Source organism: Carassius carassius, chromosome 46 (genome assembly GCF_963082965.1).
Source record: "Carassius carassius chromosome 46, fCarCar2.1, whole genome shotgun sequence".
In the NCBI taxonomy this organism is placed as follows: Eukaryota; Metazoa; Chordata; class Actinopteri; order Cypriniformes; family Cyprinidae; genus Carassius; species Carassius carassius.
This window is the reverse complement of record NC_081800.1, coordinates 10,612,238-10,734,133: the sequence shown is the minus strand read 5'-3', so window position 1 is coordinate 10,734,133 and position 121,896 is coordinate 10,612,238. Positions and strand designations below refer to the sequence as shown.

Below are 121,896 nucleotides of genomic sequence, written 5' to 3'. Positions count from 1 at the left end.
ATTACTTATAAATATAAAGGCATGACATGTCACAGTCAATGATATGCATTGCCTACAGTCATTTTTGAGTGAACTATGCCTTTAAGATGTCACTGTGGATGTCCATATCAATAAAATAAAATAAAATAAAATAAAATGACTGAACCTGCCACCTAACACTTCTGCATGTTATCACTTTTTTATTGTAAATGTTTTACTTTATTTATTTATTTATTTTTGTTCCCTTGTAAGAAATGTATCAGTGTCATAATTGGGCATTTTAATGGCTCTGAAATAAAGACCGGAAAGCAAGAGGGTAGTGTGTGGGAAGGTAGGTTAGCCTGAGCCCTAAGGTAACAGCAACAACCTGCTATTTCAAACATCAGGCCGTCATTGCAGTGGCTCTGTTCAGCACTGATAAGAGACTTGGGTGGACCTGGCAGAGCTGTGCACATGCATCACACACTCCTTCTTACTAGATAATGTGATGTCTGTAAGATGATCCTGATCCTTTCCTCCAAGAAGTGTTTGATGCGCCATATATTTAATCAAAGCCGTAAAGTCATCACTAACACGTCTTTGAGAGTGAAATTATGTAGAGGAAAGGATGAGTGCTTTTTTTACATTCACATTAAGAGGAAACATTTGTTCTCTCAGAGTTGCTGTTCCCCTCTCTCATCATATGTGCAGGCTGTGCTCGAGCACACAATGAGAATGAGAAGCGATTGTTTCAACTTCTATCTCATGGCCTTTGAAGATGTGATTCGCTTCCTCACCTGAAGGAAGTTTCAGAACTCTGCACAGTTAGAAAGCGAGAGCAACCTAGTCTCGCTCCGCTTCGTTATCATCGCAGTCATCTCTAACAATGAAAAACACTGTCTGCTGTGTGCATATGTGAACATTTCAATGGAGGGGGGATGGGCCAGGTCATTAGAAAGCAGGGATAAAGTGAGGGCAGTAGACACAGGAAACAGAGAAACATGCTGACAGAGCGCAAGAGGAAACGTTGTGAGATATGACGAGAGAACTGAGTTATATATATATATGAGAGGTACAAGACCCTGTGGTCTTAACGGCTTGCCCACCTACTGGTCCTTCTGTGACAGAAATCTATTGAGCAGATCCTTTTTAGTTGGATGTTATCAATATTTCCTGCAGAAGTCAGCCCCGATATGCTTGATCATGTTGCGTTGGTGATTATGTTACTGGCAATTATCACTCAGTGAACATACTGTATAGGTACCAGGTGCATTACTTTACTGTGTTTTTTTTTGCATTTACAAAAGTGTCAGATTCACATGATAGCAATACTACATGTACATACCTACTCCAATTAATAAGTACATGCCAGGGCCATTTTTAGTCATGTGGAGTGTGTGTGTGGGAACTCCTGTGGAGGGGGATGGAGTAAATAACCATGTTGCACACACATGCTGCTATTAATGATGGGTGATATTAATGATTGATAAAATAGCTTTGGATTAGGAATAAACCTTTTTTTTTTAATTTACGGTATATCACTTTATCATCACTGAATATCACCAGCACTCAACAGTTGAGCTACAGTGGTGAAAACGTGTGGCCCTTAGTTGTGTTTTCAGAGAATTCTTCAAAAATTAAAAGAGATGCATGAGAGAGATTAACCAGAGTAGTCATACCCTTGAGAAAAAAAAGTACATTTTAGCATTAAAAAATTATATTAATATATTAGATTATATTAATACTATATTATAAAAGAATATAATTAAGTATACTTAATGTACTTTTAAAATACATTAACATTACATGAAACATCAGATATTACACTACATATTCAAGTAATTTGCATGTGCTTTATATAGTATGCCAGTCAACACATCACAATAAGTGTACTTTTAAGCATGACAAGTTTATTTAAACAATTATTTAAAATGTACTTTAAAGTAAAACATTTAATTTGACATTATGAAAAGATGCACTTTTTATGTGTTAAAAAACATTATGAACGTCATGAATGTGTTACCTTAAAAGTACACTTAACAGTTTTGTTTAATATATATATATATATATATATACATATATATATATATATATATATATATATATATATATATATATATATATATATATATATATATATATATATATATATATGTATATATATATATATACTATTAGGATATAAAGTACACTACTACACATTCATTACAATTAAGTGCACTTATTTCCATAAACATAAAACCACTCAAACGTATAAATTGCAAACATACACTTTAAAAGCAAAGTTTTAGATGTGAATATGAACTGATATTCTGATGTTTATTGACATTGTGTGTACTATATGTGAAATTGTCCGTGGGGGAGAAGTGTATGTTTATTCTTTTGTATTTGTAGGTTTTTTCTCTTTAAATTAATATGTACTGAGATGCATAGCAGCAGTGAAGGCTTCATGTTCTAGTTCAGACTACAACATTCAACATGTGACATCCATTCAGTGCAATCAATGGCTCATACATGAGTCACTTTTGAGTAAATAACAAATTCTTCTGACAGAAATTTTCAGACAGAAATGAATCAGTTTCTTCTGCAGTTATTAAAATAGTTTGTTGCTCATCTAAGCAACTCGTCACAGTCTGGGTTGATCGTAGTGTTGAATGTAAGAACTGACAATACATCTGAAACAAAGCAAAAGAAAAGAACAATGGAGACACAGATATCAAAATAAACTTCTTTTATATGTGGACAAATCTGTAAGTAGGGACATTGAAAGACCCTAACTGTGACATTCATTTTCAATTAATTACAGGTAAATTTTAAACTGTTTTGGTCTATGGTACCATATGTCTGTCTATTTGCACATAAAAATAAATAAATAAATCCACAAATATAAGTGCTGAAATAGTTAGATTTGTACAGTTTTAACAGGGTTATTATTGCTAGCTAGCCAGAACTATATCTAAAAATATATAACTAAATAGTTTATAATTTACCTGTGATTCATTGAAAATGAACAGTATACATTTTTAATTTATACAGTTTTAACAAGACTGCTGTGTCAAAACTCACAGAGACGTGAAGGGTTAACGTTCTCTTCGCAGTGCATTGTGGGATAGCGAATGATCAACGATGTCGGCGAGATTAAAGCATCTTGAAACTTTTCATTGTATCTTTTATGTTACATTCTTGTCTTTGCACGTCTTTATCGACGCTGCAGACGTGACGTGGAATGAGCGTCCGTGCGTGGGTAACGTTAATGAGAGCTCGACCACACACCGACCGCTGCAGACCCAGAGCGAGGACTGCACGATTCAAACGCGTCTGGATGGTCTTTGTTGTGTTGTTTTTGTCATTTTAATTTTTGAATAAATAATATTTGTGTTGTGTTTATTTTCCTTTATATTATAGTCATTTTAATACTTAAACTTATTGTCTTTCTGTTAGTCGCCGAGGCAGCATTTCTAATTTTCATTTTAGTTACCCAAGTTTTTCCATCTTCTAATCATATTTATTTAATCTCAGCTTTATTTCAATTGACAGAAATATTTTTAATAATGTTTGATAAAATAACAACACTGGGCCAAGTCATTAGCTGGTCCTAACCACTGTTACACACACACACACACACACACACACACACATATATATATTATTTATGTTTTTAATTAGCATTTTATAATATTACTTAAGTTTTTAAAATTGTGTTATGTACTTTTGTCAGTTTTTATATTTTGGTTATAATTAAACAGTCATGGTGATTTGCATATTTTGTATCAGTTTATTTTGTGAGTGACCACATAGCAAGATTGCACCAAATGACAATATGCACTAAATGTTCCATAATAATAATTATCTGGTGACACGTTACTTGTTAATGCATGAGAGTAAGTCAGTTAGATAGTTAAATTGTCAGGACTAACTTAGTCACACGTAAAATGACATGAATGCATTCTGTGCATTTCATTCACAATTAGAATTTTGTTTTTTGAGATTGAGAATAACAGACACACATACGTGTTTCTTTTGAAGGCAGGGAAGAGGGCAGTGCCAAGCCATGAAAAGAAGTAAAGATATAGGGAGTTTCTTTCAAATAAAAAAAATAATTTATTCTCAAATTTAACTTAATGGATATATGACAAAAAAAAAATACATTAATCAAAAATGTGCTTTATTACTGCATTTGTTTACAAATAACTTTATTCAAGTTAAAAAAAATAAATAATAAAATCAATAGGATTTACGTAATATACTGTAGAATTTAGCTTTTTTTTTTTTGGTCATGGGCGGCCACCCCATTTGGAGGCAGTGCCCCCGCATGCCCCCCCCCCCCCCCCCCCCCCCACTGAAAATGCTCTAGACACGCCCCTGGTAATATGGGTGTTCATTCTTTAAGGTGCACTTCATTTCTGTCTTTTTGCTTGACCTTCACAATCCGAAATTCTCTGAATAACTGCACCTCAAATATTCTTTCTAATGTATTATGCCGCACGCTATGGAAACACTGACATCTATTGGACTTTTTGCAGATCTGCATTTTCTTTGATACCATGAAAGCAACATGCATTCTTAAATATTCATTTCAGTGCACTTGTAATGCATTCTGTTGATTCTCATGCAGGACGGAAATCCTTTTGGTCCACTTTAAGACCATTTTGTAGTTGATTTTGATCACTCTGTTCTGTTTCGGAGGACTGTCATTCAGCTCCTAGGCTACTACCAGCCGCACTAGATAAAGAGGTTAGGTTGATCTGAAACAGTCACATAAATATAAATTATTGCTCTCAGGCTCCCTCTACACCACTTTTCTCACTCTCAAATGCTTTTTTTTCAGGTTTCCCCCAAAAGAGCATCCAGTTTCCAATAGTTCAACTCTAAATGGAGTACAGACCTAACTTTTATCGGAAGAGCATCTTATAATACCACTCAACATTTGTTTGAGAGTGAAATTAATGCATTTACATGTATGGATTTATCAGACATTTCTTATCGAACAAAGTAATTTATTAATTAACAATGCATTAAATCGATCAAAAGTGACCATAAAGATTGACATTAAAGACTTTTATAATGTTACAAAAGATTTATTTCAAATAAATCCTGTTGTTTTGAGCTTTGAAAAGCCAAAATTCAGCTTTACCATCGCAGGAAAAATAGCATTTTAAAACGTATTAAAAAATACAAATAAAATATTTCACAATATTTCTGCTGTGATTTTGTTCAAATAAATTCAGTTTGGTGAGAATCAGAGACTTATGAAAATACATTTTATAAAACAATTCATAAAAAAATAGCACTGACCCCAAATTTCTGAATGGTAGTATATATAGTTTTTATTTTTCTGTATGTAAATGATTTATCCTGTGTATATATCAGTCATTAAAAAATATATATATATTTGTTTATTTACACACATATATATATATATATATATATTACATTCATCTTAAAATAGTCTAAGACACTGATATGGCATAAAAACATAAATAAAAAGATTCAACTGGATATGATATAAAAAAAATAATACAGTAAATGATGTGATCTCATCATAAAATTGGTTCTCCAAAGACCTAAGTGAATTAATGTGGATGATTTTATTAGATTTCTCAAGTACCAGTATACCAAGTGTGACATTTCAGGCCTGATGTGGCTTCAACTGGATGATATGTGTCATATCCTCTTAACAAATCTTATTATTCCACACAGCAAAATGCCTGCAAGATTCTGAAGTAAGGTGATACTGGTCCACCGTGAAGTGAAGCATCAGAACATCAGTGCTCAGTCAGTTTTCATAGCCACCGACTCTGAATTGATTCAGAAACTCTTCAAGGACAAGGTGAGGATTAACAGTTTAACATTACAGATTTAGTAAACAGAATATGAAGTGGATGACGCATTTTTTGCAGGTGAAGGTCATGAGCTGACAGCCGGACGCTTCTCAGATTGACTTGTATGTCGTCTGCCAGGCCTACCACTTCATCTGCAACTTTGTTTCGTCCTTCTCAGCCTTTGTTAAAAGGGAGAGAAATGTTCACAGGAGACCCTCATCATTCTTTGGGATGGACCACCTAGGAAAAAGGAAAGGAAAAGAGGAACTCTATGTTTTGTAACTGTGAAGGCTGGTTGAAGTTTTGCATGTTTCAGGTGTATGATTACATTTTAAACAAGAACATTCGGATATAAGCTTTAAGTTATTAAATGAAGGGAGAACAAGAAAGTTAATTCCGTTTCTTTGGATCCTGCATTTCTCCCATGTTGCACTACTACATTTACTGTGAGAGCAACCATTAAATCATTATAACATTGATATTGTTGTACTAGAACTTGTATCTTGTACTAGATTTGTGTTGACTGGCTCCTTTGCATTTTTTTGAGGATGTAAAAACTGCCCCTGTGAGGGTTTAGTATTAGAGTAGAGAGACAAGTCTTAATTAGTCAAGTAATATTTATAGTTGAAGGTATTTTAAGACCTCCAGAGGCAGCCAGATGTGCAGTGCTTTAGTGATTGTTGAAAGTGAACAAATGTGTCACTGTATGAAAAGAATGTATGTCACGGACTTTCTGACGTCTAATGCAAGTCAGTGTGAAACCATATAGCAAAAATGTTTCATAAATGTTTTAAGATGTACATACAACTTCAAATTACATTCCTCAAGTTAGTTTTCAGTTAAAAATTTAACTAGCAGTATGTTGTGCATTTATGGCCTTTGGTTTTATGATTATTTAAAAGGCTTTTAAAATGTAAATCAAAGGAGTACATATGCATTTATAATCGTTGCACAAAAAATTCAAAAATGAATAAATAAAAATAACAGTTTCCATTGAAATGCAATGGTTACTGCACTTTGGAGTGGGTAAGATTTTTTTTAAATGTATTTGAAAGAAGTCTCTTAAGCTCATTAAGGCTATATTTATTTGATAAAATAAAACAGAAATCTTACAATTTCAGATAACCAAATTCTATGTTAATTTATTTTAAAATGTAATCTATTCCTGTGATGCAAAGCTACATTTTCAGCAGCCATGACCTCAGTGTCACATGATCTTTCAGAAATCATTCTAATGCATGATTTTCTGCTCGAGAAACATTTCTTATCAATGGCGAAAACAGTTTAACTGCTTAATAATTTTTTTTGTAGAAATAGATTTTTTACATTTAAAATAGCATTTTTTTTAAAATAGAAATGTTTTGTAGCCTAACATAAATGCCTTTACTATTACCTTTGATACTTTTAAAGAATCCTTTCTAAGTAAAAGTATTAATTTCTTTAAAAAATTATTGAATAAAAGTAACTGTTTATTGTTTTTGCAATAAATCTGTGCATGGAATGTTTCAGATTTGTCAGTTTGAAAAGTTATTTATTTACATTTTTACTTCTTAATCAATAAAAGCATATTAAGTAATACAATAATTTTACTATTAGAGGTAATCTGATGCTATTCCATTGTTGTAATAACAAAACATACAAACTACATACAAATCTCTAATGGCCATTTGAAACGTCTTGTAAATGCGCGTGAATACAAGGATCGATCCAGCAGCAGCAGTAGCAGCAGATCCATCCCGGCCTGCAGGGGGATCACAGCACATCTCCCTCCCTCCCTCCTCACAGGGACAGTCATGGCTGACGGAGTTCACGAGGAGAGATACGGGTAATTTTGTATGTTTCAAAGGTTTGAGAGGTACGTGCTTCTGATGGATATGAAGGCGACGGTGACCTTCGGCGTAATTTGCAGGTTAAACTGTCCTGCAGTGTCGAGGTGAGACACATTATGTATTTATACAGTGTGTTCTGTATGAATGACACGGTTTGTTTGCTGTTGCCAGGCCGCTTGTTTTGAGTCTCCGAGGAGCTCCATCCTCACCGATCCGTTTATATATCTTGACAAGCTCGTATTAGCAATAGTCTATCAATGAACTTTAATAAAACATTATAATAGCAAACTGAAACTGACATTTTCAACAAAACGGGCTAATAGAGCGTAGTTTTTGACTCTTAGTCTGTTATTCGCCCTTTTATCTCGCTATATTATGTGACAACCGGTGCTGAGATTAACTCAGTTAAGCCAGATTTACAGGGATATTTACTATTCAATAATATCGGATTGGTTGATGTGAATTAGCACTGTTGCTACAGCTAATGTTACAGTTAGCAGATAGTGTTTTATTCTGTAAATTATTATGACCAGTCTTTGAAAAATGATAATTTGGGAACAACATGAGCTGCTTAAGACGTTTGTTCTTCTACAAATATAATGTGTAATACTGAGTATACAGGTTTGCTTATGAAAATTATTATTTAGGAGTGGCATAAACGACTGTGGAAATGTAGTACTATGTGGTATATTAATATCACTTTCAGTTAGGTCTGTACGTTGTCTGAATAGTTGTAAAGCTTCAAAAACGCAGAGTAATACAAATTGCGATACCCTGTTCAATTTAACACAACTACTTTGGCAAAAGTGATTATTTCTGACCTTAGAAGAAAAAGTTGAATTGTTTTGGTATTCCATCAATACATCAATAGTATGATGCATTAGATAAAGAGACAAAATTATGAGATACTAAGTCATAATTATGGTATAGGTCAAAATTATTAAAAGGTGATTTATTTTAACTTTTTCTAACATTTCTTTATCTCACTGACATACAGTAGAGATCAACCTACAATTTCCTAAATTGAGGTCACTGCTTGCTTAGTCTTATTTGAAGTTACCCTAATAGGAGTAATAGTGCAGCTTTTAAGCTTAATTGAGAAAGGCTATTTGAAAAAGAACTCTGATCAAAATTAGAGATCACTTTCAGATACCTCCCAGTTCCTTAATTATATGTCAAACCCCACGTAACCCTACATTGCCTAACTTTCCATTTCTAAAGTGACTGAAACCCTCCGACAGCAGGTTGTCCAGATGAAGAACGATAGCAGCCATTTCAAGAGAAGTTGGTCATTCCAAATCTTTGATAGAATATTGCATCTTTTTACAATGAGTTTATCCACTTACTTACCCTTTAACATACCACATAACCAGGTTTCTGGAATATCGCCCTGTTCCAAAGTTCACTTCAGTATTGAAAGCAGGGTCCTCTACACTTCCTCTGCTTTTTTGACTGCTGTAACCTTCAGAAATTCTAGTTGTATTTTTTCTTTGTGCTTACAATTATTGCTGTCCTACTATAATGGTATAGCCACAAGTAAAATGACTTCAAATTTTGAACAATGAATATTATTTCACATTCAATTATTCATTATTTCACATTCAATTATTATATTCAGTTATTGAATATAATATAATTATTATTCCTGAAAAAAATCAAGTGTTCATAAATTGTTCTCTACACTGTAGTATTGCATAAGTTTGCCTTTTTGTTTAATAGTTATAAAAAAGCATAAAAAGTATTATTTGATATTTACTAAAACATGATTTATTTTTTTTCTTATTCGGTGGAAAAATGGGATTCCATATACAGGTGCTGGTCATATAATTAGAATATCATCAAAAAGTTGATTTATTTCACTAATTCCATTCAAAAAGTGAAACTTGTAATATATTCATTCATTACACACAGACTGATATATTTCAAATGTTTATTTCTTTTAATTTTGATGATTATAACTGACAACTAAGAAAAATACTAAATTCAGTATCTCAGAAAATTAGAATATTGTAAAAAGCCACACTCTAGTCAGCTAATTAACTCAAAACACCTGCAAAGGCCTTTAAATGGTCTCTCAGTCTAGTTCTGTAGGCTACACAATCATGCGGAAGACTGCTGACTTGACAGTTGTCCAAAAGACGACCATTGACACCTTGTACAAGGAGGGCAAGACACAAAAAGTCATTGCAAAAGAGGCTGGCTGTTCACAGAGCTCTGTGTCCAAGCGCATTAATAGAGAGGCGAAGGGAACAAAAGATGTGGTGGAAAAAAAGTGTATAAGCAATAGGGATAACCGCACCCTGGAGAGGACTGTGAAACAAAACCCATTCAAAAATGTGGAGGAGATTCACAAAGAGTGGACTGCAGCTGGAGTCAGTGCTTCAGGAACCACTACGCACAGACGTATGCAAGACATGGGTTTCAGCTGTTGCATTCCTTGTGTCAAGCCACTCTTGAACAACAGACAGCGTCGGAAGCGTCTTGCTTCAAAAATGACTGGACTGCTGCTGTGGTCCAAAGTTATGTGCTCTGATGAAAGTAAATTTTGCCTTTCCTTTGGAAATCGGTCCCAGAGCCCATAGAGGAGAGGCACACAATCCACGTTGCTTGAGGTCCAGTGTAAAGTTTCCAGATTCAGTGCTGTACATGCTCATACTTTTCATGTTCATACTTTTCAGTTGGCCAAGATTTCTAAAAATCCTTTCTTTGTATTGGTCTTAAATAATATTCAAATTTTCTGAAATACTGAATTTGAGATTTTCCTTAGCTGTCAGTTATAATCATCAAAATGAAAAGAAATAAACATTTGAAATATCAGTCTGTGTGTATTGAATGAATATAATACACAAGTCTCACATTTTGAATGGAATTACTGAACTAATTCAACTTTTTAATGATATTCTAATTATATGACCAACACCTGTATTTATTGTAAGCTTGATTTACTATATTTTGTTGTTTAGCAGATATGTACTTATTCAGTATTTGTATGAATAAAGTTACCACAGATTGCTTGCCAAAATAAATCTAGATAAATAGTTCTGTGTTTGATTGCTGTAACCATAAAACAAGTTTGTTCATCTTTATTGTTTCACTGAGCTGCATCATGTTTTGCAGGCTCTGACGCTGGCAGCACCATCACTGTGAAATAAACTACAAACTCATTAGGAGACGCCAGTAGATACGCCAAAGCCATCAAAATGTCTAAAAGCAAGAGCTCTGAATCTGTTAAGGTAGTGGTGCGTTGTCGTCCCATGAATGAGAAAGAGCGAGCCGCCAACTTCCAGAGGGTGGTCTCAGTGGATGTGAAGTTTGGGCAAGTGGCCGTGCGCAACCCTCGAAGTGCGTCCTCCCATGACCACCCAAAAGTGTTCACCTTCGATTCTGTCTATGACTGGAATTCAAAGCAGATGGAGCTCTACGATGAGACTTTCCGGCCATTGGTGGACTCTGTACTTTTTGGCTTCAATGGGACCATCTTTGCATATGGCCAGACGGGCACTGGTAAGACTTTCACAATGGAAGGGGTGCGAAACGACCCCGACAAAAGAGGTGTCATTCCAAACTCCTTCGAACACATTTTCACACACATCTCCCGCTCTCAGAACCAGCAGTACTTGGTCAGGGCTTCATACTTAGAGATTTATCAAGAAGAGATCAGGGACCTTTTATCGAAAGACCAGTCGCGCCGTCTGGAGCTCAAAGAGAGGCCGGATACGGGTGTCTACGTTAAAGACCTCTCTTCATTCGTCACTAAAAGTGTTCGTGAGATTGAGCACGTGATGAACGTGGGGAACCAGAACCGCTCGGTTGGTGCCACTAACATGAACGAGCACAGCTCTCGCTCTCACGCGATTTTCGTCATCACCATTGAGTGCAGTGAATTGGGTCCTGATGGAGAGAACCACATTCGGGTTGGGAAACTCAACCTTGTTGACCTGGCAGGAAGTGAAAGACAGACCAAAACTGGTGCTCAGGGCGAGCGCTTGAAAGAAGCCACCAAAATCAACCTCTCTTTGTCAGCTTTGGGTAACGTCATCTCAGCGCTAGTGGACGGGAGAAGCACCCACATACCGTACCGTGACTCTAAACTTACAAGACTGCTTCAGGATTCCTTGGGTGGAAATGCCCGTACGGTTATGGTGGCCAACATCGGACCTGCTTCCTACAACTTGGAGGAGACTCTTACCACGCTACGCTATGCAAATCGCGCGAAAAACATCAAGAACAAACCCCGTGTCAATGAAGACCCCAAGGACGCCCTGCTTCGGGAGTTTCAGGAGGAGATTGCCCGCTTGAAAGAGCAGTTGGAGAAAAGGTCTGGCAGGAAGAGAAGAAAAAGGAGGAGGAGGGTTGGAGAAGGAGGAGAGGAGCTAGAAGATGGAGAGGGTGATGATGATGATGAGGAGGAGGATGAAGACGACGACGACGAAGAGGAAGGAATAGATGTGGATAAGAACATTGTGGATTATTGGCATGAACAACAGGAGAAGCTGGAGAAGGAGAGGAAGGCCATCATGGAGGACCACAGCCTGGTGGCGGAGGAGAAACAGAGGCTGCTGAAAGAGAAGGAGAAGAAGATGGACGATCTTCGCAAAGAGAAGGAGGCTTCAGAGATGCTGGCGGCCAAAGTTAAGGTTAGAAAGTACAGACCTTGGGTTGAAATCTACTTTTGTTCAGAAGTTTGTGGTCAGTAGGATTTTTTTTTAATATATTTATGAAAGAAGTCTCTTCTGCTCACCAAGGCTGCATTTATTTGACCAAAAATGCAGTAATAACAGTAATATTGTGAAGTATTATTGCAATTTATAATAACGTTTCTATTTGAATATATTATAAAAATGTAATTTATTCCTGTGGTCGCAAAGCTGGATTTTCAGCATCATACATGTTTTTTTTTCTTCAGGATTCTTATACAATTAGAAAAAAAAAAAATATATATATATATATATATATATATATATATATATATATACATATATATATATATATATATATATATAGTAATATTATAAATTTATTTACTGACAGTTTTATGTGTAATTCCTGAACAAACGTTTCAGCTTCTTTAAAAAAAAAAAAAAGAAATCATGCTCACACCAAACTTTTTCATGCTAGTGTATTTATTTATTTTTAATGAATATAGTACAATTATTGAAAATATTCTCTGATGGGGAAACAAACAAACAAAAATGTGTAAAAATTTGTAAATGATTAAATATTAAATGTAAAAATTATTCTTTATATATGTAAACATTATACAATTTACATTATACATTTAAAAATAAAAAATAAAAATAAAAAATAAAATACATTTAATATAAAATATACATTTAAATTAATAATTTTTGAATTGGACCAGGGAAAATATTGGCAGGATAACGGTTGACTTGACCAGTCTTGCAAAAAAAAAAAAAAAAAAAAAAAAAAAAATTCCTTTTTTTTTTTTTTCTTTTTTTGACTGATTCATTATAAGAACCAGCTTGTAAGAGTCATTTGTTTTTAATTAGACTACACTGATTGCGTTGTATGTTGTTTTTGCTCTACAGTTGAAAAACGTTTGTCCTCATTTTATTACTCATTCATTTTATCATGTTCAATGTTCGCTGCAAACTTACAGATTTAATGAAATCTGTTGAAGACTGGATAGTCATTTCAGGAACAAATACTCTTTAACAGTCCTTCCCTTAGTTTAGCTGATATTGTGTCATCGTGACTTATCTGACAACCAATTTTTCACTTTCAGGCCATGGAGAGCAAGCTGCTGGTGGGAGGGAAGAACATTGTGGACCACACCAATGAGCAGCAGAGGATTCTGGAGCTGAAGAGACAAGAGATAGCCGAACAGGTATAGTTTCCAGGTGCACACTGTGGAGAGATTGAGCTGGACCTCAAGGTTATTTGAGCCTCCTTATAGTTTGTGATGAGGATATTTTGAGAAGCTGAATTTCAAATTAAGAAAAAAAAATATGTATAATGATAAATGCTGCTTAAATCATTTTTTTTCTCACTCAGCAGTCCTTTCTGTGTTTGTTTGGAGCTGCATTTATGCAACTTACAAAGAAGTTCTGATAAAATTTGTGGCCTGTCATTGTGTTCAACAATTAATTTATATCTAGACAGTGATTGGACAGAAATATGCATGTACATTTCTCGTTTTTAGGATGTTATAAACATTATATGAGCAGTTCCACATAGGCTTGTGAAATACAAAGATGTTTAAAACATTCATAATGTGTGTGAGCAGAAAAGGCGGGAAAGGGAGATGCAGCAGGAGATGGAGTGTCATGACGAAGAGACACTGGAGCTGAAAGAGACGTACAGCTCCCTGCAGCAGGAAGTTGACATTAAGACCAAGAAACTGAAAAAGGTAGTATCTTTCCGTCTGTCTGTAGTAGTGTGCTTTTAAAATGATATTAGGTGTGCATGTGATCAGGTGTATTTTTACAGTCCAGCTGTATTCTCTGGGCTCATTAGTAGTAGGACATCATGGCTGATCTCCGTCCTCCTTGGGAGAATCATCAATACTTGACTGAATTTGACTTCCTATTGCTGGAGTTTGTAGAGCAAATGCCTTACCCTTTCCTCTGAAGAACCTCATTTTTTTTGTATGTCCCATCTGTTTCTGTCTCTTTCATGCAGCTCTTTTCCAAGCTGCAGTCTGTGAAGGCGGAGATCCAGGACGCCCAGGATGAACACGTCAAATACAGGCAGGAGCTGGAGCAGACGCAGAATGAGCTGACCAGAGAACTCAAACTCAAGTATGTCATCACTCTGAATTGCTTTTGAACAGAAACACAATCTGGTGAATCCTGAATCGATACTTTATCAACACAAAGACTCACGGTCCTACCCTTTACACGCATCTTCCACTTCTTAGTAGATCCCATCAGCATGTTTTGTCATTTGTTGGTTCAGTGGTCAGTGTTTGGTTAAAAAGGTCATGTTTTGTAATACTAAAGTAAAAGTAATAACATACTTTCCTTACACAATTGAATAAAAATGTCAACGTACACATCTAAATTATTATTTTTCATTTTTTTATGTCACTTCCTGTTTATTTTTCTCTGCATTTTGGCTGTACCACATTATGAATTTTTCAAATATTAGTATTTTAATAAATTGCTCACTATTTATAATAATAATAATTTAATAAATTGCTTAACTGTTTATAATAATAATAATAATAATAATAATAATAATAATAATAATAATAATAAAATACAGTTGTATCACTCTTGACTCTTTGGAATTTGTAATGCAAAAAATATTTAGAAATTAAAAAGCTATGAATGAATTGCATTTTAGTAAAAAAAAATAAAAAAAATACATCAGCATTTCATTGACCCATTTAGATTTGTGTTGTACCCTCCAGACATTTGATCATTGAAAACTTCATCCCACTGGAAGAGAAGAACAAGATTGTGACAAGAGCCACTTTTGATGAAGAAGATGACCTTTGGAAAATGGCCCCCATCACCCGCATTCAAAAGTATTTAGACTTATCGCAACTGAAGTATTTGTAGGCCTACTAACATCCTTCCCTTTTTCATTATAATGTTTCATCCTTCTTTTTCTCAGTGATCAGCAGATGATGAAAAGGCCTGTTTCTGCAGTGGGCTACAGACGGCCTCTGAGTCAGCACGCACGTGTGGCCATGTTGATGCGGCCTGATGTCAGATACAAGGTATGCTGCTGACACTGTTCCCATAATCCCCCGCATGACACCACACAAAGGCTTCGGTTACAATACTCCTTCACTCTTTACAGCGACACAGATGAGCTCAGGAGAATCAGACGCATGTTATGTTCTTGCTCCTTTGCCTTCATCTTTTTATATTCTCCCCATCCATCTTCCAGGCTGAGAATATCTTGCTGCTGGAGTTGGACCTGCCCACACGGACCACAAAAGACTACGAGGGCCCGGTGATCGCGCCTAAAGTGGCTGCGGCTCTGGAGGACGCTCTGAGGGAGGAGGACGAGATCCAGGTGGACGCCTCTGGTCTTCGTGCCAGCCTGGGCTCCAGTCCAGGCCTCAGTGCCTCAGCTGCTGGGTTTTCCAAGAAACCAAAGTCAGGGTGAGAAATGAGCACTCCAGCCTCTCCCTTTTTGTTTATTTTTCACCTCTTTGTTTATCCTACCTTTTAATATACTTTTTCGTTTTTCCCCACAATCCTCTCACAGCCGCCCAAAAACCGGCAAGAAGGTGAGCACTCCAACTTCAGCTCACAGCCCTTTGTCCGGCTCAGGGTCCTCTGTTTACCCACAATCCCGAGGCCTTGTGCCAAAGTGACACCGGCCCTCTGTGAAAACCTTCTCTGCTTTATATAAACTGACCGGTTCTGGCATTAAAGTCATCCGTTTTTAAACACAGAGACAAATTTAAGAAGTTTGACCATCTTGTGTTATTTAAACCCATCCAATCAGCTCTCAAACTACCTTGATGTTAGATGTCGCTTCAACATCCCGTTCATAGCACAACAACAAAAAGTTACGTTTGGCAATCCTTAAACCTCAATGTATGATGAAGTTCCACAGATTTAGTTTGTACTCAAGCAAAATGTTACATGTTGTGTGTGTGTGTGTGTGTGTGTGTGTGTGTGTGAGGTCATTGAGAATGCAGATGGTCTCGGCATTGACCATAAGTGTCAGTTACGTCATTGTGGGGGTGTTTTGTGTGTGTGTCCGGTTGTAGGATAAACAAATTTCTAACATAAAGTATCTGATTTGGGCAACCAAAGCACAGTATTGTTGTTTGATGAGAGAATAAACACATTACATCATTGGCTAAGACCCAAAACAACCTCTTAAGCCTTTCCCGAAGACTCTTCGAGTCGCTTGGACTGGGGGAAGGGTCCAGAAACACACCCCTGACCAGGCTGTCGGCGCTGTATCCAGTAAGGAGTTAGGGGTTTTAAAGGGCATCACATACTAAAAATATCAGGGGTCCAAGGTGCCTTAGATTCTCTTTACATACAGAGGTTTGGTCTGAGAGTCCCTTGACCTGATAGCTGGACAGTAGAACCTGTAATCCACACCAAACCCCTGGGGATGGTTCCTGAATGCTTTGAACTACGCTTGAAGTCTGTTGTATTGAGCAAGCTTGATTTTTAATATTCATGGGGTTCTGTAAACAAGAGTTTGACTTGACTAAGTCTTATTACTGTGTGTGGAACTGTCAAACCTTGAACTAGTGAAGGTAATACCATTGCCTGCTGCTACTGTAGGGTTCTTTTACCTCTTGTGTCATAGCATAGGGTTTATGTATATTGAGACATGTTAGTAAATAAATCTGCATTCTTATTGCAGTTGTATTAAAAGTCAAAAACAATAAATGCAGTCTTAAAATTGATTACCATACTAGTCAGTTTTATATTCAAGCAATTGTAGATAGTTTTTAAGTTGTATTTTATTTGCTTAGATTTATATGGTTTATTTTTGAATACGTATTATTGTGTACAAATAATTTTTTTGCATATGAGAATTAAGTATTAGACATTCACTGCGTTCTTCTGTGTTAAGCGGATTACGTACGGATTACAATGTACAGCTTTTGGATTGTCAAAACGTACTGCGAATCCTGATGCTGGACATTGAAATGAGTGTGCATTTATTCATTTAAATATGCATTATCTAATCGATATTCATAATACCACTTCTGGTTGTGATGTTGCATTAGTTGCTGTTACGTTATTTTTGACGTTTTAGAATCACATAAGAACAGATAACGCATTATAGGCAAAACTGTTTGTTGTCAAATATTTCACTTTTACCTTCTTCCATGTGATGCATGAGTTCAGTGTTAATAAGCACACTGAAAAAAATCATTTTCATGTTCACACAATTTATTATTTTTTTGTACAAAAATGTTTTTGAATTTTTATTTGAGTTTAGAATGCAAATGTCCTCTTTGTCTTAATCATCTTTTAATTAAAAGATGGTTATCTATTTGAGGGTGTAAGAGCTGTTTTTTTTCCCCCTCCCATTTATTCTGTTTGCATTTTTATTCCACCCAAATCACAATACGACTTCAATAAGTAATAAAAATAACCAGACTTTTTAATGTTTCACCTGAACTTCGTCCTAGTCCAATATTTGTAAAATTTTTATTATTACTTACAAACACTGTTTTTACACCAGCCAACATTAAACTTGACAGAAAATAGAAAAACAAGATTACATTTTTTCATTGTTTAATATGTGCATTGTGTTAGTGAAAATGGTATATTGTTCATGTACTATCAGCTGAAGAATAACTGAAGCTGAAAGGGTTTGTGAGCTAAACATCCCAATTCTGAAATTTTGGAATTTCAATTTCATACTGTAATACAAATAAAATGAACAAAATAATGCTGGCCAGTGTGCAAATTCAAACTTTATTGAAGGTTCTGTCACCTACAAGTGCACAGTTGTTTCAAACAAAACCTGGTAGATATGCTTGTATTTCAGATGATTAAAGACTTTTCTTCCAATATCCTTGGGCTACCTAAGCAATGGTCTCATCAAAGAGAATTCAAGAGAAAAGCTCCTGCACAGATGAAATGTGTAGAAATCAAACTCAAAAAATAGAAAAGTCCTAAGATTTTGGTCTTTTTGTTCTTAAGGAGAAAAAAAAACAAAAAAAATTAACGTTTCCTAAAGTATTCCTGAGTAGGGCGCAAGATTCTGAGCACAATGATTGAAATCCATGAAAAATACCCAAGTGCTCCATATACCTTGAATTTTTGGCAATTATCAATAAATAGAATTTAAAAAAAAAGTGTCTTTATTTTTACACAGTCTTTACAATATTATTTGTAAAGCTTGCAAAATGACACAATGAACATGTAAATCATTGTGTATAATTCTGACGGATGAAGATTCTATAGTAACTGGGTCCAAAAATGATTCCTGTTTTCATTTGATTGTGGAATAAAGTTGTGTCAACAAACAATGGCAATCAAATTTGCATGTTGTAAAATTTGTCATACCACCACAAACTCCAATACGGTCAAATTGTGGATACGCTACGGCAGTACACATGCAGACGTTATTCGGTAATTGGGAGAACACAGTATAGGCAAGGAAAAGAGTTCAAATTTAGGGTCTCGTGTAAAGGTGTGGTCATATTAGCAACATTTCACAGGCAAAGAAAGATCAATGTCAACAGAGTAGCAATGCATGAAACACAGCTCACACAGAAATCACTTTCAAACCAAGCAGCTTTTTGTTGGTCAACGTGGCAAATTTGCATGACCAGCTTTGACACGAACTCTGCTTGAGGAACTTTTTGGAACTCATTTCACCAAGATAGGGTAAATGTGGCCGCACCTAAAAGCTATAAAAAAATACTAAATCCCTTCATGTCAAACTATGCCACATCCCAAAGTGATGCTACTCTAAAAGAGCTCACAGCTACAAGCATTTCCCACAGGGACAATGTATCGTATCGTACACTTTTGATAATCTCAATCAAGGGAAAACTGAATTGAAAAGAGCTGTATGAGCACAGGCGATTTAGGAAATGAGCTCAGTCCTTCAGTTCCATCTCTGTACATCGTAAATCAAAGAGCTTTGCTTCTCAAAGGGATATGGATTTCATGATGTCATTCATTGAGGACTTAATTGTCATGCTAATCCAGCTAAAAGGAGGAGGAAGAAGAGAAAGGCTTCATGTCTTCACATCTAATCGTCGTAGCACTACACCACATGTGTTATCTCTGGCCACGTCTCACTTCTCCCTGTAATACAGCAGATACATCTTCAGGGGTTCAGGTAACGGGAGTCTTAGAATCTTCTCCCTCAGAATATTAACGGGAGGCTCTGCACGAGCGCAGCCGATTCTGCTTTTCTCCTCTTCGGTGCCGCCGCATCCTTCCTCATCCTCCTCGGGCAGGTCTTCTCTCACTCTGCCGCAACTGATTTCCTCTTCCTCCTCCTCTTCCACTTCTTCCTCTTCCACTCCTCCGGGGTAGTTGCAGTCGTCCATGGCTGTGGGAATCATGGAGTCATGGAGAACCACGGAGTTAACGCACTGGCGGTAGAAACGGCGGCAGAAGCGGCGGCGTTCGAAGCGGGGCCCATAGCGGTGCATGGCCCGGGCCCCTGGGAAAGACACCCGTCTCTTTGTGCGTCCTTCCCCCATAGCTATGGGCTGCCGCAGAGTGTGGCGAATAGCAATCCGGGACAGGTCCTGCAATGTCCGCACCTCAAAAATAGCTGCAAAGCAGAAAATGAGGAGGAAAGAAGAGTTTTCTTTTTTAGTTTAATAATAATACAAGTCTAATAAAATTCTAATTTTTAAGGGACTATCATACAACTTTTAATCTAAAAGATTAATTAATGTTGCATGCCTTCATTTGATTACCACCATTTTTTTTGATGACTAATTTTTTTTCACATCACTAGATTATTGCAAAACATTTTTTGTTTTTTTTTTATACAAAAAGTTACTAGATTTGTTTTTATTTTAAATCTTTATATTTGATTAAATAGTTATAATTACTTATGAAGAGAATGAAAGCTTCTTCACACTAAGAATTTGTTAAATTATAAATAAGAAAATGTAAGAAAATTTGTACTGCAATCATGTTTTTTTTTTTTTTAAATCTCAAATAGTGGGATAATATAAAGGATTTATAAAAAAAAAAAAAAAAGATTTTCAGATTTAACATTTTTACATTTCCAAATAAAGCCTGTTCACATCAAGAACTTTAATTTATTATTTAAAATATACATTATATTTATTTATTACAAGCATGAGCTGTGGTTTTGTCATCTGCAACTTCAAATGCTGGATCTCTTAAAACCTGAATTTTGACTGGCTGTCAATGTTTTCAACATTCTTTAGGTAGAAAACAAAGGTTATGAAAATGATTCCAACAATATTGTTTCTCTGTGTTGTTAACATAATAGTTGTGGTCTGGACTTCACTCAGCATGGTTATTAAAACTTTACTACCGTAATTATAGTAATTGCTATATTTAAGGTTGTGAGTGTGAATTACCCTTTACACTGTAGTAAACTTTCAGAGAATTATAAAAATTCTCATTGGATTTGGTGTAAAAAATCATTTGCAATTAGTGTCCTTGTTTGTACTGGACTTCAGGCGGATGATTTGTCAGTGTACTCACGTAAAGGGACACTCCTAGGTCTGCCATTGACATTCTGCTTTGGCTGGACGAGCGGGGCAAAGGTCACAGCGATGATTTTCTTGGTCTCCCAGGAGCTCTGACCTGTGCGGGTGATCTTGGTCAACTATAAAAGAGTTTCTAATTAATTACACTAATTACAAATCATTCCATGCGAATACCAATTACACGAGTGTGTACATTGATTTTGCTTGTTTATTTTTCTTAATGGGAAAAATATTATATATACAAAAAATATTAAGTGCTCATCTTGCACACAAGGTCTTTTCCAAATATTTTTCCCAAGTGGGACTAAAGCCATTCTATATGTCTCGGCCCTACTTCCCTAACAGGAAATGTCAACACAAGAAAGAAAACAACATTTATCAAACCATTGACATTTTTAAGTGTCCTTTAAAACCTGCTGTGCGATAAGAACACATTAACTTGATGAATAAACAGGTACCCACCTTCTCCTCCAGGGGGAGAACTAAGATCCCGCCAACCTTTAGCAGGTTCTTCATGTAGTTCTCATACTCTTTCTGAACTCCTGCTCCACAGTACACCCTGTCATACTGCCGGCTCTCCGGAGGGATCTCCAGACAGTTCCCTACCACAAACGTCGGCTCACAGAACTCAAACCTGTGGCCATTAGAAAAAATCAAGTCATTCGAAAAATGACTTGAAATTTAAAGCCAAAGTAAAATTACTCACTTGTCAAAGCTGTCGCTGGTTTTGATAAAGTAGTCAAATTTCTGATATGCATAATCGACCACATCCGCATGCAGTTCCACACCGTGATTCACACCAAACGGACCTGGTGATAGAAACGACAGATGTGTATTTTATTTGAAATATGTTTTTTAAGTCAATCTTTCTAAAGGATAAAAAAGTGAATTGGTTAAGAAATATATAAAAATCCAAGGTCCAACAAAAAAAAATTTTTAGGGTCAGTAAGACTTTTTTTTTCTTTCTGTTTTCAAAAAAATTAATACTTTTAATCTGCAAGGACACATGGAAATGGTCAAGTGTCAGGTCAGACGTTTAGGAGGCACGGAGTCAGACTTCTAACCCAAAGGTTGTATGTTCGAGTCTCAGTATGGTTCTCTTTCACCCACAGCTGAGCTGAGACCCTTGAGCAAGGCAACAAACCTCCAACTGCTCCCCGGCTGCCCACTGTTCTAGGTGTGTGTTCACAGTGTGTGTGTGTGTGTGTGTGTGTGTTCACTGCTGTGTGTGTGCACATTATGGGTTTAATGTAGAGCATAAATTCCGAGTATGGGACACCATACTTGGCCACATGTCATGACACTTTCACTTTCAAATATTCCTGACAAAAAGGTTTCTCAAAAAAATACTAAGCAAAACAACTGTTTTCAACATGGAGAATTATAATAATGTTTCTTGAGCAGCAAATCAGCATATTAGAATGATTTCTGAAGGATACTGTGACACTGAAGATTGCTGAAAGTTATTTAAAAGTGTAATATTTCATAATGACTGTTTTTATTGTATTTTTTTATCAAATAAGTGCAGGCTTCGTAAGCCTTCATTTCTAAAACATTTAAAAAAAAACTTCCGACCCCAAACTTTTCAACAATAGTTTATATTCTCTCAATGTAAAGTTTTAATATTACACAATTTCGCTTCTCATCAGGTGGAAAATTAGTCTTGTAATGTATCTTTTTAAGGATGTTTAGATATTTTTACTGGAAAACAAGTCAAAAATACCAATAAATAAATGGTTTTTGCAGTGCAAGTACACTCACCCAGTATAAGGCCCACCATGGTGCTGAGGTAACCCGTCCCACTGCCCAGATTGAGAAAAGACAGGCCAGGCTGCAGGTCCAAGGCCTCCATCACCTCCGAGTAGATACACGGAGCAGACAGATGGAGGTTCCCATGCCTCCAGGCCAGGTCTTTATACGCACTGTCACGGTACTCCTCCAGATAATAGTCAGCTCTGTCAATGGCTCTGAAGGCCCTCTCCACCAGATCTGAGCGGATGTAATGGGCCTCCTTCAGGTTGTCAATCAGCTCATCATTGTCCTCACCCGCACTCACGGCTCCACCCATGATGACAGCAGAAGAGCTTCTAAGAACCGCCCTGAGGTGTGCCTGTCACTGTCTGGAGGGAAAAACAAAGCATCTCAGATCAAACCCAGAGTAAGCTGACAATAAATTGGCAGAACATTCTTATTGAGCTTTATAACACAAACACAGAGTCTGATATATCAAATAACAAACCTGAAGGAAGAATTCCTAATTGAACAACACATACATATTTATAATAACGATACTGTTGTAGTGGTTTTAAGATCATGTTTTATTTAGTCGTAAATGACACCTCCAACAGACTGTTGTCTAGCTGGTGGGAAGAAAGGAAAGAATGCTAATTAAGACAGCTGGATCTTTAATGAGTCCATGTCAGATATGTGTCAGGTCTGCTGATATGCCAACAACTTGGCAACAAGACTCACACTCGTCTTCAGCTCCTTCTCTTGCACTCTATATTTAGAGGTCAGACAATGCCAAGTAAGAAGTGGCACGCTACTGTGTCCCGACTTGAACTCTTGGCAGCGCCACCATTTAGAGCAGAGATATCATTTGTTTGTCATTTTGGCAAGCAGACAAAAAGCACATGGGTGGCTGACTTATTGCATGTCTTTTATTACATTTTTTGATAGATTTAATATTTAAATGTACTATTACTGACGTTATTAAGACAAACCACAATCACAGCACATGTTAGCATATACATGGTCAGTTGTGCAAACTGCAGAAAACTTCAGACTTTTAATAAATAATAGACTAACGATGTAAAATTGCAGAATTCAAGGTACTGTTACAATAAATGAAACAACAGTAACAGCTACATTAAAAACAAATATGATTTGTTTTGGATCACCCTTTACCTACAACTACCTGATGGTAAAAAAAAAAAAAAATATCTTGTTACCTCATTGTTTGCAACGTTTGGTCTGATTGAGCAACTCAGTAATTATTGACTCGGTGGTTTCCATCTAGTTACAACTGTGACCTGAAATACAACACGTTTTCAATGTTTTGTTTGTTTTTTTGTTTTAGTTTTGTACTTTGTTTCAAATGGCCTATCAAAAGAGTAAAATAAGTATGTGCTGGGAAAATGTGAGCTCAAAGAAATACAAATAGGATTGTTAAGTATCGTTTTGCTTAATACAGATTTCAACAAAACCATAACACATATTAACAATCCACAAATATGTCAACTTAGGTAACAACGACATTAAAGTATAAACATATGCAAAATAGTGGTCGTTTATTTTGTATGATTATGATTGTCAGATAAATTTTAACAAGTCCGTGAAATCGAACACAAAATAAAATGTACATTATATCTCTTTGCAGTTTAATCGAAAATATGAACTATTGAGGTCGTGATGGCACCCGTCAATTATTTATAATAAACAAACGTTTAGTCTGTAACACCACAGCGCTGTGGTGACAAACGGAGCCGAGCATCCGCAGCTCACGCCGTAACACGACACTACAAAAACACATCTGTAACGCACAGAGCAGCGTGAAAATGTGAAAACGGATTCACGAAAACCAGTTGTAACACAGTAACCGTCATATATATAGGTCGCGTCTGTGTTATGCATTTACCAACAGTTAACTGCAGTCGGTTTGTCTATGCACGAGGAGTAGTTTTGCACCACCACCGACATAAACAAGAGTCTCCGGCCACACTGCCACTTATTGCCGCTGCTTAGTCTACATCTTACCGTGTGAATTCGGGCCTCGTCGGTTGTCTCGTGCAAACCGACAATGTCCATCAATTACATAAACGCGTATGTATTATATATGGATGCATGCACGATAACGTCTAACTTGACGGCGAAAAAATGCATGCGATGTAAACATTAACCAGCTGACGCACTGACGTCATACGCACAAAGACGTCGCTGCTTTTCGTTGAGATTCGATTCATCTCAGTGACTCGATTCTTTTAAACCTTTTCCGCAAAAATATTTACATTGACATTCAAGCATTGGTTTGTTACAACAACAACCTCAAACATCTCCAGAGTAGTGGTTGCGTGGTTGTGTAGTCGTTTATTGTTTCGCCTGTGGCAATCAGTGAGTTATGATTCTGTGTTGTGAGTCAATTAATCATTCATTCAATTGATTCTTCAAAAGATTCATTTAACCCTGTTATTCGTTCCCGACGATGGTAAACTGCGCTCTACCTAGCTGCTAGTTTAGTAACCGTTAGTGCTAACAACCATTCACACATGGACTTTTAACAATGTGTTTCAATGTGTTTTTTTCAGACCCCCCTCCACATACAGACAGGCTGTGCTGGCTCACAGAAAGAGTGGGTCATCGTCATTTTGGTCAAGGCTTTCTATGGCAGGTTCAGCAGCTGAGGGAGCTGACTTAAATGAGTAACAGGGTTCCCGCGGAGTCTTAAAAAGTCTAAAAAAGACTTAAATTCAGAAAGTTAAATTTAAGGCCTCAAAAAGCCTAAAAAACACAATTTTAGGTCTTAAATTTATTTTACCCAAGTCTTAAAATTCTTACCTTTGTTCATTTTGTTAATTGTGATCAAGCGTTGTCCGCTGAAAATAAAATATTAAAACGCCGTAGAACTAATAATAAGTTGGTTGTTTTGTTTTCTAGAAGGCTACGTGATGATGATAATCCCATTGCGTGATCACTGCAGGTATAACTCCTGTAAAGTAGGTGGCGGTATGTAACCCGCCAATAAAGTGAAGGAAGTTGGTTCACTAGCTACCTGCCCGCCGAGTTCGTGCAACGTTAAGTCAGGGCTGTCGTCGAGCGCGTAGTTTTCAAAGATCATGGGGAAGTGTGTGTTTAACATGACTTGGCTCGATAAGGGCGAGTTTTGCAGCTGGTTACAAGCTGTCCCCAGCAATAGATATGAAGCTCGCTGCAAAATATGCAAGAAGATATTACAGCTAGGGACATCGAGTCTCATGCCAAAGCGGACAAACACCTGCTTGCCATGAAAAACCTTCAGCAGAGTCAAACCATCTCACAGTTCTGTTCGGTTCGAGAGCTGCCTAGGCCTACATCATTGTCGATGCCTGGTCCCTCCGGACTCCAAGGCAAAAATGTTACAGCTTCGTCGAGCCGGTCTGATCTTCGGGCTACTTTCGGATCCACTGAGACTTCAAAATCGGAGGTACTTTGGATTCTCCACACCGTGACAAAACATATGTCATATAACAGTAACGATAATATTAGTGACGTTTTCCAGGCAATGTTCCCCGACTCAAACATTGCGAAAACGTTTACGTGTGGACCGGACAAGATCGCTTATATAGCAAGATTTGGTATAGCGGACTTTATCAAGAGAGATCTAATTAACAACATTAGCGGACCGTATGTCTTGATGTTCGACGAAAGCTTCAACTCATCCACCAAATCCAAGCAACTGGACCTCCACGTTCGTTTCTGGAGCAATGGAGAGGTGCGGTCGAGATACATGGGATCTCAGTTCATGGGACATGGGACGGCGCAGGACCTCCTGAAGCATATCGAAGTAAGTGAGATGGCCTATACTTTACTGTTAATTTGTAAGTCTGTATTTGAACTACCCCATCTAGGGAAATATGCTAAAAATGTAGTGTGCTATATTGTGTAAAATGTGCATATCGTCCTATGGTCTATATGATTTATAACATCTATGCACCATTAGAGCCTATGGAAATGGGTAGTGTTAATTTCGTCAGACGAGACGAAATATGTTCGTTAATGACCTTTTTTTCATTACTAAGACGAGACGATGGCAAGACTGCACCACTGTCCAAAAACGCTGACTAAGACACGCATTAAATTAAATTAACTATTAAATTAACACGCATTATTGTTGACGAAAAAAGACGAGACGAAAATTTTTGCATAAAATAAAAACTAAGATAAAATCTCTCTTCATTTTCGTCTACCATCGTCTCTGCTTTTTCATCAGCTGTTACACCTTTAAAAGAGTTAGGATCCCGCTTATTACATTGCTACCTACCAAATAAAACAATAATTTGACACAAAATTATGATTTAAAAGTTTATTGATTTAAAAACGATTGTATTGCTTCCACTAAAGAAAATAGTGCGCTCCGTCTCTACGGTTAGAATCATGTGTGTTCATGGCAACGTTCTGTTTTTCATGGCAACGGTGTGTTATAGTTAGCAGCGATCTGTTATCAAGAAATAAAATGGTGTGTGCGTAGAAAGAATTCGTCCACACGCCGCTGCGGCTCAAATAATAATAATAATAAATAAATAAAAAATCCTGAGCGCAACAAGTTCACCGTCTAGGCAGGCTTTTTGTGTTAAATTATATTTCCTGTCGCTGCGCAGGCATTTATTGTACATGACAGCTTATGTCCCGATGACCGGTCCGTTGCATTAACTTACGATTAAAAGCAGTATCAATAAAGTAAAACATGTGATGTGCAGTCAAGCTCGAGTCCTAAATCAGAAATTGTAAATCAGACACGTTTAACATTAGCATTCAACAAAAATCATTCAACAAGTGTATTTTGTCAGGTAAATTATGACATTTAACCAATGTTTGAGTTATGTGAAACACTTTTTTACTAAAATGTTTATCAGTAATAATCTCAATAATAATGTGTTATTTTAAAAAAAGACTACAATGTTTTTTACTAAAACTAGACTAAAAATATATTGAGTTCTTTTTTGACTAAAACTAGACTAAAATTAAAAGACTTTTAGTCGACTAAAACTTGACTAACAAAAAAAGATATGTAAATGACTAAATATGACTAAAACTAACAAGGACATTTGGCACAAGACTAAGACTAAATTAAAAATAAGTGACGAAATTAACACTAGAAATAGGCCTAATTATTTTTTCAGTCGGCATAGTTTGCACATGGGGTGAAAAAGAGTAGTGCATTCCAGATTCACATTCATATTCAGCCTGCCAGTTTTATAATATTCTTATTCAACATTCAGCTTTCAATACTGTATGTTGGTTCCATCTAAAGTCATTGGTTCCATTGAGATAATTGATAGGCTAGATAATGTAGAGGGAGGTTCAAGTATTAGCCTACTTAAATTTCTTTTAGATGCTTTGTTAAGGACTGTGGAGAGAAGCTCATCAGCCTCTCTTTAATTTCTGTTAATAATTCTGTTAATCTGCATCAGCTCCATACTAGAAGAAAGGTTGCAGTTTATGTAGCTGAATTTATACATGAATGTAATCTTTAAGCTTTTTTCTTCTTATTTTCCAAAAGGAGGCATTGCATCCTTTGGACCCCGGCAGGCTGATTTCAGTGTCCATGGATGGACCGAATGTGAATTTTAAGCTTTTGGACCTACTCCAACAGGACCATGCAGAGAAGTATGGGGGTGCACAGGTTTTAGTATACACGTTTCCTTTGTGCGTTGGAACAATACAAAAATGCAGAGAAAAAAGACAGGAGTGCCAATATTTTTCAGTCATGACTATGCATATTTGACTGACTTATTTTCTCACACTTTTTTGTAGGTGATGCCATTGTCCAACAGTTTGAATCGTTCCTGTCTGCTGAGGCAAGGAATGAAGAATTCCTTGCCTTCCAGCCATTTGAGAGACGCTTAGACACCTTCTTGCGTGAGAGATTAAGAGGTCCCTACCCTGCTGCTTGGTATTTTTGCCAGAAGTTACTGCTCCTTTCACATGGCAAGGCCACTGTTGAAAGGGGATTTTCTATCAACAAGGAGGTGGAGACCGAAAACATGCAACAGGACACAATTGTTGCACAAAGGCTCATATGTGACTTTGTTACAATGCATGGGGATGTCATTCAGGTCCCCCTTACCAAGGAACTTATGGCATCTGTGGGTGCAGCCCGGTCAAAATAAAGACTCTTTCTTGATCAAGAGCGCATCAGAAAAGAAAAGGAATCTCAGAGTCAGAAAAGAAAGCTGGCTGAGCAGTGTCTGGTGGACCTTAAGAAAAGAAAGACAAACTTAGAAGATATGTCTGCCTGTCTTGTCAGGGAGGCAGATACACTAGCAGAACAAGCTGAGGGCACGGCAGGCTCCAAGATGGCTCAGCTTCTCTCAAAGTCCAATGCCCTGAGAAGGGCACACAAAGAAAAACTTGCAGAACTGAAAGCCCTTAAAACTGAGATTGATGCTAAAGGGGATGAACTCAGACATATGTAGGGTTAGGTTGTATGTACTAGTGTTGTGTTGGGAATATTGATATCAGAAGTTCAGTATTTTCATCTGTTTTATTGCTGAGTTTCTTTGATATTTTTCTCTAAGTGTATCAATAAAAACTAGAATGTTTAAGAATTTCTGGGATCATTCTAATGTTTCTATTTATGTGTCGTGTTGGTCTTAAACTTCACACATAATGGTCTTAAAAGGTCTTAAAAAGGTCTTAAATGTAACAAACTGAAACCTGCAAGAACCCTGGAGTAAGCAGCTGATGTGTCGAAAAGCTGCAAAACATTATCAGGCAGCTGGTGCTCATAGCAAGCCTCACCAGACAGCTTCAGTCCATATCTAATGTACAGGATGGAGTTAAGGGTCTGCAAGGACATCCGATTTCTTAGCTTGCTTTTTACCACACTCATCTGGCTGAACACTCTCTTGACTTCAGCATTCGAGTGTGGTAAGGACAACACGGACACAGCAGCCATGGCCAGTTCTTGAAACGGGTTGATATCAGCTGCATCTCTGAACTTCCAAATCTCACTCCAGAAACCCAGTGTGTTTTTGTCTCATTCCATTTACTAAGATGGATGGCACGCCATTGCTGGATAATCTTGTCTATCTCTGCAGGGGAGTAGCTGAGGAGCTTGGCTATTTTTTCTATTTCTCCAGAGCTCTTACTGTGCTTTAAAGTTTCCTCCACATTTAAAACTGACATGTACTGCAATGCTTCGATGTTGTCCGGCAGTCTCACCCTCAACTCATTAGTGAGAGAGATGGTGAAGGCTACACACCGCTTTAGGACATTTTTTTCATCCTCGGGCACAAGGTGGAGCTCAGCTGCCTTTGACTCAAAAAGGTAACCAAGGTACGGTTTGGGACTGATGTATCCATCTATTGGCCCTTTGAGTACATCAATATTTGCAAGTGGATTCAGCACCCTGCTTCTCACAGACTTGATCAGGCTAACCAAGCTGTCACGTTGCTTAAGAGGATCTACTTGCTCTCCCTCAAATGCCTTGATGGCCAACTGTACCTCACCCAGCACTGACCTCAAAAAAGTCAGATACAAAATGTTTTGAGTATCACTATACATGGAATATAAAACCTCAGCCATGTAGCAGTGTTCACTGGACTTGGTAACCGAGAATTGCAGCCTAAGCTCCTCCCACTGGTCCAAAATGCGTGAAACTGCAGGTTCAATGGGGAGCCAACGTGTGGCACAGACCTTGGTAATCTGTAAAGGTTTTTCCCCACAGTTGATGGTCCCATATATGGCCTTGTAGGCCTCCTTGCGCTTTGGAGACACTGAAAACCAGTTATAAGTCTCTCGTACCAAGTATTCCACACTACGGGGGATGGTGTCATTGGAAGCATGACTTACAGCAAGCTGCAGAGAGTGGCACACACAGCGAATAAGAATCAGATCTTTGAGGCCATACTCTTCCTTCAGGACTTTATGGACCCCATTGTTAATCCCTGTCATAACAGAGGCATTGTCAGTCCCTATACCCAGGAGTTTCTCTTTTTTAAGAACACAACTTCTCGAGGAAAGCTACAACAGCACGGGCTATAGATCTGGCAACTCCTCCCTCCAATTCAACAAGCCCCAGAAATGTTGAGACAATTGTCTGCTTGGTGTCACTAAAGTACCTTATAACAACCCCCAGGTATTTAGAAACACTTATATCAGTGGACTCATCGAGGAGGAGGCTGAAACGCTGGTCACCCACATCTGCAACCAACTTTTTCATAAAGTATGGTGCTAGAACACCATCCTGTGCATCTTGAAATGGGTAGCAGAAGTGGAGTCTGAGAAAGCAGCTCTACATGCTTCTCCAATGTGATCACATGCTAGCATGGAACAGTGTTCAGCGATAGTTAATGCCATGGTGGCCTCAGCCTTTTTAGCAGAGTCAATTGTTTTAAGCATAAGTGGCAGTTTTTTTGGGGTGGAACTATCATAAGGCTTTGCCTTTTGAGTGTTTTTGAGTTGTTTTGTGTTTCTTTACATCGCTAAGCTTGGCGTAGAAATCAGCCTTACAATACAGACAGTATGCCCGTGTACTATCTCCAATAAACGGCTTTAACCAGCCTTTGAATTCAGGGTTTGATTCCCACTCCTTTCTGTATTTTTGAGTGTACAGTTTCGACATGATGAGCTAGCCAGTTAGTTTAGCTTATGTCACAGAGAGGCACAAACACCGAGTGGACGTGAGTAAGTGACTGAGGCTGTGTGAGTAAAAAAAATGCAGCGATTTATTTTTGTTTAGTGATTTAATTATTTTAGACAAAGAACATTTTACATTTTATATCCCATGCTGAATGTAAGCCAGGGCGGGATCAGGCGGTAGTTCGGTGGGTGCTTTGGGACGGGGGTGGGACCCACGGCAGCACCAGCTGCTCGTGGAGAAGAGTAAGAACGATATGTGATTTCACGTCAGAGAGTCTCCAAAAGTCTCCAATGACAACAGAAAAAGTTGTTAGATTTGTCGCTAGTCGCTTTTTTGAAAATGTGTCGCTAGAGGGGTCTGAATACTCGCTAAATATAGCGACAAAGGCGCTAAGTTGGCAACACTGCTATCAACGTGGCAGCCACGCCAAATAATGATGTCACGACGCCCAAGCCCTATTCGGTTGTTAAGTGATGAGGCCTCAACTCCCTTCACTTGAGAATACGACCTCAGCAGCTGTTTATGAGCACTGTTTATTCATATTTATAATTTAAGCTAAACGCTTTCAAACTTACGGTATACACTACAGTCTCCGTGCTCACAGTGTCCCAAACACAAATAATTTTTTTTTTTTTAATATATTTATATTTTCATTGTCTGGCTATCTGGGACTTCGGTATGGAGTTAAAGGTTAAGATTATAACTTTTTCGCTAGTATTCTATCACATTGTGAGTTTATATTAGCACCTTTTGTTGTTTTCTCGTGGTAACTGATAGAGCTTTTGGACACGGAAGCGCTGCTACGTGACGTCAGACTTAACAAGCGAATATGCCTTGTCGCTCCCCAGACAGCAGACGACTCCGATCCGGATCCGTTTTCAAACCGGCAAATCCGCGTTTCCCTTTCATAGGTCACTTCGATGCTGCAGTGACGTCACCATATGGCAACACCCCTCGGTGTGACGAATGTCTAAAGCCCTATACCATACCGCCAATCCTATTGGCCAAATAGCGCTTGGCACCACTGCCGAGGCACCGCACGAGGCTATGGCTTGTGGAGACATGTGCGACATGGATTATGAGCACAGCGCTGCGCTGGAATTTTCTCCACATCGCTCGCTCTCCCCTACCCTAGTGCAGGAAAAGAGCTTTGTTGTCTTTCCTCAAACAAGGATTTACAGCCCACCCCGGAGGCATATGATGCTATCTCCTTCGGTTGTGGACGATATGACGACGACATCTTATCCACCGCGGCCTCGGGGTCTGAGGACTTCACGGCTGACGCTAGCCCTCTCCCTCCTAGTGGACAGGAGAAGCGTGTTTCCCCCTCCTACAGCGAGCTGTTGGATGTGGTTTCTTGCGCGGTGGGTAAATTGGGGCTGGATTGGGAGGTTGAGAAGGCCGAGGCCCAACCTTCATCTAAGCTGGACGACCGTTTCCTAACTAGTCGTACACCTGCGCAGCCCCGAAGGCCCTTGCCTTTTTTCCCGGACCTCCAGTATGGCTGTTTCCAGGACCTCGAAACCTCCTGGAAACAGCCATACTCGGCACGCATCATGGCGTCTCGCCCCCTTCTTCCTTCTAAGGTGTGTCGAGTCACGTCCAGCCTCGTCAGGTAATCCTACATGGCCGCAGGCCAGGCGGCTGCTTCGCTCCACTCTATGGCGGTCCTTCAGGCCTAACAAGCGGAGCTCTTAAAGGAACTTGATGAGGGGGAGGGTATCACACCCAAGGCCATGAAAGAGCTGCGGCGAGCAAAGGATTTGGCGCTACGCGCTACCAAACATACTGCTCGAGCAGTGGGCCGTTCTATGGCTGGATTGATTATGGTCGAGCGCCACCTCTGGCTTAATTTCATCGATATCAAGGAAAAGGACAAATCTTTTCTTATGGACGCTCCTGTTTCCAAGGACGGTTTGTTTGGAGAGGCGGTCACTTCGGTGGTGGATTAATTTAGGGCAGCGAAACAGCAATCAGCCGCCTTCCTCCAGCTGATTCCCTTGCAGGCCTAGGGAGGTTGAATGCTGACAGGCGCCCACGCGTTCTTGCTCAACCTCCTCTCATCGCCAATGAGTTGCCTCACGATAAGAGCCTTCACCTATGGCGCCCCCTCGTAAGGATTGGGGTCCTAAGGTTTTTCCACCAGCTCGCCAGCAACAACGAAAGAGGTTAGACCTGAGCTCGATGGCTAATGCCTCTCGTTCTCGGGCCCCAAATAGCAGCTCCTGATACTCTCACTGCTTGCCAGAGACTGTGCCCTCCACTAGAGAGCGCTGTTGGACCGCTTTTGCGCATCCAACCCTCTCACTGCAGTCCCCACACTCAAACATTGACTGTCTCGCCGCAAAGGGCGCTTCGAGCAGCATTGGATCGAGTTATCATGCCGAGCGTTCCCTCAGACACTCTGCGCAATTAAGCTTTCAGAATCCGAGGGACGGTTCAAGGGTCTGGCAAAGACGGCCCGTTTATGACGGCTCACACAGCCGCCGCTTTTTCGCTAGCGGCAGAGCCCGATGTTCATCTTGTTGGATTAATTCCTGCCGTGGACACGCTTCAGGATTAGACACAACGAGACCCAACGACTTTGACGCATGCGCTTCCCCTGCTTACGAACGCCGCAAGCTTTTCGTGCCCGGACATTTTAACGCATATGAAAACGTTGCAGAAGGCGGAAATCTTGAATCCGCTAATGTTGTTTCGGGCCGCGTGGGAATGCTTGCCCGGCATTTCACCATGGGTGTTACGCACAATTCGTCACAGATACACCATTCAGTTTCGAAAAGGCCCCCCTCCTTTCCGCGGAATTCTTCCCACGGTTGTGAAGCCAAAGGAAATAGCGGTGCTGTGACAGGAGATGTCAGCTCTGCTGAGCAAAGGGGCTATAGAGGAAGTACACCCTTCTCAGATGGAGTCAGGTTTTTACAGTCGCTATTTTGTTGTGCCAAAAAAAGATGGCGGGTTGCGACCCATTTTGGATTTACGCTGTTTGAATCTTGCACTCAGGATGAGCAAATTCAAGATGTTAACGGTAAAGTCTATTTTGTCTCAGATTCAACCAAACAACTGGTTTGTCACGATCGATCTGAAGGATGCATATTTTCATATTCAGATCATCAAGAGACACAGGAAGTTCCTCAGATTCGCTTGAGAGGGCAAAGCGTATCAATACCGCGTTCTTCCCTTTGGCTTAGCTCTGGCTCCCCAAACTTTTTTAAAATGCATGGACTCTCACCGGGATCTTGTGCTGAATTATCTAAACAGCCTGGGCTTATGCACGAATTTCCAGAAGAGTATTTTAATTCCCTCTCAACGGATAACCTTTCTGGGAATAGACTTGAACTCTCGCGCATGCTCAGTCTATCGCGTCATGCGTGCGTCGCTTCAAAGCGGGTCGCACAGTGATGGTGAGCTTGTGCCTCAGACTTTTAGGTCTAATGGCAGCGGCATCCCCTGTAATCCATCTGGGATTACTTCATATGCGCCCTCCTCAGTGGTGGACGAAAAGTCGGAACATTTCACCCCGTTGTCTTCCGCATCGGACGATTTCGGTGACACGGAGGTGTGTTATGTCAATAAAACAGTGGATGTCAACCGAATTCCTTCTAGCCGGAGTTCGGCTGGGGATTTGTGCTTCCCGAGAGACTGTCATGACGGACGCGTCTTTGACCAGTTGGGGAGCTGTTTGTCAAGGGCGTCCAGCTCACGGACTGTGGATGGCGACACAACGCAGTTGGCATATAAACAGGTTGGAATTACTGGCAGTTTTTCTAGCTCTCCAGTACTTCTCGAATCTACTGATCGGCCATCATGTACTGCTCAGGTCAGACAACATAGCAGTTGTGTCGTATCTGAATCATCAAGGAGGATTACACTCTCGCCCCCTGTGCAGGCTGGTGAGAAATATTCTTCTTTGGTTTTAGAACAGATTTCTGTCGATCTGAGCGGTTCATGTCCCCGGACGTTTGAACCTCGGTGCGGATTTGCTATCCAGACAGACTCTGGAGCAGGGGGAATGGAGGTTGCACCCCCAAACGGTGAGCAAGAGTGGACTTATTCGTGTCGAGCATGACTACGCATTGCCCGCTGTGGTTCTCCCTATGCCCTCCATCGCCCCTGGGCTTGGATGCGTTTATTCACAATTGGCCCAGAACCAGCTTGTATGCTTTTCCCCCGATTCGTTTAATTCCAGCGGTGTTATCCAGGATACGGCTGGACAGAGTGGAGCAGCTGCTGCTGGTGGCTCCGTGGTGGCCCACACAGCTGTGGTTTGCGGACCTGATCAGTCTGTTAGCGAGCTCTCCATGGGATATTCCCCTCAGACAGGATTTACTATCGCAAGCACAGGGAATGATTTGGCACCCAAGGCCAGATCTATGGAAGCTGTGGGCGAGTTAGTATGTCCCGGTCTTTCTGTTGAAACCACCGAGACTATAATGAATTCTAGAGCAGCTTCTACGAGACGCTTTGTAACAGTTCTACAGTTACATTGGTCCCATTAGCACTCTAGCCAGTGAGATGCCTGGTAGCATAAAAAGGATAAGAGAACAAGTATGAGGTAGGAAGGATGTGTTAACCACATGGCGAAGCTTTCTCAATAATGCTTTCTTGTATTTTTGGCCCTGATTTGAGGAACCTGAGGTTCTTAAACTCAAGTGTAAGTACTCCTGTTAGTACTTTGGTTGTATATATGATGTTAGGCAATGTTTATGTAAATGAGAGAGGTAAATTTGTTAATGGTGTCACTAAGTTTGTTTGTTTGTTTGATGCAGAGGGTTCAACGTGCAGGCATTTGGAGGCAGCTCAATTGTAACTAGGACCTTGATCAAAAAGGGGATTAATTGTCTTCAGTTTGCCAATAACATCTTTGTCATCTATTGTACATTTTACAAGCTACAGTTGGTATGGTTCCTGGCAGATGTGTCCTCATCAACAATGCACTTAAGTACTATTTCATCTTGCTCCTACTATCCCTAAGAAGGAGTTCATAGTAGCGAAAGACGCCACTATGATTGTCTGGACTATTCAATGTCTCCCTTGCAACTGAATAACTATGCACATTGTAATATTACTGACTCTATGGTGATTTGTGGTGTAATACACATGGCTCATTGAAAAGTGAAGGTCTCTGGTCCCTTTATTTCTATATGTAGCATCAAAAGTGTTGTTAAAAGCAGGTGTTACAGCTTATATGCTTTCAAATGGAAACTGTTTACGACCTGGTGTGGAATTCGTAATATGGATCCAGTTTACTGCCCAGTGGCTTCAGTACTGGAGTTCCTTCAGCACCGTTTCTCTGATGGAGTAACGCCAGCCACTCTGAAAGTTTACGTAGCAGCCATTTCAGCTAACCACGTATATATAGATGGTACCTCAGTGGGCCGTAATCCTTTGCTTTCTCGTTTTATACAGGGTACGCGACGGCTGAGGCCTTTCCGCCCTGCGCGAGTTCCTTCATGGGATTTATCCATTGTGTTGCAAGGTTTATCAGGGCATCCGTTTGAGCCCTTGGAGATTATACCGGATAAAATCCTGACTCTAAAAACAGTTCTTCTTGTGGCTTTATCCTCCCTCAAGAGAGTTGGGGATTTACAGGCTCTTTCTGTTTCACCCTCGTGCATGGAATTTGCACCAGGTTCTGTGAAGTTATTGCTGCGACCGAGGCCTAATTATGTCCCTAAGGTCGCTTCTAACCCTTTCCGCTTTCAACAAGTGGTCTTGGAGGCTTTACCCCCTGCAGAGGCGGGGTCAGGAGATCTGAGTCTTTGCCCTGTCAGAACGCTAAAGACTTATGTTGATCGAACAGCCCCATGGCATGAGTCTGACAAGCTGTTTGTCTGTTTCGGACACAAGAATAAAGGCCATGCTGTCACAAAACAAAGCATGTTCCATTGGTTGGTGGAGGCAATATCTTTAGCCTATGAGGCGCACGGACTCGCTTTGCCCTAAGGAATTAGAGCTCATTCCACGGGAGCAGTGGCTTCTTCACAAGCTTTTCTCAATGGATCTTCTATGGATGATATCTGTGCTGCGGCAGGATGGTCCTGACCGAGCACTTTTATCAAGTTTTACAGTCTGGATGTGAGGACGGCTCCTGGCTCCCGGGTTCTCTCCGCTTGAGCAGATGCTTCCTTGGATCCCAGCTATCAGGTACGTCAGGCGTTATGGTATAGGGTTCCCATATGGTGGCATCACCACAGCATCGAAGTGACCTATGAAAGGGAACATCTCGGTTACGTATGTAACCACGTTTCCCTGAATAGGGAACAAGATACTGCGGTCCCGGCCGTTCCATACCTTGATAGCATTCTTCTTCTTCAGTTCATGAAATCTGAGCGAAATAGCTCGCGGCACCCAGGTATACGATGCGTACGCATGCGTGGGATGGTGCCAAGTGCTATTTGGCCAATAGGATTGGCAGTATGGTATAGGGCTTCAGACATTCGTCACACCGAGGGGTGTTCCCATACGGTGACGTCACCGCAGCATCTCGTTCCCTATTCAGGGAACCGTGGTTACATACATAACCGAGATGTACAGTCACATCCGTTTCACGGCTGTAACAAGGATCCAGCCCAGGTGTGGTTTCAGTGGGCGGGAACTACTGTCGCAGAGGGGCCGTGTCCGTGGAAACGAGCGTGCGTTTTCTTTTTTTTTCCGTTTTTTTTTTTTTTTTTTCGTTTTTTTTTTTTTCTGGAGTTCAGAACCGGAGAAGATGTCAAGACGGTCGAGGAAAATACAGACTGCTCGCTGTTATCCTCAAAAACCTCACCAAGGTATGACACACCGTGCGAATAAGCTGTTCTACTAATAAATCAATGTCTTATTATGCAGTGTAACTTACTCGATAACTTAAAGGTTTGGTGTTTTTATTGATCCTTAGATCTTTGTCAGACTGTATTGTTTGCGAACACTAAGGCCTATGTTATCAGAGGACTTGCTAACATGAAGAAAACGTCCAGAGGTCTGCAATTATACATAATTAACAAATGTTTAACTTAATTACTTAATTTAAACTTTAGTTATTTTAACTCTTTCTATAATTTTTTTTTTAAAGATCGCTGCGTGGTAATTATAGTGAGCTAACAACGTTTAAGTGCTAACTCTAAAACAGGATTAACGTTAGTTCACTTCTGAATTAAAATTTCCTTATTTTTGAGGAAAACATTCCAGAGTTTTTTCTCTATAATGGACTTAAGTGGGTTTCAATAGGGGAAAGATCCAAATTGCAGCTCCAGTGCAGTTTCAAAGGGCTGTACACGATCAGCTGAGGAAATGCTTGCATTTTTGATCCGTTTCCAACGGAACTGCACAGAGTACATGTGTGCAGTGCAGAGCTATGCAAGACAAGCATTTGATGACAAACCCAAATAATTGTCATTCCTTTTTTTTAGGAAATGACCGATCGTTTCGCTAAATAAGACCCTTCTTACTTATCTGGGATCATGTTTTGAAGATGCAATTTGGACCCCACTGAAGTCCACTATAAAGAGAGAAACCCTGGACGGTTTTCCTCAAAAACCTTAATTTCTTTTTGACTGAAGAAAGAAAGACAATAAATAAAGGGAATAAATTATGAGTAAATTAATTTAGAAGTGAGCTAATCATTTAAGACTGCTTGCATTTATTTGATCAAATATAAAGTTAAAAGTAATATTGTGAAATATTATTACAATGTTAAATAATTATTTTCTGTTTGAATGTATCTTAAGATGTAGTTTATTCCTGTAAATTTTCAGCATCATTACTGCAGTCTTCAAAGCATGATCCTTCAGAAATTATTCCAAAATGCAGGTTGAGTGCTGATTTATTTTGGTACTCAGTTATCAATAATGGTTCTTATAAAAAAAATAAAAATAAATAAAAAAGTTTTTGCTGCTTAAAATTTCCTGGAAACATTTTTATGATTCTTTGGTGAACAGAAAGTTCAAAAGAACATAATTTATTTGAAATATATTTTTGCAACATTATAAATGTTTTACTTCTATCAATTTAATGGCTATATGCCGAATGAAAACAGTCATATCTATTTAATAACACACATATCAAACATTTGAATGGTTGTATATCATGATTTTTGAACATATTAAAGAGTATAACTTTTAAATATTGATAATAATAATCAGAAATGTTTCTTGAGCAGCAAATCATCATATTAGAATGATTTCTGAAGGTCATGTGACACTGAAGACTGGAGGAATGATGCTGAAAATACAGATTTGATCACAGAAATAAAATAAATATTTTAACTGATTATAAGTTTTACATTTTTCATTAAAATATTATTTATGTGATGGAAAAGCTGAATAAATAACTTTTTATTCATCAATAAATCCTAAAAAAAAAGTATCACATGCCCCCCCACCCCCCCCACAAAAAAAACCTGAATTGAAAAAATTTAATAAAAAAATAAGCAGCACAACGTTTCCAAAACCGAGCTTTGATCAAAGCAATAAATAATATTTTGAAGGATGTTAAGATAGAAAACCATTATATGAAATGTGACATTTTTGAACTTTTTCTTCCGGCTTTGCTACCGTTCGGACGTTCTAGCTTACTGCTCTGCGCTTTGCTTCGTATTTCTGTACATTTCTCTGATTTTTCTAAGATTTCTACATCAGCAGGTCAGCACAGTGCTCAAACAACAGATTTTTGGCACAAACGCTAAAACTAAAAACTCTTTGGGACTGGAATAATACTACAAAAAGAAGACTTTGCCTCCCACTGCCAGCAGCTTACATTCCGGAGACGGGAAAACAACTGCCTACATTCAAACAAAAGAGAGAAAAAATGCCTCCTGTTGGATCTACTTGTTTCATGAACTGCTGCAAACTTCTACAAAGGATTGTGATTCTTGAAACAAAGTTATTTGCTGGACTTCAAAAACAGACGGAACACTTAGCAGACTGTCGTCATGGACCCTTTCAGCATACAGCCGGTGAGTCCCATGAATCTTCTGAATCTCAACAGTTTATACCAAGTGTAGAGGAACAAGCCGAAACTGATCGCCACGCTAATCGATGGCACAAACAGGGAGCGAGACCCAAAGGAACACGAGACATCAGATTGTCACGAGTTTCTCGTATTGCTGCCGTAGCTTCCTCTACCCCAGATTCGACTATGACAAGGCTTGTGAATACTGGCATTCAACCACCCCCTATACATCTTGAGAACAGATTTGAAGCATTAATGAATGTGGGTGAGGAATCCCCAAATGTGATTAAACATCTATTGGATCAGCCAGCAGCTAACACAGCTACTAACAGGCGCTCAAGGTCGAGCAGACAGTGGCATTCAGCTCAGAGCGCAGCCGAGCCCAGGACTCTGATAGTGGGTGACTCTGTTATCAGAAACATCCGCAGCAGGACCACAACAACATGCTGCCTTCCTCAAGCAATGGTCTCTGATGTGAACAAGAAACTTCAGAACATTCTGATGAAGCACAAGACTGCAAATCGAATCATCATCCATATGGGAAAGAATGATATTCGGAAAGAGCAGTCAGAACTCCTTAAGAAGGACTTCAGTGAACTCTTTGAAACACTTCGAAACTATTATGCATCAAACTAAGATTGATGTAACTTCACTTACATGAGTGTCTGCAGGACTGTTAGGAGAAGTGGGGGTGTAGCTGCTCTATTTAAAGATGTCTATCAATGCAAGCAAGTGTCATTTGGTCAGTACTTTCTCTTTAGAATATCTAGGGTTTTTTCTGAAAGGTGCTCCACGCATTCTGTTTATTATTATTTACAGGCCTCCAAAATACTCTCCAGCCTTTGTTGAAGAGGTCACAGAAATGTTATCAATGATTTCCCTAGAGCTTGACTGTTTTGCTATTGCAGGGGATTTTAATATTCACATAGATAATGCAGAAAACAAAACTACAAAAGAAATGATAACGGTTCTAAACACTTTTGACTTGACTCCTCATGTGCATGGACCCACACACAAAGGTGGACACACTCTAGACTTAATCATCAGTAGGAGTCTACACATTTCATCCATTGTTATTAAGGACATAGCACTATCTGATCACTTCTGTATTTTCTTTGAAATTTTGATGTCTGCTACAACTGAATCTAGATCGGTCTCTGTCAGAAGGAGATGCATTAACGAGAGCACAAGTGTACTATTTATGGAGGCTATATCTTTAACACCAAGCATTTCTGCAGACTCTGTTGATACTCTCCTTGATTCCTTTAACTCAAAAGTTAAGAATGTTATTGATGTTATTGCTCCAATAATAGTCAGTAAGAAAACAAACAGACAGAAATCAGTTTGGAGAAGATCAACAGCAGTTCATACTATGAAAAAGACAATGCAGAAAAGCAGAGCGGATGTGGCGGAAGACAAAACTTGAAATTCACTATAGCATCTATAAAGACTGCCTTCATGCTTTTAATGTGAAACTAGCCACAGCTAGACAGAATTTCTTCTCAAACCTTATAAACAGTAATTTAACACTCATACTCTTTTTGCCACTGTTGAGAGACTGACAAACCCCCCAAGTCAGATTCCCAGTGAAATGCTCTCAGACAGCAAATGCAATGAGTTTGCATCCTTCTTTTCTGAGATCATCAATATCAGGAAGGCGATTAGCACCTCCTCAAGTAATGCAGAGGTCAGACAGATTATGCCACAATATCAAAAAGATACTATGTCTATTTTTGAAGCAATAGCAAAATTCTGGAAGACATAGTGCAGCACCTAAAATCGTCAACCTGCTATCTTGACACACTTCCCACATCTTTTTTCAAAAGTGTGCTTAACTGCTTAGAAGCAGATCTTTTAGAAGTGGTTGAATGCCTCACTTCTTTCTGGGACATTTCCAAACTCCTTAAAAACTGCAGTTGTTAAGCCCCTCCTGAAAAAGAGCAATCTTGATAACACCATTTTGAGCAATTTTAGACCAATTTCTAATCTTCCTTTTATAGGCAAAATTATAGAAAAGGTCATTTTTAATCAGCTGAACAAATACTTAAACTCAAATGGATACCTGGACAATTTTCAATCTGGTTTTCGACCGCATCACAGCAAAGAGACAGCACTCAATAAGATAATAAATGATATTCGCTTAAATTGTGACTCTGGCAAAATATCGATACTGGTATTGCTAGATCTCATTGCTCATTTGACACTGTCGATCATAACATACTACTAGAGAGACTGGAAAACTGGGTCGGGCTTTCTGGGATGGTACTCAAATGGTTCAGGTCATACTTAGAAGGGAGAGGCTATTATGTGAGTATAGGAGAGCATAAATCTAAGTGGACGTCCATGACATGCGGAGTCCCACAAGGGTCAATTCTTGCACCGCTCTTGTTTAGCCTGTATGTGCTCCCACTAAGTCAAATAATGAGAAAGGCAATTTGGTTCTTTCACAGCTATGCTGATGATACCCAGATTTACCTAGCCTTATCTCCAAATGACTACAGCCCCATTGACTCCCTCTGCCAATGCATTGATGAAATTAATAGTTGAATGTGCCAGAACTTTCTTCAGTTAAACAAGGAAAAAACTGAAGTCATTGCATTTGGAAACAAAGATGAAGTGTTCAAGGTGAATGCATACCTTGACTCTAGGGGTCAAACAACTAAAAATCAAGTCAGGACAGGAATCTTGGTGTGATTCTGGAGACAGACCTTAGTTTCAGTATTCATGTCAAAGCAGTAACTAAATCAGCATACTATCATTTAAAAAAACATTGCAAGAATGAGATGTTTTGTTTCAAGTCAAGACTTGGAGAAATTAGTTCATGCCTTTATCACCAGCAGGGTGGACTATTGTAATGGGCTCCTCGCCGGCCTTACCAAAAAGACCATTAGATAGCTGCAGCTCATCCAGAAAGCTGCTGCCAGGATTCTGACTAGAACCAGAAAATCTGAGCATATCGCACCAGTCCTCAGGTCCTTACACTGGCTTCCAGTTACATTTAGGATTGATTTTAAAGTACTGTACTTTTACTCGTATATAAGTCACTAAATGACCTAGGACCGAAATATATTTCAGATATTCTCACAAAATATAAACCTAACAGAGCACTCAGATCATTAGGATCGAGTCAGTTAGAAATACCAAGGGTTCACACAAAACAAGGGGAGTCCGCCTTTAGTTACTATGCCGCCCGCAGTTGGAATCAAAACTCATCAGTTTAGCTGTGCATTTATTGAATGAGCACTGTGCAATGTCCAAACTGATTGCACTATATTTTCACAGTTTTTTTTTATTTTATTTTATGTAAAATCATTTTCTAACTGTTTTAAATTCATTTTAAATAAGTAAATTTTTAAATAATTAAAAAAGTTTCTTATTATTTTTCTTCATTATTATTTTACTTTCTTTTATGTAAAGCACTTTGAATTACCATTGTGTACGAAATGTGCTTTATAAATAAACTTGCCTTGCCTTGCCTATTACAGTTGATCAGATAAATGCTGGCTTGATAAGCAAGAGACATATTTCAAAAATATTAAAAATAGTAATGTGTCCAAACTTTTGACAGTACCTTATTAAGCAGACAGAACGTTCTCAGGGGCATCCTGAATGATAGAAACAGAGAGGGACATGTATTACATTATATTGTTTGATATGTTTTAATTTTTATATTTATAAAATCTTTGCCAAAAGATGCTTTTATTTCTGCTAACAGTATGCACCATTTTTATTGAGTAAATGTATTGAGAAATTGTCCAGCAACACTATATAACAATCTGTTTCAGTTGAATTACTGAAATAAATGAACTTTTCCATGACATTCTAATTTATTGAGATGTACCTGTACCTGATATGACAGTCATAGTCCTATATCAATGCTATAATAAGTCTGTGTGTCATTTTGGCACAATCTATTTTTAATCTCAAGTCGGTGGATAACGGAAGTGTATGTGTGACACTGTCACGTGCACTAATTTCCACAATGGAGCTTGTTAAAGGGTTAGTTCGCCCAATTTGCAAAATTATGTCATTAATAACTTACCCTCATGTTGTTCCAAACCCGTAAAACCTCCATTCATCTTTGGAACACAGTTTAAGATATTTTAGATTTAGTCCGAGAGCTCTCAGTCCCTCCATTGAAACTGTGTGTACGGACTACTGTCCATGTCCAGAAAGGTAAGAAAAACATCATCAAAGTAGTCCATGTGACATCAGCGGGTCAGTTACTAATCTAATGTTTTATGTGAAATATCTGATTCAGGCTAGTACTAAATAAAAAATAAGATGCATTTTGTATGATCCCTCTTTTGTCAAAAATGTTCAACATTTTGTAGATTCTGCAAGGTGTATGTAAACTTTTGACCTTATATGTGTGTGTATACAGTGTGTGTATGTACAGTATGCATGCATACATGTGTGTGTGTATGTGTGTGTGTATATATGGCTATAACATTTTTGTACATATGTCATGGTTTTTTTGCTTTGTTTTTTTAGAGACAAATGAAAAGGAGGGAACTGTCTTTATGCTGTGGAGTCAGACGGAGGGCTCACATTTACCTCAAAAACAGCATTGCAGAGGAATGTATTACTACTAGAACCAACTCAAGCACACAATGGTGACACATTTATAAGAACATTTCCCTGTGATATAAACATTTCCCTGTGGTAATTATTCAGATTATTCCCTTTCTCATTGTGTAGCACTGGTTTAAAGGGTTGTTCTGGTTTAAAATTAAAATTCTGTCATTAATTACTCCTGTAAGGTCTCCATTCATCTTCGGAACACAAATTAAGATATTTCTTGAAGAATTCCGAGACCTCTCTGACCCTTCAGCTGACACATAATAGCATGTGCTGCTCACGTTCAGTGCATGGATCCTCTCCAAAATACCACCATGGTGAAATCAAGGAGGGGGGGTACAAAAAGTATTCTCGTAGCTTCGTAAAATTATTGTTGAACCCCTGTTGTCACATGGATTATTTAACCGATCGTCTTGCCACGTTTCTGGACCTAGATTGTGGTAATTACATTGCTGTCTGTGGGAGGATCAGAGCTCTGATATGAATATTGTTTTAATAGAGTATTCAGTACAGTAATTGTCTATACATCTAAATCACTACTTTAAATGTTTTTTTTATCTTAAGAGCTTCGTATAACAACTTAGCAAAAAAATATATCAGTGCCATAAGACAGTAAAATATTTAATTATCTATTATATAAGATGCTTGTAACGATTGATTTAATGGTATTAATTATTTCTTCTTAAATACAGTCATAGTCTACTTATGTATTATTTGTATTATCAGGTAACTGTACAAATACCGTGGTATATGGACATTACTTTTTTATTTGTAACAAAGAAACATGCATTTTCTGTAAAGGTGTTCTGAAGGTGTTCTGTTATCAGTGTCCTTGTGGGATATGTCAACCACATGTTGACTCGGACCCGGTGTGTGTGTGTGCTGAATGGATTGACACACTCTGCTGAAGGATGACGGAGGGAAAAGTAGATTTTCCAATTGGCCCAGGCCAGATTTGGCCCAGATGAGTTTTGCTGTCTGGGTCCGCTCCGAATCTTGGAGACAAACACAGACTCGCCGACGGGACAACTGCTCTGCTGAAGGTAGGTCACAACAGTGAACAAAATGCGTCCACTGCATGGTACAGGGACGTTTCGTTTACTAAAAATATTAATTCAAGTACAGATTCGTTCACGAACGAAAACAAAAAAAAGTAGAACAATACAAGTTAAAAATCTTTCATACACCATTTGAGACTCATTTTTTATTTTATTTAAATAGACTCACATCTATTTTTTTATTATTCTTATGAACAGTAAAGGTTTTCATTTATTTTTGCGCAAATGGACGCTGCTTCAAAACTACCTGTAGAGTAATTCACGTCTGATTCAGCCTACCTAAATGCAAATCCCTAAACATATCTGTCAGATACTGTGATTAGGAATGTAGATATCATTTAATCTCATTTCTAAAACTAGTGTCGCTATTATTAGATAGATATAGTTGGAAGGTTTCATATGAATCATCATTATGCTGAGATTGTATTGTTTTGAGTGTGGTAGTTTTTTTTTTGTCTCCAGCAGAGGTCAGCTCTGATTAGCAAATGGTGGCACACTCGCTATCTATAAAAAACATATTTTTTGAAGCCTAGCAGACTGTAAAACAATCTCTCATCACAGCTAGCACTATCATGATGCTGACAAAGATGAAATATATGAAAGAAGATACTAGTCAATTGGCAAACACTCATTATTTCCAGAATTTCAGTTATCAAATTGATTAATCAATCATGCAGGGACTAAAAAAATTCAATACCAAAACTTATATTTCAGCATGTTTTCGTATCCAAACTTTTGACTTGACTTAAGCAAAAAACAAACAAACACACACACACACACACACACACACACACACACACACACACACGCTTGCATTTGTGGTTTCCATAGGCGTAATGTTTTTTTGTTTTTGTTTTTACTGTACAAACTGTATTTTCTATTGCCCTACACCTAAACCTACCCCTCACAGGAAACTACTGGAAATGTATGAATTTCATAAAACACACACAAAAAAAATTAATTGTGTCCTCATAAACCATATATACCAGTACACACACACACACACACACACACACACACACACACACACACACAAATCTCGTAGGAAATGTATACTCAGAAAGATGACATTAATGACTCTTTATTTATGTTTTCCATATATAACACTGAAATGAACAATACCTTCACAAAACAGACATTATTGTTCTCTTTTAACACTGATATCAATGAGCACAGGTACAAGGATACACAAACACGGTCACAATCCAAAACCAGCTACACACTTCATTTCCAAAGTTAGCTCGAATCATGCACGGCCATAGCTTGTCCTGCTCTATAGAAATAAAACCTTGGCAATGAAACTACCACTGCTACGAAAGTGACTAAAACACGTCATCTATCACTGTGAAAGTGCTTATAATTGTTATTATTATTTGTGGAAGTACCATGTCTTAATTTCTTTTTTTTGGCTACAAAATCACCAGTAAAAATAGCTGATCTCTGTAAAAAGGACACAAGAGGACAAGCCTTGGCCGTGGGTTAAAATACAAGTTGTTGTTTTTTTTCTTCTTTTTTTTTTCTGCATTTACTTTTAAGTATTCTTTAATACAACAACACTGTTCTTTATTACAAATGTACAGAATCCCATTGTTGTCAGAATAATGCCCTGTGTATAAATGCTTCCTCTGTGATACGTTCGATGATTATTTTCAGACTCGATGAAATGATCCACCACACATTTTCATACCTGAATCAGAATCACAGTTTTGGGAAGAATCGTGTTTCACATATTGTGATTTATTTCATGTTGAACAATAAGCTGAATATCGATTTCAGTATGATCCTCTCTTGGTGTTCACCACTTTGCTGAATTCCTACTACCCCCACCTCCTCAAAACAAGGAAGGAAAGAAAAAAAAGGACAAAAGGTTGGTGTCCTGAGTGGGATTTGAACCCATCCTTAAATGTCAACACACCCTTTCCTGCAGCGGACAGAAGCGAGAAAAGGCACACATGAGAAAACCACAGAGCTGTAAGCTACAGTACCTACAGAATGAGGGCTGTTTTGGTTATATCAGCTTAATGGGACAAACAGTACCTTCCGACTTTTTAGCTGTTATTGTTTCTCATGAAATGACAGAGGAACCATTTTAATTGACCTACGATTGGCACAAGTCTCAGAAAGGCCGGACTCTCAAGTACAAGGTGCTAAATCTACCCTTATTTGGTTCCCCGGAGAGGGGTTACATATGCTGACTTGCATTTGCAGATGCTACAATGCTCCAGAGAACATGCTACATTATTAGGCAGATTCAACACACTCAACCTCACCGTGCAACATTCATAGCTGCTCATCATCACTGACAGCAGGCATTTAAGAAGCATGCATCGAGGAAGAATAATTCACACATGCTTTAGGCTATCTCATGTCAGTAGTAATAACCAGATAGAAATGTTTCTCCCATCATAATAAGACGATCTGACATCTGTAGTGAGTATTCCCTCTACGCAATTTAATAGAAGGAAGAAAACTCTTCCGTTACAGATAGACCGCATCTTCAGATTGCTTTTAAAGCAAAGGAAACTCTGTGGTATTGAAATGCAACGCACACATCTTTCCTGCAGAAAAGTTACACAGAACGAGGCGAATGAGGCCGATCTGACATTCTGTGGAAATGGACAAAGATTTATGCAACTAGCATCTCCATCGTTTTCTCTGTGTGCGAAGACATGTCAATGACAATCTCAGAACGCAAACGCTCAAACCACATCTTTTTTCCCTTTATGGAAGGCCTTGTTGCCGAGAGCTAACAGATCTGATATCGTACATCTGATTTTGGATGGATAAGGGCTTTTTTTTAGTACTGGCCACAAGGTAAAAAGATATCGGTCAAAGGGCATTTGACATTTTGGACAGGATACGGATTCACATCAAACAACAACGAACAAGTCAAAGACATTTGCGATATTTTATCCCAACTCTGTTGAAGCAATGAACAGTTGTCCAGTAGCCATTTGTACCTTTTTTCAAAATAAAAAAAAGAATCCACTAACACACACCCAAACACTCGCGCACACACAAAGAAAACCTTTTGCTTTAAAGGTCATTAGTTGGCATTCAAGATTTTTGAAAAGTGCACACATGTTCTGTCCATCACAATATTGCTGCCATAATAGCAAATGAGCAACATGACCGCTGTGTACTATTTAACGAAACGACCTTCTGAATAGAGGCACAATGTTCATTTCACAACTTGCTATTATGAGTCATACAGATGTCATTGCGATGACTGGAATTTTACACGCATATCTAAGTGTGGCGTGTCCCACCAGAACTGCACAACACCATACAATATTAAAGACGGATCCAACGAGGAGAATTTTCAGCACAGTACAATGCGTCTAAACGATTACAGCCTAAGACTAATCTGTTAACCACTGTTCCATTAATGTGGCTGAGATACATACAGAGGCCCAGTGAGTTCGGACCAGAAAATAGGAAACTCTACAAACATCCTTGTATTCTTCGCTTTAGAAATGTATGTTTACATATTATAAAACACATCGTATCCTGCAACCACAGTAAACTGGGTCTATCTTTTTTTATATTATTTAGTCTTCTATCAATAGTAGGACTCACAGCTTTTGGAAAGATATTGTTTCTGTTTAGCTATTATAAGAGAAAAAGAGTTAACAATTACACTGTAAAAATATATGTATGTATATATACTATATATAGTTTTTTTGTTGTCTTTTTTCTTTTAAATACAGAATGGATATATTGTGTAGGTATGGCCATTACGGCAAAGGAATAAAGGCATCTTTAACAATCCCCACTTATGCCACGGTCACATGACCTGAGGGTAGTGTGGTTGCTGAATGGGCGGAGTAGGTAACAAAAGCACAGGTCAGTGGCACTTTGTGCATCAAAGAAATAAAAATCTAGTATAAGGCTACACAGGTGTATGCTTGTCTGATACTAGTCGAGTAAGGGCATTGTGGTTCAAGAGTTTCCGTCAGGATGGTTGGTATTCGTCTTCTGTGCCTCGCCGCAAAAACGACCGCATGCTTCCCATGGTCCGACAAAGACAAGTTTAGCAAGAAAGTAAAAATAATACATTTGTAATTCGTTAGGATTGTTCAGGGGAAACAGTTTTTGGCCACTACTGAGAGCTTGAGGAGGTATAAAGAAAAAAAAGAAAGAAAAAAAAGCACAAGAGGATCCAGAAGAATGTCTTCCTTCTGTCGAGACAGACGGGGTAAGAGTCAAAGCTGTAGGTTCCACAGTACTGGAATTGCTTTTTTTCTCTTTACATTCCTATAGGAAGTAATGCTGGTATAAGGAAAACCTTGATAATCATCATTTTTTATTCTTTAGTCCAAAAAGTTTTTTGTGTTTATTTTTATATCACCAACATTCTTTGAGACTACTAAGACTTTACAAACACATGGAGACGTAACAAAATAAATATACATTACAACCGTATCACAGTTTATAATTTCATCATAAATATTAAATAAATAATAAATAGAGATGATACTTCTCCTTCAGCTGTGTTGTAAATTTGAAAAAAAAAAAAAAAAATTGCAAATAGAGACACATACACAAGTAGAGAGAAAGAAAATGTACAAAATTATCAAAACATTGTTGGTTAAAAATATTTGCACTTAAAAAAATGTTTAAAAACTCTTATCGTCAAATGAAAAGAAGTTAAAAATTAGTGGTACATTTCCTTGCCACATTGTCATGAAGCAGAAGGGCTGTGTATATTTAAATAGGCAAATTTAAATAATAATACGGTTAAAATTAAATGATAACAAAATATAAATAAATTATAGTAGTGTCTGGACAAGTGTCCTATAATTTATAGATCAGTGACAACCAACATCTTGTCTGATGTTGAATGGACTGAAATGAAGTGCAACTCATTGTTCAAATGTAAGAGATATGACTATGCTGGGTAAATATCCGTACAGTGTAAGTACTACAAATTAATGAGAGCAAGCTAATGCTCCCGTGTGTAGTTCTAAAACAAAAACTAATAAACAATAAATGGCTGCCGAGATAAAGTAGTGTTTCAACAGGTGAAATTTACAGAGTCAACCGCATGGCACTGATAAGGTTGCACACGCATTTGCTCACTTTGTATGCTAGTACAACATCCTCTCATTTCCCACGATCCAAACGACTTTTGGTTTCTTCGGGAAAAGAAGGAAACGCTGCATATGTCTGTTCCGCTGGGGCTCATGCACGGATCACTTGTATTTGGAGCATCACTTTTGTTGTTTCAGAAGAGCAGCATACTCAAAAATGAGTAAAAGACTCATTCTTTCACTTAAAGCCTGGGCTGCACATCTTCTGGAAGTTCTACTCCCAGTTTCTTTTTCTTCTTCCAAAACTTCTCACCATTTGAATGTAAAACAAAAACTGTAAAGAAAACTAGGTTTGTCTCTTCTCCGTAAATAAAGGATTTGGTTCCATCTTCGCCTTCCAATCCAGCAGCTTTTGTGGATTTTGGTCCTCATAGTAATATATATTATATACCTCTTTTTGAACTCACAGAATGCTCCCTGGGATGAAGGTTTAGATTGTTGTTCAAAAAAACCTGAATGCCCTTTTTTGTGTGTCATATGTTTGCTCTTCCCAATGGTGCCACATTTCTATTTCTGTTCAACGCTTCTGTTTCTCATCCTCGTCTTTTGGCTTAGTCAGACCTTAATGCCTTTCACCGCTTTGTTGATGGTCTCAAGAAGGGCCTTGTTCTCTGGGTTCTGGTAGCAGTCCTTATTGGTGTACATGTCAGTAAGGGTGCTCACGTAGCTCTCAAAATTCTGCTCTGTGATTGGCTCCTGCTGCAATGGAAAACGGAAATCAGAATGGTGCTTTTAAAAAGGTGCATCTAATTCATGTAGGAGAGGAAAGTTATGGAAGCTGCTGTAGGAGTTTGTGTAACTCACCATGTGAGGCAGACGGATGTTGGCCAGACTCTGTATAAGAGCTTGACTTAGTCCAGACAGCTCCACAAATAATGCCTCATTCTGTTCTTCAATCACCTTATTCTCCTGCTCAATGTTCTTCAGGTTCTTCTCCATCGATGTGATCTGAATCACCAAAAAAGCTGATTATTTCAACTTCCTATGGAACATGTCCAAAAAAAAAAAACAGTAATATGTTGTTATTTTTTTATATATGTGGTCTTTAGTCACCGGGAGATGTGTGGCTAACCTGTGTTTGAAGGTTGACCATATCTGCCTCCATCTCATTGTTGGATTCATTGAGCTCATTGATTTCTTTATTGAGCTGCTTGATGTCTTCGTCATTGTCTAACACTGTAAAGAAAAAGATAAATGTTGTCACCTTTAGTGTTCCATAAAATATGACAGAAGAGATGATGGAGGTAAATATGGGATGTCTCACCATCACTGGCTCTGAACTTAGTGCTGAGATACTCTTCTCCGGGGAACTTGGCTTTCTTCTTGTTGAGGGAGGCTCTGGGGCAGCCTGAGAGACTAGGGCCAAATACAATTGATTCATCATCAATAATCACACAACGTAGCAGCACCATTGCTTCATGAGCAATCCCATAATGACTCAGACTAGGCCAGCACTCTAAAACCTAAATGTAGAGTGTGTAATTTCTGTTCTATAAAGCTGCGGTCACATTTACCTTTATATGGTGAAATTCTGCAGGCAAAACACTCATCTCAATAGAAAATCAATGAAACCAGGAATTTCTCATAAGAGACGTGAGGTGAACCAATATAAAGCTGCTTGATTTGCTAGTGACCTTTGAGCAAACAGTGCTTCATGCATTGCTACACTATTGACAACTTTAGCTCTATTTGGATGGGACTAGTTTCCTGAATGATGTTACAATTATTATCAAAACCATATCTGTAATTTCAGATAAACCGATTAAATATCACATGAGACTAACATTTCCATGTTGACTGCAGTGGTGGGAGTGTGTTCTGGATACGGCATTACAGAAGGTGATGTGCTGTGAGTGCATGAATTAAATGTAACACATCTTAAAAAATTTATTTTTCATAAAAGTTTAATTTATTATAAAAAACATATTGAAATAAACTTCACATGAGTTTCTAAAAGTGGCTGCTCATAATGAACCCATGTAACTGAGCAGAGAAATGTAGACATGTACCTTACCTGACACTGACAAGTTTCCACAATTTAGCTCTCCTTATTTTTATATCTATACTTTATACTTTTATAAAGTTTAAAAGATGCCATCCATATTGAAAAGTGCAAACATGCAGAATATGTGCAAACAGTATGTCATTTTGATGGGATTAGATTTCTCAAAGGTCCAGTGATTTTGTGGAAAACACAGATTTAGATGTAACTAAGAAATGCAAATTTCTCTAACCTCCTCCATGGAAAACTAGTCCTGTCCAAATAGGGCTTTAGTCCATTAAATATTTCTGAAGTTCATAATGACTGTTTCCCAATAGGTTTCCCACCCCAAACTCAGGCCACTGGATGAAACAAATTTCACACAGCAGTCAAAACCATATTTTCTCTATTCGAGTACCTGCGGTGGGTGAGGAAGCTGCCGTTGGCGTGTCCCGATCCGTCACATCCCGGTGTGGGACAGGTTGGGCCTTCTGTCTTAAATGCCTTCCAAGAGAATGGAGACCCGTTCAGCAAACCCTCCTTCTGCCGTCTGGCTGCCAACGGGCATCCGTATGCACTGCGGTGAGTGGCGTATTTCCCACTGATGTGACCCAGGCTGTCACAACCTGGCACTGGGCATCTGTGAGAGAAGGAAAAAGATGATGATGGAGGGAATAAAACAAATAAGTTTGGTTAGATATCGTGAGAGCATTTATTCCATCAGAAATATCACCTTGCCATTGACTTTACTCTCAGTTCCCATCTGTTTACTCTCTGTCTCACTTGAGTCTCTATTCAGTTTTGTAACGAGGGCCATATTTAGCTACATACTTTGCCCAACAGTCACTGTGAATATTACAACATTCAAACTAAAAGAAAAAAAAAAGAAATTTTGGGAATACATTGGGAAGCTTGAGTGCCACCATATGCCGACTGCTCATTGACTGGAGTGGAATCATGTGGATAAAAATCTCCTACGCTTGGCAGTAGTAAAAAAAAAAAAAGACAAAAACCCACACATTGCGCTGCAGATGACTTACTAACAAAAACATGCACAATATTTCAATACCCCATGAGCCATCTGTGCTGTAATATATTCAGTTTTTATTTCCTCAACAGTATAACTAGGCATCTTTGTCTTCTTGCTTTTAGAAGTTAAACAATGGGATAAAACTCACAATGCCATTTTCCAAAATAATTTGAACATTAATGGCACTAGTTTGCCATGCGGGGCTACATGCACTGACTCATTAGCTCATGTACAAGAGAGTTATTTGGAAGGTTGCCAAGGTGATATTTAACAAAGTAAAACACAAGCAGTATTTTGGGATCACAAGTGGTTCTAGATGGAAATGCTTGATTATGTCACTTCTGTTTGAATGAAGAGGGGTTTTCTAAACTGCTTTACACTGTTGTTAAATAACTGTGCGGTTGGACAAACATTTGATAACTCCTTTACAATATTCCCGCCTAAATTGTGCCTTTTTTACCATACAGTAAGTAAAGGGGAAAAGCCTTTGGCTTTCTATGTAGTACGAACTTTAAGAGCTCGGAGTCCTCCTTGTCGTCCTTGATGGGAGTTGTTTTTATTCCACCTTTCTTGGCCCGTGGACACCCAGACAAACTGAAAATAGAGAGTATGCAGCTCATGATCAGAGGAGCTAGAAACTTAGAACAATAAGGTTCCAGCACTACTGATCCAAAGCAATGTAGGAAACCAAACTCAATTACTATTAAGAAAGATGCAAGCATACACCATATCCTGACCAGGCACGATGCAACAAGTTTCCACCAATGTCAATCTCACTGACAGCGTAAAGCTACATGACGTGACCAAATCACAGCCAACTGAAACATATTTGATATGTAATAGATGGTAAATTTAGATAAACTGGGACAATTTTCCTTACCAAGATGCCAAAAAGTGGCCCAATTTACCTGAATCTCTCAACAACTATGTGGAGTAGAAGTCTAGACTAATAAGAGGGGACCAGTGTGGGAGGGTCTACTGAGCGGCTACATGACAGAAACAGAAATCAAGTGACCTAATTTTTTTTTTCACTAACTATCATGCAAGGCATGATTAACGTAATGTCTCATGGCTGGTTAGGAAACAGTGACCTCAGCAAGCTTTTAGATAAACAGAGAAAAAAGAAAATGTCTCAGGTTACTTATATAACCATGGTTCCCTGAGTAGGGAACGGGACACTGCATCCTCTAGGGGTCACTATGGGGAATGCTTCGTCGTGAACCGTGTCTGAAGCATACATTGAAAAACACCAACAGCATGTTGTATGGCGACAGCCCATGACGTCACTACCCGTGCGACTGTAGTATAAATAGGCACCGGGAGAACATGTCATCCACTTATTAGTCTGAAGCTTGCGTCTAGAGGATGCAGTGTCTTGTTCCCTACTCAGGGAACCATAGTTACATAAGTTACCTGAGCATTCCTTTTCAAGGGAACTTTGAACTGCATCCTCTAGGAGCCGCTATGGGGAACTGTATACCCACGCTACCATGCTGAGGGGAGTGCTGGCCCATTGCGGAACCATGGTGATCACTAAGTACCAACTCTACCATTTCCATGGAAGTTGCCCCTGGGATGATAGACGGCTGTCCATTTAATTATCCCTTATGACCAAAGACCTAGGCTAGATACCCAAACTTACCTGTTAGGGCCAGACTCCTGGGTCCGGGGTAGAGGTCAAGGCTTGGAATCAAGAATAAATTCCTATCAATGGACACGATTAAGAGCCTAGCATCATACTAAGTCTTGGCCTGTCACACAGGGGCTACTGCTTGCTCTTATATAAATTTGCTGAAGGAAGTGTCTCAACAGACCCCTAGTAGCAACACCCTGTTTAAATAGGTATCCTGAGGATACATAGGTGGAGTGGCGCCCAAGATGAAAACCTTATAGTTTTTTTTAGAAAAGAATGCAGAGTACTAGCGTTCAAACTTACTACAATGTGGATGTTAGAAAGTGCAACACACCCAGTTCTCAATGAGAGAGGAGGCTCAACCTACAGCATGTTCCAATGCTGGAACGACTAGCATTAGGTTACCTGGCTGATGGAGCATAAACCCAGCTCTCAACGAGAGAGGGGGCTCGACCTACAGCATGATTGTTAGAATCAGAAAGGTAAGCATACTGCAAGCTAGTCAAAAAATCATCAGAGAGGCAGAGGAAGAGTCTAGTTCACTTGATGCTGCTGGTTTCACGTGCTCTGGAAAAATGGAGAACTCAACTTTCACGTGAGAGGAGAATTCCAAAATCAGAAAGGAGTAGCACGCTCATAGGCAACCCTTTTTGTAAAGGGAAGCGCTGCTAAACTACCACAAGAACAGCCCTAGGAGGAAGGATTTCAAGGGGAGAGAACTCGACTGCACCCAAAAGGAAACACCATGCTCACAATAACCCTCAATGCTGAGGGAAGTGATGCTTCAAAGTGTGTTAATAGACACACTGGTTGAGTGGAGCCCAAGGTACTGGGGTCTAACCAACTCAGAGAAAGGGAACGAAGCTAATACACGTAATCCTTACTGTACAGCAGTGGTTCCCAACCTTTTTCAACTCACGGCCCACACAACCAAACACATATGTTTCCGCAGCCCACAGCAACAAAATTAACTGACCCCACTATTGTTGGGTTAATAACTTAGTACTCAGAAGCTAGATTGTTAACTGTCTTTATTGAATGAACTGGCAATGAACAGAAAATAACTCAGGCTGGTACTGCTTGGCACAACTGCTGTTGTTCTGTAGCATATGCAGCAAAAATATCCAAGATAAATTGGCGGTTTATTCTTAAACCAATCAGCGAGCTCGAATAGTGGAAGCATAGTTACAGTTTAATATTTATTTTTTGTTATTTGATTATATGAAATGATGTTATTATATTATGACTCAGACATTTTTACATATATGAACAATATTATTATTTCTTTTAATAGTAATTGGCGGCCCACCTGCAAATTGAATACCATCGCGGCCCACAGGTTGAAAACCACTGCTGTACAGGATTTCAGAGTGCGGACTTTCTGCATTACCCAAATATGTTCTCGCAAATGCCACCTATACTACCCGATTGATGCCTCAGCAAGAGGGGATATCCTGGTGACCAGAAAGCCCCTCAGGGCAAGCTAGCCGGACATCCAGGAAATTTTGCTGTGCCGTGCTGGGGGCCTGATGTTCAAGAAGGCTCCCGCAGAAGCCTATTTGAAGGCCGCTCAGCGTACCTTCGCCTCCCTGAACTTCTCGACTTCCGTCTCGATGGAAGTACCGAAAAGTTCGGAAGGTGAAACTGGAGCATCAAGAAGAAAGCTCTTTTCGGAGGCGGCCTGCTTAGTAGTAGATAGAGCCAGATCTGTGGCACAGCTCAGCTACCTCATTGGGAGAAAGGCCCTTGCCTTTATCCAGGTCTTTCAGTAGATCAGCCATATATGCCTAGAACACCGCCATCGTGTGCAACGAAGCCACAGCCTGACCTGCTGCTGCATATGCCCTGCTATTTAGGAGATGTATCCTGATTAGTATCCTGATTATTAGATCGCTTCCACAGTAAGTCCAGCCTCGCCGTGGCGCAATCCAAAACCTCCAACAGCTTATCATAAGCAGGGCAGAAGGATTGGGAAGGCTCAGCCTCACCTTCTTCAACATCCTCAGATGACATCTGCTCTTCCTGTCCCAAACACAGCAGATCACTGGCCCCAGATCAGATGATGTTAAGGAAATAACATCATCCTCCAACGGCTCTCTCTTGTCCACAGCCGACGAGCATGAGAGGGAAAGACCCTCTTTAAACTCAGATCAGCCAGATACGCCTGTGATCCCTATGAGCTTGTTCTCCTTCGTGCCTCAGCAGCGTTGGGTCCTGAACCGCGGGAAGCAGATGGCTGCCCCTCTTTCCTTGAAAAGAGAGACAAACGAGAGCAGAGCTTTTTCATCGAAAAAATGCTCACAAGGCACACAAATTGCTCCCTCAAGGACATTGCGTGCGTGCTCTTCGCCTAAACAAAAAACGCAGAGATTGTGTGTGTCATCAGGTGTCAAATAATGATGAAACAGATGCACACATCCTCTAAATGTTTTGCTAGTGCTCGCCATGATAGAATAAAGATTGCTCTCACCACGTTCAAAATGCATGCTTCAAACAAAACAATCAGTGAAGATGAAGTAGAGGATGACGTGTTCTCCCGGCACCTATTTATACTATAGTCGTACCGGTAGTGACGTCATGGGCTGTCGCCAGTTGTTGGTGTTTTTCAATGTATGCTTCAGACACGGGTCAAGATGAGGCGTTCCCCATAGCGACCTCTAGAGGACACAGTTTAAAGTTCCCTTGAAAGGGAACTGCACAAGATCTAAAATATTCTTTAATAATGGGACGGGTAATAAATTAAGTGTTGCATACACGTGTGTGTCTAATATACAGCTATCACTAAACTTCTCTGTCCTATTTGTGTATTATGTTGGTAGGGGTTATTCAACAGCCCATACCTCCTGTGAGACGCGTAGTTACCAGTGATATGACCTGAACCATCACATCCTGGAGTTGGACATCTGGGAAAGTGAAGTCATATGTTAAATGTGATGGGTTATATTACCTGCAGTAAACTTGAACAAAGGCAGGGGTGGTGTGTAATTTCAGAATAATATTAGGTTGAATCTTAAGTACTATATATATTTTATTATAAAGAAAAGAGTAAAAGCAACATTTAGCTGAGCAGACCCAAGTGAACAAGAACAAAGAACAAGATCAGAAGCAGAGCTGACATACTTGAGTTCAGATGTGTGTGCTGCCATGAGGGACCGAAGACTCTTATCAGCGAGAGGACACCCAGACAGGCTAAATATATTGAAAAGAAACAAGGGAGAGAAAAGAGAGAAGGAGAAGATAAAATGAAAGAACCCAGAACATCCCAAGTCGGTGTAAAAAGCAAAGAGCAAGCAAGAGTTAAGCAAGAAATAACATCCACGTGAGGTCTTGTTTTATTCAATATTTCCCTTTTAAAGGCAAAATAAGGACAGAGAGGTGACCTCCAAACACTGTATACCTGCGATGGGATGCATAGTTTCCGGTGATGTGTCCACTGCCATCACAGCCCGGAGTAGGACACCTGCAAAGGACAAACACAAATGTCTGACTGAGTGAAATGTTTCCACTGTGCTGAATATCAGTTTGTGCAAAGAAACGCATACAAATTTGATCTGACTTACAGTAGGAGCTCTTTCTTGTTGTCCTTGGGCTGGAACCTGACCTTGAAGCTGGGGGTTGTGACCTCTCCGGGGTACTTCCTGTCATCAAGGCTCTCCTGCATCATGTCACAATCCTCAGGGTCAGACGAGGCAAATGACTGCGTGCTGTGGTCCATCTGTGCAAAGATAGAATGTATATTACGCTGGTTTGCAAAACAATAGATAGATCAGGGCTCATCTAAATGAAATCGGAAATGGCAAATGGTTGTACCTCTTCTAGCTCCTCTTCTCTCTGTCGATTGGGCTTGGTGTAGTCCAGAGGCCCCTCCCACTCCTCTTGTTTGTAGGTGTGTAAAGAGTGGGGTGAGATGCTGCTGTTGACGTGGTGAAGAGATGCGGACGATGATAAAGATGATGAAGACAGATCAGGGGAACGCACTTCAGGGCTGGCGCAAGATATGCCCACTTCTCTCTTTATGGGCTTCTTCATGCTTAGGTCCAAGGTGCCATTCTCATCCACCTCAATTTCCATACTCTACAACAGGAAAAAAAAGTATATTAATTATTTACTGGCTTTGTGATTAAACATTTTTTAATTTTTTTTTTTTTACATTTTACAAAATAATCTGAGTGGTTGCTAGAGTGTCATGGGGTGATTGCAAAGGCATTGCTATGTGGCTGCTAAGGGTGTTTAGGTGTTTGTGAATATGGTGGGTGTTTGTAAATAAATCACTTGTTAGCATGTTGTGGGTAGTTAGCAAGGTGTTGCTATGCAGTTACGTGGGTGTGCTGTATTGTTTTTTTTTTAGCTATTTGCTATGTGGTTGCTAAGGTGATGTGGGTGTTTGTAAATGCGGTGGGTGTTTGTAGAGTGTTGTGAGGGTTTATAAACAATATGAGTGTTTGTAAGGTGTTGTGGGTGTTTGTAAATGTGGTGTGTGTTTGTAGGGTGCTGTGGGTGTTTGTAATTGTGGTTGATGTTTGAAAGGTTTTGTGGGTGTTTGTAAATGAGGCGGGTGTTTATAAATACGTTAAGTGTTTGTATGGTGTTTTGGGTGTTTGTAAATGCAGTGTTTGTTTGTTGGGTGTTTGTCTCAGCTTCATTTTGATGGTTCATAATGCGGCAGCTAGATTGTTGACAGTAACAAAAAAGAGGGAGCATATTACTCCTGGTCTTGCTTCATTGCACTGGCTCCCTATCAAATTCAGAGTTGATTTTAAGATCCTTCTTTTTGTACACAAGGCCTTGCAAAAGTCATCCCCGGATTATATCTGTGATCTTATCTAGCCATATATAACCTCTAGGTCATTAAGATCTTGTAACCAGCTTCTTTTATCTGTCCCTCATTCTCGCTGTAAATCCAAAGGTGACAGAGCTTTCGCTGTTACTGCCCTTAAACTCTGCAACAGTTTGCCCTTTACCATCAGGGCCTGTCCATCGCTCTGTGTTTTTAAATCAAACTTAAAGACACATTTTTATGCCCTTACATTTGAGTGATGCTGTGTACGGTACTTTTGATTTATGTTTTTTTTTATATATATATATATACATATTTTTATTTTATTTCTTTCCCCTTTTAATTTTTGATCTATGTTGCTTCTTAAGTAACCTTTTATTGTAAAGCACTTTGGATCAACAATGGTTGTGTTAAAGTTGTGCTCTGTAAATAAAAATTTACTTGACTTGTGGGTGTTTGTAAATGCGGTGGGTTTTTGTAGGCTGTTTGTAATTGCGGTGGGTGTTTGTGTGCGTTGTGTGTTTGTAGGTTGTTTGCTGGTGTTTGTAGGGTGTTGTGAGTGTTTGTGTAAATGAGGTGGGATTTTGTAGGGTCTTTGTAAATGCGGTGGGTATTTGTGTGCGTTGTGTGTTTGTAGGTTGTTTGCTGGTGTTTGTAGAGTGTTGTGAGTGTTTGCAATTGCAGTGGGTGTTTGTAAGGTTTTGTTGGTGTTTACAAATATGGTGGGTGTTTGTAAACGTGGTTGGTGTTTGTGAATGCTTTGTGTGTTTGTAAGGTGTTGTGGGTGTTTGTAAATGTGGTGAGTGTTTGTGAATGCAGTGTGTGTTTGTAGGGTGTTTGTAAATGCAGTTGTTTTTTTATGGTGTTGTGGGTGTTTGTAAATGAGGTGGGTGTTTGGAGGGTGTTGTGGGTCTTTGCCAAGGCAGTGTAATGTTATTTCTTGGAAAAAGTAAAAGTATGTAGTAAAATACGAAGTAAAACAAACAGAATAAATCTGAACAACAAAGTACACAGTTCATTACATATGTTACTGTTGTATGTAGATGGATGATGCATGGATTAGTGCTAAAACAGGCATGTTTACATATTTGTGTGCATGAATATGAATCTGGCAATGTGCACACAGAGTAGGCACTGATCCCAGTCTGATTAGCGTTGAGCCACTGGGCCTTTCTGCCCATTTATCTTCCCCTTTTATCCCCTTCTGCTAAAAACATGTCAGGAAATCGAAAAATAATGAAGTAGTGACTCCCTGGGCTGAGGAGAAATCTTTTTTTTTTTTTTTATCACAATATCGAGGACAGAGCTTCTCCAATTACAATATAGATCCCAGAGTTTTCAGATGGAAAAGTGGGGTGAGAGGCTGATAGATTGTGTTTTTGGGTGTGCAAAGGGACAAGGGAAGAAAATAAAGAAATATGGGACAGGAAATTGAGGGAATGAGAGAGAGATGCCCTCATTTGCATTAACCATGGAAATATTGAATAAAAGAACATGAAGCACCTGGTCCTGCCCTATCTAGGGAGCTCACTATCAACTTAATGCAATAACAACATGAAGAGGAGACAAGGATGAAATGAATGGAGGGACAGATGAAAGGCAGGGGAGATGACGCAATGAGATCCCAACAGCAAGCAAACACATTCTCACTACCGTTACATTCATCTGACACAAACCCTGCTGAAGATCAATCACACATAGAGACAGACTTTCTTCAATTAATGGATGCTAACCATTAACAATTACAAATCTACACATGGTATGACAGTGTTGTGGAAGCTGGTGTGAAACTGTAGCCTGCTAAGCTAAGTAGATCAGAGTAAATCAGAGCAGCATTCATCTGGCACAATAAAAACAATAAGGATCTTAATTAGGGTGCCAGCATCACATTGAACACATACTAAACTAAATGCAGCTGATAAGGCTAATTTGAATAAATGAATGAAAAAAAAAATTAAATTAAAAAATCAGTACAAAAATATGTAAAATTATTTATAGGAGCTTCTGAGAACACTGTTGATCAAAGACTCAGATCAAAAGAAGAATTTGTGATTTTTTTTAAGTCAGTTGAATGTAATGAAAATTAATCCAATGAACCAAATTGCTAAAATGTTTGCTTATTGCCTCAGCTAACTTAGTTTCAATTTTTTTGTTTAGTTATTAGAATCACCTCTTAAAGTTGGTAACTTGCCAAGTCTGTCGCTATTGGAAATTTCTAGGCCAACTGTTATTATATACTGTTTTACGAGTATTTCTAAAGTAATCTGTAATTTTCCATTTCATGATGGAAATTGCTAAAATGTGTGGACCCCAATGATTGATAAAGTTGAATGATGACCTTCACTGCTGTGCGATTATTTGAGTTTTTATTTGAATTATTTTTTATGGCAATGTATTTCGGATAAACCCACCTCTAAATTCCATATAAAATACAAATACAAAATTAACTGTGATTTGTTAAAAGTCTGGCTGTGTTACATGAGATTATGTTCTGTACCTTATCTTGGTGTCTGATGCTGAGGTTCTCTGGTCTCTCCCAGCAGCGCGTGGACAGGTTGAGGATTGCAGTGGCGGCCATGTGGGCAGCTTCGGCATCATGGGAATAATCATAGCTGCTGGTGGAACTTTTTCCATAACCAACGTGCAAGCTGGGACTTGGGGGGGAGGCCCTGGGGAATGGAGGTTTGGCTATGGGAAAAAGAGAACATTAGGCTAGTTAATAGTAAATATTTGATCTTTTCATTTAAGGGCACTCCACCAAACTCAATTACTGCTAACCTTGATGTTAGACAATAAAGAATCTTAAACCTTATCTGTACTATTCACAAAGCACACCATTTACACTCATCTCTGTGCTGCAAGGAGTGTATTATGCATAGCATTCATAAAACGGGACTAATCCTGCTCACATTTGAAGGCTTTGGGTGAAGTTTCGCTGGTGTGAATCTTTGGGGCAAGCATGCGCTTGCCGAACACCTGCACGTCGAAGCTTGCATAATCGAAGGACACCTTGGAATACTTCTCCAGCTCCTTGGCCAGATTAGCGTGTGGCGTGGCGGGCATGAGGCTGGGACTGTAGCTGCCATGAGGAGGAATCTCCAACTGCTTCACAAAACACATGGGCCTGAAAAAAATGGGTAGAGAGAGTTTCCATAATTTTTTTTTCCTCCACAAAAGAATCAATATCCCTGCAGTGAAGAAAAAAGAAGCATAAAAGGATAAGTGTAAGTGAGCATAAAAGATCAAGAGTGAAAGAGTGGGCTGGAATTAGACAGCAGAAGAGAAGCGGAATTGAAAGACTGACAATGAGCCAAAGATACAGTGAAAAAGAAAAAGGAAGGAAAAGTCCCATGGATAAATAGCCGGCAAAAGAGTAAATGGGAGAGAGAGAGCGAGAGAGAGGTTTTAAAGCAGGGTGACTGAAGGAGAAGAGGATTAAATAGTGTCTTATCAGCACTGAGCACATTAGCATATCATATAGCATGGAATTGAAGCCCTAAAACCAACCCCTTTTCCTGGAGTACCATGAGCCATTGCGGCCCTTTCTCTGTTCTGAAGAAAAACTCTGAAAAGAAATTTGCTGTGTTCCAGAAACTAGTGAGCTGCTTACTGAGAAGGCATTTTAGGCATCGTAGATGCTCCCGATGTGAAGGCTTTTTAAAAATGTAAACCGCTTCCTAATATGTCACATTTTAACCAAATTCTAAGGCAGCAGCAGTGCTTGTGTCCTTCACAGAGAAGGCAACCCCAGAATGAATTGCAATGGCAAATGATGCAAGAAATATTGTTCAATAAAATTCAAAAGGATTATTTTACTCAGTATTTGCCCACACTGTGCAGTTTTATGCTTATTAGAATATCAAGCTATTAGCTTAGCAACTTTATATTCACTTTTATTCACTTCAATACCATGACTTAGGTGCCCTTGAGCAAGGCATCGAACCCCCAACTGCTCCCCGGGCGCCGCAGCATAAATGGCTGCCCACTGCTCCGGGTGTGTGCTCACAGTGTGTGTGTGTGTTCACTGCTCTGTGTGTGTGCATTTCGGATGGGTTAAATGCAGAGCACAAATTCTGAGTATGGGTCACCATACTTGGCTGAATGTCACTTCACTTATATAAGACTGTATATTTACCTAGATGGTTCACTCATATTACTATGAATGAGAGAAAATGCAACATGAAATATGGTGAAAAAAGTTCAACCTTCTATAAATAAAAGAGCCAATCGCCAATTGGTAAAGTTATCACATCACTGCAGCTGCCATTAGAAGCTCTGGTTCCCATAGAAACAGTCAGTATCTTGAATCATAAACTTGATAATGTACATGCACATTAATTGGGCCAACCTCAATTATGCATTTTTAATGCTATTTGACTGTGAAAAAAAAAAGTTTGTGGAATATTTAATATAAGATTTTGTTGCTGATTAGGAGTAAGGTATTTGAAATGTGACCTTGGCAAGCAGTTTTTGTAATTTATTTATTTTAATTCAAGTAGGTAGGAATTTGTCTTGCAATCCTGAAATGACCTTCCTTAAAAGGGACTTTGGTCAAACTCCATTGCGAGTTGAATCTACAGCTTCAGTGAGGGTTCGGATGTTGTTTTAGAAGTGAGCAGTAGGTGTCTTGCTAGGTTTTGGAAACTAGCTAAAGAATGCTAGCATGAGGGTGTGCGTGTCATTGCGGACTATAACACTGTGTTCTTTATTTAACATCATTAACAGATTTCAGGCATAAATCAGACATGGTTTGAAGGAAAACACGCACGCACACATCTATGTGTGTTATGATCTGCGTGACAATGGCATGTAAAGTATATTAGCCACTGCTTCCTGTCTCTTCATTAGTCAGTGCATCTCATTATCAGGGATGGAATGCGGAGCCGTCAAATGTCTCTCTGGTGACTTCTCATTGTCGACATCTTGCCTTAATGGGCTTTCTCAGTGAACTGATGCTCATTTAAATCAGAAGAACACTAATAAGAGAGGACTGCTTATTATTTTCATAATCCGCATTGCTTTGTCTGACCACAGACATGCTTCCTGAAGGAAAGTAATTATTTTTCTAATACTCCATGCCCTGTAAGTCCCATAATTATCTTATCAGTGGCGTAATTAGACTAGCAGGTTTGAGGCCCAATCCCAGCATGAAACGGCAGGCTGTGCTGTACTAGAAGGGCAAAGGAAAAGGAGGACAGACATTCTGAAACGCCTGACCAAACGTGCTGTGGTAAGTGAGTTCAGTCCTGCAGTGACTGACAGCCATGCTAACCAACCACAGCAGGTACATTTGATGGACACATACTGCTGACATGGAAGCTGAAGGACAGGAGGAGACTGAACACGGGGTAAGTTTGCTGTTGCTGGGAAAAACATGAATAAATGCTGGTATTTACAGTTCCTGGGTTTGTTTTGTTGGGGTTTAGGGCTCACCTGAGAATGCGGTCAGAGTTTAGGCTGCCTTTGATATGCTCGCCCATGGGCTGGGGCAGGTGTTGCTTGTCGTGACTTTTCGGGAGCTTTTCAGCAGCAGCGATGGGACATCCAGACAAACTGAAGGAGGTGGAAATGGGAAAAATTATTACAAATAAAACTTCCTTATTGGCATTAATGGTTTCGTGAAGAACCTTTAACATCCATGGAATATTTCCATTGCACAAAAGACTCTTATAATGGAAAATAGATATTTTAAGAACTGTTTACCAAAATGCTCTTTGGGGTATCCACAATGGTTCTATTGCATAGCTACAACAGACCCTTTTGGATCCTTTATTTTCAAGAGTGCACCAATGTCATTATGTGGACAAAATTAACCAAGAATATACAATTGGGGATCTACCATGTGGTCACCAAAAGGAAAACCATCTCGAAAAAGGAGCCTCCGTACCTGCGGTGTGTGTTGCGGTTGCTGTTGACATGACCCTGACCAGTGCAGCCTGGTGTTGGGCACTTTAAGACATTCTCGTGCATGGCCAAAACTGACACCAATCAATCAGAGCACAGAAAGGAACAAGTCAGCCAATAAAAGGACTTCTTGACCCCCAAAAAACAAATTCTACCAGCATCGATTTGGAACTAAGAGATGACAGGTTTAGGAAAGGACATGCACAATACTAGATGTCTAAAGTACAGTGTTTCATCTTTTCTTTTGCAGATTATCACACAATCAAAAGATGTATCTGTAGTTTGATGTTGACTCACTCTCTGGAGGGATCCGATCTTTGTGTGGGCAGCCTGACAGACTGCGGTGGTGGGGATAGAGTCCTGTCACGTGACCCGTTCCATCACACCCGGGGGTTGGGCATTTGATCTCTCGCTTCTCTGATCTAGAACTCTCTGTGGGCAGCAAAACACCTGTCAGTCAAACCTTATCTGAAGACATTATCACTTCTGTCAGGACGGAAATGTACAAAAGATGGGCATATTACCACACAGGTTACACACAAACATGCTCTCTGGTTTCATGTTCACTGGAAGTTGTTAAAGTTGCTTTTGGACCCATGAGAGGGCACATTTACGGTGTTAATTACGGTCATTATGCGTGCGGGCAGGTGGATGTTTCCATACAGGATTATTATCTTCAGTGAGGGTGCGCTGAGGTTTATTGGACTATCTACTGAAAAATTGAGCTCATTAAACAGACTTCACCATTGGCAAAGAACATCTCTATATTATACAGAAGGAGTAAGTATGTGGGGTCCAAGGTAAATGAATGAAAGTGCAAGGACAAAGGCAAAAAACATGAAAAACAGACGGTAGAGAAAAAAAAAGAAAAAGGAGAGAAAGTGAGAGATGTAGAGAGAGAAAGAGCTTGCATGTGCGCTCCAGTGGCTCCTTAATTAAATGTTGAAATGTTAACAAGACATGCACCTCCTAATTAAAACTGGTCGGAGCGTGAGGAGGCCAGTTATAGAGGGGGTGTGGAGCCCTACCGAGCGCTCGGCTGAATTCAGCACTACACGGACCGGGCACGGTGCCAACCCAGAGCAAAACAACACCACAAACAAAACCAATAAACAAATAAACACATGCCAAACCAATCTAATTACACACACCCTCTTTCCCCTTCAACTCTCTCTCTCTCGCTCTCTTTCTGAGTGCTTCAGTAATTATAGACTAAGGCTGGAGTTTATCTATGGAAACCAATTCATTTGACCCATTTATACTCTCCAGATCGCTTCCCCCATTATTAATCTTGCAGTTCTTTGCCTGAGCGAGAGCTTGCCATTTTAATCTTCTTTCTGATTAATCATGTGTGGGTGTTTATTTATGAGAATTTGTTGATATTTGAGCACTTGTGTTGAAAAATGCATATGTGTGAAGTTTAAATAGCACTCTGAGTGCACTTATGTAATGCATTTCTTGCATTAGAGAGTGTATATATTCATTCCTCAAACACAAGCATAAAGAATTTCTGTACACAACATGAGTATTGTGTAAATGTTCGCAATGGTGCGACAACTGATAATATGAAACAGTTTTGCAGGAAGGCTATGTATGAATTTCCACAACAGTTATTTAATCAGCTGGATTCAGCTGACACAATCTAATTCATATAACAATTATTATGTAAAATAAATTGTTACAGTGTTGCAACAATATTATAATTTTTTTCGTAAAATCTATGAAGATATTATGAAAATCTATAAAAAGATAGAATTAACACAATAATACTGTTAAAATAGTTAAGTCTTAATACTCAGTTAGTAAATTGTTCATAGACTGATGCACCAGTGGTTGTGCAATTTCTTTACATTTTTTTTCCATAAATGATAAATGATCGCATTACTGTTAATAATACTCTTAAGAATGGTTATGAAAGCATTTTTACATAACTTTACAAAGATTTACATAACATTGGTTTTACACACTGTAAAAATCCTAAACAGATGCGTTGACACATTAGTTTATATTTTTTCAAAAAATTAAGAAGATACTATGTAAAGACATTGCACAAGCATTCTTATATAAATTGGATCAGATTATGTACAATTTACACAAGTCTTTGCATATTTTCTATGTGATTCCATTTATGTAAGAATGAATTTCAGTCCAAATTGTAAACTTAAATTCAACTGATGAGCCAGTCAGTGTGTATCACCTTTACATGGTTTTACATTAAATTTTTTTAGGTAAATGGTCGCATTACTGCAAGAGTTTATGTAAGAATTATTGTACTAAGTCATTGTTTTTATGGTAATCCATTTTAACACAAATTTACGTAACAATTTATAAATGGTTTTCTGTAAACACTGTAAAGTCTTCATGCAACCATGAATGAGTAAATAGTTTAATTTATATGAAAGTGTATGTAAGAATGGTTTTAGACAAAAATGACGTGAAGACTTTATTAAGACTTTGTACAAACATTATTACGACAATTGTTGTATCATTTGAATTTGAAGAAATATCTACATAGAAATAATACAGGGGTTGATAGGTAAAATGATTAAGATCTGACCTTTTCCAAAGCAGCTCTTGCGGATATGTTCCATGTGTTTGCCGGGCCGTTCGTCGAGAGGAAAAAAGCGGTGGTGTTCGGGAATGCGGCTGAGCTCACGATGAGCTTTAACCTGTTGGGCTTTCAAAGCAATGGCCTGCTCCAGCAACCCCAAGTTCCCCCGCATGATGTCGAACATCTCAGACTCGTCCACCACCGTTGATCGTTGAGACAAGCTATCGTTGTCCCCATCATCATCGTTACCGTCCACGTCGGCATCCCTCTCTGACTCCTCAGACTGCACTTCGATAAACACAGGAGATACTGTGGCGGCCTTACTAGAGCTGTAACTTTCTGGCAATATAAGTTTGTGGGAAACATAGTCTTCCCTTATGTGGGATCCCTGAGTGGCAGTGATAACTGAAGGGGCGATTTCTTTGTCCCCTTCCCTTTCAGACTTAATTTCCTTGTATGTCTCTTCAGCTGTAATCTCAGACTTCAGCACCTCATCATCATCATCATCATCATCATCATCATCATCATCTTCCTCTTCAGCTTGTTGTCTCTCCATCATCTCAGTAAAATACTGGTGGTCTAACTCCTTCTGGCTCTCAGCATGCATGTCCTCTTCTTCATCGTTAATCTCATCTTTATTTCCCATTACTCCATTCTCTTTAGACACTAGAACTCCTACTTGGTTCCCTGTTTCCTCTGTTTCATTTCCTTCTTTCTCTTCTTCTGGTTGCCTGAAAGGGCTTTTATCTTGTGCTCCCATTGTGACAGAATGTTGTTGTTGTTGGGGTGACATGGCACCACTATTGTGGTTGTTGAGGTGGGGCATAGAGTTGGCCACGATGTGCTGATAGTTAGAGAGCTCCTCAGAGAATGAAAGCTTGGGCTTCTCTGTGTTGGATGCCTCAATGATGATGCACTCCTCTGTGTGACAGACGCAATTGTTAAAATGTGTAATTTTCGAAGGATATGTTCACATTGTCAATGGTTGACTCTCAGCTTGTCCTGTACGTACTACAGCATCAGAAGCAGATTGAATAGTGTCTGTATGGACAAGTGTCCAAAGTAAAGCCTGCAACATTTCTAAGTAGCAACTGTAACCACAGTAACAGAGAGTGACAGTTAATATTACAGGTATAGTTCACCCAAAAAACTGTCATTATTTACTCGCCTTCATGTCGTTCTAAACCAGTATGACTTTCTTCTGTGGAACATAAAAGAAGATACGTTGTCTCAGGTTTTCTTCCATATAATGAAAGTCAGTGGGGTCCAATGTTGTCTTTCATTTTGTGTACTAAAAAGACACTTTTCAAAGTATATTTTCTGTTTCACAGACAGAATGTCTTTTCAACACCTTCTATTGCATTTAAAAAAATAGATTTTTATTCTAAACTTTTTTCGCCCTTTCATTCAACATGTAGTAGGAATGGTTTCTTACTGCACAACACCTAATTTTCTAGCATTTAATGTCACCTGAGAGGGTTTGGAGCTCCAACATTGAGAGCAAAGAATAACCCAGAAAGCGTGCAATGCTTGTCATACATATGTCAAAGATGTGACAGTCAAATAGTTGTTGAGTGCAATTCCATTGAATGTAATTTGCTCTCTAAATCTGGTTGTGACTTCTTCAAATGCATAGCAGTCATTTCGGTTTACATGTGTATGACTTTATTACTTTAAGAGTTGCTGCTGCTGAACATGATGACGCAGCATCATATTTTCTCAAAACTCTTTACCTTTTCTTACTCACTTCAGGTCTTAAAGTCTCTACTAATTAGCTGAGGAGTTGAAATGGGTGTGTTAGATGAGGGAGACAATACTGGAGTGCTCCAGGACAGTTTTAAAAACCACTGCATTTCAGTGAAATTCTTAAATGTGATTCATATATAACAAATGCTTACATACATACAGAGTTTTAAGACAGCTTTAATTGCCTTTTTGGTAATTTCATGCCTTAACTGACAACATAACTATGACATTGCATGCTCGTAGGTTCATTTGAGCTAATATGCAATGATACAGGCTACAGCGCGAGCACTGCGTTTGTTTGTGCAATGAAACAGCATGCGCTACGAGCACAGTATAATGGCTAACTGACAAAGAAAATTTGTTTTTACTGACATAAATCCTGACATCATCTCATCTGACTGCAGTTCATTGTTGTTGTACTGAAGCTTCTCGTCACCTGTAGCCTTTCCGTGCTTATTTCATTAGAGCCTGGTGCTGAGAAGAGTGCGTGTCTGAAAAGTCTCCTGTTTGATGTGGTTGTAAAGACATCCTGCATCTAAATAAACGCAATTCTTGTCATGTCTTGTAATGCGTTAAACTTTGAAGAAAAATTAATTGCATGCCTTAGCACGTTAATTTTGACAGCACTAGTATGAATATAACTGTATTTATCACACCAAACAAGACTGTCAATAATTTTCATTTCAAACATATTTGATCACTCACCTTCATCACCATCCTCCTCCTCTGTATTGGTGCCCTCTATGTTGTGTTTCGCTTGCTCCTCTTCTTCATACACTTGATTGCCAGCTCTCTGCTTTGCCTGTTCTTCATCCTCCTGTTCTTCATACTCCTCTTCTTCCTCCCTCAACTCCGTCTCCTCTCCGCTCCCCTCACTCTCTGCATTGAATCCCTCATCCATCGCCAGCTTCAGTGGGTGGGACTTCCTCTTGGAAGCAGGTTGCTCTGACTCTGCTTCATGTAGGTGCCTTTTTCTGGCCAATGGGCAACTCAAAGCACTATTAGAAAAGAAGAAAGGAAATTCGACAATAAATTCAGCATTAAGGTCTCTTACAGTGCTAGTGGAAAAACAATTAAAACATGCAAACTACACACATGCAAGCCAAGCATGCTAAGATGTCGGTAGCACTTTATTTTACAGTCCTGTTACTCATGTACATACTATGTACTTATTATAGTAATTACAATAACTATGTAATAACTAGGTACTAACCCTGAACCTACCCGTAAACCTAACCCTACCCCATGTTGTTACCCTTTATTACCAAAACTTTCTTAGATAAATACACTAAGTACACTATAAGTACATGTAAGTACACGTACTGTAAAATAAAGTGCAACCAAGATGTCTATGGAAACTCAGATGAGGAATGGAACAGTGTTGGATATTGACCTGTAGGTGGCATTGTGCTGGCTAAAAGCCTTTATAAATCTCAGCCAGTTGACTGGAACACTTAATAATACCACAGTAAAATAAGAAACAGAGAGAGAGAGAGAAGTGAGGGAGGGAGCAGTGGAAGCTGGAATTCAATAAAGCCCTCACCTAGAAAGCGTCACTATCAGACGGGCAGCGGAGATAAATCTATAAACATGAAGCATCTCAAATGGCTTCCTGAATCTATACATGTGAAAATAAACATAACTGTAATAGCTTTCCAATAATCAATACATTGCCTAAAGACCTCTATTAGGGAGAGTGAGAGTACGAGAGAGAGAAAGACTGACATTATCAGAGGAAGAGATAAAGATTAAGATGATCTAGTCTACGGGAAAAACAGCGTTTGGGATCAGGAAAGGCTATGTGGCCACAGAGGGAGGTGAATCAGGGGCTACGGAGCACCACACGGGCATGTCATCTGTCATACCTTCTGTGTCGGGCATATTTGCCACTGATATGGCCTGAGCCATTGCATCCTGGAGTAGGGCAGCTGAACAGATAGAGGGGGTCAAATTGGAGATGCTTTATAGCTTTCGTTATTTCCTGATGGTTGTGTGCTAAATAGTTCATCAGGAGCCGCAATTCCACGGCCAGCGTAAAAAACAAACAAACATTGATTTTTAAATTTAGCAAAATAATTGTTTGGTCAATATGACGGAGCTGTGATCGATTTTCGTTTTCTGCGGTGGCCCTTCTTTCATTTCATGAAATCCCTTTTTTGGCAAAAAAATAAAAGAAAATAAAAAATGTCACTGATATCCTCATTTAGTGTTCCACTTAGTGGTCGAGCAGTGCATAAGCAGTTGCAAAAGGTGGTGGGTGCAATTCCCAGGGAACACACATGCTGCTAAAAAAATATCATTATGGCCTGAATGCACTGTAACTCACTTTGGATAAAAGTGTCTGCTAAATGCAAACATTTAAATTTATTACCAGAAGGGTTGAGATTTGAACATGAATCTTGTATTCAAATGCATATTAATATATATATATATATATATATATATATATATATATATATATATATATATATATATATATATATATATATACACACACACACATAGACAGACAGACACAAAAGCACAAGATCAATAATACAATATTATGGCTAACAAATCCAATTATATACATAACATATCATGTCTTGAAGGATTCATAATTCTTTTTTGCTGCAGTATGAAAGCATCTTTTGGGGTGGTCTTTTGAGCAGAGCTCTGGCCGTGAGCAGCTGTGGTGACCCTGACGGCTAGCGAGTGTTTTTGATGCGTTATAAATTTCACTCTTGTAAACTTCATAGAGGACTTGACCGTGAGAAGAAAATGTGGAGAATAACTTCACGAACTGAGAGTATGAGGCTGTTATATCCCATACACACAGATTTTATGTTGTCTATAGGAACTAGCAGACACTGGTCATCTGAAACACATGCTTGATCAGGAAAACAATATGTGAATAACCTGTAGACTCCTCACATTTATTAGATTTCTACTGCTGTCAGCAATTTTATTGATGATAGGAATTGTTGAAAATGAGATCAATTAAAATGGTTTTGTTTGCAAAGCGGCGTGCATTGTGAACCAAATAATGTAAAAAAAACATGGATTTAAAACATAAAGAAAAAAAATGCTGCAGAAGGAAAATGTAATTTTACAGAACTAATCTGTCTCACCTGAGCTCCTGTCCAATGATCTCTGAGGGAACTGCAGAGGTAGAGACAATCAGGAACAGAGAATTAAGCAGAACAATCTAAAGTCATAGATAATTGCATAGAACCACAATCAATAAATCACAAATATATACAGACCCCGGGAGGCCATATGCAGTAACACTCATGACTGCATGATTACCAAGAGAAAACACACACACACACACACACACACACACACACACACACACACACACACACACACACACAGAGACACACACAGAGACACACACACACACGCACACACACACACACACACACACACACACACACACACACACACACACACACGTACACATGCATTATACACAAACACCTGAGTCAGCCAAAACATCAAGCCTTGATGATTGAAAAAAAATGTGCAATATGCACGGATCAGCATGAAAATATGATTAATTGTCCCATTTTAGTTTAGTGGTGAAGTATATTTATTTTAAAACAATATAAACTGTCAAAGAAAATTAATGCAAGAATTCAATAAATACAGTTACATACTATATAAGCTTTAAAGAAATGTTGAGTTCAATGCATTTAGCATTTTGAACTAATTTCCAATTTTCTTTTGCATTTTTCAGTTAAATAAAATACTATTTTTCCCTATATATTTCATCTTTTAGGATTTCTTAAAAGAAAAATCAAAAAATCTCGTCTCATCTTGTGTTGTTCTCGTGAACCCAGTCTCGTGTCTCGTCTCGTGGGATAAGTGTCTTGTCACACCTCTAACATATTTAGTTAGTAGTTAGTATTTAGTATAAACAAATCTTTACAAGCTGATGGATGAGTCAGAATTACTGATGGTGGTATCTGATAGTATGTTTGAGATGCTATCCAACTTTTTTTGCATTTAGTTGAATGCTCTTCTCTCTCACAAAGCTCCATTTAAACTTACTGAATGCTACATACTGAATAGGATTTTCTTGCAAAATGACCTCTAGAGACTCCAAGAGCAGGATTATTTGAGACAAGCTAAAATATTAGATATGCCTAGAGCGAACGTACTGTACAAGACATGCTCAGCTGACCAGTGAAAGAAGTCAGTTTTACAGGTGAGAGAAAAAAAGAAAGATAGAGTGAGAAAAAGAGAGAGGGTTCACTGACCTCTTCCTGCTTTGGACCGTGTGCGAGTGCGCTTGTCATCAGTATCCAAACTCATCTGTCAAAGAAAGAAGGAGAGAGTCAAGACTAGAGACAGACAGACAGATAAACAGATAAAAAATGACAGATGGACAGATTGATGGACTAGACAAAACGAGACAGAAAGAACAAAAGACGGACAGATAAATAAAAATGACAGACACAGACAGACATACAGACATATAGATAGATCTAATTAAAACTTTAAATCCCAGAACATTTTCAGTGTTTTCTCCATCCTTAACGCTTCTGTAAACCTCATCAGCTTATAATTTAGAGGCCCTGAACAATCAATCTGATTGGATGGACACAGAGAGAGACAACAGAGCATAGCGTCTGCCAGAAAAGCCCATTTGCGTTCACGGCCCCATGGCAAGCTCGAGTGGTAATTACAATAGCAATATTAACCAAAGTGACAGAAATAATACAAACACAGGCACTCCAAATCACTGTAATGACTCCCGCACAGTCCCCGATTGCAACACTCTGTGCTTTCTGGCACAAAAGGAGCAGGTGTCAATCCCTCTCAATCTCAATCTCACTCACACACACAGATGCAGGGAAGTCTGCTCACTGTAAAGCCATTGGATCTTTTCTGGTGACACAATGGCGCTATTAGCTTTGATTACTTTACTGCGATTTAAATGGAACGGAATCCTTGAAAATCCACAAAACTCTCTCCTTTTGACCCTCGGCGAGCGCTGCTCACCCCGCTCCCAGCTGCCGCTTTTAATACAGCACTGGAGCTGGCAAGTGCACACTGCACTTTCACAGAGGAGTTTCTCTTTCACACGCTCCCTTTCTCTTTCTTTTTTATCCCTGCGCACTCTCTCTGGCAGTGCCACTTCCTGTTGATTGCAGACTTTTCAGCACGGGCGGATAATGAGTGTGTTGTGTTTGATTTGAGGGAGTTTGCGTACAGGGCGATGAAAGTTGGCTGTGTGTGCGTGTGCATCCGGTCAGACAGGTGCACAGAGAGTCTCTTCCTCTCCCAGGGGCGTTTTGATCACAAGCACACACGCTCTCGAGCAACAAGCCGGCTTTATGTGCAGATACTCGCTTCTCACACTCTGAGCTGTACTCGCCAGCCTGAGAGGAAAGTTCTCTCACATTGATGATCGAATAAACCCAGGAGATGTGGACGCAAACACTGAGCATTGTGTTGTGTGTGGTTCGCCCATCTGCGAGTCTTCTATGCCCTCTCTATATCTCCGAAACAAGCTTTGTGACCACTCTGACCCCGAGCACAAAAGCCAGGGGCAGATGCATGTCGTTCTATTCTTTTCCCACTGTAGCTTCCTCTGGTCTTTCACTGCTGTCTCCTTAGTGTCAACACATGAATCAAAAAGGTGTAACCATAGCTACGCATCTCTTTCAAATAGGTGAGCGCTTCAGAGTTTGCATTCCTTTTCTTTATTTTGAATTCCACCTCATTAAATCTGCATATAGTGAAGGTGTTTGTGACAAGCAAGATGGTGTCTTTTTTTCTTTCATAATATCATTCAAAGGCCTTTTAATGTTTTCAAACCTGTCCTTCCCCGGCATTTTTAATAACGATTGTTGGCAGAGAAATGAGTGAGTGATTTGAGAACTGGAAAAGGAGCATGGGGATGCCGAAATGAATGGGAAGAAAATTGGCATAAAAATGCGAACGCTAAGATAAAGCCAACAATTTTTTACTCCACATTCTCCACTTAGAGTGTGAGAATGTCCACGCATCCCTTCGGTCCGTGTGCTACATTATTAATTGTGTCCCTCTCTTCTACATACAAGCGGATGGAGATGCTCCTTCATGCTCTTCTGACAGCTTTATGTAAATTGCTTGCTGGGGGCAATGACTTCACAAAGAAGGTCACCCCTCCTCCTCCAGTGTGCATAAATGAGGCTTTTATTCATTTTCACATTTACAAGAAAAGGACGCAACCGGGCCTGACGTGGCAACAGTCACTGGAGTGACAGGACTACTGACATCTCCAAGATTACCTCCGGAAAGCAATGGCCAATTAAAGGAGGCCGATACGGTCGCCAAGGAGATCTGAGCCATCCATCAGGGAAGCAGATTTAATGCTCACTCTCACGGTCTGACTGACAACTGAGAGAGGTTTTTGTTTGTTTGTGTGTGTGTTAATGTGTTTTCTTGTAAGAGCGTGTGGTAGCATGAGAATAAGCTTGGCTCTGATTCCTTTGCACACAGTTGGATGACGCTGATCAGTCAGAGTTTGGTATTATCTAATTGGATGCTCTTAAAAGAGCTGCCTGCAACCCTTTAAACATTTCAAATTAGATCGATAAATCAATAGCTTCAGATGAACTCTTTCCATCAGAGTGAAAAAAATACATTTATGGGCCCACGGGAGACAGCGAAAACTCTCTCTCTCTCTCTCTCTCTCACTCTCTTTAACTCTGTCTTGTTTTTTCTCTCCCCCTCTCAGCGCCCCCATTAGAAATCTCTTCCGATGAATTTCCCAATGCAGAAGTGAAAGAGATGGATGGCTGAAAATATGGGCTGTTCCAAATAAAAAGTGTGAAGAAGAAACAGTGAAAGAGGAGAAAAAGGGATGCATCCACTTAAAGGCAAAAACACACACCTAAGCAGAAAGAGGAAAGGGTGGAGGCGATAGGATGGTAGAGAGAGAGACTTTCTTTTATGTTGATGAAAAATAGCAAACAAAAGCAGCTCAAGGACATCCCCTCTTTCAAACCTCTTCAGTTTTCCTAAATAATGCAAGAAAGCTCTAAAAATTAAATTAGGTTGAGCTGAACAGCCCAATTCTTCATAATTACGGGATGTGGGACACTTTCAAATCTCGGCTCATTCATATGGGGGTTAGGCTGCTCTGCCAAAACCCATTCTAGGTCAAGCTGGCATGAACTGCGTACATTGCGGTAATACAACGCTGACTTCCTTTCATAAGTGTGCTGACAGACAGAACTGATGAATGTCATAAATGTATAACCCTTTTTCGCCTCTAATTGTGCCAGCTTGGCAGGAAGCCCAAGTTTCTGCATGATGATTGGCCGGGTGGGTCCGTGCAACTCACTTTGATTGGTCGGCTCTGCAGTCTGAGAGAGGGCCGGCAGCGGCTGATCTTGTCTCCTCGCGTCCAGCGCTGGTTCAGGAGTTTCCCCCGGTACTCATTTTCTGTTTGAGTGAGAGAAAGAGAAAGAGAAGGCAACAAATGAAAAAATGAAAAAGAAGGGAAAAGACAGTCATGTCAGCATCTGCGCTGGCAGTTGGAAGAGTTCTGCGGAGCGAGGGCAAAGGAGCTTTCAGTTCAGATGCTGTAAGAGACTGATTCAGCAGTGAAATGGCCAGATCAACTCATCAGCTGTCCACCTGCATCTGAAACCAGCCGCCTCAGCACAGGAAACACAACCCCCTCCATCTCAACAGCAAGACACACACAAGTGCACAATCGCACAAACACACACCTGGGTCAATGATATATAGAAAAGGAATCTTAAAAAAAAAAACGTTATACACGTCATAGAAATGTACCATTTGCATCTATGTGTGTAGTGTAGTGGTGTAACCATCAAGTGAAAGTATATATATATATTAAATTAAATTAAATTAAATTAAATTTATGCAATTAGCAGACACTTTTATCCAAAGCTTGAGCTACAGGAACACACACACACACACACACACACACACATATATATATATATATAAATTCTATAAATATATTTATTGTATGTAAAGTATAAATTGCTTTTAAAAAAAATGTTGTGTAAATTGATAGAAAACAATATAATAAATAAATAAATAAATAATTGGCTCACATATAGGCTAGTGGAAAAAAATAAAAAGTGACATCTATCTTTGGGTTTTAATGCATTAACTAATATAACATGTTGACAGTACATATACAGCACATTTATATGTTGACTGAAAGGTGCATAATGTCATATTTGTGAAGTGACAGATTAACAGTTCATGATGGGGGCTGGGCCTTTTAAACGTGATCTATGCACTTTTAATTAAAGAGAGGTGAGAGCTAAAAAAAACTCACATTCGCACATATGCACATGCATATGCATGCTAAAACACCCCAGCTGGATGCTCTGTCAGCCTGCTATTAGAATCAATCACATTTGTGCATTATTATTGAGCTTTTAGCAGGCAGGAGTGTAAGAGAGGTGAGGGGTCACACAGACAGGCCCGTGTTGGGAGAGGGAATTTGGTCAGTAAATAATGAATCAACCATAAATCAGATTTTTGTCCCTCTTACTTTCTTTTTTTTTTCATCAGGGTAATAGTCCACCTCTCCATAAATTCCCCGCCCCCTCTGGCACACACATGATAGACATGCGTGATAGAATGATAAAAGAGTGTCAGTAAAATCTAATGAAAAAATATCCCCTCTGCTCAAACACTTACATGCATGTGCCATCAAACTCAGGGCGTATTAAAATAATTATTATGTGCACGGATCAGCCATTGTTTGTGAAATCTAACGGCTGAGACTCCAGCTCATAACTCACTTTTGTTTAGCTGTCAACAATACCACAGGTAACTAACTCTCAAAAGTTGTGCGAGAAAGCCTTCTGAGGATTTCAGTCTTCAAAACGCTCAAAAACCTACGCTAACCCATCAAGCTTTGCCTTTAAAATGATAAAAGGACACCAGAGAACTTTGTGTTGAATCACAAAGATCTCGAATCTCTCTGTCAAGCATAAAAAGCCCATGTAACATTTTTGTAGTGTTGAGTAAAAAATAATTTAAGTGGAAGTTTGTTATATAATTATGTATAAAAACTAAAATATAAGAACAAAATATATAATTCACTGAATTTGCTCATATCAAAACACTTTTGAAGCTATTGTTCTTTTCATATGCAGTCTGCAGTCACACGAATCATTATTTCTATAAGAATAATTGTTTTCTGTTCTGCTACATTGTACTAAGAGGTAAGACTAATCTGCTATTCTCATTTTGCCTCTTCTCCCCTCCCTTCTGCCCTTTCTTTTACTTTCATTTTCCTTCTTTATCTCAATCTGGTGTTTTCTTCCTTTAAAGCAGGCTTCCATCTGCTTCTTATTGAGCACTAAAACTCACCTTGCACTCTTAGAGAGAGAGAGAGCCAAAGAGCAGGAGAGTAAAAGAGAAAGAGTTTGCTGTCAGTAAAAGAGGAGCCTTTAATATGCCTAGCTTCTGACTCTGTCTCTCTCGCTTCCCCCACTAACATCTGCCCTTCTCTCTTAGCAAGCACAAAATAAACAAAGCAGGCAGATCTGATTTGCCTCCTAAAACTCTGTGCAGCAGCAATAACCCAGAAAAAGACAGGCAGGATGCCAGTCATCAGAGTTAGAAAGCTGTAGGGCATTGTCAGTAAAAGCATTTCCAATGCCCCTTACACACACACTCCCACGCCAATACGGAACAAAACGCTTATTTATCAACATTCAGCCCTCTTCTAAAAAGTTACTACAACAGCACTACTGTGCATCCTTCCCCCCAACACTCTCTTGCCTTTTCTCATTCTACGAATTTCAAGCTAAATAAACAGAACTTGCGAGGCGCAAAGGGCTTTTTAAAATCACACCATAAACCCGAGCTATACAGCCGACTCCACACTTTCCGGGCCTTCTGAAATGGCACGGACCCCATAATCCACCCCTGTGGCTCTCAATAACCTTGATGGCTCAGGTGCCACTTATTCTAAAGCGAGAGAGAACATTAATAAAGCTAAACAGTTCATCATTTACAGATGGGTTAGAGAAACTATTATGTGATTGGCTTCTGTGGATGTTCACTTTAAAATATTACCCTACAGGAAGAACAAGAGATTAAAAAATGATCTGTAATAGTTCTGCTACTGCGAGACAGTCAAAGGAGACAGCGATGAGTGTAAACAAATCAAGAAAATCATGTCATGCTGCTGAAATTCATCATGGCGATGCAGAGTTGTTTGAGACGGACATAAATCCATAGTTTAGATTAAATAGGGATGGATGCCTTCACGGTAATCCATGGGTGACACATCTGCACTCTCTGCTCTAGTTAAGCAGATTTAACTTCAACTTTGTGATTAGAGAACAAACAGAAAGCTCTTATCGAGCAGAGGTGAAAGTATAACATTAGCCTGCGAGATGCACTCAAATTTAATGATTATAAAAACAACGATACCATCATAATATATTTAATGTTCATGGTGGACTGTAGTTTTCCTTTCGGGAGATTAAAAAAAAAAAAGAAAAATTGACTTGTGCCTGAAAGTCGGCAGTGAGTAATAAAATTAGACGCTCCTTCATGTCAAAACAAGTCAAAGTGCCTTTGAGAGCTACGGTCACTCTTTTTTTTCTTTATGACGCACCACGGAAAACACCATGACAACCACGAGCAGCAGAAAGATGCCCATTTAGAGAGTGATTAAAGGAGCAATGGCAGAATTTGCCTTTGTCTGGGCTTCTTAGATAGACAAAAACACTCTCAAGGTTAAAGACAAGTTAAGAGGTTAACTATCAATGTTCTTTAAAGATTCTGCTCAGCAGTGCTCCCAGTCCTGTCTGGAAATACATGTTTAAAAGTGTCATAGAAATAGTTATGGAGAACTTGATTTAATCCAGGTACCGATTCTAAATTGATTCATTCAAATTTGTTCAATAGCTCTGTACATTACAGAGTTCGGCCAGTAGATGGCGACAAACATTTTGAGTGTCTTTTGTGTTTGGTGAGTGCATCATTGAATCATTCACTCAACAGATTATTTAAAAACAATGAGACTTTTTATTCCTATAATCACAAAATATCATATTACTAGGAAATCTGAGTATTCAGGTTTAAATGTCATACGTGTGTCACACAAGATGAATGAAGTGAACAAACAAGGTATCAGAGATTAGATTCAAAACTCTTTAAGGGTCTTGTTCCTTTAGGAGGTCCAGCAGCCAATGATTTTGCCATTTGTAACTTAATGTTCAAGACTTCCGATAATAAATGTAATAATGCTTCTTTATATTGCAAATTGGTATTTGTCATATTATTTTAATTTATTGTTATAATCATAAACTGATTTGTAGCCCAAAAAGTTTTTATTAAAGGTACAGGTTGTAGGACCTGCCACTAGAGGGCACACTACCAAAACAATAACAGTCGCGTGGTTTGATGACGCTAAGAAGGAGCGTGGAATGATGGGATTTGTTGTCTTCTCACCAACCACTGACGACCATCAATCAGACGGAAAGATAAATCATGGATTTAACGCGAGTTCAACGATTTGTGCGAGTAGATTACATACAAAGTCAATGCAAAGACGGGATCAGACTATGGATCAGACGCGTCCTCACGTGGGTCTAGAGACGTGATGCCCACCGTTTGGTGTGTAATAATAATAATAATACTAATCTTGTTGATCTGTTATAATAGCATACATTTTCTGTAAAGATACGAATCAAAACAACTCACCTGTTGAGTAAAACACAAGCGAGTTCGGCATCTCTTTCTAGTTGAAGTTTGTCGCGAAGCTACTTCCGCATTTGTCCACACACTGTTGTCATGTGGTTTCTACGTCAGTAAAGGCGGTAACAAAGGGTAACTAACATCATTGACAGGTGACTGCACTGCCCCGTGTCACTGTTTAGAATGGGCATTTTCTTATGATTTACAAGTAGTTGAAAACATTAGAGATATTGTTAGTTATCAGCTGGACAAAATATATAACACTAGCCTAGTGGTTTTTGGATATTTTACTGCAAATATCTTACAAATTGGACCTTTAAGCAGCTTATTAATCAGATGTCTCAAACATTTAAAGCAGGGGTGTCCAAACTAGGTCCTGGATGGCCGGTGTCCTATAAAGTTTAACTCCGTCTTGCCTCAGTACACCTGCCTGGAAGTTTCTAGTATGCATAGTAAGACCTTGATTAGCTGGTTCAGGTGTGCTTACTTAGGGTTGGAGCTGAACTCTGCAGATCATCGACCCTCCATGACTGAGTTTGGAGACCCCTGATTTAAGGAACTTTAAAAGCATGAAATCAGAACACGCAAAGTGAAACTTAAGAGAACTAAATGCAAAACAGGCCACAAGAACGATTCTTAACTTTAAAGCTGGAAGTCAGTTAGACGGAAAAAACAACAACAAACAAACTAACAAACAAACAACAACAACAAAAAACATTTAGTTTTAGAAATGTAAATGAGTGCACATGAAGGAAGGAGAACGATTCTTAAAACATTTGTTCAAAACACCGAAGGAAACAGCACCACCTGAAAACTCTGAGTAAACACACAATGGCGTGGTTGTCGCATGAAACTCAAACAGCACAAACATGCATTGTAAATCACCGACCAATTCAACTGCATGCAATTCAGTGTTTCAAGGCTTCTCTAAATGGCACCTTTCTTCACTAATGATAGGGGCGACCCTGACCCTCGGCCCTGGTGGCTTGGCTTTCTGCTGTGCTCTGAATGAGAAGAGCGCAATTTGGCCCAGCTGCTCCATTCCACATTTATTACTCTCTCCTCTCCGGAAAACCTGCGGCACCTGCTGCTACATATTTATTATTTATTTATTATTATTTATTTTTTATTTTTTTACTTTTATAGGCTATTTTTCTGTACTATGGACTGACTGATAAACAAGCGCCTATTTCGAGCATTTACCACCTTTGGACAACCAAAATGAGCACTGAAGTTGGTATATTGCAAACAACCTTGTTTGAAGATAGAAATTAATCGGATAAGATTAAACGGTGATCTGTGAAGACCCAGATTTCATGATTTGGGTGAAAAGAGCTGCATGCACCAGATGATCTGCTATAGTGTCATTTGTTTATAATACTGAGCACATTGTTCGGATATACATTAATGTGGCTGACATAAATAAATGGGAAAACTTGCAAGGATTCCCCCCACCGCACAGATAGCAGCGTCCCCTTTTATTAAACTCTGGAGGTTCCTGACGACTGCGCAATTCTGCGCAATTTCCGCAAACAGATAGATATGATCTTGTGAAAGTTATTACCAAAACCAGTTTCTAGTCGAATGAGATAAAATAACTGACTCCATGAATCAATGTTGCGCTCAGGTGACCTTCATTTTACACTGTGCTGAATATTGTGACAAGTGGATGTCGCTAAAATCATTATGCATCACACCCCGCTCTTATTTCATTATAAACATGTTATTTCAAATGGAAACTGTTTTAATTAAACACAAACTGAGAACATAATGTGAATAGTCTCTCTCAAAACTAAGACATATTTAATCTATATGTATAGTCTCATTATATGCAATCTTTGCAGGTTCAGTAGAAGTGATGGAAAAGTTTTACACGCCTACAAGTTTGCTCTGCCATGTTATTTATTTAGAGTATATCAAATTAAACAAGAGACCCTGCTTGTTCAGATAATACTGTACCTAATAGTTCTAACATTTAACAAAAACAAAAGTCAAATAAAAAAATCAGAGATTCAATTTTAGTGGTCTGGTAGCTCTTTTATATTTTTTACATAGAGATGTACAGCTTCTGCCATCACCACAGGAGGCTCATGATGGTGATTTCTCCCCTGTAGCTCATTTGTAATTGGTTAAACTGATGGTGTTACACCTCACCCTGAGTTACAACGCTCCCAGCTCTTCTCTACAGCACTGATCTGATCTGGAAGTGCTGGCTGTCATAGAGCCAGAAGCCTCAGACTGTGAGAAGTTAGTCACACACTCAAAGCTCACTAACTTCAGCACACTAATTCCAGTTACTTTTCTCAAAGCATGAGGATTCTGGCTCTACATCAAGAATATATTTTCTTAATAATACTAATAAAACCATATATATATATAATATATATATATATATATATATATATATATATATATATATATATATATATATATACTATACACACAGTAGCATAGGTCCATTGTGTTTACACGATCACATTACTGATTCTCAGATGAAACACATTCACGTTCACTTCGTCCACCATCTTGGTTGCAGGTGCTTTGATATTATACTTCATACAATAGTGAATGTCTAACACATTAGCCCCGGAATACTGAGCAAGATGAGACACAGACGCACTAATCACTCAGAAATGAACAGGGGCGGGGGATGGATGCAGAGGATGGGCGTTATTGCTTCAACTCTCATGACTTTTCTTCTGCGCATCTCACCAGGGGCGGTTGACATTTAAAGAGAGCATCTCTCCACTCTGTTTTCTGCTGCAGAAAATCAAATGGCCACCCCTCCTTCTTCTTCCTCGCCATTCGTGCACTCGGCCGGGAGTCCTGCGCTACGCCCATTGTTCGACCTTAATTACACCGAGCCATATGGAAGCAACTCCGTATGTGTGCCAAAAGATGGAGATTATACAACTACATGACAGTGAGCACTTACAGTGCGATCACTCCGAACGGATACATTCTAAACACACAAGCACACATACGCTCATAAAGCTCAAAACGCGACGAAGTAGGTTGAGAAATGACAGTTTTGACTAACGCACGCTGCGTGCATATAATCAACATTTATGCGCGACAGTATAAGCAGGCAGCTGAGGAATACAGACACGGCATTACCGATTCATCTCTTGGATCAGACGCACGCAGGATTTCTGTGGCAAAGTGAGAAAACAAATAGACATTCGCTGCGTTTGTACAAGAGCGCCATAGCTGACTGTTTCTCCATCACTTTTTCCATGTCAACTCCACACACTCTCCGCTGGAGCTTCTTCAAGCAGGGAAGCGTGGACTCACACTCACACTATCCTTTCCGACACAAACCCGCTTGTACGAACTATAAGCCAGCAAACATTTTAGTTCAAAGATTATGAAATCAATCATTGATCATACAAGTGCAATGAGAATGGAATATGAAAATAAAAGGGCACCCTTCAACGTAAAAGCCATTAACCTTGATCTGTAGGGCATCTCGGAATGGGATGTTCTAGATAGTCAACATCCTTGGTTAGCAAATTTTACAATAATAAAGCGTGAAACATTTATAATATCTTCCAACAACTCAACCCTTGACTGTAGACCTAGCTACACATCTCAAAGATCCTCCAGAGTCATATTTTTGGTAATTAACAAAAATAACCCAAACTAATTATGTTTGATAAATAAAGCCGAATGACATGATACATGGTTACCTGAGTGAAAAAAAAAAAAATCCCGAAAGCTTCTCCCGTCTTCGTCCTGTATTCAGCAAGCTGTGAGACAGTTTGGGGTAAAATATCCCATTTATAGATTTTTCTCAAAGAAAACTAAACTCTGCTTCTTCAGTGGTATCCCGAAAGATTCAGTGACACTGGTGAAGAGGATCGGCGCTTCGCTGGTGCTGCTACGGACGAGCGAGGATCCAGAACGGGGCGGCATGAACGCTACTTGTTTGTAAGCAAAAACATGGCTTCATTTGCCTTTGTCAGCGAGAAAACGTAATATTGACTTACCTTTCCCTTATGAGCCATTGTCCCCCACCTCCTCCCTCCGCCCTTTGCCATGACATCACGAAAGCTGTAGTAAAACCTACAACATCGATGGGCTGGGCTTTGAATATCCCCCCGCAATAACTCAGCAGGCATGTGCACAGCCATGCACACTGTTTCATACTCTGTCTTTCTCAGTGCACACACACACACACACACACACACACACACACACACACACACACACACACACACATGATCGCTCCACTCTCTCTCTAACACCCACGCACTTACTAGAAGGGATTTATATAAGTTCTCCTTTGTGCCAGAAACAAGATAATCAAGAAACAAGATAATCAACAAGATAATCAAGATTCTTCAATGGTTCAGAAAATAACCATCTTATTATCAAATACCATGCTGGCTGTATATGGTTCTTTAGAGATTAAACATATTTTTGATATAACAATATAGATGAAAAGGATCAGTATATTGTCTTTTAAATCCCTTGAAACACCAGCGGGTGGTTTTCAAAAGAATTAGAGAATAAAAAGTTTTTAATAAAACGGGTTTTCGATCGCTTGATTTTTTAGAGTAAACCGCTGTCAAATTCTGGAGGTTAAGTAACAGAGCAAATGCGTGTTTAAAACATCCTAGTTCGAAGTGCGCGTCGGGTCGCTGTTACTCTAAATTCTAATAGCGTAAGCTTCTTATTTTACGTCCAGTGATTAAACTTTAATATTGCACAAAAGCATGCATATGTCACTGGTGTTATCTGAACCCTCCCTCCTGACTCTTTCCGAATGGTACTGTCCAGTGATTCAAACAACACACTTCTCATAGGCAATGCTTCCTTGCTAAAGTTAGCATAATATATTATTATCAGATTATTGCCATTAAGAAAAAAGATACAAGCCACAAACTAGAAGGAATGTACATAGTTTCCATGGACTTAGTTTTTTTTTCGTGCAAACATTTGCATTGATATGAGCTACATCATTGATGTATGAGTGTATGTATATAGCCTATATACACACATGCCCTTTAGAATTTTGTTGCGAAAAGAGTGGAAGGCAACAAATAAAGGGATTTCAACACCGGACTGTGTTCTTCACTCAACAGACAAATGTAACTTGGAATGACTCCTAAATGTTCCACACACCGCTGTTGTGCTTTGTTGTTTTGTAACCATTAGTGAAAATGACAACCATTCATTACAAGCCATTTGAGAATATTCTCCACAAATGCCACTCTTTATCTGCTGTCTCCATGCTGCACACGGGGGGAATTTTCAAAAAGCCAACCTTCGCCTTTCAGAAATTCTATTAAGTTCTTATCTCTTTGCGGCAGGCTCTTTTATTTGCTGTCCCATTGTTATGCATTGGAGCGAAAATCAATCACGAAGTGTCCACGCTGCATCAATATGATTTGAGTTGCCCCACTAACCGAGACACAATCCAATAAACAAAAGACAGAAGAGAAATCATACACACCTAAAAAAAAAAAAAAAGTTCCACTCCCCTGCTATAAGTACTCAGAATTAGATAAATAAGGGAACCGATAATTATGGTTTCTTCAGTATCTCACTGGAAATTTTGAGAATGAATGGTAAGCATAAACAGAGGGAGCAAAAGTAGCTACAGAATTTACGCTCGACTGGGCTTCAGGACCCCAGACAGCGCTCTGGCCTAGTACCATGGACAGCGACTCAGAGGAAAATCACATCCGACTGCTTCCTCTGCAAGAATTTTGTCAGCTGTGATGGGATTCAACAGAAATGTTGAAAAGAAAAATGAAACTCGTTCCGAGTTACGGTCACAGGTAAAAGAGGCTTTACAGAATATGATTCGATTAAACAAAAAAGGTCCGATAGGGATCCTGACTGAAAACGATCAAACGGCTTACTGTTGCTATGGTTACCACAAAAGACCAACCCAGCTTGTTTTCGTGAGTGTACTCTGACTAACTTATCTAACTTTTGGGGCATAAATGCTAAAATCATACATCAAATATGCATTTGTACACTAAAATATTTTCATCATAATGCAGCATTTTTCTTTTCATTCATTTAACTTGGCACAGTCATTGATTGAACTTAATCTTCTTAATCTCAATCTTCATTTTTCTTTAATAGTTACATTTTAAGTGTTGGCGAAAGTTATAGTATCGTTGAATGTTACCGTTGACAAACCGTTTAATTAAGTAGTTTGATTTGTTTACATTAGTGTAACATCAGAGCGTTTATAACTAAATCACAGATGGACAAAAAGCCTACTTCATGTAGCTGTCAATAGATGTTTGTCATCTAAAAAAAAAAAAAAAAACTGGAAACTGGAATTGTTCAGTAGCCTATCCTTTACAGTTAGAACTGTCCAATCGCGTTGAAACTCCACTGCAAACAATCTTTATCGCTGCGTCTCTCAGGAGCACATTTAGAGTATAGCGGCTGTATAAGTATTGCATAAGAGTGTCAGCTGAGAGAGCGGCTGCAGGGGCCCCAAACTCCGCGAATGGCCTTGACAGATGGGACAAGCTGACAGACGACAACAGAAAGTAAGTTTGAATGCGCCTCTGGGCTGGCATTGTGTCCGCCACGGCCCCCCCGGGAAACAAACCGCCCTTTGTCTCAACACTTCAACAGCAATGAAGTTTAGAAAAGGTCTTGACCAGACCCTACAATTCCCCAAAGTTATGATCTTTATTTATGTGCTATATATAGACCACCATACAACAGTCTTTCAACACATGTCTAAAGAAAGGGGCATGCTAAACTATAAAGCCTCACAACAGCGAGAACAAGCGAGACAAAATATGATAGGTATTCCGTTAAACATTAAACACTTTGGAATCAAGTGTTTTTCTTTTTTTAAAGCGATTATTACATAAATAATTGAAGGAATATATTTTGTCAACAGTTCATATAAGGCTAAAACAAATGTGTATACACTACATCTCATATAGGAGCAGTAAAAGCCAGTTAGACAACTTTTTAGACACCTGTCAATCAAACAATGTTCGAAACAGTCAAATTAGAAGACGGCGAAATTCGACTGACCTAAAAAAGTCCCACACAGCTTCATGGTTGCGGCTCCGAGTTTCCCATAAGCGTCTGGCAAGTCCCGAGAAAGTAAACTTGAGTGGAAAAGTTGAAGACAAAATTACTACAACTTCTCTTTGACACGAGCAAAGGAGGGGTGCCGAGTGACGTCATAATCCAGCCCAGCCAATCGGAGACCTGTATGTGCGTACTCGTATCCTACCTCCGCAAAACTCCCAGCCAATCAAAACAATTGTCTTCAGCTCTCAGCAACAATGCCTGTAGAATGCCAAGAGAAGGGACTACCGGCAGCTGTGCGCTTTCAGCTCAGGAAGTTTCACAACAATGCTGAGGGAGAAAATCACGCAGACGCAAACTATATCAAAACTTCAGAATATTTTTGGTGAATCATACTAAGAATATTATTTGTGCTTGTCCGTTTATTTTTAACCACCTATCTGTATTCTAAATTACATTTTATTCGAATGTTGATGTCTACATTTATTAAGTAATCACTTATTTAAATATTTAAATCAGTGAAATAAGGAAATGTAAAAACGTTAAAAGTTCCTTATAATACAGGCTATTTAGGAAAGGAAAATGTGCGTCATAAACACACATACATAGACTCAATCACAGTAAACGCACACATACCAAATGTCTCCCTCACAGCATTAATCGTTTTCAAGCTTTCTCCCTTCATCCTCTGTAGATGACATTTAATCTGGCATTTAACAATACATACATTTTTAACAGCCACTCAACGACCCCATCTGGTTATGTTTTGTAAAAGAACAGTTTTATTCAAGAAATGGCACGTAACTACAAGAAATAAACCACAAATTCAGAAATTTAAAACAAGCAGTAAGGCATGTTTATAGGATTGAACAAGCATTTTGGATGTGGCTTCAGGCTTTTCTGATTGATTTCTATTAAAACCCCTTTTTGTGAAAGTCACTTTTAAAATGTAAAAGTTTTTTTTTATTCTTTATTTTTTTTAACCAGTTGACATATGGTGGAAATTAAAATATCGAAAATGACAGACTTTCAAGGAGAAAAAAAGAAGAAGATGACAATTCTCCCGAATGTTTTCCCACTGTTAGAAAATTGTGAAGAAAAATTCAATAAAAAGTGTAATTTAAGTTCACAAAACCAAAAGTGCCTACAGAAACACCCACACGCATGAGCCTAAATGTTTGTAAGTGAGCCGTTTAGAAAAAGCAGTTTCTGTGTGGCCCTTTTCTCTTTGAATTTCTCTGTGAGGCTGAATTTCATCTTTATGGGGCATTAAGAGCAAGTAAACCTATGTGTTAGTTCACAGTCATGTTTTAAACTGCAACAAAACTGTGGGAAACAGGAAGCAGCCCAAGAGTAAGGATTATCTGTTTTTCAATGGAATTGCGACTTCTCCTCTGGGGCAAAATTTCTCCTTTCCCAATTCGCTGACTTGTTTCTTGCACTCTGTTACATCATTAACACATACCTCTCCTTCAACCTCTTTGAAATGTGAAGCACCCGCTCACCCAATACAGGCAAAGTCCAAAAAATAGCATCTGAATTGAGAAGGAGAAGGAAATGAGCAGCGTAAGTGTAGGGTGTGGAAGTCCCCCAGTGGGACTGGCAGGTTCTGGACTCTCCTTTAGCAGATGGCTCCTCTGATAATCGTGTCCTCTCTAGGCCCATCTCCATGCCCCAACTCTGTGTTGCCATGGCGAGGGGGCCGGCAGAGAACATGTAATGCATTTGTAGCTTATTAAATTTGCCTTCTGACAAAGAGAGGCTCTCACTTAAAAATGAGAGCAGGCCCGAGCAGAGAAGAGCAGGCTCGATTCTCTTTATCACAGACTACCAGACGCCCTGCTGTATTCTTCAACTATGGCATACACTCATTGACCTATTAACTTCATGGCTGCCCCCCTCCCCCTTTGGCCTTCTGTGTAGTCAGGGTCTGCGCACCTCTTCATCTGTGAACCCCCCCCCCCCCGACCCATCGACATCATTACTGTGCATGAGAGAGAGTTGGAGAGGATTCCTCTGAACCGTGATGTGCCCTACAGCTGTCTGCGTTACCACAAAAAGAATCGTGAAATAAAAGAAAGAAGTGAACATATGCACAAACAGCCTGGAAAGTGCAATATGATCGACTGATGGGGAGTGAGACGTGTGAAGCAGGGCTGTGCAGATGACTACGTGATATAATGCCGATTAACTGCAGTCTGAGAAGCGTGATGCTGAACGTGTGGATACACTGAGGGAAAGTGTGTGCATGGATCAATTAAACTTAGGGTAAAACTAGGGTAACGCTTCTGCTGCTTAACACAGTTTAAACAGCCCATATAAATTCACCACATTGAATTTGAATGCTACTACAATTTTTATTTGATTTTGATCATTCAGAGGGAAATCAAAAACTTTTATATAAAATTGATTCAGATGTAAGTAAAACAAATAAATAAATCATTCAAAATAAATTATTTGTAATAAATCATAAAATGAAAACAAAATAAATAGGAATAACGCAAACAAATATACATTTAAACAACAAATAAAATAATAAAATAATAATAATAAAAAAGTAATAAAATATTAATAAACAATTTTATACATTAATTAATACATTCAATTATGTTGTCATTGTTGTTGCTGATTTTTGCAATGAAATAGGATAGGCCTGTCATAGTGATTTTACCACGGTAAAATAATACTGTTATTTTACCCATGGTAAAATAATAGTAACATCAGTGTTATTTTAGTATCTTTAATAAGTCTTTAATGCATTTTCGTCATTTTTGTCTATGTAGTTTTTTTTTTATGAAAAATTTTGTATTTTATTTTACTTCGGCTAATGATTGTTTTATTGAAAATGCTTTTACGGTTTTAGTTTTATTTCATGATAAGAACTCTGGGTAACATACAGATACTTGCTTTTGCAAAATTTGACCAGATTGTATTATACTCACAACATTATTATTGACATTACATGCTATAGTCTATATTGATATCATTGTCTTTTGTTTTATTAATTTCATTTTAGTTTCAATTCCAAGATCATCATTATTGCTATTCATTATTTTTACATTACATTACATTATTCAATTTTGTCAAGATTCTTACATAGCATAAAAAAAAAAAGATCTTTGCACACTCCTTCCTCCTTCATATGCAAATCCATATATGCTTGAAAAACAAGTTTGCTCTTTGTTTAAGTTCCATGTCCACCATTGTCTATTCATTTCTTCCAAAATGCTTACAGGGTAAAAATGTTTTTTTCTTTTTTTCTCTCTTTTGTTTTTAGCCCCAAGCTTTGCAGAATCATCCCCCCTTCATACACCCACTCACAAAACCCAGTCTGGGTGCCAGCCTACATGATCGTCATTCTCAATCTCACAGTATTGGGTTTGCTACCCCAGCGCCAGTCAGAGAAGGTTCAGAGGTGCCAGAGGGCACAGAGCCACAGTCTGTCTGTCTCCCTCCTCCCTTTCCCCCCTCTCTCTCACTCTCTTGCTAGGACATGTTCTGTCCTGCCACCCCCAAAACCACTCTTCCTCCTCTCTCTCTCCCTCCCTCACTCGCCCCTCCTTTCCCCCCTGTCCGCAGCACTCCGAATTGCTGGGTGAGGAGTAAACACAGACAGAGCTCTGCAAGTACGGCCCAGCTTGCTGCCTCATTACAATCACAAAGAGCTGCCACACTTTTGGGTGGAGCCTGTGGCCGCGGGAGGCTCTGGGTCCTTTAAGTGAGTGGCATACTTAATAGGCTTTGTGTAGGAGAAGAAAAGAGAGTGAAAGGGGAGAGAAAGAGAGCAGGCCCAGCTGTCACGGCACACTAGATATCAGCCTGCCACAGAACCACTCTTCCACTTTTTACCCCTCCTTTCTTTTCTTTTCCTTTGCTGAGGTAAGGTTTTAGACGCACAGGAAACCGAGCCTCTGAAGGGAAAAAAGAAAAGAAGGGAACACATATATATGCTCCCTCACACACATACACACACTAAAGAGCTGTGTGGGCAGTACATGGATCAAATAGTATGTTTCTTGCTGAATGTTCAGTCTGTTACATTAGATATCAGAGACTAAAATGCTGAACAAAACTTCTCCCAGAAGACCAACTTTGTCATTCAGTCATGTCTATAAAGAATGTAAACAGCTCAAACATACAGTTTTGCACTCAGAGTCATCAATCTTTGGAAGTAATTTTCTGAAAATATCAAAGTTTCTGAAAGTGAGTAGCTGACATGAAAACCTTTTGGGAAGTTGCCATTTTTCGATGGTGCTATACTCCATCTAAAACTATTTTGCTCATTCGTTTTTTTGCTAATTATTTTGCAGGCAGTCTCATATTGTCTAGAATATTTGTATTTTAAAACTTTCGCAACCAGGACCTTTTTTTTTTATGAAAAAAGTCATTTGGAATGAGCTAATTCTGTCTTAAAGGAAAATGCTGAGCTAATCAAAATGACTAATACCTTTTTTCCCTCTAGATAATAAAATATTTTCATTACTGTTTACTAATACTTTTTATTGTAACTCAATGGAGTCATTAAAGTTATTACCTAATAAAGTATTTAATTAAAGACAAGTTGATATAGTTGATATATTCACTAACATTTAAACAAGGATCGTGTTCCATAATGTTAATTTTTATGATTAAATTGACAGACACAGACAGAGTGAACCCATATTTAGGTGTACATATGCTGGAGCACAATAGTCTGTTCTTGTGAGCTGCTGCACAAAGCAGGTGGCCAAACCCAGAAATGTGTGCTGTTGTTTGTATAATCTGTGTGATTGTGATGGACTGCTGCTAAGTCCTGCTAAATCAGCTTAGCACATGTCCTGCCGTGGAGGAGGCTTGTTTTAAAGTCCCCCCTCCTGAAGCACCCGTCCTTTAGGAGCATGAGAGACGAGGCCAGACGCTGAATCAAAGATTATTCTCTGAGGATGACACTCCCCACATCTCACAGGACTCCCAGGATGAACATACGACCAGACAAACAGTCACACACAAATTAGATTAATGTGTGTGTGTGTTTGTGTAATAATAAAGAAGATAACTATTTAGGCATATATAGACTGATTTTGTCCATTCTTGTTTCTTGTTTAAGTAAAGTTACTTCCATAATTTACTTAAAGTTTGTTCATTATTTGATATTTTTTTAAATCTTGTTTTAGAGTTGTAGTTGATCTTTGAGATTTATGAAGAGCAGGAATGCCACTTAAGTCACTGAATTAAGCATGGGATTAATACAATTGTATATAATTAAATTTTATACATTTAATTCTTATATTTAATGATTTTATACTTTTTTGTTCTGTTAATTCAACAAAAACGGTCTATTCTAATTTTTATTTTATTTTACAGTTTATATTGTTTGTATTTTATTTGACTTAATTTTATTTGTTGACTATTTATTATTTTATAAGTTAGGCATTCTTTGTGATTTATGGAGAAAAGGAATGTCATTAAAGTCATTAAGCCTCGGAATGACTTAATTTAGTTTAAATTAAATCCATTTAATGGAATATTTATCATATCATTTATATTATATATTGTTATATGTATTTTATTACATCACATATTTTATTAAAATAAACATTGTTTATATTTATTTGTTATTTTGTTTTGCAGTTTATATTTTTATTGTTTTATAACTTATTTTACTTTTTATTTTACTTTAAAGAACAATGAACAATTAAGCTCTATTTAAAAATACAGCATTTTAATTTAATTAAAAAAAATGTTATTCAAATGTAGTTTGCTCTACAATTTTCTTATTTAAAAATATGATTTAATGAATAGAAAAAATATATATTTAATAAAAAAAAGATTTTACTATAGTTTGTATTTTTATTGTATTTAATTGTATATTTTAGCCCATAAAGCACAGTAAATTTAAACTGAGAGAGAGATTTGAGGGGTTATAAAACCCTTCTAAAACACAACTCACTCAGAATCACCAGGACCCCAAAACGCTCAGCACCGCCTCTTTCCGTCGCACTCCAGACAGAACAGAGGAAGAATTAGAGTGAGTGAAAGTGTGAATGAAAGGGGGACACCTGGAGCAGGACCCTGTAGTGTTCTACACTGAGGGGTATTGTAGACTAATAACAGGGCCGGAGTGTGCGTGCATGAGTGTGTGGTTGCCTCGGTAACAGGACTCAGCTGATTGTAGGTTTATGGGGTGCGGAGGGGGTGCTTGTTTTGAAAGCATCTGTATGCAAATGTCATTATGGTATAGAGATGTTTGGAGAGGCCACGGGAGAAGAAAGAGGGGGGTAGAGAGACGAATGGACTGAAGGATGGATCTACAGAAACACTCCACTGATGGACGCTGGTGGTTGCAATCTAAATCCATCAAGAAAATAAGACACTTCACTTAAAAGGCCTCATACAGCATCAAATTAGCAGACTTCTGAAAAGATTCTGTAACAATATACGATCATAATGAACCTGCTTTATAAAAAGCCATTTATCTTTCAGGCACTGCCTCATAAAAAGAGATCCGAAACATTGTTAACTTTATATTAGAGAATAAGGCCATAAACTCCTGAAATGAAATATATTTCACATTTTGTTCTGTGACACATTCACTTGATTTGATTTCCTACAACTACTAAAAACGAATAGGCCTAATTCATGAATTGGGATGGGCTGGGAACCAAGAACCAGTTTCATTTTTTATTTAAACTGCACCCATTCTTTAGTGACAGCTGTGATACTGAATCTACAGCGCAAAATATAAAACATGAACTGTGTAGTACAATGTTCAAACAAATTACTCTAATGAATCACTTATTTTTAGTGAATCAAAAACATACATGAACAGCACAACCAGTGTAGAGTAGTTTAGTCAGATTTTAGTCTGATTTTAGTTTAGTCTCAAAATTATAAAATGTGATCTGTGTAGTCTGATTTCTGAATGAATGACTTCTAAACTGTCAGATTTATATCAGCATAGTTGCTGTTGTTCAAATGAAAACAACACACATTATGTGTTCTTGTCAATAATATTTTATAAATATCAATGAATTAATTGTTTACACATTATTTATTTTATTTTTTATTATTATTGTTAAGGTCTGTTATGCTGCCTCTATAAAGGCCATTAAAACGTTAGTAAATGCACTTTTTGCTAGCATTGTTTTACATTTATTTATTAAAACTGTCGTCATTTGGCAATAGAATTGCATTTGTGTTTCTCCAAATTCCTTAGAGCTCCTAAAGCAATCATTGATTCCAGAGGGAATCGTTACATTCAAAATTAGAACCAGAACTGTTAAGATTCATTACATTTCCCATCATGATTTGTAAAAGAGTCTGTCTAAAATGTTCATAATAGCGTTACCTAAACTATGGCTCTTAATTTGACGCAACAATTAATGCAAGAACAGATTTATGAACGATTCACACAGAAATTTATTCTGCTTGTGTTTCATGAATGAGGCCTAATGAGGCCTGTTTCTGTTTGCAATGTGCAATTTTTTTTGTGCATGCGCCTGCAGTTTATCCCACCTACGGAAGTAAATTCTGAAATCAAATCAACAGTGTTCCTTTATGACTCTGCTAATCTCTGCCAAAGTAATTTGATTTTCCTACACACAATAATAAAGCATGTGATGCAACTACATTTCCCACTAATTCAAGCAAGACATTTTTTTTTCCAGAGACGCTACAAATGCTAATAACGTGTAGCAGCTTTTTAACTCTTTGCACAAGGATATTTGTATTGAGTGAGTTTTTCTTTTCATTTAATGACAGGTAGCCGAAAGAGACTTTTTTCATTCCTTACGAGAAAAAGAAAGTATGCAATAAAAGCGCTGACGTAAATAGTTTTACACACTCTTCTGATAATATCCTATAGTGAGACATATTTCCACAGAGAACGAGGGAGAGAGAAAGACAGCAGTTGTTTTTTTATTTACTGATCTCACTTAATGTACTCAGTAGCAGTGCCTGATGGGTAATTATAATAATCACAACACAGATGGGGGGCAGTGTCACCATAGCATGCCAGCATACACACACACACACAGGGCCGGATGTGTAAGTGCTGACACACACCTGAATTCTCCTTAACAAACGGCCAACATCATTAAAATCTACACTTGGAAAACAGATCTTGTTATGTTCCTGCCCTCCATTAACACAGTCTGACTCTTTACCCTCACATTTCCCTTTGTTTGGTTCTCGCTCAAAATAAACTCTAGTTTCTATTGACAAAATCTCTATCCGACACCGGATGCAGATGGTTTTCTCTCTCTCTCTCTCTCTCTTTTTGTGGCTCTGTCTTCAAAGCTTTTGTCCAGGTTAAGGTCTTAAGACAGATGGAAAAGAGTCAGAGAGAGAGAGAGAGACTTTTGAATAATTCATGGTGGCCTATAATGAAGCGCGGTCCACTCTTTAAAGTGTTTGGTGTGTAATGGAGTTTCAGACACACAGCTATCATTTTCTCTTAATGACGCTTTCTGGGTTGCTTGCTGTGTGACCCTCTCCGCACACATACACACACCAGCAAAGGCGATTACCGACAGCTGCTGGAGTTTCAAAGTGGCCAAAGTGGGCAATTTTCTCAATGCCATTTAAACAACAAACACAGCAGCATGTTTAAAGAGAAGAGCAGACGGTGGGGGGTGAGTTAGGAGGAGTTTGAGAGAGTGAAGGTGATGTTGGCTGTTGTGATTCAGGACGAGTAGCGGGGGGTTCATCAGGAGAACTCCAGGTTGAGTGTGTACATCTTCACATCTGGCCTGAAGTTGACTGCATCCTGTGCACAAGCTGCTCAGAGTTCAGATCTCTGTGATTCATTCTCCTCATATGCATTTACTCCACATGCCGTGACGATCAGGGAACATGTGACAGCAACTTGGCAGCATGCTTTTGAATAATTACACATCCTGCTGCTATAAAGTCAACATGAAATGCCGTTCACAACCCATTTTACTTCTGTTATGTGACAAAAATGCAAGATATGAATAATAATATTAATAATAATAAAATAAAATAAAATACACAAAATTATATATATTTTTTTGAATACACAATTACAGAAATATTGAAAACTTTTTGAAATTAATCTTTTTGAGGCATAAAAAACTAAAACAACAACAACAACAACATATTAAGCAGCAATAATACTAGAATAGTTCTTTATCATTATTTCTTAGATTTCTTTTATTATTATTTATTTTTTGGGTTGGTATAATTACTGATATTAATAACATAATTATTTATAATATGTTGTTGTTATTAATAATAATTGTTATTAACAATAACAAGTCTTGTTATTGTTAAAATGTTAATATATATAGTTTTGTCATGAAACTCTATATCTCACAGGCTGATGGGTTGTTAATGTAACCACTGATATTCAAAGAGTTAAACGACTTGGCACAAGCTGATTGGTTCATGCTGCATATGCCATCCACCTTCTCCAGCTCCACCTGCAAAGATCTGCTACGGGGTTATTTTATATGCTATTTGTGCAGCAGCAGTATGTCTTAAATACTCACGGCAGTGTCGCCGTATGAATTGGCAGTAGCAAGTTCCTGTACTTGCTTGCAACTTGCTTGCAACTACATCAATAACCAACAGCTGCAGCAATTCAGCAGAGGCAGTGTAGCAGATCTATTGCGCCAAGACCAAATACATTAACATTGTCATATCCATCCCCATGCTAAAGTCTTCAGAGAGTTGTCATGATTAAAATGTTATTGCATCTAAATTGATTGTTACATCACATTACATTTTTGAATTAAACTTTTTTTATAATTTATAATTATAATTATTTTATTAAACACATTTCTAAAACATTAGTTAAAAAAAACATTTTAGACTAGACACTGGGTCACACTTTATTTTAATGTGTCCTTATAACTGTGTAATTCTACATGTAAGTACTAAGTAATTAATAATATATGTCAGCTACTAATCATGCATATTTTACTCTTCCTACTTTATTAAATGCATGTAATGTGTAACAATGACACAATAAAAAAGTCTTACCAGATTATTATTATTATTATGAAAATAGGTACTCTTATACATCACAGAGTTGCATACATTTTTTAAAAAATTGGAATAACATGCACTACATGAATAATGCTCAATTAGACCAGGGGTGTGAATTAAATTAGATTTCTTGTTGACTTTAAACTACAGGCCTTTGGGATCTAAAAAATCAGCATCAGGGATATACAGGCTATAAATCCCCCAGCATGACCCTCCCGGTTGAAATAACAGCATTGTTTGGTCAGTGAAGGGGCAGCAGATTGTGTGGAGACTTCCAAACTAAACTAATCCCATCCTAGAACACCGAACAGCTGTTCTGGTTCTCTGGTCAACACCAAACAACACACACACCTCGCAAGACTAATATTTGCTCTATTGATGCTGCTGCACTGGCCACTGCAAAGTACAAAAACAAAGAATCATTAAAATACCCCACCGTTCTCCTCCATCTAAAAGGCTAGTTATAAATTTTAAATCAGCAATGATTTTTTTTTATTTTATTTTAGGAATCAGAGACTTTCATTAGAGTACAGAATAATGATCAAAGTGTTTTCCCTTCATCTCTCTCACTTTTCCCTCTATTTTATTGACAAGTAAGGTTGTTTTTCATCTTTTGCTGCTTATTTGTTCCTCCTGTAGTTCCACATGACTGCCTCTGATTGAACAGAAACTATCAAACCATCATGGCTCTCTCTTCCTGTCTATTCACATACACAAGCACACACACACACACACACACACACACACACACACACATGATGGGAAGCTATATTATTAAAATCCGCACACACACAAAATGGATATTACACTAAGATAATGATATTTACAGTCTTAAAAATACTAGTTCTTTACTGGCATCTACAATTTCATGATGAAACTTTAACATCCATGGAAACAACCGTTTGGAACCTTTATTTCACTCTAAAGCCTGATAGAAATCACAGATATCAGAAAATGTAAAGCGAAATATGATTTTAGATATTTTTTAAATAAAGTGAACACTTCAAATTTTCTTTCAAGTCAGTTTTAGTATTAAACTATTAAAAAAAATGGCGCTCACAAGCATAGGTAAACCTGTAAACTCTCTCTCTTTCGCACGCACTTGTAACTTGTTTTTAGTTTGCTGTAGGTAAGAGCTCATTATCAGAAAAAAAGTGAACTTTACCCCCTGATTCAATTTGCCAGGTGAGCGTGGAAGATTTGAGAGCTTTGTGTATGTGTGTGTGTTAGTGTGGTGGACCTGTAATTTGAGGCTATAACTTCCTTATGTGTGCGGGAAAGTTCGTGTTCTCTCTCTGGCCTTTTGTGCTGAGGAGTTGAATGTAAGTAAATTGCGCTCGTGTGGAGGAGACAAAAACTTCAACCTGCACCTGCCACACTGGGCTTAGCGAAGAGAATACAGTTCTCTTTTACAACCCGAATTCCGGAAAAGTTGGGACGTTTTTTAAATTTTTATAAAATGAAAACTAAAAGACTTTCAAATCACATGAGCCAATGTTTTATTCACAATAGAACATAGATAACATAGCAAATGTTTAAACTGAGAAAGTTTACAATTTTATGCACAAAATGAGCTCATTTCAATTTTGATTTCTGCTACAGGTCTCAAAATAGTTGGGACGGGGCATGTTTACCATGGTGTAGCATCTCCTTTTCTTTTCAAAACAGTTTGAAGACGTCTGGGCATTGAGGCTATGAGTTGCTGGAGTTTTGCTGTTGGAATTTGGTCCCATTCTTCCCTTATATAGATTTCCAGCTGCTGAAGAGTTCGTGGTCGTCTTTGACGTATTTTTCGTTTAATGATGCTCCAAATGTTCTCTATAGGTGAAAGATCTGGACTGCAGGCAGGCCAGGTTAGCACCCGGACTCTTCTACGACGAAGCCATGCTGTTGTTATAGCTGCAGTATGTGGTTTTGCATTGTCCTGCTGAAATAAACAAGGCCTTCCCTGAAATAGACGTTGTTTGGAGGGAAGCATATGTTGCTCTAAAACCTTTATATACCTTTCAGCATTCACAGAGCCTTCCAAAACATGCAAGCTGCCCATACCGTATGCACTTATGCACCCCCATACCATCAGAGATGCTGGCTTTTGAACTGAACGCTGATAACATGCTGGAAGGTCTCCCTCCTCTTTAGCCCGGAGGACACGGCGTCCGTGATTTCCAACAAGAATGTCAAATTTGGACTCGTCTGACCATAAAACACTATTCCACTTTGAAATAGTCCATTTTAAATGAGCCTTGGCCCACAGGACACGACGGCGCTTCTGGACCATGTTCACATATGGCTTCCTTTTTGCATGATAGAGCTTTAGTTGGCATCTGCTGATGGCACGGCGGATTGTGTTTACCGACAGTGGTTTCTGAAAGTATTCCTGGGTCCATTTAGTAATGTCATTGACACAATCATGCCGATGAGTGATGCAGTGCCGTCTGAGAGCCCGAAGACCACGGGCATCCAATAAAGGTCTCCGGCCTTGTCCCTTACGCACAGAGATTTCTCCAGTTTCTCTGAATCTTTTGATGATGTTATGCACTGTAGATGATGAGATTTGCATAGCCTTTGCAATTTGACGTTGAGGAACATTGTTTTTAAAGTTTTCCACAATTTTTTTACGCAGTCTTTCACAGATTGGAGAGCCTCTGCCCATCTTTACTTCTGAGAGACTCTGCTTCTCTAAGACAAAGCTTTTATAGCTAATCATGTTACAGACCTGATATCAATTAACTTAATTAATCACTAGATGTTCTCCCAGCTGAATTTTTCAAAACTGCTTGCTTTTTTAGCCATTTGTTGCCCCCGTGCCAACTTTTTTGAGACCTGTAGCAGGCATTAAATTTTAAATGAGCTAATTAAGTGGATAAAAGTGTAAAATTTCTCAGTTTAAACATTTGCTACGTTATCTATGTTCTATTGTGAATAAAATATTGGCTCATGTGATTTGAAATTCCTTTAGTTTTCATTTTATTAAAATTTAAAAAACGTCCCAACTTTTCCGGAATTCGGGTTGTAAAACCATTAACCCTTGCTCACTTCTTTATAGCTCTTTTCTATTTTTTCACTTTGTACACAATGCAGGACTCCAAACTGATCAGCAGTGTGACTAAATGCGAGCTGGATTTTTCCTCTTTCCATTATTTATTTTCAATTTCGCTTCAAAACCAGTGAGTACAAGAACTTCATAATGAAAGCCTCCCCTCTATTTGAGACATTCAGTTGCGGAATAAATTATAAAAATTATTGCAATTTTTTTTTTAGCTGTTGCATGGAAACACGACAGCTCAACTGTGCTTGCATGAGGTGCAAGAACAAACCTCATTGGTTCTCACGAGTCAAGCAAGCACATTTGAGCTTCCATATTTTATGAGCTCTATGTACATGCGTTGATCAGCATTTAAAACTCTTTAGAAGAGAATCAAGAGACTGCTTGATTCATATGAACTACTTTTATGACGTCTTGATATACTTTTTGAAGCTTGAAAGCTTTGGTTGAACGACTTTCAACGGAGGGACAGAAATCTCTCAGGTTTCTATAAAAATATATTAATTTGTGTTTCAAAGTTGAACCGAGGTCAGTGAAGTCTGAAACACGAGGATGAGTAAATGATGACAAAATCTTTGGGGTGAACTATCCCATTAAGGGTAAATATACATTCATACTATTTTTTTTAATGATTTTTAGAACATTTTGCCACCTTTTATCAATAGCAATACACCTGGAGCCAGACTCCAACTCACATCGCCCACATGAGCACCACTACTCATTACTCCTAACAATATTCATAGAAGCCTCTGTAAAGACATAATATAAATGTGTTTTGGACAGCATGGTGTTGCATTGTAACCCGATCATTTATATCTGTAAATAACCTATAACAGTACGGTTTCTTCACTGTAAAACCCGACAACTTAACTCAAACTGTTTGAGTAAACAGATTGCCTTGATTTAAACCATGTAAGTTTTAAAACTTTGCAATTAAGTAATTAAGTGATTAACTAAGTGCTGATTGAGCATTAGTGATGAACAGCTGCTGTTAACAAACAGAATAACCATGTAAAAACACATGGTTATGACAGCCAGAGAAAACCCAAAGACAGAAATCAAGGGTCAAGAGCACAACTAAAGCAAACACTGATCTCTAACATGGTTACTTCAAATGAAACAATAAATCAACATCTAAACCTTAGTTCATTCTCAATAAGATCTTCTGTAGACGTCTGACAGAAATAAAGTCAGTCTGGTTATTAATAAGTGCAGCTGGTGATGCTGTTTGTGGGGTTGTTTAATCAGATCTTGAGAGATTTCATGTATTTTATTTCAGTTGATTTCATCTAAGGCTGTGTCTGAAGTCAGTTGTAGTAGTTCTTGTGTTTCTCTTTTCTTCAGTGATTCTGTTTGTTAACAGCAGCTGTTCATCACTAATTCACAATTATAACTCAATTAATCACTTAATTACTTAATTGCAGTGTACATCTTCTTTCTGTGAACTCAACTGAATTAAGTTCAGAGTACTTATAACTGTTAGTTTTAAAACTTAAATGGTTTAAGGCAATCGGTTGCCTCAAATGGTTTGTGTTAACATAACTTGTCAGGTTTGAGTGAGGCTGTGTCTGAAGTCAGCTGTATTTCCTTTCTCTCTTTTCTTCAGTAATTCTGTTTGTTAACAGCAGGTGTTCATTACTAAGGGTCAATTATCACTCAATTAATCACTTAATTATTTAATTGCAATGTAAATCTTCTTTCAGTGAACTCAACTGAATTAAGTTCAGAGTACTTAAATGGTTTAAGGCGATTGGTTTTCCTCAAACGGTTTGAGTAAACCTAATTTGTCAGGTTTTTAAGGATATCTGTTTACTCAAACGGTTTGAGTTAAGTTACTTGTTGGATTTTACAGTGCATGTGTGTTTTCAAGTATGCCAAATCACTCTGAATATCACTGCAGGCTACTGATATAAATATTATAGGCATAATAACTGTTAGAGGGATTCCTCCTATTGCTTTAAATGAAAAGACATTATTTTTGTTTAGCTGTCAGTGTTGTTAGCAATGTGTGCGCACAAAGCACAAAGGTTCAAATTAGTTTAGAACTAGAAAAAAACATATCACGATTTCCCCAAAATATTAAGCAGCACAACCTTTTTCAACATTGATAATAAGGAATGTTTCTTGAGCAGCAAATGAGCATATCTGATTCATTTCTGAATCACATGACACCAAAGAGTAACGATATTGAAAATTGCATCACAGGAATAAATTACATATTTAAAAACAGTTATTTTAAATTGTAATCATATTTTACAATATTATAGGTATTACTGTATTTTTTATTAAATAAATGCAGCCTTGGTGAGCATAAGAGACTTTTCAAAAACATTTTATAAATATATATCAGTATTCAGTAGACGGACAGTTCTGGGTGTCTTTAGTCATGTTTTTACTCTCTAAAGATGAGACTTGTATGAGACTTGTACATGGCAACTATATGAAGGGAACACCACTAGTTTTGCCACACTGGTTAGAGAGAGAGGGAGTTTTTACAAGTCACCATGTCAGGTGATATGGTGTATGCAGGTATATTTATGAGTGTCCAACTGTGACATGTTTTACACACATTACGATGTAAGGAGAAAGAGGTGTGGCCATGAATAATGGAGTTTTCCATTTAAATTCCTACTTCCAGCTTCTGAGACGTCTTTATAATTCATGAAACAGATACAGGAAGGTATGATTTACATGAGCATGAGTGTGTATGTGTGCCTTGCCTGGCCTGGCCATGTGTGCCACTTGAATCATTCATACAATATTTTTCCCATGGACCTCCTGTAAGTATGTGAGCAGATTTTGAATGTGAATCAGATTTTAAATGCTAAATTGTTGTTTATAGCCATTTATGTATGCTGCGTCGTGGCTTGTGTTTACATGCATTCATGAGTGTTTTTGTATTTGGTGTCATTATGTTTATAAGGACGTTTGAGAGCTGATTTGTTGTAGTTGTGTGTGTGTGTGTGTGTGTGTGTAATTATGTATGTGTGCAGATGTGGGGTTGAGGCGATGAATATATACGAATGCTAATGTAATACTATGGGAATGCTACAGGGAATGCTGGGATAGGAGAGAGGTTCTGTGTGTAGGTGTATTTATGTGTATGCCTGGGCTGGGTAACATTTATAAATGTTTAATATGTAAATTTGTGAGTGCCTGTGTGAGTGTTTGTAATGTAAACATGCGTGTGTGTGTGGTCAGTGTGTGATCTGTGATTGTCAGGTACACACTGGGATCTGAACAGCTTCAGGTGTGGAATGTGAATGCAAGAAGTGACATTCTCACATTAATTTCATCTCTCTTTCAATATTTTTGTTCATTTCACTGTAACATTCAAGTCTAAACATTCTTGTAAGAATTATCTTCATCATCTTTCTTTTACAAAAAAGTGGCATCATCAAAAGCATAACATCAATAAAATAATTAATAATTAATCAAATGTGAAAGTCTATTGGTATTTATCTCTACTTCAATATCTAGCAAGCTGCCTTGCAAATTTATGGAGCCATACACACAGAACATGTGTTTTGTGTTTAAAAGCATTACACAAAGGGCACTGGATGGATGAACGGATGGATAACAAGGCCTGAAGTCAGCAACTGATTTGGGACCCCAGCAGCAAATTTATGCAGCACAAAAACAAACATGACCGACCAACTGGCAATTGATTCCACTTTTGAGTTTGCTATTAGCATGTTGCTAAGCTAAAAAGTCATCCAAAATTATTTTTAATGATATTCGGGTCGCGGTAGGTCGGGTCGTTTGAAATAAAGATGCCAATTAAACCTTTTTAAAATTATATAGTAATAGACACAATTTTGAAATACATTGGCCTACACTTTATTGGCTGAATAACTGGCGTGATTATAGAGTTACTACCTTTCCCGCTTTACGTTGTACTGTACAGCAATTTTACCCTTTGTCCTGCCTTACGCAAATTGAGCATCTGTCCCGCTTTTTCATTCAACCCTGCCTAATAAATACACGGATACGTCCATAGGTATAGTGTTAACTTATGTCCAATAGTTCAGAGGAGAGCAATAAAAGCGTTAGTCGATAGGCTGACTCGTACGTCAATCAAACTGTTCACTGTTACACGAACGCCTCCTCAACATTCAACATTGTCAACAATCTCAAATTGGAGAGCGCGCGCGCTGTTCGGTCAGGTTAAGCAGCTATGTGCAGTGTGGCCACGAAAAAGAGAAGATGCACTTTTATAGCGAATGGACCACAACTTACTCTTGGTTAAAAAAACAAACAAACTCACAGCAGTTAACTAACTTTTTGTAAGTTGCTGCAAATGTAATTATAATACAAAGTATTCTAAATATATATATATATATATATATATATATATATATATATATATATATATATATATATATATATATATATATATATATATATATATAAACACTAATGAAAATATTAAAAAAACATATTTAAGATGCTGATGACTGTTAAAACGTGTCATGACAGTCATGAATCATACAATGGATTCATTTAACATCCATATTCAATTGTTCCACACACACACACACACACACACACACACACACACACACACACACACACACACACACACACACACACACACACACACACACACACACACACACAATTCAGACTTCACATTGGAAACACATAAAGTGTATCTAAATACTGGCTGGGTAGAGCTAAGCTTTATCACAAAGATTATGTGTGTGTTTTTGTGGAACTGTTGATGGAAAACTAAATTAAACTGACAAAAATGGAAAAAGCTGCTAATATGAAAAGCTAAATAAACTGCATACCCATTTAGAGTCAAGACAGTCCATTTACATGAGCTCTTTAGACCCCTTTTAAGCTGAAAGGAGACCTCTCATACTGTGCTTTTTTCCTTTAAAGAAAAACTGTCAGCAGATGTTTAAAGGAAAAAAAACAAACAAACAAAAAAACATACAAACAGAAAGAGACTGGAAAACTGTCCAGACAAGCAGAAGCTATCAGCTTTGAACAAGAGAAAGATATTACTGACAAGGCAGCAGAGTAGGCAATGTGTAGATAGCGCACCAATGGAAAATCAATGTGTTATAAATTTGTGCGTAGTTGTGTCAGTTTAGCCCAATGAGAATCTTTTATTCTGCCCCACAATCCCTCAAACTATCAAAACCACAGAGTCAGATGCACACACACACACACACACACACACACACACACACACACACACACACACTAGCACACTAATATGACATCACACCCCTGCTGAGCATGTAGGCAAACATGCCCCTCCAGATGGAAAACAGACTCATCTCTGCACAAACGCTGTTCATTGACCACGTGAACACGCTAGCAAACAAACAAGCAAAAAAAAATCAGGGGCTTCCAATATCTGTAAAAGAAACAGGAACAGAGAAAAACTCTGCTGGGAATTTAGTCACTAGCTGTGTGTTCTCATTGGCTGCTCTCTTGTTACAGGTCTGCTGAGCGGAGTTACACAGGGAAGCGGGTTAAAAGGGAGACGTCCTCTGTTCTATCCGTCTGAGGTGAAACAGAGAAGGGAGTGTGAGGAGGAATGAAAGGGGGTTCCCTCTGAGTAGACAACCAAGGGCTTTGAAAGTTTTTCCCTCTGGTGTCTCCAGAAGATATTAAATGAGATAATACGTGCACAAACACGCTCACACCTGCAGAGCAAACAGTTAAGTAGATGTTTAAAATGGATCATGCAAAAAGAAGTCTGTCCATCTGACAGATCACATTTTGATGAGTAAAGAGGCGTCGCTGTCATCTGACCTCTGAAAGGTCACCAACCATGACAACTCACCTTTTCACACTAAAAACACATTTAAAATAGTTATTTTTTGACATAAGGTCACATTAAAATGGACATTTTACTATGGCATCCTTATTATTTATATACATTGCTTTTTAAAATGCCTTTTATGTTTAGATTTCATAGTTTTAGCTTTGTTCCAGGCTTTCAGTAATACATATGAAAATCCATCATAGAAATAATTAAATATTATATTTTTAAAACTATGATGATGATGCAAGCCAGGGGTTCTCTCTATTAGATGTCATGTAATTTTCATGGTGAAAATTTAACATATAAACCCGTAAAATAGCATTTGTAAAATATATTTTATTGCAAATATATTTTATTACATTATATTATTAAATTGTCTTTCTATTCATTAAAGTGCTGTAATGTTAGATGTTTTTATTTCATTATTTATTTATTTATAAACATTTGATAAATTATAATAAATCTATAAATGTTTGAAATTCTATAATTAAATAAATGAATTACACTGTTACAAAGTTTTTCTAAAAGTAATATTTATATAAATAGCTGTAAATTTGTCAAATTATGCAAAATAAATTTAACTGTGAATATAGGACACATCAAATGCAAAAATTTTGAAATTATAATTTCCACCAAAGAATATTGTTAAACACAATAAATAATTTGAGATGTGCTGGAAACTCCAGAGTAAAAAATCGTGGCAGAAAAAAATAACCAAATAAACTTGTTAGAGTGTGGAAAGTGTGTTTTAGAAAGGATTACTTTCAGAAAGTCCACAGGGTCAAAAGTGCCCACTAAAGAAAAACTCGTAAATTAAAATAATAAAGCAGAAAGAAAAACACAATGAAAGACATGAAAACATCAGAACAAAATGAAACCCATCTCCATTGTGAACAGCTCAGCTGGAGCGGATGATTTCATAGCTGTGCTTTTATTATAACACAAACATAAACCACAGGCACACACTCTTCAACAAATAAATGTAACGCATTAAATAACAGCCGCCTCACAGTGAATGGACTGAAAAACATTCAAATTCCATGAATATCCCCCAATCAGATAAAAGTATGCATAAATAAAACACACACATACAAATCCCTTGTGCTCAATGCAAACACCTGCATTTCTGAATCGCATGAATAATACACACTCTCTTTATCTGTGTGTGAGTGGCAGGTTAGAGCTTCCCCAAGTACTGTAAGTGCAAGCCTTTGAGTTTTATCTTTACCATCTTCCACTACCCTGCGTGACACCGTGAGGGGAAGAGGCTGTCGCCCGTGTCTGCGCTCTATACTTAGTCGTCATGGAGACCACAAACACCCCGCAAAGAAAATTCCACACTGAATAATTACTGGCCAATTGTGCATGTTTGCTCCCTAACACACCACAGGATTAGAAACATTTTCTTGTCAGAATCATAAACTATTGATACATGTAAGTGGAGAGAGAGAGAGAGAGAGAGAGCACAAGAGGACAAAGATGAGATCAGATACTGATATTCTTAGCTGACGGGTCTCTGAGAGGAAAGAAACGAAAAATTTTATATACTGTAAATAAATGTAGAAAGAGAGAGAGAGAGAGAGAGAGAGAGAGAGAGAGAGAGAGAAACTGCTACAGACTGTCTATAATTGAACGCACTTCCATACTGTTTATTACTGCAAATTGTGATGGGAAAAACACTTCTCCCTCCAAACTGGAAACACATAACTTAAGATATACTTCAAACAATAGAGCTACATGTTCACAAATAGATTTTACAATTTATATTACACAAATAGCATATCATGTGGTTTGAACAAATACATCAGAGGAATATTCAGGCATTTGTTTGAGACAGTAAGTGGCAAAAAACAAGATATCCTCGAGGACAACAGCGTATTTTGGTTTGTTTACAGATTTCCTTGAAATATACAGTACTGTGCAAAAGTCTTAGGACGCTAGTATTTTCACCAACAAAAAATGGTTTTAAAGCAGTTATTTCTATGTTTTGCTGTAGTGTGTCATTAGGAAATACCAGTTTATATTTCCAAACATTATTTTTTATTGTTATTAATTGTAATAATGCAGTGAGGTTTTTGTTTGCACAAGGAGTCTGACATCCGCCAGTGCTACACACAGAGATCTGGTCTCACCATCATCCAGTCCATCATGACATGAAGAAACAGAACAAACTGAGACAGACTCAATCCAGAAGAACTGTGCCAATGTCTCCAAAATGTTTCAAAACACCTGCAAAGATACAGTACTGTACAAAGTTTTAGACACTTGTGTAAAAATGCTGTAAAGTGAGGATGCCGTCAAAAATAATGCCATAAATAGATTCTATAAACTAACTTCTATTAACTTAAATCAACTTTTGGTGTGACCACACTGTGTGTTAAAAACAACAACAACAACAACAACAACAACAAAACATTGTTTTTAGCTTTGCAGGTAGGTTTCTTGAAGTGTCTTGGAGACGTTGCCACAGTTGAGACAGCAATGGGAAATGGCAGGAATGGCAAAACTGAAACTGAAAACAGGGTTTTACTGTCATAATATTGTGCTCTAATTAAAAGAGCTTTTCTTAAACAGTTAACACGATGCTTAACTAGTAGGCTAAGCTGATTGCTTGCTAACAGAATACTTACTGAAATCTCTGAGGAAATGTTGAATTTGACCCTTTTAGCTTCGATAATATATAATTTGATATTGGCCCTAATTGGCAAAAAACTGAAAACAAACACCCAAGCTCAGAAGTGTGGTGAGGGCTACACACTTGCGCATTAAAAGATTCTGTCCACACGCCAGACGCAGACGTCCTCGTTACACTCTCACAGCACCATGTCACGTCCCATCAGCCTTTTTGTCAAAAAGACAGAGTAAATAATTCTGTAATATGACCATTCCCTCCTTTCCTTCGTCCTTTACTCCTCCACACCCCCCCAACCGCAGAACATCTCTCTCATTCTCATTTCTACCGTAACCACCGAATCAATCATTAGGCTGACCGGCCCGTCCGTCAGAGAGGCACGCAACTCTAAACAAGTCTAATACATGCTGATTGGTGACTTATTTGAATTAGTATGAAAAATAGAAAGCTCACAGAGGAAAAGGCTACTAGCTGTCAACTCGCATTAGTGCTGACGTGAATCTCCCACCGGCTCTATTCTTCGGTCCCCTCTTTCGTTATCACTTTAGTTCTAAAAATCCATCCACCTCTCCATCAATGAAGTGACAGCCATGTCTAAAAGCCTGCTCATTAAAAAAAACAAACAAACAACAACAACAAAAAAAAACTATAAGGCCTTGCTCAATTCATGGCTCTTTTGTTGTTGTCAGTTTCAGACGATTTTAGCTCAAGAGACTAAGTGGCTGTTTTATAACATTTACGTGAATAGTTCAAATTTAGATCGCGTTTGATGTTTAATCTGCCTTAAACTTTGGACATCTCCATTGCTGAGCGTTGTGTGCAGATACAAGCACGTTCAATAGCAGTGAGTGGGCAGGTTAGCATGCACCATATGCATTAGCAAGGCAGAATCAACCTTACAAATTAATTTGGGGAGGCGTAATAGGAGCCGGTGCAGGGCGCAGGCCTGATTTCACAGAGTTATCATTACGTTAACTCAACACTGAGACAATGTTCACTCCCCTCCGGTCCTAATGCAGGGGGAGATGGACCAAGGTCACTCACTGCACACTCTAATGGGAGATGACAGGTGAAAAGAGTTATAGCGTACCACGCAGATTTTACTTTCATTTGTGTGTTATCCTGTGTGTGTGTGCTGCAAGGCTGGTTTGTGTGTGTGTGTGTGTGTGTGTGTGAAGGAGGTAGAGAGTGAGGAGAAAGACTTCTTTCCACAAAACACTCTTCTGACCTTCCCTAAGAGGGAACACTAAAGTGGAAGAGTAAAGATATAATTAAAAACTCCCCACTGAAACTGTTATTAACTCAAATGGAGATATTTTAACAATAGCAGAGTCGTTTCAAACGCTTTACAACAATTTACCAGGGAGTTCATGACTTATTATATTATTTATTTAGAAACTGACTATACATGTGTATTCTTAAAAATGGCTGAGAGTAAGAAAATTATGTTTTAGCCTAGTATAATATATTAAAGGACCTAAAACAATACAAATGATTTATTCAGAGGTACTTAATCACTGTTTGTGACAGTACAACTACGTAGCACTTTCTATCTATCTATCTATCTATCTATCTATCTATCTATCTATCTATCTATCTATCTATCTATCTATCTATCTATCTATCTATCTATCTATCTATCTATCTATCTATCTATCTATCTATCTATCTATCTATCTATCTATCATCTAATCTACCTATAAAATCAATGTATTTTTTGTTTACACTTGAAAAATCATTTCAAAATGTAATATGCTCCCAATTGCTGTACTGATCCTAAATTATTGCATTTGAAAAAAAAAAAAGTTTGATTTGAGTCTCTGCACACACACACACACACACACACACACACACACACACACACACACACACACACACACACATACACTTACATACTTTTTATTAATTATTATTATAATTATCAATAATATTATTAATAATATTATTTAATAAAAATGATTAATCATTAATATTAAATTATTATTAATTAAATTAATATTTATAAAATAAACCATTATAATTGAACTATATATATATATATATATATATATATATATATATATATATATATATATATATATATATATATATATATATATATATATATATATATATATATATATATATATATATATATATATATATATATATAAGCACAATTAAGTAATTAAGCACATTATTAAAAGTAAAAAGGTTTTTATTTTTTTTCTTAAAACACTGGGCTCTATCCAGTTTACCCTTCTTTTTGTGCACTAAAATTAAGTTATCAATATCTCAAAGCTGTTTTTTTGCATACAATAAAAATATATGATGACTGGCTGTCAAGTTCAGTTGTGATTTTGATGAATTTAAATAAATAATTTTATATGTAAGGTCGGGATTGGAATCGCAGTCCCCAAAATCAGCATCACTAGATTCACATTCCTTACATTTGGAAAAACAAAACAATAAGTGGCACAATGCCCATATGACACTATACTCTATATAGTTGAGAACAATTTGAATGCAATGCCCAGCACACAAGGAATGATTTTAAAGTCCAATTTTCAAAATTCAAATGATCTTTAACCACTTTAAGTTGAGGGTGGTCCATAAGTGATTCGTCATTGACCCTTGGTTTTGTGGAGATGTCAGGGCAAACAGCCGTTCAGTAAACATTGCTGTCATGAACTGTAGTGTCCACTCAGAAGCCATTTAATGGTAAGTACCACAAAGCTATGGATTAAAGCATAAGGCTGTGTATCATAAAAGATCCCCTGCTGTTCCACACATGTGCTCTCTCTCTCTCTCTCTCTCTCTCTCTCTCTCTCTCTCTCTTACGCCTGGTAGTGACAGTGGAAGCATAGGACATTTTTTTGTGACAGACTCAACGCTAAAAGGAGGCTGCAGCGGTCAATAACTGCAACACTGACACCATTAAGATGTTGTTTGGGCTGTTTCCTGTGACATGTATCTAAAAAAGAGAGAGAAGGCGATGATAGAAACGGAGAGAGGGAGTGAAGTACAGGCGCATTGTGGCTTGAAATTATATCTCTTTTCATCATTCTTTTAAGCTGTCATTTTAGTTTACTTCTCGATGGGTGACAGAAACCAATATGCAATCCCTCGAACCCTCCTCCTTCTCCTTGATGGCCATGGATTATTTATGCACAGATAGATGGAGTGTTTTGGTCCGTTACATGGTGAAATTGTTAGAAACCAAATACAAAATCATAGGGCCATGAGTTCAGCACAATAATTGGTTTCAAATCAAAACAAACTTTTAAACAAAGCCAGGCATGAATAACGTGACTATCTTTTGAAGAGTAAAAAATAAGACAACTTTTATAGATGCACTTTTCCAAATAAATTGGGCTGCTTTTTTATTTATAGAATCCCAAGCAAAAAAAAAAAAAGCGTTTGAAACAAATCCACATTAATTATCAGAACAACAACGGCAGTCTATGGTTCACAGGAGACACTATGCTGGCTAATTTATACTTCCATGTCCCTGAGTTAGTTTATGTTTAGGTGCAGCACCACTGAACAATTTCACTTTTCAATTATTTGCTTATTTTGTTCATATTAACGTACAAAAAGCTTATTAATTGAATTAAGCAAGTATCCAAATGATAAAATGCATTCATGCATTCTGCATGGTTGCTCGCTGATCGGCTCTCCTGCATTAGTGTTTCTTGTGCTCGGCTTTATGACTTTACTCTCACAGTGTACTACATTAATAACTTATTAAATCATATAATCAAGTTATAGCGTGTTATGTGTATTGGTTTGTATATGCTCCTGTCCCTTTTGATGGATTTGCTCTGCAAATCAACTTAATCACACCATTGGAAAACATAATGAGTGTGGCATGCTTTTTGACAGACTAACAATCTTATTATGGAGCCAATGTTCTCAAAAACCAAGCCATAAATTCATTAAGTGATAAATTAGAGCATAAAATGAGATTGAAATCCATGATGCAAAACAACCAACTCAGAAAGCAACATGATGACTAAAGAGAGATGTAAAGAACAGACTGCCATGTTTTATATTGGTTATCATTTTGGGAGGTTTTAAACAGGGACATAAATAAATAAATAAATAAATAAATAAATAAATAAATAAATAAATAACATTTTTTACAGTCATATTCACTCTTGTTAAATAAAAATTAGACAAACATTTTGTCCCAAAAAAATATATACAGTATATCAGTGAATATGCTGATGTGTCAAATGAATTTGTACACATTTCCCTCATATCTTTGCTTACATTTAATAAAGTACAATTGCATGTTGTAGTAGAGTGTTTTCAGCTCTCATTTCTCTTACTTACTGTGTAAATCTGACCTTGTCTTTCATGAGTAATTGAGGCTCGCCAGTCTTAGTCTCCAGTTAACTTAACTCTCTGTTTCCCCAGTAAATTATCCTTCTCCTCTGATAATGCTGCTCGATATTCACATCCCATCAAGCTATAATGACTTAAATGACTCAGCTTATGGTAATTTTTTAATTAATCTAATAAATGGATGTGACACAGGGCTTGGTTAAGTGCACATACATGACATGGTCAATCATAAGGCTGTGCTTAACCAAGAATCTCACACTACAGATTGTGACCGTGATCACAACCACTTTTATCATCTTGATCGAAAGACCCACAACAAATACACCCACGGTGGTTATGGTTCCTAATAGTGCTGTCATGAGAACACTTTATTTATTACAGCATAAACATCAACCTATGTCACTGACTTGTTGGTTAAGAGCTCTTAAAGAAACAGTTCACCCTAAAATGAACATTTTGTGTATGTAATGTATGTATTTACTTATTTACCCTCATTTAGAAGCCCACTTCCACTTCAGAGTAAACAACAACTGGGATTTTATTTTTTGTGATGTGACTTTTTATCTTGCAATATGACCCTGTCATATTATTGTGGATTTAGGATTTTGTCTTTATCATTTAAAAAATGTAAAGATTTAAAGAAATAAAATAATTTAGGCTTTTTTGGACATTCAATCGATTAACTTTCTATTCTTCAAAGAAACAGTAAGCACCACAAATATTTCCAACATTGATAATAATAAGACATGTTTATTGAGCAGCAAATAATTAAATTAGAATGAAGGATCATGTGACACTGAAGACTGAAGTAAAAATGATGCTGAAATGTCAGCTTTGAATCGGAATAAAATACATTTAAAAATATATTGTATTAGAAAACAGTTCTTTTAAATTGTAATAGTATTTCACAATATTACTATTTTTACTCTATTTTTGATTCAATAAATTCAGCCTTAATAAGATACTTACACTATTAAAAAAAACAACTTCTAATTTCCAAGTGGAAAAGAGCTTCTAGGATTTGCACCTTAAATCATATATAGAAAAAAAGTTAAATAAAACATGGTTTGAACTATGTGAACTATGCCTTTAAAACCAAACAGGTGAAAATAAAGAATGCAAAGGGGGATTTCTCTTACTCTCACTCTGCAGATGTCCATCACTCTTCCGTTCCACCTACATATTGACATTCAAGTAACATAGCAACATGCCAACATGCCTACTAGGCTGCGGAAAGAGTCTGTAGCTGTTTGAAAAGGTTGACATGATGGGTACTACTCGTGTGTGCGCATGGAGCGAGGCATCAGTGCTTTTCACTTTTTCACTCACATTCAGAGTGTCTCATTTCAATTTTAAAAACATCTTTCCAGGAATCTGTAAATACCTTAACAAGCGCATCATAAATAGAGCACAGTACAGAGGAGCCGAGAAAAGTGTGTGTGTGTGTATGTGTTTGTGTGTGTAAGCACAGATCAATACAGAGCCATTGTATGAAATGTATGAAAGACCTTGTTTAATAAGATAACTATAGTTTTGATTGTCAAAGAGAAAGAGAAGAGGAAAATAAAGCCTGGTCTTTTTTAAAAATACATGAGGTGGTCAGCGGGGTTATGTAAATTCTGCATTTTCGACCACAATGCGATATTAATAATTCGTAAAGATTAAAGTTAAGTACTATATTAGGCGGCCCACATTAAAAAGCTTGGCCTGGACTTATTATATTTCATCTGGGATGAGGAAGGAGTTAGATAAGCCTTCAACAACTAAATCAATATTAATACAAATTCAGCCTTCAGCTGGTCTGCTTGCTTGCCATTTATCTAGCGGATAAAACACACGGTATCAGTACTGCAGGAAGAGGAGAAAACGAGATGGTTCAGATTATGTGATGTTATGGAGATGAGTAACAAAGGAGAGGATGTGCTCACATGTGTGGAGGCAGGTCATAGTTCAGTTGCTGTGGTGACCAGATCTGTATTAAACACACAAGACTGGAGAGCAATATAAATGTGAAGAAATTACTAAATTATATGGAGGGAAAACCTCTGTGAGACAACAGACTCCACAGATTGAGACAAAGATACAAACTTGTGCTTTTGTCTCTTTTGTAGGAGCGTGGCGTGAAGCTCGAATGCAATTAATGCTGCACTGAAAGGACAATCATCATTGCCTTTGTCAGAAGAGAGTCACAGCTTGGCTTGGAGAAGTGTAGACCCTCGGGAGCAGTGACTTTTGACATGTGCACTCACATATCTTCTCCCCAGGCTCAGAGTTTAAATCCAGAGGGGACAGGAAGAGGACAGACTGCGACACAACAACTGCTGCTTCTCTACTCTCCTCTTGGGGCAGTTCATCTCTTCCTCTGAGTGAAATCTGAGGAGTGGGCCAGTATTGTCAAAAGGAAGAAGAAATGCTTAATCATGTTCTGCACAATGTTTGCTTATTTACAGAAGTGACAAATGCATTTTATAACCAAAAAAAAAAATAAAAAAAATAATTGCCATTAAAAAAAAAAAAAAAATGGTAACGCTTGATTTAAAGACTTTATATATAATGCATTATAAAGGATTATTAAAGGGTATCATGGATTATAATTATTCATAATGTGCTTTGTAATACATTATATCTTGTCATAAATATTTTTAACCAAATTTAAAATGCATAGTGTATGAATTAATACGTGTTATAATATATTAGCTGTGGTTACAATTATTCATTAGATTGTACATTGCATTATAAGGTGCATTATAAGGCACAATTAATGCATTAAAACTCTCATTTTATATGATTTCTCCCGACAATCAATGCAGAAAATGTGGATATGTAATTAATTAATAAATTCACACATAATTATCTAAAGAAGCTTGTAATTGAACAAGCTACAATGCGGTTCAATTATTTACCATTAGTTAATGCATTAGGTATCATGAACTAACAATGAACAGCAATTTTTACAGCATCTATTACTCTAGGTTGACATTACAATATAAATGTATTATTGCTCATAGTTAATTCAGGTTAATTCATAATTAATAATAATAATTAATTTATACAACTTGAAATGTTAAAAATGTATATGTAAAATTACATTAACAGATTAATAAATGCAGTAAAATATTTCTCATTATGTATTGTTAGCTATTGCATTAATTACGTATAGAAACTTCAATTAAAGTTTTACCAATTAAATTAAAAAATCTTAATTTATTTATTTTTTCTGTGTAAAATATGTATCAGGGACATTGTAATTCAACTCGTTTCAAGTACTTACATAATGTATAGATGTAAGTGCTGTAAATAGCAATTTACTCTGCAGTGATAGTGAAAGTTGGACGGGCAACCTGAAGGTCTTTGGTTCAAGTCTCAGGTCCAACAGGAATTGTCAGTAGGGGGAATGAATAACCAGCACTTTCTCCCACATGGATAAGTTAAATGCAGAGCACAAATACTTGGTCACACGTCACTTCACTATATGGGTTGACCAGCCAGTGTCAAATTATAGTTGAAAGGAGGTTAACCAGTCATCTAATGGCCGTCACTGCATCATTTGTTCTTTGAAGTAAGAAAAAGTGTGTTTATTATTTAGTTAATTAGTCTTATTAGTCAATAAAAATCAAAGCCAAAACCCCCCATCCTTCTTCTAATCTGATCTAATGACAGAAGTCACTCTCTTGTCCAATCAGCAGGGAGAGAAAGATTACTTTCCCACCATATGGTGAGTCAGTGAGTGAGATCTTATCCTTATATATCATATAGTGAGAAATGTAATCATGCACAGATTGAGAGTGTGGGAAGTGACCTTATCTACATGAGTCCGCATTCTGTTCAGAGGTCAAATTTTAAATATAGCTGCAACCAGCAATTATCAGGGTTTAAGCGATTTAAGGCATTTAAGCACATATGGAAAACAAAAAATACATAATGTATTATTTAGGAAGCCTGTAATAACCTGAATCAATGATTAAAAATACTGTAGCATTTTTGGCAAATCCAGGTAATTTACATATGAACTATGATGTAGGCATATGATGATTTTTTACGTTTATGAATGTTATAGTGCCACCTATGGTCCTATCTCCATAAAACGTTGCATGCTTGTTTAGAATCATATGTTGCACACCTAGTTTTGTGAAGTTTTGAGTTTTTGTTTGGGATTTATAGGCTTTTGGGTATATTTGGACATCCCCCTTTTCTAAAAGACCCCATTGTAGCTACCCAAAGGTAAAGTTCAACATTTTTTGATAATTATTGATCTAGAGAGTCTAGAGAGATCTAGGAATTGTACTGCAGTGTTTATATTGAGGTTGAGCGAAAAACCTAGGACTAGTTCACAAAGGTAGTTTTTACATAATCCAGAATATTTAATGAATGATTTGATTGAGACTGGTAGTTCTTGAGGCAAAGTTGCTCAGTATGAGGAGAACAATGAAATGTTATGTATATTGTGTGGATATGTGAAACACCACATGATTACAGAGGCGTAAAACTTGTCAGTGCCAACTAGTGGCCAATTTCTTTTAAAGTTCTTATAGACTTCTACGACCATGAGTTGAACATGCCCACTGAGTTTTTTTAAAATTTGTCTAACAGGTGCTCAAAATTCATTGGCTGATGGCGGCCATGTTTTTTGAGATACACGAATGTCCTCATAGACCCTTGTGGAACTTGGATAAAGTGGGACTTTTCGGACTACCGGGAGTTTAGCTTCAGCTGTTTTTATGTTGATGTTTTTTTACGCCATTATAGCACCACCAAGAGGCCAAACTCAGTGTTTTTATTTTTCTATTTTTTTTTTAAATACTGTAATCACAGTTTGAGTACTTCACATTGTGATGGTGAGTTGAAAGTTCAACTTCTTTTTGGTAATTATTCACTCTCCAGAGAAAATTTCTGCACTGGTTTTGGTCATGGTTTGGTGAAAAACCAAGGGCTAATTTGCAAAAGTAAGTTTAAAAATAAATAATTTCACAGGATGTGTTTTATACATCCTGAACCAATGAATTGAGCACTTGAGTCTGCGAATGATGGTTTAGGATTTACGACTGCTTTTGTAATTTTGTTTGTTGTAGCACCACTGACAGGCCAATTGGGGCGAGCCTTGGTGATGTTGTAGATGGTATTAATACTACCATCCCTCCAAGTTTCAAGTCTCTACGTCTCACGGTTTGGTCTGCAAGCTCACTTTTAGGTGGGGATTGCTAATACTTTGACATACTAACAATTACAATAATGTTTCAGCGCTACACACTTGAACCAATAATAAACTCTTCTGAGTCTCCATTTATACCCTCTACCGGTGAAAAACAGATGGACTCTTGGGTTCCTGAATTTCTTTTGTAAAAATATGATTTGTAAATTTTTAAATAGGTCATTTTGTCCCCTTTTACAATTTCAATACTACAGTTATAAAGTTGAGTAAAAAGAAAACAGGAAAGAATGGTGCAACAAATCAGGAAATAGGACAAATCAGGACACAAGCCAGACTCAAACCCTCAAAATGTTTCACAAAGTCAAGACTTTCTATACTAAATGTCCAAACTCCATCTTTTCTACCAGGTAGGGCTCTAAAAAATCAAATGTGCAAGGCTTTTTATCATATCCAAAAGTCCATTAATAGCTGTATTGTAGGCTACACTTTGTAATAACGCCACAAATGACATTCTCTTCAAAATAATGGCAGGCGTAACACAAGGGTTAGGAGGTTACACAGAGGTTATTTGCTCATGAAGAAAGCGAACCAGTGTTCGCTTTCTAAATCTAAGCTTCTGGATCGTTCAGAGGAAGTATAAGTGTTTCTAAGACAGAAGGCACATAGGCTATAGACTTGCACAGCGCTCCAGAACAATGAAACAAGCAGGAAGCTTGAGAGAAAGGGAATACATTTCCCAGATCAATAATTATGCTGAGTGCCATGAGAAATAGGACTGAAATCAAAGAAAGCAGTCTAAAGAAACACAAAACAATAATGACCAGCCATTCTGTGACTAAGACAATGAGGATAACGTCTCTCTGACTAATCCAGTCTTCATCATTTTGAGGATTTGTTTATTGATGAGGTCCAGTTGAGTGAAACTGGGAAAGAGATAAATTCAGATCTATAAAGAGCAGGTCAGCGACTCAAAGTGACTCTTAGTCATAATGCCGAACAAGCCGTAGAGGAACGTTGGAGGAGAGGAAGAGAAAAAGAAGAAAACACAGAATTAAAGACATCATCAGGGAAAAGAAGGACCACCCGGATGACACAGTAGAAGAAGAGAACGGATCAGAGAACAAGTGGAATTTTTTTCATGCTAAAAAATAGATGTTGGTTTTGTGCTGGAAACAGCACAAAAAAGGACTAACGTCCTTCTGAAATGTCCACAAACTCTCAGCTGGGGACAGAGGCGAAGGAAAAGCTTCATCACAGCAAGACCCTCAGGTACAACACTCCAGTTATCTTTCCAGTGCAGCACTTTGTGGAAAGGTTTTGGCCCTCGTACAACACACACGCAGGTGCCGCTGCAGGCCTAGAGAGCCATACGTTTCTAATCTCTCAGCCAATCCTTGCTCTGAGCAGCCCATTTGATGTTTGGCCTCTGATGCTCGGTGCATTTTGATGTCGAATCTCTTTTCGTTCTACAACAAAGTTCTGCCGCGAAGTGAAATTGCAGGAAAAAGCCAAACGAAACAAATTGCTCTCTTTGTGCTGCTTTATATAGGCTTGCTTAGCATTCAAGGGCAGGGATGTTAGTGTGCATTGTGTTTGAAGCCCTCTGCACTCTGGTTTTAGATGCTGTGTGATAATGTAAGCCAATTCCCATTCCACCCTCCCCATCTCATTCGCCTTATTGTTCTGCTATCCTCTCCCCCATCATAGAGGCAAAGTGCCTCTTGCTAACGCGGAGCTCCATATTTAAATTACACTAGCAGTTTACGAGCACACTGGGGAAATCGACAAGAAGCAGAATGAGAGGGTGTGCGGATGAGAGAGATACTATATTAAAGTGCGAGAGAGTAAAAGAAAAAATGAAGGGCGGGAGAGAGCGATACATGATATTTTGACAGTTTTCTTCTCTTCTG

The 121,896-nt window shown here is 38.2% G+C and overlaps 3 protein-coding genes and 1 long non-coding RNA gene across 9 annotated transcripts; 2 read left to right on the top strand and 2 right to left on the bottom strand.

The window, feature by feature from the left end:
* Positions 1-7,519: 7,519 nt before the first annotated feature.
* LOC132128867 (kinesin-like protein KIF3B) lies at positions 7,520-17,078 on the top strand. Its single transcript, XM_059540245.1, has 9 exons — positions 7,520-7,713; positions 10,727-12,246; positions 13,356-13,457; positions 13,857-13,979; positions 14,252-14,370; positions 14,985-15,101; positions 15,191-15,296; positions 15,470-15,687; positions 15,794-17,078. Exons 2-9 carry the CDS (start codon positions 10,810-10,812, stop codon positions 15,900-15,902), a joined length of 2,331 nt encoding a protein of 776 aa, XP_059396228.1. The 5' UTR covers positions 7,520-7,713; positions 10,727-10,809; the 3' UTR covers positions 15,903-17,078.
* A 1,815-nt stretch (positions 17,079-18,893) lies between these two features.
* Positions 18,894-24,643, bottom strand: LOC132129419 (protein-L-isoaspartate O-methyltransferase domain-containing protein 2-like). 2 transcript variants are annotated; one of them, XM_059540998.1, is made up of 6 exons: positions 24,483-24,643; positions 22,488-22,846; positions 21,433-21,535; positions 21,189-21,360; positions 20,722-20,845; positions 18,894-19,807 (listed from the first exon to the last, which is right to left on the bottom strand). In XM_059540998.1, the coding sequence occupies exons 2-6, from the start codon at positions 22,792-22,794 to the stop codon at positions 19,320-19,322; spliced, it is 1,194 nt and encodes a 397-aa protein (XP_059396981.1). In that variant the 5' UTR covers positions 22,795-22,846; positions 24,483-24,643; the 3' UTR covers positions 18,894-19,319. The 2 variants fall into 2 exon arrangements, with proteins under 2 accessions (XP_059396981.1, XP_059396982.1); XM_059540999.1 differs by having other exon boundaries at positions 22,488-22,842.
* A 13,112-nt stretch (positions 24,644-37,755) lies between these two features.
* LOC132128947 (uncharacterized) lies at positions 37,756-44,674 on the top strand. 2 transcript variants are annotated; one of them, XR_009428422.1, is made up of 3 exons: positions 37,756-37,838; positions 37,946-38,026; positions 44,491-44,674. It is a non-coding gene; the product is annotated as an uncharacterized LOC132128947 (long non-coding RNA). The 2 variants fall into 2 exon arrangements; XR_009428421.1 differs by lacking the exon at positions 44,491-44,674 and adding an exon at positions 38,457-38,656.
* A 2,455-nt stretch (positions 44,675-47,129) lies between these two features.
* LOC132129733 (myelin transcription factor 1-like) lies at positions 47,130-89,160 on the bottom strand. 4 transcript variants are annotated; one of them, XM_059541436.1, is made up of 24 exons: positions 89,056-89,160; positions 77,672-77,772; positions 74,595-74,649; positions 73,461-73,491; positions 72,216-72,278; positions 71,744-71,803; positions 71,056-71,348; positions 68,611-69,525; positions 66,351-66,485; positions 66,037-66,127; positions 65,583-65,702; positions 63,059-63,273; positions 62,647-62,837; positions 59,183-59,446; positions 58,933-59,087; positions 58,770-58,832; positions 58,493-58,561; positions 58,213-58,275; positions 54,250-54,333; positions 53,128-53,349; positions 51,993-52,084; positions 51,801-51,904; positions 51,533-51,676; positions 47,130-51,424 (listed from the first exon to the last, which is right to left on the bottom strand). In XM_059541436.1, exons 1-24 carry the CDS (start codon positions 89,078-89,080, stop codon positions 51,284-51,286), a joined length of 3,696 nt encoding a protein of 1,231 aa, XP_059397419.1. In that variant the 5' UTR covers positions 89,081-89,160; the 3' UTR covers positions 47,130-51,283. The 4 variants fall into 4 exon arrangements, with proteins under 4 accessions (XP_059397419.1, XP_059397418.1, XP_059397421.1 ...); XM_059541435.1 differs by having other exon boundaries at positions 47,130-51,427; positions 89,056-89,159; XM_059541438.1 differs by lacking the exon at positions 71,744-71,803.
* Between the last annotated feature and the right edge of the window lie 32,736 nt (positions 89,161-121,896).

Bases quoted from the DNA above. Each gene is read 5' to 3' on its own strand.
- LOC132128867 (XM_059540245.1), top strand. From the start codon at position 10,810: ATGTCTAAAAGCAAGAGCTCTGAATCTGTTAAGGTAGTGGTGCGTTGT. The intron at 15,102-15,190 runs GTATTTAGACTT...TCTTTTTCTCAG, and splicing joins CCCATCACCCGCATTCAAAA to TGATCAGCAGATGATGAAAA. The intron at 15,297-15,469 runs GTATGCTGCTGA...TCCATCTTCCAG, and splicing joins GGCCTGATGTCAGATACAAG to GCTGAGAATATCTTGCTGCT.
- LOC132129419 (XM_059540998.1), bottom strand. From the start codon at position 22,794: ATGGGTGGAGCCGTGAGTGCGGGTGAGGACAATGATGAGCTGATTGAC. The intron at 21,536-22,487 runs GTGAGTGTACTT...TTCTATCACCAG, and splicing joins CATGGTGGGCCTTATACTGG to GTCCGTTTGGTGTGAATCAC. The intron at 21,361-21,432 runs GTGAGTAATTTT...TAATGGCCACAG, and splicing joins ACCAGCGACAGCTTTGACAA to GTTTGAGTTCTGTGAGCCGA.
- LOC132129733 (XM_059541435.1), bottom strand. From the start codon at position 89,080: ATGAAGCTGTGTGGGACTTTTTTAG. The intron at 73,492-74,594 runs GTCAGTGAACCC...CTACCTCTGCAG, and splicing joins ACGGTCCAAAGCAGGAAGAG to TTCCCTCAGAGATCATTGGA. The intron at 66,128-66,350 runs GTGAGTCAACAT...GATTGGTGTCAG, and splicing joins AGATCGGATCCCTCCAGAGA to TTTTGGCCATGCACGAGAAT.